The sequence below is a fragment of the Bufo gargarizans genome, chromosome 4 (assembly GCF_014858855.1).
Source record: "Bufo gargarizans isolate SCDJY-AF-19 chromosome 4, ASM1485885v1, whole genome shotgun sequence".
Lineage (NCBI taxonomy): Eukaryota > Metazoa > Chordata > Amphibia > Anura > Bufonidae > Bufo > Bufo gargarizans.
In genome coordinates this window covers 216,608,176-216,752,354 of record NC_058083.1, presented here as the reverse complement: position 1 = coordinate 216,752,354, position 144,179 = coordinate 216,608,176, and the positions used below count along the sequence as shown (strand labels likewise).

At 44.3% G+C, this 144,179-nt stretch overlaps 3 protein-coding genes across 7 annotated transcripts in view; 1 reads left to right on the top strand and 2 right to left on the bottom strand.

Annotated features, from left to right (window-relative positions):
• PSMD2 (proteasome 26S subunit ubiquitin receptor, non-ATPase 2) overlaps nt 1–7,666 on the bottom strand; it is a 35,037-nt gene extending 27,371 nt beyond the window's left edge. Inside the window, exons 1-4 of the mRNA XM_044291095.1 lie at nt 7,488–7,666; nt 3,725–3,781; nt 3,010–3,174; nt 1,750–1,871 (exon numbers count right to left, since the gene is read on the bottom strand). Coding sequence (XP_044147030.1) covers nt 1,750–1,871; nt 3,010–3,174; nt 3,725–3,781; nt 7,488–7,595 — 452 coding nt within the window. The 5' untranslated portion in view covers nt 7,596–7,666. The remainder of the gene's footprint in view (nt 1–1,749; nt 1,872–3,009; nt 3,175–3,724; nt 3,782–7,487) is intronic.
• Nucleotides 7,667–16,916: 9,250 nt separating this feature from the next.
• LOC122934897 (60S ribosomal protein L10-like) lies at nt 16,917–17,677 on the bottom strand. Its single transcript, XM_044290555.1, has one exon. The coding sequence runs from the start codon at nt 17,643–17,645 to the stop codon at nt 16,998–17,000; it is 648 nt and encodes a 215-aa protein (XP_044146490.1). The 5' UTR covers nt 17,646–17,677; the 3' UTR covers nt 16,917–16,997.
• A 24,881-nt stretch (nt 17,678–42,558) lies between these two features.
• ECE2 (endothelin converting enzyme 2) lies at nt 42,559–141,948 on the top strand. 5 transcript variants are annotated; one of them, XM_044289500.1, is made up of 20 exons: nt 42,559–42,780; nt 43,879–43,969; nt 73,421–73,507; nt 79,771–79,915; nt 87,410–87,625; nt 88,709–88,833; nt 92,170–92,316; nt 100,500–100,565; nt 100,801–100,989; nt 101,734–101,876; nt 115,699–115,813; nt 121,023–121,133; nt 121,234–121,332; nt 123,790–123,867; nt 125,490–125,593; nt 125,853–125,963; nt 127,053–127,120; nt 138,132–138,322; nt 140,192–140,287; nt 140,395–141,948. In XM_044289500.1, exons 3-20 carry the CDS (start codon nt 73,421–73,423, stop codon nt 140,569–140,571), a joined length of 2,268 nt encoding a protein of 755 aa, XP_044145435.1. In that variant the 5' UTR covers nt 42,559–42,780; nt 43,879–43,969; the 3' UTR covers nt 140,572–141,948. The 5 variants fall into 5 exon arrangements, with proteins under 5 accessions (XP_044145435.1, XP_044145433.1, XP_044145436.1 ...); XM_044289501.1 differs by having other exon boundaries at nt 42,711–42,793; XM_044289498.1 differs by lacking the exon at nt 43,879–43,969 and having other exon boundaries at nt 42,693–42,780.
• Nucleotides 141,949–144,179: the final 2,231 nt, after the last annotated feature.

The window sequence follows — 144,179 nt, the reverse complement described above, 5'->3', positions numbered from 1 at the left end:
CTTCTCCTAGTGAAATAGGCAACTGAAGATCAAATGCCTATCACACTTTGCAATCCGTATTCAGTTAAACTGCTGGCCGAAGCGTTGCCGCTCTTCCTGTACCAGCGCTTTTCTCAAGCCTGGCATAAATGTGTCTGGTTGGCTCCCTGGTTATATAGATTCCCATTTGAGGCTCAAGTGGGAACAGGCAGAGCAGCATGTGCTATGTCAACACCTGCCCTGCGTTCTGCTAGTATCCTGTACCGATGCATTATGCCAGGCCTGAGAAGAGCAGCGCTGGTACAGGCAGAGCCGAGATGTTCTGGCCTGTACAGCGATCAGCGCGATAGCAGGGGAATCCGTTCTCTAGTACACAGCAGTACGGATTGCAAAGTGTGAACGGCACCTGAACTTCAAGGGCCTATTTCAATGGAAAAAGTAAAAAAAAAAAAAAAAAAAAAAAAAGTACACTACAAAAATAAATTTTCCTCACGTTTAGAACAGATTTTATTAAAGTGTATTTAATACAGTGTTTAGATATATTTTAAATAATGGCTACAAACTGATTAAAATGAATTCACAGGAGTAGATGCCGTACGGGTAATCCGCTGTGTGAAAGAGTGCCAAGCCCCGCTCCGGACAGCAGAGACACAGAGCAGTAACATGATTGATAATACTCTGTGCCTCTCTGATCTTTTTACTACAAAATCAGTGAGATTAAGTGGTCACTGTAATTTTGCAGTAAAAAGATCATAGAGAGGCAAAGAGCATTATCAATCATGTTAATGCTCCGTGTCTCTGCTGTCCGGAACAGGGCTTGGCTGTCTTTCACGCAGGATTCCACACACGGGATCTGCTCGTGTGAAAGAGCCCTAAGGGTGGCAGAAAAACATGGAATTCTCATAGCCCTTTAGGCCTCTGTATTTAGTTAGGGCTCTTTCACACTTGCGTTCTTTTGTTCCGGCATAGAGTTCCGTCGTCGGGGCTCTATGCCGGAAGAATCCTGATCAGTTTTATCCTAATGCATTCTGAATGGAGATAAATCCGTTCAGGATGCATCAGGATGTCTTCAGTTCAGGACCGGAAAGTTTTTTGGCTGGAGAAAATACCGCAGCATGCTGCGCTTTTTGCTCCGGCCATAAATCCTGAACACTTGCCGCAAGGCCGGATCTGGAATTAATGCCCATTGAAAGGCATTGATCCGGATCCGGCCTTAAGCTAAACGTCGTTTCGGCGCATTGCCGGATCCGACGTTTAGCTTTTTCTGAATGGTTACCATGGCTGCCAGGACACTAAAGTCCTGACAGCCATGGTAAAGTGTAGTGGGGAGCAGTATACCTACCGTCCGTGCGGCTCCCAGGCGCTTCAGAGTGACGTCAGGGCGCCCCACGCGCATGGATGACGTGATCGCATGGACACGTCATCCATGCGCATGGGGCGCTCTGATGTCATTCTGGAGCGCACCGGGAGCCGCGCGGACTGTAAGTATACCGCTCCCCACTACTACTATGGCAACCAGGACTTTAATAGCGTCCTGGCTGCCATAGTAACACTGAACGCATTTTGAAGCCGGATCCGTCTTCAAATGCTTTCAGTTCACTTGCGTTTTTCCGGATCCGGCATGTAATTCCGGCAAATGGAGTACACGACGGATCCTGACAACGCAAGTGTGAAAGAGGCCTTAGCTGGAGTAACTAACATGTAGAACCTCCACTTATATCAGTCAGTAAAGACATGAGGAAAACACCCAGACATGGTTTCCTGCCTTACCTTACGTATTCATGTCCCCATGATGCCAGTTCTTCCTGTGACCCAAAGAGTCGGTACTTAAGACATTCTCTATCACCACTCATAGTCATAGCAAGAACGGAAATGATATCAGCAGCAAAACGCTGAGGAAAGAGAATAAGCAATCATTATCAAGTGTAATCCCAATTCTAACCAAGAATATCAATAGCATTTACTGCATCAATCCTATTAAACCCAAATCATGTAGAGCTCTAAACAACCACAAAAATAAAAAAGGGTTTCTTCCACCTTCATCTGGAGGATCTGTAATTTAAAAGGGGTTCTCCAGGAATTAAGAAAATACTTAAATATTACTTTGATATAAATATATTCCCAAATGCCTTTCATTAGCTATAATGTCTCGTTTTGTCTAGGTAGCAATCATTAGGCGAAATAAAATGCCGCCGTTCTATTAGTACACACAAACCCTGTCCTAATCATACAGGAAGAGAAGTTACTTCACAACACTGAGGTAAAGAGCTGCCTCATCCTCCTCTCAGCTCTACCTGTCAGGGATAATGATCCTGAATACAGTATAACATGATCTTCAGCTGAATCTCTGTAGGAATGGAGTTCATGAGGCGACATGAAGTACAGTGGTCCAAAGTAACTTGTCCTCCTGTATAATTAGGACAGGTTGTGTGTGTACTAATAGGATGGCGGCCATTTTATTCCTGCTAATCACTGCTCCTAGACAAAATGAGCCATTATAACTACAGGGCTCCAGAAGGCGACCAAAATGGTCGCCAATGCGACTTAGAATTGTTAAATGGCGACAAGACTTTGTAGTCTTGTCGCCATTTGCGACCGGGAAGGAACTGACATGGGATGCGCTGCGCGTGCCATGTTCTTCTCAACAGCACAGGAGAGACGGAGGCAGTCCGGCACCTGAGGGGGTTAATAGTGGGCGGATCGCAGCGGGCAGTCAGAGGCTGGGTGCCGGGTATGGGATATGGCTGGCACCCGCAGCGCAGCCTGCGCTTGTATTAAGCATAAACTATATTCATTGGTGGCACAGTGCACCGCCCCCCGCCCACCCCAGTATTATAAAGTAGAATCATTGGTGGCGCAGTGGCCCCCCCGTGGGATTGAGTATCGTAATGCTTTTTTATGGTATTGAAATAGTCTAAATCGTGACAACCCTAGGTAAGACGTGTGTTTTTTTTATTATACCGTAATTATATGCATTTTAAATTTGGTGACTAAAAATTTTAATTTTAAAACAAGAGCACCAACACTCACCTTATTTTCTCCAGGTTCCATACTCTCATATATTTCCTTCAGTTTCCCATAATGTGGTCTCAAGAACTTCAGAGGTTTGGGAACAGAAGTCATAGAAGTGGTGGAAGAGCGAATCTGTCTACGGAGTTCCTCCAGAGCCGGTTTGTAAAGTGAGCTATCCTTCTCCTAGAGGGGGAAAAACCCATTTATTGTAAATGCAAAACCGGACCTTTTGTTTGCAGAGGACCTGTCATGTCCGCCAACATCGGTGTCCACTGTTCTACAGATTCCAGCATGTTTTTCCCCCCTACCCTGCCCAAGCAATCGCCATCGGTGTCGGTAGTTTTGGCAGGCACTTTGAGGCCATGCACTATCTTGGGGACATGATTCTCAGCTATGAGTAAACCTGCGCTCCGATACTGTCACTGCTCTGATCTTCCCCCCGTTCACAGTACATGGACTAAATAGGATACCAGGATCTGAAACTATCTGCACCGATTGCCTTAGAACATGGGGTGCCTAGGGAAAACAAAAACAAACCAGAATCTGTGAAGCAATGGCTACTGCGAGGTAAAGGCCACAGCCTTGGAGGACGTGACAGGTCCTCTATAATTCCTCAGAGCAATAGGAACTTCTCAGAGCAGGGACCATATATATCAAAGTGACACAAAGTGATAAAATGATGGGGATGTTCCCCAGTAAGCACATGGTGAATATAGAACAGCAGGATACTGACCCCCAGTCTCTCCACAAGCATTTCAAGTTCATCCTGCAATTGCTTGTCTTCTTCCGACTGTGAAAACAAGAATATGAAGGGACAGGTTTATCGCAATGTTGTATGGTACTCATGAGCAGTTCTCCTTCACAGTCAGGGCCGCAAAGTAGTAATCAGCACAATACAAGTGGAAAAAATGTCACATGCCGTTCCTCTAAGGCTGGGTTCACACCTGAGCGTTTTACAGCGCGTTCCTACGCGCTGTAAAACGCTCAACAAAGAGAAACCAATGCTTCCCTATGGGAATGGTTCTCATCTGGGCGTTTTACAGCGCGTACGATCGCGCTGTAAAACGCCCGACGCCCCAAGAAGTACATGAGCTTCTTTGGGGCCTCTTGTCGCGTGTTCCCGTACATAGACTTTCGGGAACGCATGACAATGGGCGTTCGTTTGTCTCTGTATGCGCGATTGCAAACGCCGGTACAATCGCGGATACAGAGCGCTCCTTTCAGAACGCTCAGGTGTGAACCCAGCGTAAATCAAGACACTGCATGACATAAGCTACCAATATGATGGGTAGTAGGAGGAACATGGCTGGTGTACATGACCCCAGTGCAGATTACTGGGAGGATACGCTATGTACCCAGCACTGATGTAGGTGGCACACTGGCTTACAAATAAACGGGTCCCAATACAACTGCAGCTCATAAAATCAACTAACAGGTCCAGACTGTAGGAGGACTTATGAAGAGCGAGCCCATGTACGTATCCTTACAACAGGCTGGCATCATCGTGGTCTTATCACAGACGGACAAGCTTAAAGGGAACCTGTCACCGGGATTTTGTGTATAGAGCTGAGGACATGGGCTGCTAGATGGCCGCTAGCACATCCGCAATACCCAGTCCCCATAGCTCTGTGTGCTTTTATTATATAAAAAAAAAACTGATTTGATACATATGCAAATTAACCTGAGATGAGTCCTGTCCCTGACTCATCTGACGTACTGGACTCATCTCAGGTTAATTTGCATATGTATCAAATCGTTTTTTTTTTTTACACAATAAAAGCACACAGAGCTATGGGGATTGGGGATGTGCTAGCGGCCATCTAGCAGTCCATGTCCTCAGCTCTATACACAAAATCCCGGTGACAGGTTCCCTTTAAAGAGGTGGTCTCATTGTAGGCACTGGTGGCATAATCGTTAGGATAAGCTACCAGTGTCACCTCTGGGATGGCACTTGTCTCAAGAACACGCCCTTGGAATTGAAGGAGAACGCACTATACATGTGCAGCATACTCTCTATGCATTTCTGAAAATTGCTGAGTAAGGGAGATCAGCTATTTTCTGAAGTCCTATAGAAATTACTGGAGTGTGCACCGCTCCATTCACTTATATGGGACTGCCGAAGACACTGGCTCGGCTACTTTCAGCAGTACCATCGAAATGAATGGAGGGTGGCCGTGCATGCATGACTGCTCTCTCTGCACGGTTCAGGGGGTCCCATTCTGGAGATGGGGACAGGTAGCAGAGATGGGACCTGCACCTATCCTAGTGATACGTCCCCAATGTCCAATATATGACAACCTCTTTAGGCTACATGTGTCTGTCGTGCAACTTGTTGTCGCCCAACATTTATTCCATCGTAGTCAATGGTGCGACATGCTGCAATGCAAAAGTTAGATTTTAGTGCAACTTCCGCGTTGCAGTCACAGCATATTGCTGTGCAACACCATTGACCATCATTACAAAAAATGTTGCGCAACTCTTCAGCAACGTAGTTGTACCTTTTTTTGTTGCCGTATCTCGAACTTCTAAAAATGTGCAAGTTATTAAGGGCTCTTTTACACGAGTGTGCCCCTTGCGGGAATCATGCTCCGTGTGAGAGAGGGATTGTGCGGTCTTGACTACAGAAGTGCATGGCATGGTTGCCTCTGCCTAACCTTCCTGTAACGGAATCATACTGACCTAAAGCTGTCGGTATGATTCCGGTACAGAAAGGTGAGGTAGAGGCCCACTGCTTCATCAACCATGCACTTCTGTAGTCCAGACCGCACAAGCCCTCTCTCACACGGAGCATGGTTTTACATCCAGTACTTAGGGTACTTTCACACTAGCGTTATTCTTTTCCGGCATAGAGTTCTGTCCTAGGGGCTCAATACCGGAAAAGAACTGATCACTTATATCCCCATGCATTCTGAATGGAGAGCATTCCGGTCAGGATGTCTTCAGTTCAGTCTTTTTGACTTTTCAGGACAGAGATAATACCGCCGCACGCTGCAGCTTTATCTCCGTCCATTTTTCCGGAACACATTGAAATGCATTAATGCCGGATGCGGCCCAGAGTGTTCCAGCAAAACTGATCCGTTCTTGCGGTATGCACATGCTCATTGCATTTGGATCCTGATCAGTCTGACAAATGCCATCAGTTTGCATAAGTTTTCACGGATCCGGCAGGCAGTTCCGGTGACAGAACTGCCTGCCGGATTCCTCTGCCGAAAGTGTGAAAGTACCTGTAACAATAACTGATCCATAGAAACAGCTCACATTTAATGAACACTTCTATGTAAGTGAGGGACTGCTCATACAGCGATTCCTGAATTGTGTGAGGTGTATGGGCAGTGGTGCTGCTGCGGTACCATCACGCCCTCTTGGCTGCCTGCATGTTACGAACAGAGAGCGGGTAGCTACTGTCATGATGCCCTTTAACGGAAACCTGTCACCTGGAATTTGGCAATAGAGCTGGGGATATGGGCTGCTAGCACATCCGCAATACCCAGTCCCCATAGCTCTGTGTGCTTTTATTGTGTAAAAAAAAACAAAAAACGATTTGATAAAGATATGCAAATTACCCTGATATGAGTCCTGTCCCTGAAAGGAGTCCAGCATGAAGGAGCCCAGCACCGCCCCGCATACTCAGAATCTCCTCCTTGCTCCCCGACGCCAGAAAGCTAGAGCGCCGTAATCTTACAATGTGCGAGCTAGCGCATGCGCAGAGTCGTCATAGTGTTCCTCGACATCAGTCTCAGGGAACAAACTGCGCACGCGCTAGCTCGTGCATCGCGAGATTACGGCGCTCTAGCTTTCTGACGTTGGGGAGCGAGGAGATTCGGAGGATGCGGGCGGTGCTGGGCTCCTTCACGCTGGACTCATCTCAGGTAAATTTGCATATCTAGCAAATCGTTCTCTTCCCCCCCCCCCCCCAAACAATAAAAGCACACAGAGCTATGGGGACTGGGTAGTGCGGATGTGCCAGCGGCCATCTAGCAACCTATGTCCTCAGCTCTATACACCAAATCCTGGTGACAGGTTCCCTTTAACCTCTCCTCCACTCTCGGTCAGGCACTGTTTCGGACAGCTACAGCCCTGCTTAGCTGACCCGTAGAGGCTCATAGGGGGGAGCTGGTATTCAAACACCGGGAACCACTACAGATTGAGGGGCCCTGATGTGTATGTCATGTCTGGACCTCCTAGTCCTGTGACAACAGTTTAACTTCTGCATTAACCCATTATGGATGACAATGGCGCTGTCCAGGGGAGAGCTTGGGCCTGTCAGCAGGCAGGGGATAGAAGGTGCAGGGTATTTGTGCGGACAGATCCTGAGCCTGCTTCACCTCCGATCATGGTGCCACTTCCAGTACCAGTACGGTGACACAGCATGTACATGAGCCGGCTGCACCCCCATGTGAACCTGGTGTGGACGAGCCGGGGTGACTCAGCTCTCTCCGATCTAGGCCGCTGCCTCTCTGCTGCACGCAGCCAGCTCCTTCCCTTCCGTATCTCACCAGTTCCTGCTCCTCCTTCTTATCCTTCGCCGGATCGCGCTTCTCGCCGCCGGCCTCCTTGCCTTTCCCGCTCGGGGTTGTCTGTTGACTCCGGCTCTGTTCTTCCATGTCTGCCGATGAGTCTCAGTACAGAAGCATACAGACCGGCGGATGTACGCACGCGCAGATAGCACGTAACTAGACGTCAAACGCTCACGCAGAAAGAAGCGCCGCACATTGGGCGTTCCATTGTCCTAGTGCTGAGCATGCGCGGTCGGTGTCACGTGATTGGAGTCATTTTTGCGCTCCACTGTGTATTGTAGTAGGTTAGTGCCCTATTGGTGCCCTTCAGCGCAGTATGCCACAAATGTATGACTATAATATACCTACTTATCTTTTCCTGATAGGCCAGTGGTTGTAATGTATTATTAATCCTTAGGCAGTGAAACTCGCACCATTTTGCAAGCAAGTTTAGTCAGTTTTGTCTGGAATGGCATTCAGTTATTTATTTTCCCCGCGGGTGCAATGCTTTTTGATGCGTTTTTCATGCGTGTGATAAAAAACGGAAGGTTTACAAACAACATCTAGATTCTAAATTTTCACTGAAGCCCGATTCACTTCTATGGGGCCAGGGCTGCGTGAAAAACGCTAAATATAGAACTTGCTACGTTTTTCACGCAACACAAGACTAATGAGTGAAAAAAAATGAATGGGTCAGCATTCAGTGCGGGTGCTATACATACGTTCACGTCACACATTGCACCCGCTTGGAAAAATCGCTCATGTGAAAGGAACCTTAGTGTAAACCTAGACAGTCTATGGCTGCATTCATGGTTAGTGTTTTTAACCCCTTCACTACCGAGCCACTTTTCACCTTAAATCCCAGGCCGATTTTTGCAAATCTGATGTGTCACTTTATGCGGTATTAACTTTTAAATGCTGTTACTTATCCAGGCCATTCTGAGACTGTTTTCTCGTCACATATTGTCTTCATGGCAGTGGTAAAATGTTTTTTTTTTTTTTTCTAAAAAATTATCAAATTTACCAAAAATTTTGAAAAATTAGCAAATTTCAATTTCTCTACTTTTATAATAGATAGTAATAACTCAAAATATAGTTATTACTTTACATTCTCCATATGTCTACTTCATGTTTGGATCATTTTGAAAATGACATTTTATTTTTTTGGGATGTTAGAAGGCTTAGGCCCCTTGCAGATGTATGTGTCCGGATTAGGTCCGGATACATTGCATCTGCGATCAGGGAAAATCGTGCGAATAGGTATGCAATTGCAGTCAGTTTTGACTGCGATTGCGTTCCAAGGTTCAGTTTTTATCGCGTGGGTGCAATGCGTTTTGTACGCGCGTGATAAAAAACTGACTGGCACCCAGACCCGAACCCGGACTTCTTCACTGAAGTTCGGGTTTGGGATCGGTGTTCTGTAGATTTTATTATTTTCCCTTATAACATGGTTATAATAGAAAATAATAGCATTCTTAATCTTCAGGACCTGCCAAAGGACCTTTGATGACGCAATCGCGCTCACCACGTGGTAAGCGCGGTGACGTCAGCGCAGGTCCTGCTGATTGAAGATAGAAATATTTTATCTTCATTCGGCAGGACCTGTGCTGACATCACCGCGCTCACCACATGGTGGGCACGATTACTTCAAAGGTCCTTTGGCAGGTCCTGAAAGAAGAAGATGCCAGCTGCGCAATGAACAGGATGAGGTGTTAATTTTTTTTTTTAACCCCTAAAGCCACATTTTAGTAAGCATTCTGTATTAAAGGGAACCTGTCACCTCCCAAAACCATCCCAAGCCGCCAGCAGTACCTGCGTGTAGCCAGCAGTGTGTTTCTGATGATGCCTTTCTTCCTGAAGGCCGATGCGGCTAAAGTACTGAAAACGTTGTTATCCCCTGCTGGCGCGTTTCTCCACACATGCTTTAAGTCACGGTAACTGTGCCCCCTTCCCTGCCCCTTCGCTGTGACTGACAGCTGGCAGTTCGGCTGGCTTTGCCGAACTCTCTGCATAAGCGCTGTCAGTCACAGCGAAGGGGCAGGGAAGGGGGCACAGTTACCGTGACTTGAAGCAAGGAGGCCACTCCTTGCTTCAAGGGGTGATCTTTGCACCCTCCTTTCTTTCCCCAGAAATCTCGCGCAGCCGCAGTATCGCCGACTGCCTGCTCCTGTACGATACTACGACTCCTGAGGGCAACAGCCTCAATAGTGTCACTGGACATGTGCCAAGCCCAGTGACGTAATCAGAGCGCTGTTGCCTCAGGAGCCGTAGTATCGTACAGGCGCAGGCAGTCGGCGATACTGCGGCTGCGCAAGATTTCTGGGGAAAGAAAGGAGGACGCAAGGATCGTGGGGTGAATAAATTACATGACGTAGCGGAGGGGGCAGCGCCGTTCGGCTCCGATGTGGGAGTAAATTTATTCATGAGGAGGCGTGCTAGGCTTGAAATAAAAGGCGGGCTGGGCACTGCAGGGGGGGCGTTACTGGGCACTAGAGGAGAGGAATAACGCCCCTCTGGGCACCTTGAAGCTTAATTAGAATATTTAAAAAATCGCTTTTTGATCAAAATGAAAACTTGAATAAAAGAAAGAAGACACATGCTGGAATGAAGGTACTTTATTGAACATTGCTATGTTAACAGTTTAATATGCTCAAACTAGGTGACAGATTCCTTTTAACCACCAACATGTTCTCATTGAGGAGAGCACAGCTTTTTCCTTTTCTTAGTTGTTGCCCTACCAGGGACCTAGGGAGGCCTCTTTGATTTTTGCATATTGTGATGCACGCCACAGTACCTCTGGAAGCTAGAGACTGGAACAGTGGTAGACTTGTGTAGTAATTATCCACGTAGAGATGGTAACCCTTATCCAGTAGTGGCTGCAGTAAGTCCCACACTATCTTCCCACTAACTCCTAGGACGGTGGGGCATTCTGGGGGTTCAATCCCAGAACTTGTGAGTGTACCCAGAGCTACTCTAACAGAATTTATACATTTTTATGCCATACCTTGCCCGCTTGCTGGGCAGGTACTGGCAGAATCTTATCCTCCCTTTGAAAAGTAATAGGGATTCGTCTAAGCAGAAATTTTTTCTGGGGTGTACACTTCTGAAAACTTTGCATTGAAGTGGTCAAGGACGGGCCTAATTTTGTACAGACAGTCAAATGCGGGGTCTTTCTGGGGTGGGCACTGTGCATTATCGTTATAATGCAAAAATTTCAGGATTGCTTGGAATCGATTACGGGCCATGGCACTACTGTAAATTGGAGTGTGGCAGGGGCGGACTGACCATTCGGGCACTCAGGCAAGGAACGACGGCCCGTGGCCACTAGGGGGCCCGCTCACTCCTGCAGCCAGAGGTCGCAATAACTTTTACTCAGTTGCGTACTAAGGTGGGGAGCGGTCCGCCCCGGGTGCCCGCTCTCATGGGGGTGCCAGAAGCAATGAGCGCTTCCATCAATATAGATGAAAGCGCTCATTGCTGGGAGCTGCAGTCCTGTCACTCACCGCTCAGCTCCCCGTGCTTCTCCCCTCCTTTAGTCCGGCGGCGCTCTGAATAGTAAAGCAGGAAGACTTCTCCCTGCTCCACCATTCATGCTGCAGGCAGGGATCGCACTGCTGGCATGTGTGGTTGGAGCCTGCAGCATGGAAATCTGCATAAGCTCCGCCCACACAGTGCTGCAGAGCGATCTGTGCCTGCAAGGGAGAGAGGACTGTGAGCTTCAGGAACCGGACAAGGTGAGTAGTTACTGTGTTTTTTTGTTTCTGTTTTTAAACACAGAGGGGGCACAATGGTAATTGCTAATGTGAAGGGGCACAATGGGCATTTCTACTCTGGAGGGGGCACAATGGGCATTTCTACTCTGGAGGGAGCACAACAGGCATCTCTTCTCTGGAGGGGGCACAGTGGCATTGCTAATGTGAAGGGGGCACAATGGGCATTTCTACTATGGAGGGGGCACAATGGGCATTTCTACTATGGAGGGGGCACAGTGCACAGAGGGCATTACTACTCTGAAGGGTGCACAGAGGGCATTACTACTATTAAGGGGGCACTGCAGGCATTATTACTGTGAAGGGGGCACAATGGGCATTACTAGCACAGAGGACAATATTACTATTAACGGGGCACAATGGGGATTTCTACTATGGAGGGGACACAGAGGGCATTATTACTGTGAAGGGGGCACAATGGGCATTATTACTCTTAAGGGGGCACAATGGGAATTATTACTATTAAGGGGGCACAATGGGCATTATTACTGTGAAGGGGACAATGGGCATTGCTAATATTAAGGGGCATTATTACTGTGAAGGAGGCACAATGGGGATTATTACTGTGATGGGGGCACAAAGAGGGCATTACAACTTTGAAGGGGCACAGATAGGGCATTACTACAGTGAAAGGGCCACAGAGAGGGCATAACTACTGTGAGAGGGGCACAATGAGGGCATGACTACTATGAAGGGTGCACATTGAAGGGATAAGTACTTTAAGGTGGCACAATGTGGGCATAATGACTGTTAGGGGGGCACAATGTGGGCATAACTACTGTTAGGGGGCACACATCTGTACAAAACTACTATGAAGGTATTGCAATGAGGGCAATACTACTGTGAGGGGGTTACGATCTTTTTAAAGTATTGAGTGGGGGGTGTTCCAGCGAAAGGAGCCGCCCCGGGTGCCAAACAACCTAGGCATGCCACTGCTTTTGCTAAATAATACATTTTACTCCCTGGAAAAAGTCCCCCACATTCATCAGCGCAGTGAGCACTGTGAATGGGCACGGGCAGCGCAGCAATGCTGCCTGTGCCAGAAATAACCAATAACAAAGCCTACAGCAAGGAGCTTTGTTATTGGTTGGGTATTGGCGATACAGGTTGGGTCAGGCAGGGGAAGCAGGGCGAGAGCTGGAAGGAGGGGCCGGCTCCCGGAAGTGGCTGTATTAGGGAGAGCAGGGCGCTGCCTAAGGACCCTGGGGAGACGCGGACTCATGTGACTGGACTGGTCTGAGAGAAAAGCTGACCCTGGGCCTGTAACCCCCCCCACCTGCCGTTGTTGTGGAAGTGAAAAGCCCGGTCAGTCTTCAAGTGATTCCCGTTCTCCCTCCTCCTGTCACCTCACTAGTGACCCTACTTCCCCCTCCTCCTGTCACCCCACTAGTGACCCTGCTCCCGCCCTCCTCCTGCCCCCCCTAGTGACCCTGCTCCCTAGTGACCCTGTGTGTCTGTCCCTGTGTGTGTGTCTTTCCCTGTGTGTGTGTCTTTCCCTGTGTGTGTCTGTCCCTGTGTGTGTGTGTGTCTGTCCCTGTGTGTGTGTGTCCGTGTGTGTGTCTGTCCCCGTGTGTGTGTCTGTCCCCGTGTGTGTGTCTGTCCCTGTGTGTGTGTGTCCCTGTCCCTGTGTATCTCTCCCTGTGTGTGTCACCATCACCATGCCCACAGTGTTCCTATGTCTTGATGCAGCTGCATCAGGACGTTCTGTGCGGGGTAAGAAGAAGAAGATGGAAGAGGAGGCAGCGCCGCCAGCATGGAGTCCGTAGGAGAGACACAGGGAGGCACACTAAGGACGTAGGTAACACTACCACATTATCAGGACTAGTGTTATCTGTGTTTTTACATAGGACTGCAGGTAACACTACCACATTATCAGCACTAGTGTTATCTGTGGGTTTACATAGGACTGCAGGTAACACTACTACATTTTCTATACTCAGATAGCCATTACTGTGTTATCTGTGTTTTTACATAGGACTGCAGGGGACATCTACTATATTATCTGTACTCAGAGAGTTATCACTGTATAGGGGTGCCCACTGAGACTTTATCAGCCAAGGACCCACATGAGCCTGGAGCCGGTGCGGCACGATATGTGGGTGGGGCTGTGTGTGCGTGTGGCTTGAGGGTGGGCGGGGACACAGGCCCCATAATCTCCTATTGCCCGGGGGCCCCATGAGTTTTCAGTCCACCCCTGCATGGAAGCTCTCTCCCTCTCCACACAACGTACATCAAGGGTTAATGCGCCGGCATCAGTGTTTTCACATACAGCCGGGGTCCAGCTGATCAGTGCGGCGCTGGGTGGCAAGTCACGTCCCACTGCGCCTTACTATTACGGCGCTGGGCGGGAAGGGGTTAAAGTGGCCCTGTAAACCTAAGGCCTCTTTCACACGAGCATGTCGGATTAGGTCCGGATGCATTCAGGATGTGTTCGGTTAAAAACATGCGATTTTGCTAGCAAATTAAGTCAGTTTTGTCTGCGATTGCGTTCAGTGTTTGCGTTTTTTCCGCACGGATGACATCCGGATGGCATGCATTTTGAACGCGCGTGAAAAAACCCGCAACCATCCTCTATAGTCACATGTTTATTTGAAACACATATAAAAAAAACAGCATGCTCTTCTGTTTGGGAAAGCTCCATTTTGTGAGGATATAATCTAGTGTGTGGAGTGTTTGCATTTGTTCCTTTGCAGGATGTCCGCTTTCCCCTTATTAAATCCTGACCATGTGCTCTTGCACTGGCTGGTGTACCAATGCTTTGGAGAGCGGAGAGAAATGCTTGAGGAGGAAGAGGATGTGGGTTCATCCTATTATTTCAAAGAGGGGTTGCAATGGTCAGTTTACGAGTCTGTATGCAGACCTACGTGAGCAACCTGCAATTTTTTTTTATTATTGTCGCATGTTGATCACAACTTTTGATCGGCTTTTGGCGGAGTTGAAGCCTAGCTTGACCTTTATGGACAACAATATGCGGCGTAGTGTCTGAGCTGAGGAATGGATAATTATAACTCTAAGGTATGTAAATATTTGTGCACTTATAAACACATAAATGTAATTTATTTCCGATATATATTAAATAAATATAGTGGATGGTGATAGTGCTTTGACCATTCCCTGATCTCTTACCGACACGGTCCCGGGTTCAGTGGTGATCTGCGGCCGGTGCTTCCCAATCACCGCTGCAGTCCTGGGCTCTGTCTGTGTGGGTGCTGTTGTTCTGGGATCTGCTCCATAGTTTGCTCTCAGCCCTGGCCACAACATGCTTGCTGTTTGTTTCCTGCAGCGCGGGTCACTTCCTGGGCTTTATGGGTTAGGTCATGTGACATCTCTGACCTATCCTAGCCCTCCAGCGCACATATAAGTGGCTCAGCCCCCTTCCCAGATGCCTCAGTGTCCAGGTCCTTGTGTCCTGCCGAGGTTCCTGGTTTCCGTTAGTGGTTCTGGGTTCTGACTTGTATCTGTATTCCTGGACTCTGCTACCTGTTAGATCCCTATTTGCTTGCCTTGACTCTCCTGTTGCCGATCTGGATTGCCTGACCTGTACCTGTGCCGCCTGCCCTGACCTTTTGCCTATCTGGCTACGCATCTGCCTCATCCTTCGGTCCTGCATCTCTGGTACCTTTCTCAGGTACCTCCTGGTCCGCCTTGACCAGCTGCCTCGTATGCCTATCCTCCTCAAGAGGTAGTGACCTGGTGTTCCCCTCGGGAAAGTCTATCCCCACCATCAGGGGTACTGTGAAGATCCAGGGGTTCACTTAGACAATGCCCTTAGAGGATGTAGGACACCAAGCACAGTGGGTTCACACCTGCTGGTTTGTGACAAGTCTGATCTGACAATGTAATGATAATTTCTTACAATATAACAAACATAATTACAAATTATAATAATGTCCTGGTGTGGCCGGGGAGAACTTCACATTTAGAGGGCTGGTAAGTGCCCTGAGAAGAGGTCCTAAGTGTTGGGGTAGAGCAGCCTGAGATGCAGAGGAAGATTGGTGCATATATGATGTGCCATCAATGTATTGCTGCCTATTGTTAGGGTGGAGGGGAAAATGTTTGGCGAGGAGGGTAGTGGGGAGGCCTGATGGGTATCTGTGGAGGAGCCCTAGGTGGTGGCCCATTGATGTTGCGATACAACCGCCAATTTTCTAGGGTCCGAAAGACATTGGTGCGGTCATTTGGAGGAGTCGCTGCCTCAAGAACAATCCCAACTGCGCCTTGGTTGCGCAAGTAAAGATCCTCAGGCACTCTCTTAGAAAAGAGGGCCCAGACTCGGATTATACATTTCATAATGGTCCTCCTAGCGGGCTTGTGAAAGGTAGTTGAGCACCTGACTATTCACCTCCACTTCAGCTGATGGCAATGACCGTTTCCGAAGTGCCGGCAGCTGATGTGAAGGTGCCGAGGGATGTGGGGCCTGGAGATGGTGGAAGGTCCTGCTTCTGCCATATCTTCCGTAGCCTGTGAAGGGGGATTCTCATCCTCAGCTGCAGAAGAATGCTGCTGGGCAGCCTAGTCACTCTCCTCCTCCAGGTTGTCCTACATTCTTCAATAGAGAAAGCATTACAAAAAAGTGTATTACAAATTATAATTTTTATTTTGGTCAATCCGATAATTTCCTATACATTACCAAGCATATATGATTATACATACTTACTGTCGCATGTCCATTATGTCACAAAGGAATATTAGTTGTTCCTTAGGGTACTTTCACACTTGAAGAGTGATCTGGCAAGCAGTTCCTTCGCCGGAATTGCCTGCCAAATCCGTCAAAATCAACATTACCAGACATTTTTCATGCAACTCATCCGTCGTTCCGTCGACGGAAATTCAAGCCGGATCCGTCAATCCGCTGCATACCGTAGACACTTTTTGACGGATCCATCGTGATAGCGGATCCGTCTGTTCCGTTTTCTTCCGTTTTTAAACGGAAAGAGGAATCCGGTATTCAAATTTTAGAGATAAAAAGATGCAATCTGTTAAGCAAATACTGGCTATAAAAAGTGGCTATAAAAGACAACCGAAGGTCACTTACCACTCAGAAGTTCCTTCTGCAGATTGCAGAGATGATACCAGACCATATTTGTTTTGGATTTCAGTCTCTAATTCTGGTTTCACTCTGGAGAAGACGTCTTCGAGCCAGACGGCGTAGAAAGCGTCGCTATTGGGTGCATCCAATAACCTCTGCAGGAATAAGAAGGGGATTTTTTCAAACTCTGTTTCCCGAATTGAGGGATTATCCTTACGGATGACGGTAGAAAGTTTTGATGATCTTTTACAAGACACATTCAAAGACAAGACACCACTTTCCGCCGCTGTGTTTCCCCAGCAGAACCCCTATTGTTGACCATAAGGTAAAGTACATACTTATTATATATAGTACCAATTAATTTCTGTCTAAATTCTTTAAAGCTGCTCTTTGGTAGTGTGAAACTATAAAAGTTTTTGAACCAAATTTCTTTCAGTTTTTCTTGGATCACTGTACAAAGTGCCTCATTTTGACCAAAATTGATGCCCAGCATTATTATTTTTAATTATTTAATTCTACATCTTGTATGTTAAAGTTTTAATCCATATAATGGTCATTAACGATGTAGAATGAACTGTGATCAATATCGGTCACCATAGAGAAAAAAAACCTTTATCGCTATTTTTTTTCAAATTTTTTTTTTTTTTATCACTGTACTTAGAACTTTATTGATACAAGATCTCAAAAGAACCAGTTAAAAGTGCAGCCCCCTTACTCAGCATGCAGTGCCCTCCATCTATCCAGGGGACCCCGGCTAGGGATGTACTTCACACCACAGCCATCAGGAATGAGACGCTTCTCAGTGACCATGGCCTCAAAGTCTTCTGCATTGAACTTTGTGAATCCCCACTTCTTGGAAATGTGGATCTTCTGACGTCCAGGGAACTTGAACTTGGCTCTGCGCAGCGCTTCTACCACATGTTCCTTGTTTAAAGCCTTGGTGCGGATGGACATGATCACCTGCCCAATGTGGACTCTGGCAACCGTGCCCTGAGGTTTCCCAAAGGCACCACGCATACCAGTCTGGAGCCTATCAGCTCCGGCACAGGATAACATCTTGTTGATGCGGATGACGTGGAATGGATGGAGGCGCACTCTGATGTGGAAACCGTCCTTGCCACAGCTCTTCACCATGTACTTGTTGGCGCAGATACGGGCAGCCTCCAGAGCTTCTGATAAGAGCTGCTCGTACTCATCAGAGACCATGTGACCACATAGTGGGAACTCGTCCACCTTGGCCTTCTTACGACCCAAGTCGAAGATCCTGATTTTAGCATCTGGGACTCCGCTACAGAAGCGGGACTTGGGGTAGGACTTGTTTTTGCAGTATCTGTAACAACGGGTGGGTCTGCGGCCCATGGTGGCGGCTAGTACCTCGCCGAAGCCAAAGAGCTTTTACAAAAAAATTTATTGGCCACATAAAAAATCTTGCCCAAAGAAAAATATTGAAATAAGGTCCCATAGAATTGTGTCCGATTGATATACCTTGTATATTATGTTATTTTAAAATCGAATACCCTAATATTTTTTTTTTTTTTTAGGTTTCTTGCAAGTGGAGAAAGTTTCAGCTCACTCCATTTTCAATTTCGCCTTGGCATATTGACTGTTTCCATAATTGTGAAGGAGACATGCAGTGTTTTGTGGGATCAACTGTATGATGAATTTATTTCACATCCAACTAGACAGCATTAGACAGAAATTGCAGAAAATTTTTGGGACATTTGTCAGTTTCCCAACTGCATAGGTGCGGTAGACGGGAAACATATTAGAATTATCAAGCCCCAAGGTACCAGATCAGAGTTTTACAACTACAAGAAATATTTTTCGATAATCCTAATGGCCATCACAGATGCACAATATTGTTTTGTTGCCGTCGACGTAGGGGCCTATGGACGCACCAACGATTCAATGGTATTTAAAAATTCTTATATGGGCCGTAGTCTATATAACAGACAATTTGATTTCCCTCTGCCTCAACCACTGCCAGGTACTGATGCCCCACCCATGCCGTTTGTATTGGTTGGTAATGAGGCCTTCCAAATGTGTGGAAATCTTCTGAAACCGTATTCAAGTTACGGATTAGATTTAAAAAAACGCACATACAACTACTGCTTGATCAGGGCTCGAAGAATGGTTGAATGCACATTTGGAATTTTGGTCGCAAAATTGAGGATTTTCACCAAACCAATTCATATGAAGGTTGAATCGGTGGACGAGGTTGTAAAGTCTGCTGTTGTGTTACACAACTACCTCCTTAAAAAAGAACCACTCAATTTGGAACAGATACCGGAGGACAGCGAGATGGCAAGCATTCAAAGTTTTGGACCTCGGTCAAGTGTTGCGGTTTCACGTATGAGACGTATGTTTTTCGGATTCTTTTTGCTGGGAAGCAGGAAGGGTGGACTGGCAGTACCGATTTGTATAAACATTTTGCGATAAATTTTCAAATAACCATTAATTTCTGTTTATTTGCCGGTTTTTACAGTTTGTTGTATTTGTTTTCAATTGGATTTGTGGTTCAATAAATCTAGTTTTTCAATGTACTTGAAATTTTCATTTAATATATTTTTTTGCCCATGATAGAGGAGAAACACATTATTGCGTTGCTACACTGATGATGTTGTATTATGTGAGGTATGTTTATAGAGACTCATTTTCAATCTTTCCACGAGAAAAGCGACACATACCGTATTTTTCGCCCTATAAGACGCACCGGCCCATAAGACGCACCTAGGTTTTTAAGGAGGAAAAAATAAAATAAAAAAATTTGAACCAAAAGGTGTGCCTAATGGTGTTATGTGGGATCTGGGGATGGCACTGTTATGGGGGGGTTGGTGGATGGCATTGTTATGGGGGTCTGTGGATGGCACGGTTATGGGGATCTGTGGATGGCACTGTTATAGGGGTCCGTGGATGGCACTGTTATGGGGATCTGTGGATGGCACGGTTATGGGGATCTGTGGATGGCACGGTTATGGGGGGCACTGTGGATGGCACTGTTATTGGGGACTGTGGATGGCACTGTTATTGGGGACTGTGGATGGCACTGTGGATGGCACTGTTATTGGGGACTGTGGATGGCACTGTTATGGGGGATCTGTTGATGACACATAAATAGCATTTTACGCTATGTGTCATCCACAGACCCCCATAACAGTGCCATCCATAGAATGACCCCCAATAGGGATGAGGGGCCGGCATCCAGCTCTGTAACTACAGCGGGCCCGGTGCAGTCACTGTATTCTGCTACACCGGGCCCGCTCACTGTAGGAGTCCTAACTGCAGGCAATGCTAACAGTAGTCTTTTATGCAGCCTGTACTTACGATACTAACTTTCCGCCAGGCAGCGGGCAGGAGGCTGAACTGGCGGGCGGGCGCTTACAACGTAACTCACTATGTCACGCGCCGGCTCTCCCTTCTTCATTCATAAAGTGGGCGGAGCCGGCGCGTGACATAGTGAGTTACGTTGTCAGCGCCCGCCCGCCAGCTCAGCCTCCTGCCCGCTGCCTGCCGGAAAGTTAGTATCGTAAGTACAGGCTGCATAAAAGACTACTGTTAGCTTTGCCTGCAGTTAGGACTCCTACAGTGAGCAGGCCCGGTGTAGCAGAATACAGTGACTGCACCGGGCCCGCTGTAGTTACAGAGCTGGATGCCGGCCCCTCCTCCCTCATCCATGCCTACTAATACACCCGCCACCGCGCTGCGCAGCATGCGGTCGGCGGTATACAAACTCAAGTATTCGCCACATAAGACGCACTGCCTTTCTCCCCCCAATTTTGGGGGGGAAAAAGTGCGTCTTATAGGGCGAAAAATACGGTACTTGATTTTATCAGTCCTGTTATGTAGTAATCTGCCCACGCTAGAGGAGCAACATATACTTGTGTCGCTCCACTGGCACAGGTAGATTTTATCAGGCTTGTTATGTAGTAATCTGCCCACGCTAGAGGAGTGACACATACTTGTGTCAATCCACTGGCGCAGGTAGATTTTATCAGGCCTGTTATGTAGTGAGGTTTAATCTGCCCACGCTAGAAGAGCGACACATACTTGTGTCGCTCAAACTGGCGGTGGTAGATTTTTATCAGGCCTGTTATGTAGTAATCTGCCCACTCTAGAGGAGCGACACATACTTGGGGCGGTGCTGTACTTGCCACAAGACACTGTCCACCTGTCTTCGGGCCTCAACAGCTGGTCGAGCGTACATCGTTCCATCACGGTGAGCAACGATAACCAATAGTGATGCACAGGACCCAATTGCGAAGTATGCACTGCCCCCTCCTGCAGACGTAGCACTGTGTCCTCCAAAGCGGCAACTCTATTGGTGAAAAATGCTACTGTAAAGGAAATCACAGAATGGGCTCAGGAATACTTCCAGAAACCATTGTGAGTGAACACAATCCACCGTGCCATCCGCCGTTGCCAGCTGAAACTCTACAGTGCAAAAACGAAGCCATTTCTAAGCCAGATCCACAAGCTCAGGCGTTTTCACTGGGCCAGGGATCATTTAAAATGGAGTGTGGCAAAATGGAAGACTGTTCTGTGGTCAGATGAGTCACGATTCGAAGTTCTTTTTGGAAATCTGGGACACCATGTCATCCGGACCAAAGAGGACAAGGACAACCCAAGTTGTTATCAACGCTCAGTTCAGAAGCCTGCATCTCTGATGGTATGGGGTTGCATAAGTGTGTGTGGCATGGGCAGCTTGCATGTCTGGAAAGGCAACATCAATGCAGAAGAATATATTCAGGTTCTAGAACAACATATGCTCCCATCCAGACTTCATCTCTTTCAGGGAAGACCCTGCATTTTTCAACAAGATAATGCCAGACCACATTCTGCATCAATCACAACATCATGGCTGTGTAGGAGAAGGATCCGGGTACTGAAATGGCCAATCTGCAGTCCAGATCTTTCACATAGAGAACATTTGGCGCATCATAAAGAGGAAGGTGCCCAAGACGATTGAACAGTTAGAGGCCTGTATTAGACAAGAATGGGAGAGCATTCCTATTTCTAAACTTGAGAAACTGGTCTCCTCGGTCCCCAGATGTCTGTTGAGTGTTGTAGGAAGAAGGGGAGATGCCACACAGTGGTGAAAATGGCCTTGTCCCAACTTTTTGGGGATTTGTTGACACCATGAAATTCTGATTCAACATATTTTTCCCTTTAAAATGGTACATTTTCTCAGTTTAAACTTTTCTTCCGTGATTTATGTTCTATTCTGAATAAAATATTAGAAGTTGGCACCTCCACATCATTGCATTCAGTTTTTATTCACGATTTGTATAGTGTCCCAACTTTTTTGGAATCCGGTTTGTATATTTTTTTTTTGTCATACATCAAAAATGGTTTAGTATTTGATTGAACCTGCCACAACAACAATAAAAAAAAATATTGATGTTCACTATAGGTAGCAGTGACCAACTTCAACCAGACACAAAACCAATTTTGAATGAAAAGTACACATGTGCATTATACTACTGTATACTTACGGCACTCCAATTAAAAAGACTCATTGAGGAAATAAGATAAGATGCCTATATTTTCATTGAAATACGAACACGACCGCCGCTTGCTCTGGCTTTTGATTGACGACCTCTATTGGAGTCAACGGGACGAGTGGCCTGTAATAGAAATAACAATAATAAAAAAATGTCAAATATACAAATCATAATATTGAGCCTAAAAAAAATGCATAAAAAATTTACCGCTTGCTGTCCTCTGTTATGGACTATTGATACAAAATGGATACTTGCTTGTTGAGCTAAGATGGCGGCCAGGCATTCTGCCAACACCTATAAACTAGAATCTTACTTTGTGTTTTTATCATGTGTTTCTTTGTGGTTTCTGTTCAGCTCAAGCAAGCAGCTACAAAGAAAGAAGTAACGGTTTCACCCAGGGGGGAGGGAGAAGGAATTTCCTCTGGCCGTCAAGGTTACAGAAAAGTAGAGAGTTCATAGCCAATAGAAAATATATACTTTATCTTTCACCCCCCTCCCACTCCCTCCTCTCATGAAACCCATGTTGTTTTCAGAAATAAACCAGAGATCCTGATTAACTCCATGTAGTGAGTTGTCTGTCTAATCTCTCCGTGCACGTATCTTAATTAATTTGGAGCAGTACATCAAATCAAACTGGCAGCTTTGTCAGAACCAGAACAATTTTGGCACCCAACGTGGGGCTCGAGGATTGGACCCTCTGTTCCCGTACCCCCAGAGACCAGACGAGGAGAGGCGCACTAACGGACACCGGGGTCGCAACCCGTGATATGAGGTAGGAAAATTTAGTCATCTTGCCTATAAAGTGTCCCCTGGTGTAGCCTCTTGGTGTTCGTCTGAGGGAGGGGTGCGGAAGCAGTCTGGGACGTCCTCGAGGGCATGAAAGTAAGAACCCCATATGTTTTCTTAAAGTCTTGATGTACTGTGTTGTGCCTATAAGTTGTGAAGACCCTGTTGACAAGTATCATTGACTGGAGACACGGAGTTCTCCTGTGTTCCTGTATCGGAGTTCAGCCCGGTGTCTGACTCAAATCTCCATAAAGGGGACGATCACAGATGGGTGGAGAGCGGTTCGCGGTAGCCCAGAGTGTGCTGACCGGAACTCAAAGGTCTTCACGTCCAGTGATTACTCTATGCAGAGGTCTTTAGGCGGCTTCAGTAGGTACGAGAGATAATGGGAAATGAGGAAAGTGTCCCGAAGGGTTACTGTTCACCTGAACAGTACGTGGCGGACAGGAGAGGCAAACGTTTCATAAAAGGATTAAGTAAGTTGGAGAAGAGTTAAAGGTGTCTGTAAAGGAGGCATCCTCATAAAAGGATTAAGTAAGTTGGAGAAGAGTTAAAGGTGTCTGTAAAGGAGGCATCCTATGTAGTGCTACCTGGCAAGTGCTGTTAAACGAGAAGAGAGGGAAGTTAGAAGATGATTAATTGACAGACATGGTCCGTGTGTGGTTGGACTGTAGTAAAGAATTTGAACAGACCGGGGGGGAACTAAATTTTGATGAGAAAAGAGAGATATTTCTGTAAGCCTGGTGTTGCATTGATACATGACTAGCCACCACCCTATAATGGCGCCGGGAAGAAAGCAGGTGGGTGGACCTGCAAAACATGTGGTCAACAGAATCCCTCCTCCCGTGATACGTGCCTTCCCTGTGGGGTTCCCCACCCACAAAACCACACCTTGGTAACTACTCCCCGGCACGTCCCATTACTTCCCGTGTTAGCTACAGCGCCATCTTGTCCCCAGGCAACGCCCATGAACGGACCTTTAATATCATTCGGTCCGGACCCCCCCCGTCACTCCTATGTCACCCTTGCCCCTTCCTACTACCTTGTACCCGATGATAAACCCGGACGGTACATTCATGCTACCCCACTCACCTGCCACCCTTACTCCTATAATGGTAGGGGGGCAACCTGATGAAGCAGAACAGGGGGATGCAGACGGTGCTGCAGAATCCACAATGGGCATACAAAATGCACCGGGTAATATGCAGACTCCTTCGCGGGGTACCCCGACAGACTATGGGGATCCGCCAACTTTACCCCTGGCACCACAGTGGACTGTACCCATGACCGTGCGCCCATCACGACGTTCACAAGATCAAATACTGCAGGGTCAGATTACAGAGTTACAAAAGAACTTACAGAAAATTGAGCAGGGAAACCTTGAGACACTGAAAGAAGCCCTAGCACTTAACCGGCCACAGGGACCACCAAAATATGTGTCTTTCACCCCACAACAGTTATTCACCATAGTGAATTTACTGCCTGACCCTGAGACCCATCCCATGCCCTTTTTCAGGAAACTGTCCCAAGTGCATCAAACCTATGGGTGCACATGGTCGGACCTGCAAAGTATAGTGGAAAACAAGACAGGTGAATACTCCTCACTGATAATGGATCAAATCCACATCCCTGAACTTAAAAGGTGCTAACTTTGACCCCCAAGATCATGAGTCTGGAGAATTCTTTATAGAACAACTACAGAAATGGACAAAAGCTAAATTTGCAGATCATTCCAAGCAGATCATTTCACCACATTGCAGGACAGCTGCGGGGGATCAGTTGACCCCCACCTTTTTTCTTTTCACAGAAATGTTGGTTTCTGCTGTGTTAGTTTAAGCTCCTCTTTCTGATAAGAAACTGTCTTGCTTCTTGGTCTTTGTGGTTTTTACTCAAATTATGTGACACCCACGGCTGCCGGATGTCTGACAATAAAATTCTGCACTGATTTATATGAGCAAGGGGATTCGCTGCAAACCATTTTGCACCTCATCCCCAATACTCTCTGGGCCAGAGGACCCCAGGATATTGGATACCTCAATGTCCCACCAGTCACTGTGACCCTGAAGGACCCCAGAGTCCTACCATACCAAGAGACTGGACCCAGTAGCCAGAGAAGCCCCTTCCTGTGTCAGAGCTATCCATGCTGCCAGCTCTCTTCTAAATGTCACATCTGACGTTGTGCTGGGTCATCCCCTCACTATTCTGGCTCCCCTTGACATTTCTGCCATCCTCCAGCAGACTCAACCTAAACACCTCACTGCACAGCGCCACCTCCGGCTTCCGTGTAGTTTGCTTCTGCCAGATAATGTCACCATTCAGAGGTGCCACATCCTCAATCCTGCTGCACTCCTTCCTCTTCCAAGGGGGGAGTATACTGGAGAATCTGAAGATTTTATTGATCTACAGGCACACTCGAGCTGACACCTCTGAAGCCAGAGGAAAGGCCCTAGCTGATCAAGCGGCCAAGGAAGCAGCAGTGAAAGAGGAAAGAGTCCAGTCAGACCAGATTATGATAACACAGGAAGACCTGGAACAAGAAGAAATCACATGGGACCTCCTGAAACAAATACAGAAACAGGCCACGCCACAAGAAAAATTGGATTGGCTAAAAGAGTCAGCCCAAGAAGAGAAAGAATCTGGACTGTGGACCCAAGGAGAGAGAGCATCTCTGCCCAAAGCTCTCTATCCTCTGATAGCTTCAATAGCTCATGGGCCCACCCACCAATCTAAGACCATCATGAAAGAACTAATAGACAATGGCCCCAGGGATAACCCCTGTCCTGGTGAGGCATACTCAGTCTTGCCTCATCTGTGCGCAGTGCAACCCGGGAAGACCTGAGCCTACACCAACCAAATGTCTCCCCAAAGCCCAGTACCCGTTCCAACGGATTCAAATTGACCACATCCAGATGCCAATGTGCCAAGGGTTTCAATATGTGCTAGTAGTGATAGACTTGTTCTCTGGGTGGCCAGAAGCCTACCCCGTCCGAAACCAGACAGCAACCACTACTGCAAAAAAACTGATGCAGGAGCTTGTCTGTAGGTTCGGAGTACCTGAGGTCATTGAGAGTGATCAGGGCCCAGCATTCACTGCTAGATTAACCCAAGAAGTCTGGAAGATGGTAGGGTCACACTTAGCCTATCACACACCCTACAGACCCCAAAGCGGCGACAAAGTCAAACGACTGAACGGGGTACTGAAGTCCAAGATGCTGAAAATGACTGGGGAGACAGGGCTCAGTTGGGTACAATGCCTGCCAATAGCACTATTTTCAGTTAGACACACCCCTAGGCCTCCACACCAAATTTTGTTTAGGACACGGCCTAGGATGGGACAGTACTTCCCACAGCAATTGCAAATGCATTATGAATCTGTTGCTAAATATGTGATTGCCCATAGTAAACAATTGTCTAACATATGTGCACAAGTTTTCTCTTCCATTCCAGATCCTGACTCCCTAGAGGGAATACACACTCTCAAACCTGGAGAGTGGGTGGTGGTCAAGAAACACGTCAGAAACACCCTCGAACCACGATACAAGGGGCCTTACCAGGTGTTGCTGACTACCCCGACCTCTGTGAAACTCGAAGGGAGGCTTACCTGGATCCACGCCTCACATTGTAAAAGAGTAAAGGCTGTCCCGACGACCCTGGAACAATAAGCCATGAGGATTCACATACTGATCATGACTTTGACAGTGGGCATATCTGCAGTGTTCACGCCACTGGGTAATGAATGGGACACTGGGCTAATGTCACATGTTTTCCTAGCTGGACACACTGTTATTGTCTCCAAGTACAAACCAAAGGTATGACATTTAGTCCACACATACACTCAGGTTGCAATGATTCAAAAACAGACAGCCACGTGCAGTGTATTGGTGTAGATGCTGAGAACGGAAAGGATCTGCCCTGTAACAACCGTACTGTACAGGATCTCCTGACAGGTATATTAGCTAACGACACCGAAAGTCAGTCAAAAGGATATGAGTTGGCGAAAGGGACACAATTAGCCAAACTAATTACCCGATTATTCAATGGCACAGCAGTAGCAGTTCCAGAAGATATATACTTAGTTTGTGGACACAAAGTGTACAAATGGTTATCCCAGAATGTCACAGGACTGTGCACCATCGCCAGGCTTACTCCTGCCACCTTTATAGTACCACACTCTGAAATTGGCATAAATGCAGTACCTAAACACACCTTGTATCATAGGGCCAAAGATAACACACCCAGACCAAATGGCAAGCCACATGTAGTAGAGATGAGCATTACCAACAAAATTGTTAGTTCCATCTTCATATATCCCATGATAGCGCAGATGTGGGATCATCTGGTAGTAGCAACAGACTACCTGGATGACCAAATATGGGAAGTGATGAGACTTATGAATACCTCAAACATTGTGCAAAACCAGTTAATCATTGTCACCAACCAACACACATTAGTTCTAGATTATGTTACAGCTAAAGATGGAGGTATGTGCCAGGTTGTGGGACCCTCTTGTTGCCATTACATAGACCCGCAGGGTAATTTGCAAGTTAAGGTGGGTATAGAGAAAATGGCGGATTTAAGAGATAAATGGCTGGATGCACATAAAGCTGATAAAGATACATGGTGGTCTGATACCTTCTCTTCCCTTAACCCCAATAACTGGTTCAAAGGTATTGGGGGTTGGCTCATGGGAATTGTCCAGGTAATATTGCAGGTAGCCCTAATAATACTTGGTGATATATGTAGTGATTAAGCTCGTTCTTATTTGTGTGACCCGCTTTTCAAAAAGAATGAAGAAAACTGATGAACGACCTATTATGCTCCTCTACGATGAGGAAGGACAGAAGGAAACATCGTTCAACACAGCTCCCCCTCCTCACAATGATGCCTGGCTGAGATAGGGTGAGATGAATCCCAGGGTATTACCACAAGTCCGAGCAACCGGGAGCCTACCTATAAGGGGTAGGTTGTCGCCACTGCGGGTGAAGAGGATACGAATGGTATGCCCAGGGGATTCGCTAGGCGAAGGGAAAGTCTACAATCAAGTCTCCAAGGGGGGACTGTTATGGACTATTGATACAAAATGGATACTTGCTTGTTGAGCTAAGATGGTGGCCAGGCATTCATGCCAACACCTATAAACTAGAATCTTACTTTGTGTTTTTATCATGTGTTTCTTTGTGGTTTCTGTTCAGCTCAAGCAAGCAGCTACAAAGAAAGAAGTAACGGTTTCACCCAGGGGGGAGGGAGAAGGAATTTCCTCTGGCCGTCAAGGTTACAGAAAAGTAGAGAGTTCATAGCCAATAGAAAATATATACTTTATCTTTCACCCCCCTCCCACTCCCTCCTCTCATGAAACCCATGTTGTTTTCAGAAATAAACCAGAGATCCTGATTAACTCCATGTAGTGAGTTGTCTGTCTAATCTCTCCGTGCACGTATCTTAATTAATTTGGAGCAGTACATCAAATCAAACTGGCAGCTTTGTCAGAACCAGAACACCTCCACCACCGACTCCCTCCTCTCCAGTGGTCTCTGGGCCGAGAGGCCTCTCCTCCGCAGATGATGACTGTGAAATAAAAAAATGAAATATTTATAATGCGTTCATAATATTTTAATGCGGAATGCTTCCAAAACTTTTTTTACCGTATCATGTCTACGACGACGTCTTGGAGGAGATGATGAGCCTGTAGACAAAAAAATAAATAAAATTAGATTTGAACTATTATTAATACAAAAAACCCACACAAATAATACTTACTTGACATTCTTGTCGAAAAATTTGAAAAATGTAAAATAGATGTCTGGCTGTCTTCTCTCTATCTGTATTTCACTTTTTCTTGTGAGCAGGTAAACCGGAACCAGAATTTTTCAAGATGAAAAAATATGTTTTTTCATATTTTTATGTCTACATTATATAAAAAAAACGAGAGTTACCATGTTGTAGGATTACTACCCCTAGCATCCCCTATGTACTTTCACCAGATGCAGTGCCTATGTAGTTTTGCACGGGGAGCAACGATAACCAATAGTGATGCACAGGACCCAATTGCGACGTCAGCACCGCCCCCTCCTGCAGACGTCGCACTGTGTTCTCCAAAGCGGCAACTCTATTGGTGAATCCCATCAAGGACTCGTAAACGAGCTTTGTGAGAGCCTCGTAGTCCACCTGACGGCTCCTACCGGTCCTCTGGTGACTCATCAATGCCTCAAAAAGTGGTGCCATTGTGGCCATTGTTGAGTCGCCAGAGGTAGGGGAACAGGTAGGGGAACATTGAGGTCCCGATCAGCTGTTGGAGTAGGACGAGAGGGACTCGCGGTGGGTGGCTCTTCGGGGACCGCCTCTGGTGCTCCACCCTCTGGAAGGACTTCACGAGGAGGTTTGTGCGCCCGAGTACTGCGAGATGTGCTGTAAAGGAAACAAAACATTATTATTTTTTTAAATAGGGAACTATATGTAGATGTCCCGGACAGAGTGTCAAATGACAGTCTGCCTGGGCCACACACAGATTGGAGATTAACATTCATAATTATTATAAACAGAGCTTACCTTCGCAGCTGTAGGGTAAGACGTAGGAAACCTAATGCATACTGGCATACCGGCGAAAAATGTAAAATAGATGTCTGGCTGTCTTCTCTCTATCTGTATTTCGCTTTTCTTGCGAGCAGGTCAACCGGAAGCAGAATTTTTTAAGATGAAAAAATATTTTTGTCTACATGATATAAAAAATAAATAAATGTTGTAGGAGTACTACCCCTAGCATCCCCTATGTACTTTCACCAGATGCAGTGCCTAGGTAGTTTTGTATAGGCAGTGCATGTGGTGCAAGTACATAGTGGATGCTAGGGGTAGTAGTCATCCGGACTACCACCCCTAGCATCCACTATGTACTTGCACCACATGCATTGCCTATGCAAAACTACATAGACACTGCATGTGGAGCAAGTACATAGAGGATGCTAGGGGTAGTAGTCAACAGGACTACCACCCCTAGTATCCCATCCACTATGTACTTGCACCACATGCAGTCCCTATGCAAAAGTACATAGGGCCGAACTGGTGGTACAAGTACATAGTGGATGGTAGGAGTAGTAATCAACAAGACTACTACTCCTAGCATGATCTATTTACTACAGCTCCTATGTATAAATACATAGGAGCTGCTTATATTTATTTTCCCTGCAAAGACCAACCAAAAAAAACAAACTTTCTACTCACCTCTAATGGCATCTAGCCTTTTCCCTCGCAGGCAGGATCGAAGAGTGAACAGTTGTTGACGGCGCCCACAGCTCCTCCTGTTCGATTGCGCAGGCGCAGAAAGAAAAGCCGGATCCGTCGATCAGGCAAACGACGGAAATCTTTGCAATGGCTCTAATGCATTCCTATGGAGAAAGACGCCGGATCCGTCATTCCGGCAAATATTCAGTTTTTTTCCCCGGAGAAAAAAACGTAGCATGCTGCTGTATTCTTTTTTGGCTGATCAGTCAAAATGACTGAACTGAAGACATCCTGATGCATCCTGAACGGATTGCTCTCCATTCAGAATGCATGGGGATATGACGGATCAGTTGTTTTCCGGCATAGAGCCCTTTTGACGGAACTCTATGCCGGAAAACAAAAACGCAAGTGTGAAAGTACCCTTAATCCATTCTTCCTGTAGCACAGTAAGGGTTAATAGCAAAACAAACCTCAATATTCATTAATGGAAAATCTGCACACAAAAAATTACTTTTTTAATTTTCACCTCGGTAATTCCTGTGAAACATCTCCTAAGGTATTGAACAAAGTTCCTAAAAGTAAATTTTTTATAATGTGAGGGGTGTGGTTTCTAAAATGGGGTCATTTATTTAACATATGCGGGCTGCCATTTCACAAGTCCGGCGAGGCACAGGTAAGCCCTTACCTGTGCCTGTGCGCAGAACCGGTCTGAAAACAAGTGCAGTCAGCGGGAGCAGGCAGTTCCGAGAACAGCCACCGGGGGCCTTCATTGGGCTGTTCTCGGAACTGCCTGCTCCCGATGACCACATTTGTTTTCAGACCGGCTCGCGGCACAGGTAAGGACTTACCTGTGCATTGCCGGACTTGTGAAAGATGATGGCAGCCCGCATATGTTCGCGGGCGAACAATGCGAACTGGCCATCACTGCCAAACATGAAACTGACCCATTAGGCAAATCCGCACGTCCTAAAATTCCAATTCATTGAGATGATATGACGATCACCATGGGGTGGCAATTTTGATATTCTACTTCTGAAAAAAGAAGCAGTGGATATTTAGACTCCAAACCGTAAAACCGCCCAGTTTGAATGACCAGATATTCTTTACCTGTTTCATTGAATAGTATCATGGCAGGGACTTAACCTCTCAGTGTACCAATATCTGGATCATCTCATGGATGTACCTACTACATAAGTATGAGACCATGTCTCAGGGGATGCAGATCTGGCTATAATTTGCAGTTGAGAGGGATGGCAGTGTCTAATATACCCTTGACAGACAAAATTAGTGGAGATTATGTCAGTAACTTTTCCCTGCACTCTCCCAAGAATCTGGCTATCTTTGTCACCAATAATACGGCACACACTGAGTCTGGGAGATGTCGCTACAGGAGCCTTATTGGTTCCATGGTGTTTTGAACATTTCCCTATATCAATGATATTACTATATCTGTTACATCGTGATTGTGGGTCTGTAACCCCTGGGACCCATAATAAGGCTACTTTCACACTGGCGTTTCTGGGTCCGCTTGTGAGATCCGTTTCAGGGCTCTCACAAGCGGCCCAAAACGGATCACTTCAGCCCCAATGCATTCTGAATGTATAAGGATTTGTTCAGAATGCATCCGTTTGGCTGCGTTTGGTCTCTGTTCCTGGACACCAAAACGCTGCTTGCCTGACAATGCGAAGCCAAACGGATCCATCCTGACTTACAATGTAAGTCAATGGGGATGGATCAGTTTTCACTGACACAATATGGTTTTGACTTAGACTTTTTTTTTAAAGAATAATGCAAACGAATACCTATTGTTGGATCCAGGGACAAGGTGGATCCAGTGTTCACTGAGTGTATAATGATGGGCATGTGAATATAGAGAAGAGACATTTCTTCCACGCTGCATCATATACACTAGTGACCTTAAGGTTTAGTCTGGGATATGCAGGCCCCTCCTTTGTTTTAAATGAGATATTAAATAAAACTTTATTATTTTGTTTTTAGTATCCAATCAGGCAGTGACTTGTATTTAGTTACGGTATATTTGGATACCTACCTGTTGCATCCTTTTTTTCTGTGGCATTTTTTCAAATGCTTATAACAGGCCACAATGTCCAATAGGTAAGAACTCCCCACCCTACCTGTAAACTCTGACTCTGCCACTGCCAAGGCCTAATAGACTTCTGTACATAGTAGACTCAAAGGCCATTATAACGTCTCCGCCTGCCATAGCAGCCATTGACCCCCTCGCCGTCCAATCTTGCGCAGCCCAATGAAGAAGGAGCGCGTCCCTCTGTAAACCACTTAGATGGCTCCTGTGCCCACCCGATCATCTTGACATACAGTGAGGAACAGAAGTATTTTAACACCCTGCGATTTTGCAAGTTCTCCCACTTAGAAATCATGTAGTGGTCTGAAATTCACATTGTAGGTGCATTCCCACTCTGAGAGAGAGAATAAAGTAAAATAAAAATTAAGGAAATCACATTGTATGATTTTTAAAGAATGCATTTGTCTTGCACTGCTGAACATAAGTATTTGAACACCTGAGAAACAGCAAGAATTCTGGCTCTCAAAGACCTGTTACTGTGCCTTTAAAAAGTCCACCTCTACCCCACTTATTAATCTAACTTAGTAGCACCTGTCTGAGCTCTTTAACCACCTCAGCCCCCCTAGCTTAAACACCCTTAATGACCAGACCACTGTCACGGCTGAGGATGGGGGAAACCCTCAGCCGTGCGATGCCAGGTGTTGTAGTGGCTACTCGGCCATGAGCACAGGATAGGGAGCAGGTCACCTCCTCAACGCATCCCTAACCTGACCCTAACTCCTAACCAGCATGGGCCAACCTTTAAGGTAGGAGGACCCATGCGCAGGAACCTCGGAGCCCTATCTTACCCTCCGCAGATCCCTGCGCTAGGAGCTGGGAAAGACGACCTACTCCTCCTTGGCACGGAGGAGCAGGAGTCTCAATGGCCAAGCTGTTGGGAAAAGGGGAACACAAACAGCAATACGGAAATGGCAGGCGAACAAGAAGTTCACCAACCTGCCACAGCCTTGCTGACTGGATCCCTAAACAGACAGGGATCCAGAACCGTATGCTGCACAGAAACATAAGAAGGTCCCAACAGAACAACATGCTACACCACACACATAAAGACATAGGCATAACAACTATACTTTTATGACCACAGGGGTGGCTCTCACAGGCAGGTCAAATACACAGGAGGCTGCTCCAGCTAGCAGGGCTGAAGCAACCTACTGAACCATGCAAGACACTCAGGCTTTATAGGCCAAGAAGCCACACCCACAGTCGGACACACCCAGTGACATCACTCACACACTGGGAAGAGGGTTAACCGTTCCAGCACCACAGGAAAGGAAAACACCAAACATACAGGGGAAGTGACCAAACTAAGATCACCCTGTGGCTGTTGCCGCTGGCAACGACATGGGTGGCAGCCGTCCTGGGAGACAGCCCGAAGGCCGAGACACTGCCACCACATGTACATAATACCAAACGTTGCCACGGGCAGCCACAGTGAAAGGACGATGTCTGTGCGCACCAAACATAAACTACAGTGCACAACAGACATACAAACAAAGTGCAACCACACACGCACACAACTCCCCGGGAACCGCAGACATAGCTGTTGTCCGCGGCAACCGCACTGAGGCCTCACACACTATGCCTCAGCCGCGGTTGACACAACAACCACAACCGCGGGGAACTGTATGCGGCTCCCAAGGAGTCACGACCATAACCGTGGCCGTGACAACCACTTTTTACACTTCTGCACTACACTACTTTCACCGTTTATTGCTCGGTCATGCAACTTACCACCCAAATTAATTTTACCTCCTTTTCTTCTCACTAATAGAGCTTTCATTTGGTGGTATTTCATTGCTGCTGACATTTTTACTTTTTTTGTTATTAATCGAAATTTAACAAAATCTTTGCAAAAAAATGACATTTAACTTTCAGTTGTAATTTTTTTTTTTTTTAAATGACATCTATATATACATTTTTCACTAAATTTATTGTTCTACATGTCTTTGATAAAAAAAATGTTTTGGGTAAAAGTTATAGCGTTTACAAACTATGGTACAAAAATGTGAATTTCCGCTTTTTGAAGCAGCTCTGACTTTCTGAGCACCTGTAATGTTTCTTGAGGTTCTACAATGCCCAGACAGTAGAAAAACCCCACAAATAACCCCATTTTGGAAAGTAGACACCCTAAGGTATTCGCTGATGGGCATAGTGAGTTCATAGGACTTTTTATTTTTTGTCACAAGTTAGCGGAAAATGATGATTTTCATATTCATATTCCACTAACTTGTGACAAAAAATAAAAACTTCCATGAACTCACTATGCCCATCACGAAATACCTTGGGGTGTCTTCTTTCCAAAATGGGGTCACTTGTGGGGTAGTTATACTGCCCTGGCATTTTAGGGGCCCTAATGCATGAGAAGTAGTTTGAAATCAAAATCTGTAAAAAATGGCCTGTGAAATCCGAAAGGTGCTCTTTGGAATGTGGGCCCCTTTGCCCACCTAGGCTGCAAAAAAGTGTCACAAATGTGGTATCGCCGTACTCAAGAGAAGTTGGGCAATGTGTTTTGGGGTGTCATTTTACATATACCCATGCTGGGTGAGATAAATATCTCGGCAAAAGACAACTTTTCCCTTTTTTTTTTTTATACAAAGTTGGCATTTGACCAAGATATTTATCTCACCCAGCATAGGTAAATGTAAAATGACACCCCAAAACACATTCCCCAACTTCTTCTGAGTACGGCGATACCACATGTGTGACACTTTTTTGCAGCCTAGGTGGGCAAAGGGGCCCACATTCCAAAGAGCACCTTTCGGATTTCACAGGCAATTTTTTACAGATTTTGATTTCAAACTACTTTGCACGCATTTGGCCCCCTAAAATGCCAGGGCAGTATAACTACCCCACAAGTGACCCCATTTTGGAAAGAAGACACCTCAAGGTATTTCGTGATGGGCATAGTGAGTTCATGGAAGTTTTTATTTTTTGTCACAAGTTAGTGGAAAATGAGACTTTGTAATAAAAAAAAAAAAATAATCATCATTTTCCGCTAACTTGTGACAAAAATTAAAAAATTATATGAACTTGCCATGCGCCTCACGGAATACCTTGGGGTGTCTTCTTTCCAAAATGGGGTAACTTGTGGGGTAGTTATACTGCCCTGGCATTTTAGGGGCCCAAATGCGTGAGAAGTAGTAGTGAAATAAAAATCTGTAAAAAATGCCCTGTGAAATCCGAAAGGTGCTCTTTGGAATGTGGGCCCATTTGCCCACCTAGGCTGCAAAAAAGTGTCACACATCTGGTATCGCCATTTTGGAAAGAAGACACCCCAAGGTATTTCGTGATGGGCATAGTGAGTTCATGGAAGTTTTTATTTTTTGTCACAAGTTAGTGAAATATGAGACTTTGTTTGAAAAAAAAAAAAAAATAATCATCATTTTCCGCTAACTTGTGACAAAAAATAAAAAATTCAAGGAAATTGATTTTTTTTTTCTCACAAAGTCCCCCTTTCCGCTAACTTGGGACAAAAATTTCAATCTTTCATGGACTCAATATGCCCCTCAGCGAATACCTTGGGGTGTCCTCTTTCCAAAATGGGGTCATTTGTGGGGTGTTTGTACTGTCCTGGAATTTGAGGGTCTCCGCAATCATTACATGTATGGCCAGCATTAGGAGTTTCTGCTATTCTCCTTATATTGAGCATACAGGTAATAAGATTTTTTATTTTTTTTCGTTCAGCCTCTGGGCTGAAAGAAAAAATGAACGGCACAGATTTCTTCATTCGCACCGATCAATGTGGATGAAAAAATCTCTGCCCAAAAAATAAATAAAAAGGAGGGGAAAGGCGTCTGCCAGGACAAAGGAGCTCCGCCCAACATCCATACCCACTTAGCTCGTATGCCCTGGCAAACCCGATTTCTCCATTCACATCAATCGATGTGGATGAATAAATCATTGCCGGGATTTTTTTATTTATTTTTTATACAAAGTGTTTGCCAAAGCATATGAACACCGCCGCCTTCTCAGCTTATATGCCTCGGCAAACGTATCTTTTACTGCAGAGGAGAAATCTCGTCTAGCAGCGCCGCATACACCGACTTTTGTGTAATCTGACAGCAGCGCAATGCTTCTGTCAGAATGCACATCAGTGCTGCAGCTAGTCGATCGGTTGGTCCACCTGGAAGGTAAAAAAAAGAAAAACCAGGCCGCAACACTATAAATTTATTAACTTTATAATAACATTTGAACGGAACATATAAACTTTATTTAACTTTTTGAACAGAACGTTAACTTTTTTGCTTACTGGTGAATTTTTTTTTTTTTTTACCTTTATAGGACAAACCTCTCCTTCCCCATGGGACAATGTGCAAAGCGCAAATTGCCCAAAGATGTGGTGAAGTACATTATGCACTTTGTCCCAGGTGAAAGGAGAGGTTTGCAGCAGCTCTGTGTGAATGGGCCCTAATAGCCCTGTGTGCCTGTCCTGTGAGATGCAATCCCTATGCTAAGTGTACCTGTGTGTGGTACTTCCGGAAACACTCCCCAAAGCATAGGGCAGGGTGGTCAGGGCAGTCAGGACAGAAATAGCGGGTGTCACGCCTTATTCCACTCCTGCTACAGACACGACATCTTTTTCGGGGTGACGGTTGGGTTGAGGTACCAGCAACGACATTGGGGAAATGTCGCTCGTGTAGACGGCTCACTACACTGGTGGATGGGGCAACGGATCCTCCTGGATACAGGAGGTTCTCGATGATCTCTTCCCGAAATTTGAGGAAGGATCCTGTTCTCCCAGCCTTACTGTAGAGAACAAAACTATTATATGCAGCCAATTGAATTAAATATACAGACACCTTCTTATACCAGCATCTGGTGCTTCGGGAAACTAAATAGGGAGCCAACATCTGGTCATTGAAGTCCACCCCTCCCATGAGCGAATTATAGTCGTGGACACAGAGGGGCTTTTCAATGACACTGGTTGCTCGTTCAATTTGTATTGTCGTGTCTGCGTGAATGGAGGAGAGCATGTAAACGTCACGCTTGTCTCTCCATTTCACCGCGAGCAGTTCTTCATTACACAAGGCAGCCCTCTCCCCCTTGCAAGACGGGTGGTAACGAGCCGTTGGGGGAAGCCCCGGCGACTAGGTCGCGCGGTGCCACAGCAGCCAATCTGTTCTAGGAACAAATGCCTGAAGAGGGGCACACTTGTGTAGAAATTGTCCACATAAAGATGGTACCCCTTGCCAAATAAGGGTGACACCAAGTCCCAGACTGTCTTCCCACTGCTCCCTAGGTAGTCAGGGCAACCGACCGGCTCCAGGGTCTGATCTTTACCCTCATAGATCCGAAATTTGTGGGTATAGCCTGTGGCCCTTTCACAGAGCTTATACAATTTGACCCCATACCGGGTGTGCTTGCTTGGGATGTAATGTTTGAAGCCAAGGCGCCTGGTAAAATGTATAAGGGACTCGTCTACGTAGATGTTTTGCTCAGGGGTATACAAATCTGCAAAGTTTGTTGTTGAAGTGGTCTATGAGGGGCCGAATTTTGTGGAGCCGGTCAAAAGCTGGGTGGCCTCTGGGACGGGAGGTGGTGTTATCGCTAAAGTGCAGGAAATGTAGGATGGCCTCAAATCGTGCCCTGGACATGGCAGCAGAGAACATGGGCATGCGATGAATTGGGTTCGTGGACCAATATGACCGCAATTCATGCTTTTTGGTTAGACCCATGTTGAGGAGAAGGACGGGTAACTTAATTCGGAAACTTGGACGGGTTTCCACCGGAAAGGCTGGGCATAAAAGTTTCCCGGGTTGGCGGATATAAATTGAGTGACATACCGGTTTGTTTCTGCCACGACTATGTCCAAGAGCTCCGCAGTCAAGAACAGCTCAAAAAATCCCAGGGCCGAACCGATCTGAGCTGTCTCAACCCGAACTCCAGACTGGCCGGTGAAAGGGGGAACTAATGGTGCGGCTGAAGTTGGGGACTGCAAATCAGGGTTTGCCAGAACCTCAGGGACTCTAGGGGGTCTACGGGCCTGTCTGTGCGGTGGCTGCGACGGGGTAACTATTGCACGTGCCACCGTACCAGCTTCAACTGCCCTTCTGGTGCTCGCCACTTCACCATGTTGTACGGCAGTGCTGGTACTAGGTCCAGGGTTGGCTGCGCTGCTGGTGTATGCCTCACCACGTAATCCAACAGCGCCAGCCCCACTTTGCTGCCCTTGATGCGGATCCTGCGCAACCTGTGGTCTATCAACATGGGGCGGGCCGGGTACGCCTGGTGCTATCAGGGACCTCAACCTCCTCGTCCGAACTTTGGGTCAGACTGCCACTGCTTTCTACAGGTTCATATTCTGACCCGCTAGATTCGTCAGATGAGGGTTCCCATTCCTTATCCGACTGGGTCAGAATCCTGTAGGCCTCTTCAGAAGAATACCCCTTGTTTGACATTTGGACTACTAAATTTAGGGGGTATTCCCTGAGACTACCCAAGAAAAAAAGCAAGCCTGTCTTACAAATGGGAGGCTAGCGAAGTACCGGAGGCCGCTGCGATTGATAAAAAATATCAAAACTGATTTTTTTTATCGCCGCAGCGCTTGGAAAGTGATTGTGCAGTGATCAAAAAATAAAAAAATGTTGTCACTGCGGCGGGCGTGGGTGAACGCACGTGTGGGCGACCGATCAGGCGGAGGGCGAGCTAAGGTGACACTAATACTATTATAGATCTGACTGTGATCAGTTTTGATCACTTACAGATACTATAAAAGTACAAATGCTGATTTGCGATACGCTAATCAGCGAATCAGTGACTGCGGTGCGGTGGGCTGGGCGCTAACCGATTGCTAACTACCTAACCAAGGGGCCTAAACTATCCTAAAACCTATCAGTCAGTACCAGTGAAAAAAAAAAGCGACAGTTTACACTGATCACTTTTTTCCCTTTCACTAGGTGATTGACAGGGGCGATCAAGGGCTTAATTGGGGTGATGGGGGGTGATCTGGGGGCTAAGTGAAGTGTTTGGTGTACTCACTGTGAAGTGTGCTGAGACCAACTGACCAAAAGAATCAGCAGAGGAGCAGAGAAGCCATTTAACACTTTATATTTATAAATATAAAGTGTTAACTGGCCTGTGATTCGTTTTTTTTTTTAATCATCAGCCTGCCAGCAATGATCATTGGCTGGCAGGCTGATGATGCAACCCCCCTCAAACTTTTGCCGGCCCGCGATGCGCATGCGTGGGCCGGCTGTGAGCGTCATCTCGCGTCTCGCGAGATGACGCGTATATGCGTGACTGTGCCTAAGACTGCTGCCTCCGGACCGCGATCCTGCGTTAGGCGGTCCAGAGGCGATTAAAGATCCCTGTCCACCCCACAGTCAGTCAGACGCCAACTACTACCATGGGCAAGACCAAAGAGCTGTCAAAAGACACCAGAGACAAAATTGTGGACTTCCACAAGGCTGGAAAGGGTTAAGGGGCAATTGCCAAGCAGCTTGGTGAAAATAGATCAACTGTTGGAGCAATTGTTAGAAAATGGAAGAGGCTAAAGACGACTGTCAGTCTCCCTCAGACTGGGGCTCCATGCAAGATCTCACCTCGTGGGGTATCACTGATAATAAGAAAGGTGAGGAATCAGCCCAGAACTACAAGGGATGAGCTGGTCAATGACATGAAGAGTGCTGGGACCACAGTTTCAAAGGTCACTGTCGGTAGAAAACTACACCGTCGTGGTTTCAAATCATGCATTGCACGGAAGGCTCCCCCTGCTCAAGTCATCACATGTCCAGGCCCGTCTGAAGTTTGCCAATGACCATCTGGATGATCCAGAGGAGGGATTGGAGAAAGCCCTGTGGTCAGATGAGACCAAAGTACAACTTTTTGGTCTAAACTTCACTCGTTGTGTTTGGAGGAAAAAGAAGGATGAGTTGCATCCCAAGAACACCATCCCTACTGTGAAGCATGGGGGTGGTAACATCATGCTTTTGGGGGTGCTTTTCTGCGAAGGAGACAGTACGACTGCACTGTATTAAGGAAAGGATGAATGAGGCCATTTATTGTGAGATTTTGAGCAACAACCTCCTTCCGTCAGTCAGATCATTAAAGATGGGTCGTGGCTGGGTCTTCAAACATGACAACCACCCAAAGCACACAGCCAGGATAACCAAGGAGTGGCTCCGTAAGAAGCATATCAACGTTCTGGAGTAGCCTAGCCAGTCTCCAGACCTAAATCCAATAGAACATCTTTGGAGGGAGCTGAAACTCCGTGTTGATCAGCGAAAGCCCCAAAACCTGAGAGATCTAGAGGAGATCTGTGTGGAGGAGTGGGCCAAAATCCCTGTTGCAGTGTGTGAAAACCTGGTCAAGAACTACAGGAAATGCAGGTAATTGCAAACAAAGGCTTCTGTACCAAATATTAACACTGATTTTCTCAGGTGTTCAAATACTTATGTTTAGCAGTACAAGACAAATAAATTCTTTAAAAATCATACAATGTGATTTCCTGATTTTTTTTTATTTTTATTCTGTCTCTCAGAGTGGGAACGCACCTACAATGTGAATTTCAGACCCCTCCATGATTTCTAAGTGGGAGAACTTGCAGGGTCGAAATCGCAGGGTTTTCAAATACTCCTGTTCCCCACTGTACACTGTACATGTACAGCATTTTGCAGGAACTCAAGTGTCCCTTAATAGTGAAAGCCAAACATGGTTCTCATAACAGCCAACCACACAGTGTCCACCAAGGAATATTAAGGTTGACAGTTTATCTACAGCGCTGCAGAATGTGTTGGTGTTATATAAACATCAGAACAATTAACAAAATATATTATGATGTTAATGGAAAAAAGAAAGGTAATTTTAAGCTGCACAAAAAGTAAGCCCACTAGATGGCACAGTGGGATTAAGAACGCACAACCTTTTCATAAATCTCATTAGTGCAGAATTGATTAAATTATAACTTGTACTTGGTCCAAAGAACATTATGTAACATTTCCAAACATATATACGTAAATGTTAGATGCTTGGCAGTATCACTTAGACGTTAAGGCAGATGATATAGTGCAGTCCAATTTGAATGAAAGGGCATTATTACTCTGTTAATCTGAGTTGGTTTTCAGATGTCTTTGAAATTTTTATCTTTGCCTTTTTGTGTCTCCCTATCACCTCCTTTGGCTGATAAAAGGCATTCCTTGTGTAAATGATCAGACCTGGCAATAAATTATTGGAATGCCTGTCTGATTAGAGCCTAATCCTTTATTGTCAATTCTATACATTTTGAACCGTTTCATTATACACTCACCTAAAGAATTATTAGGAACACCATACTAATACGTTGTTGGACCCCCTTTTGCCTTCAGAACTGCCTTAATTCTACGTGGCATTGATTCAACAAGGTGCTGATAGCATTCTTTAGAAATGTTGGCCCATATCGATAGGATAGCATCTTGCAGTTGATGGAGATTTGAGGGATGCACATCCAGGGCACGAAGCTTCCGTTCCACCACATCCCAAAGATGCTCCATTGGGTTGAGATCTGGTGACTGTGGGGGCCATTTTAGTACAGTGAACTTATTGTCATGTTCAATAAACCAATTTGAAATGATTCGAGCTTTGTGACATGGTGCATTATCCTGCTGGAAGTAGCCATCAGAGGATGGGTACATGGTGGTCATGAAGGGATGGACATGGCCAGAAACAATGCTCAGGTAGCCCGTGGCATTTAAACGATGGCCAATTGGCACTAAGGGGCCTAAAGTGTGCCCAAAAAGCATCCCCTACACCATTACACCACCAGCCTGCACAGTGGTAACAAGGCATGATGGTTACATGTTCTCATTCTGTTTACGCCAAATTCAGACTCTACCATTTGAATGTCTCAACAGAAATTGAGACTCATCAGACCAGGCAACATTTTTCTAGTCTTCAACAGTCCAATTTTTGTGAGCTTGTGCAAATTGTAGCCTCTTTTTCCTATTTGTAGTGAAGATGGTACCCGGTGGGGTCTTCTTCTGTTGTAGCCCACCTTTCTTTCCCATTCTGACATTCAGTTTGGAGTTCAGGAGATTGTCTGTCTTGACCAGGACCACAACCCTACATGCATTGATGCAACTGCCATGTGATTGGTTGACTAGATAATCGCATTAATGAGAAATAGAACAGGTGTTCCTAATAATTCCTAATAATTCTTTAGGTGAGTGTAGGTACCTGGTCCATGTGACACCAGTCCAGTACTTGCTTACCTGTGTAGACAGAATTCAGTCTCTCCTGTGTGGCTGACTTCCTGTGAAAAACAGGATTACTTCATCATCCATTAGATACTTCCTGGTGGTTCTCAGACCCCTCCTCACCAAGACCTACTCACTTTGTTCCTCCATATGTCCCCATGGATACAGTGCTGCCGAAGATATTAAGTCTGCCTTATCCTCAGGAACAGGAGTACAGTGATATAGCAGCTGTTGCCGAAAAACCTAGTGGTTATCTAGTCACCACTCTCAGCAAATGACATTGAATATAAAGGGCTCAATGTCCTTCATTTGTCAAACATGGTAAGCAGTGCACCTTAGAAGTGATGCAGATTTATACAGCCCTGGTGACATATAGAAATACAGAAAGGTTAACAAATAATGCTGTTTGCATTGTCATATGCTTGGTATGCTAGTGGAATACTTTTTCTAATAGAGCAAACAAGCTCCAACAAAAAAAAAAGAGTCCCCATGTGCCACCACCCATAGTTATCACTCCAAGGACTATTGTTCAGTATTTTGTTTTAACCAGCATTAATTACGGTGGAAGGAAAAAGTTAACTTCACACCCTTCCTGCTGCGCTTGAAAGTGAAGAAATAATACAGCTATAACTCCAAGCTATGCAAGTGAAATAGCAATGCACAAGCACATTGCAGAACATTTACATGTGTGCATGGCACAAAGGACTGGGGCTCGCAAGGTAAGTGACAGAGGTATGTATAAAAGGGAATCTGTGTTAAGGACTTCTTGTAATCCAGTGCTTGTGCAATACGCAGCCCTGCAGGGTATTGCGATGGTGAGGTCACGGTTAATAGGCAAACGAGGGTTGCTCTTGGTTACTCACAGTTTATGGGATACCCTGGGCAGGCGTACAGCAGTGATGGAGAGGCTGGCACAGGAGACCTCTGGGGCACTCTCGGTGTATAGGGACCAGGCCTGATGGTAGATGAGGTGCCCTGGATGTTGCAGGTGTTTAATGTGCCGGGAGGCAAGATCCCTTTAAGTTTCGTGACGCCAGTGCCTGTAACGGTGGCACACCTGTTTGATGATAGGAATAATTGAGGAACACGTGATTGTGGTGAACCAAAACTTCCTTTACTGGAAACAGTTAACTTTGTACATGCTAGGTTCAGTTCCACATGGCAGCAGCAATCATAAGCAGGCTTTCACATCAATGGCAGGTACAATGTTCTTTGCAAGATAATCAGAGGGTTAAAACACTTACAGAACAGGCTGCACTTTTCCTCAGAAATCCTGTGCACTATTCCTCAGAACTCCTGTCTGTCTTGATCCCAAGGCCCGTATGCCCTAATGCTGGCTTTATCCTTGGTAGAAAACTTCCTCAGGTATATATCCTTGCTTTTCCAAAATAATTCTTCTGCCCTTCAGCTCTCTTGTCTGGCTGGAATACTGGCTCTGCTCTGCTTTGTAATGGGAACTTGGTTTCTCAGGAGGCAAACCCTTCTCCTGGTGGGACAACTTCTAAGCTTGCTTTACTCAGGAACCTCAGGCTGGCTAGTCTGCACTCACTAGCCTCCTGGAACACACTGCCCTGCACTGACCCTTTCCTGTCTGGGACTGACTATAAATACTAGGGGTTCCCTAGCTCCCTCTACTGTCTAGAAGGAGGAACTACACTCTAATAGGCCTGATACAGGAAATGCACAGGGAAAATCACATAAAGCATCATATAAAATACAATGGCCATATTAACCCTTGTGTAGTGCCCACATTTACCTAGTGGGACACTACACTTGCTGTTGAAATAAAAAACTAATGGCATTTTTCTCTTGTACAGAATAAAGAACAAGCATACTCATATTGTAGTGACAACATGAAGGGCCAGAAGAAGTGAGAACAGTGCAGTTTTTACTTCAAAGTTCTTCTAGGTAAGGCTTCCGTTACTGATAATATGAATATGAACGGATCCGGTTGTATTATCTTTAACATAGCAAGGACGGATCCGTCATGAACACCATTGAAAGTCCGTAGGGGACAGATCCGTTTTCTGTTGTGTCAGAGAAAACGGATCCGTTCCCATTGACATGCATTGTGGGTCATGCTGGATCTGTTTTGCTCCACATCCCATGATGGAAAGAAAACCGCTGCTTGCTGTGGTTTGCGCTCCGTTATGGTAAAGCAACCAAATGGAACGGAATGCATTTTGGAGCACTCCGTTCTGTTCAGTTACAGTTTGTCCCCATTGACAATAAATAAGGACAAAACAGAAAACATTTTTCTCCGGTATTGAAACCCTATGACGGATTTCAATACCGGAATTGAGAAACGCTAGTGTGAAAGTAGCCTAACAGCAATTAGAGGGGTTATCCCATGAACAGGGAACGCTAAGCAAAGATTAGAATACCGGCATTTTACTTTAATGAAGTATTATTGCAGTACACATGCAATAAAAATATTGGGGGTCATTTATGAATAGATATACGTCAATTTTTGGCGTATATCTGTCGCAGATTAGGTTGCAAAGTGGATTTGCAGCCAAATCTGCGACTTCTTCCCCATCCGCATTCTAAAAAAGGGGACATGGCATGTGTGGTGAAGTGGGCCAGCCCCTCTCATTTATCATTGTCTATGGCTGTTTTAGGCATAGAAAATTATCAAAATTTATGCCAGTAAGGGAGCTGGCATAGATTTAAGCCAGCAGTGGATGCGCCTAAGTTATGTAGAGGCTGACGCCAGCGCAGGTTTGTTAACACTGGCGTCTAAAATGCTGGTCTTAATAAATGACCCCAATTATTCTTTTTATTTATTTATTTATATTTTACTCTCTGGTAGCACCACCTCTTGTCTTGTCCTTTTGGTTCACTTCTCCAACAATCAGTGGTGGACTAACCCAAAAATCCCAGATATTCACTTTACAGGTAATGGTAATTTAAAATGTATTTTCACAAATGCCAGAAGTCTAGCTAGCAAAATGGGGGAGCTGGAGGCTATGGTACTAGAAGAACACATAGATGTAGTTGGTGTGGCTGAGACATGGTTGGATTCTTCGCATGACTGGGCTGTAAATATTGAGGCTTTTACACTAGGAAAGACGGGGTCAATAGAAAATGCAGTGGCGTGTGACTGTATGTGAGGAGTGATCTGAAGAAAAGTGTGAAAGAGGCAATTGTGGGTGAGGATGTGGAAACCTTGTGGGTGGAAGTTCAAAGGGATATAAACACTGAAAAAATAATACTTGGTGTAACCTATAGACCCCCCTAACATCACAGAGGAGATAGAAACACAACTGTATAACCAAATAGAGCGGGCAGCACAAGCTGGTACAGTGGTCCCAGACATTGACTGGGGTCATGATTCTCCTCAACAGCAAAGGGGAGAAAATTCAGCGACTTTCTGCAGGACCACTTTATGGGCCAGTTTGTAGAAGCTCCCACTAGGGGCAATGCTCTGTTGGATCTGGTAATTTCTAATCATGCAGAGCTTGTTGGAAATGTTACTGTTCGAGAAACACTAGGTAATAGTGACCACAATATAATTAGATTTCCCCTAAACTATAAGAAGCAAACTCTGTCAGGCAGAGCAAAGATACTGAATTTTAAAAAGGCTAATTTCCCTGGGTTGATGGCAGCATTTTAGGCCATAGACTGGGAGCAGCTACTGTCACATAATACTGAGGATAAATGGGAGAGCTTTAAATCCACATTGAGTAATTGCACTAAAAAATTTATTCCGTTAGGTAACAAGTATAAACGGCACAGCTACTGTGAAAAGGAAAGTAAAAGGGCATTTAAAAAATACAAATCTGAGGGGTCAGCTATAGCGTTTGAAGTTTACAAAGGCCTTAATAAAATCTGTAAAAAGGAGATAAAATTAGCAAAAATACTAAATGAACAGCAGGTGGGAAAAGAGAGGAAAAAAAATCCCCAAAAATTCTTTAAATATATAAATGCTAAAAAAAAAACAAGGTCCTAGCAGGTAGGTCCCCTAAATAATAGTAAGAGGGGAGTAGTCACTGAAGATAAGGAAAAGGCAGAGGTACTAAATGGGGGTTTTAGCTCTGTATATACAAAAGAAGATAAATGAGCTGATATCTGTGGTGCTGGGGCTGTTAGTACATCCAGTAATATACTCAATTGGCTAACTGTAGATATGGTCCAAGAGAAGTTAAATAGGGTAAATGTGAACAAGGCTCCGGGTGCAGATGGATTACACCCAAGAGTGCTTAAAGAGCTCAGTTCAGTCATTGCTGTGCCCCTGTTTATAAAAAGAAAAAAAATTATAATTTTTAAAGATTCTCTAGGTACTGGTACAGTGGCAAGTGATTGTCGCAAGACAAATGTGGTGTCCATATTCAAAAAAGGATCTAGGCCCTTCACAGGTAATTATAGACCCGTGAGTTTAACTTCTGTTGGTGGAAAAATGTTTGAAGGACTCTTAAGGGACTATATACAGGAGTATGTGTGTCACAGTGCGCTTTTCTGTGCCTGAGTTGCTGCGTATGCTGGCCGCTTGTCCTCTTGTGTACTGGCTGCAGGCTGCCCTTCCTGTGTAGGCTGGTTACTTGGGGTTGCATGCTGGCTGGCTGGCTGTTGAACCGCCTGTCTATGTTTTCCCTCCCCGATTTGTGTTCTGTGGTTCCGGTGCGCGGATTGTTGTAAGCCTTCGCGTTCTGGCAGCGGCGCTTCTGCTTGTGTTCTGGTCCTGGCCTGATAGGGTTAATCCTCCTGTATTGTGGGTGGGTCTGTTCCTGCAGGTGCACTCGTTTAGCACCTATTTCTCCCAATGTGTCCTGTTTCTGTGGTCAGATCTGGTTTAGTTGTTCTGTCAGTCTATTCTGTTTACTCTGTTCTGTTCAGGCTGTAAGTATGTTAGTCCTGGTCCTGCTTGCTGGGTGTAGTCACTTGTCGCTAACCCAAGGGGCTTTCTGGCTAGGTGTGGTATCGTCTAATTCTGCATTTATGTTTCCTGTCTGATCTGTACTTGTTCTGTGATTATGTTATGCCTTGATGTTGCTATGCCCTGTGTCCATTAGCTTAGCAGAGCTTATCTGCGTCTGTTTCTGTCCATGTCCGTTTCTGTCTATATCTATATCTGCTTGTTTATGTCTGCCTTCGGAAGAGGGTCCTATGATCCCTGGCCTGGAGGGGGAATCGCCATCCGTGTGCAGCTCTGCCTGGGGCCCTCTAGCTTCTACTATGCTTGGGGTGCAGGCATCTGCTTCTGGCTCTGTTCTGTCCTAGGTTCTAGCGTCTGTTGTTCCTGGTTACCGGTGTATTCCTGATTCCGTGCCCGTCTGTTCCTGCTGCCACTGACTCTGTTTATGCTCTGAAGTAGCCCCTAGCTACTACCGTGGCTCAAGTCTATCCTCACCATCAGAGGCGCTAGTGAAGACCTGGTGTTGTTTAGTTACGCCCCTCCAGAGTATTGCCAGTCAGTGTCACAGTGGGTTCACACCCGCTGATCCTTGCAGTACATTTTAGTTTCCTGGTTTTGTCATTTGCTTTTATTACTTGTGTAATAAAGTCATGTTGTACCTTGGTCTCTTTCACCTGTGCCTGTTTTCCCGACGTCCCAGAGGCTTACCCAGGGTCTCCGGCAGGTGACAATGTGACTGTAAATAATATTATAAGTGATAACCAACATGGGTTTACCAAGGACAGAAGTTGTCAGACTAACCTGATTTGTTTTTATGAGGAGGTGAGTAGAAGCCTGGACAGAGGGGCAGCTGTGGATGTAGTGTTTCTGGATTTTGCAAAGACTTTTTGATACTGTCCCTTAGAGAAGTTTAATAGGTAAAGTAAGGTCTATAGGCTTGGAAAGTATAGTTTGTAATTGGATTGAAAACTGGTTGAAGGACTGTGTCCAGAGAGTTGTGGTCAATTATTCCTATTCAGAATGGTCCCGGGTTATAAGTGCTGGGCCCTCTATTTGATTTATTTATTAATGATATCGAGGATGGGATTAATAGCACCATTTCTATTTTTGCAGATGACACCAAGCTATGTACAGTCGTGGCCAAAAGTTTTGAGAATGACACAAATATTAGTTTTCACAAAGTTTGCTGCTAAACTGCTTTTAGATCTTTGTTTCAGTTGTTTCTGTGATGTAGTGAAATATAATTACATGCACTTTATAAGTTTCAAAGGCTTTTATTGACATTTATGCAAAGAGTCAGTATTTGCAGCGTTGGCCCTTCTTTTTCAGGACCTCTGCAATTCGACTGGGCATGCTCTCAATCAACTTCTGGGCCAATTCCTGACTGATAGCAACCCATTCTTTCATAATCACTTCTTGGAGTTTGTCAGAATTAGTGGGTTTTTGTTTGTCCACCTGCCTCTTGAGGATTGACCTTAAGTTCTCAATGGGATTAAGATCTGGGGAGTTTCCAGGCCATGGACCCAAAATGTCAACGTTTTGGTCCCCGAGTCACTTTTGCCTTATGGCACGGTGCTCCATCGTGCTGGAAAATGCATTGTTCTTCACCAAACTGTTGTTGGATTGTTGGAAGAAGTTGCTGTTGGAGGGTGTTTTGGTACCATTCTTTATCTATGGCTGCGTTTTTGGGCAAAATTGTGAGTGAGCCTACTCCCTTGGATGAGAAGCAACCCCACACATGAATGGTCTCAGGATGCTTTACTGTTGGCATGACACAGGACTGATGGTAGCGCTCACCTTTTCTTCTCCGGACAAGCCTTTTTCCTGATGCCCCAAACAATCAGAAAGAGGCTTCATCGGAGAATATGACTTTGCCCCAGTCCTCAGCAGTCCATTCACCATATTTTCTGCAGAAGATCAATCTGTCCCTGATGTTTTTTTGGGACAGAAGTGGCTTCTTTGCTGCCGTTCTTGATACCAGGCCATCTTCCAAAAGTCTTCGCCTCACTGTGCGTGCAGATGCGCTCACGCCTGCCTGCTGCCATTCCTGAGCAAGCTCTGCACTGGTGGCACTCCGATCCCGGAGCTAAATCCTCTTTAGGAGACGATCCTGGCGCTTGCTGGACTTTCTTGGACGCCCTGAAGCCTTCTTAACAAGAATTGAACCTCTTTCCTTGACGTTCTTGTGCTCATCAAAATTCTCACCTGAGTTAACAAGACGATTACTGAAATGATCTCAGCAGGTCCTTTAATGACAGCAATGAAATGCAGTGGAAATTTTTGGGGGGATTAAGTTAATTTTCATGGCAAAGAAGGACTATGCAATTCATCTGATCACTCTTCATAACATTCTGGAGTATATGCAAATTGCTATTATAAAAGCTTAAGCAGCAACTTTTCCAATTTCCAATATTTATAAAATTCTCAAAACTTTTGGCCATGACTGTAGTACTGTACAGTCTATGGAAGATGTCCATGAACTACAGGCTGGCTTTAACACTCTGAGAGATTGGGCATCAACTTGGCAAATGAGGTTCAGTGTGGATAAATGTAAAGTTATGCATCTTGGTAGTAATAATCTCCATGCTTCATATGTCCTAGGTGATGTAACACTGGGAGATAGAGAAGGATTTGGATGTCCTTGTAGATGGTAGATTAAATAACAGCATACAATGTCAATCAGCTGCTTCTAAGGCCACCAGGATATTATAACATTTGCAAAGACAGGTGCACTCTGCGGTCTTACTAAACCCTCATACTGATGTTAAAATTGAGAGATTAGCCAAAATATCCTACTGTTTAGGACATGTCTGAGCCCGAGCACTGCGCCAAGGTTTCTCAAGTAGCTCGGGACCTAACACTCACCTATCTGTGCCATATGGGCAATACCAGGAGCCAGTGGGCGAATTACAGGAGCGTAAGGTCCGACTCATAGCCAACTCACCAGTTACCGCCAGCATGTAGCTATGCTTGCAATGGGAGGAGTCTGTGAGTTCCACTCAAGACTGGCTGATATGGCCCAGGACTCGCAGGTGCACCTAATTGTAGCATGTGGATGGAAAACAGGCACATTTAAATTGAAGTTTATACACCTCCAAGCATCTCTATATACAAACCAACAGAAAAAATGGCGTGGTGTTAAACAGGCAGGTCAGTGCTCGGGCTCAGACATGTCCTCCACAGTAGGATATGTTGGCTAATCTCTCAATTTTAACATCAGTATGAGGGTTTAGTAAGACCGCAGAGTGCACCTGTCTTTGCAAATGTTATTATATTGTTATATTGGTTATCACATCCACATAATTGCTAATCTTGTGTAGGATGTATATTGTGGTACTTGTGGTCTGCTGCGGGCATCATCCACTGTATGCATTTTTGCTGGGGATCGCCATTAGTAACGGGCTACAAGTGCAGAATTTGCTCCCCTGTATACACATGCACAACTGCATATGGGTTTGAGCACTTCCTGCCTGTTTAACACCACGTCATTTTTTCTGTTGGGTTGCCACCAGGATATTGTCATACATTAAACGAGGCATGGACTCATGGGGCAGGGATGTAATATTACCACTTTACAAAGCGTTGGTGCAGCCTCATTTGGAATATGCAGTTCAGTTCTGGGAACCAGTGCATAGAAAGGATGCACTGCTGCTGGAAAAAGTACAGAGGAGAGGGACTAAACTGATAAGGGGCATGAAGGGTCTTAGTTATGAAGAAAGATGAAAAATAATTGAATTTATTTAGTCTTGAGAAGAGATGTCTAAGCAGGGACATGATTAACCTATACAAATATATAATTGGGCCTTACAAAAAATACGGTGAAAAACAGTTCCATGTAAAATGCCCTCAAAAGACAAGGGGGCACTGCCTCCGACTGGAGAAGAAAAAGTTCTGTCTCCAGAAACGTCAAAGCTTCTTTACTGTAAGAACTGAGAATCTATGGAATAGACTTCCTCAGGACGTGGTCACAGCAGGAACAGTGGACAGTTTTAAAAAGGGTTTAGATGATTTCTTAAAAGTAAACAACATTAATGCTTATGAAAATATGTAGAAATCTGAGTCTCACTTCCTTCTGGGATTCCTGTCCCCACCTATCCCTTGGTTGAACTTGATGTACTTATGTCTTTTTTCAACCATATCAACTATGTAACTATGTTCAGTAGCTTCCCTGCTCCCTCCCCCTGCCAGTGTAGTGGTCTCATACAAAGTGGCCCAAACATTTTTCGTCCATTTATCCCTACTTTTTAATTTAAAAAAATTATATAGTTATATGTTTCTCTAGACAGAGGAAAAGAAAATTGTTGGGGCATTACATACCGTATATATCTCTGGGGTTATATGTAAGGGACTGTTTTCTATGCAGGGGAGGAACGGATTAACAAAGGCTAATTGCAATGTATCCTGTGAAATGCAGGTGCTTAATGAGCTGTTACCCCACCCACAAAAATTAAGAAAGAAGACCTCCGGTGAATAAAACAGTTTTAATTTTGTGGTATACACCCTTTAAATACATTCAAAATGTACTGATGTTATAACTTTTCTTTTTTTTTCTTTTTTTATGCTTGATGAGATTGTCTAGCCAATATTTTTACAAAGGCTCAGAATGCTGTTAAAAAAAAATTATAAAATAAAATAAAAGTAATCTTACTAGTCGTACCAACAAAGGAATTGGCCAGTCACTGGCTGAAGCTGATCACATGTGGTTTGAGTTGACTATAACACACAAGTACTGGATATCACAAGTTGTTAGCAACCTGGACACCTGATTTATCAAGATTACCATGGTTTCTGAGTCTATACCAACCATTGGTTGGCTTACTTTGTGATTTTTATACCACTTAATTGTGGCACAATTTTGCCTCACCTTAGGCCCACATCCTTTCCCGCTAAGCTTTTCCCCTTTCCACTAAGCCTGTCTCTTTGTGTAGCATGTTGGAAAAATATTGTAGAAACCCTAGCTGTGCCAAATTGAGACAATTTGCACCATTTTTTAGACAGATTTTTGGCGCAGACACATGAATAAATCTGGGCTTTTGTGTTCCCAAACTACATTTCCAACAGTGTTCCTTATTAATGTAATTAGTAAAGATTTTATAAAGTGATTCCATATGATGTTAAGTTGTCCACTGCTATGAGACCCTTTTGGAGAACGTTGAAGGTCCACTTACCTCTTAACCTGTTATGTTATTTATTTAACCCCTTCCCAACTAGCTGCTCTGATCGGACGGGTGCAGGAACTGCGCCCGCTTGATCAGCAGGGGCCCAGTTGTTCCTGACTATATACGCTGGCATTGGTGAATGCACTGATGCTGGCGCATAACCCCCATCTGTACCATGGTCAATGCTGACTGCGGCATGTACAAGGTTTTCAGAGAGAGGGAGCTCCCTCTCCAATGCTTCACTGTGGTGAATGGGACTCAATGGCTGGAATGGCTGCCCAATGACTTACACAGGCATCAGGGCTTGCCTGTCACCGCCAGTTCTGTGAGAAGGTCTGGCAGACGTCCTTCTCTACCTCTTGCATGACGTTCTTTGTTTTGGTTTCACTTTGTAATCTCCTTTCCTTCTCCCAGATGTCACCTATTTAGACTAATCGTCTCCCTTTATATTCCCTCCCATACTGCCTCACTTTGCGGTTTATACTACTTCCTGGATGAAGTGTTCACTGCTGGAGGCTGCTGCTGCTGTTTGCTCAGATAAGTCTTTTAATGTATTGTGTTTCCTTGCTGGCTTGATTCTAGGTGACCCTGACTCCGTCCGTATTAAGTGCAGGGAGCCGGTGGTCATGTCCCCTCTCTATTATAGGGTTTTCAGGTGTCACACAGTCTTAGGTACGTGGGCATGCAATCGTCTACCATTGAGACCCTTGCATGGGCATAGCAGTCAGGGAGAGCTCTTAGGGTTTTATAGGGCTCACCTATATGCGCCTTAGTTTGGGATCAAGCCAGTCGGACGTTTATTCATAAGTTCCAGCTATCTGCAACATCATCCGTGAAATTGCCTCATACGGAAGCCTATGGTATCTAGCCCCCAGGCTGGGTCTCATGGGAAGGCTGTCAGTGTGTTACACTGACAGTCAATGCATTACAATACAAGAGTTGAAGTCCATAGTACATAATAAAATAATAAAAGTTTGAAGTAAAAAAAAGATTCCCTTTCGCATAATTAAATGGAACCTGTCACCTTCAAAAACCATCCCAAGCTGCCAGCAGTACCTGACAGCAGCCAGCAGCGTGTTTCCGACGATAATTTTCTTCCTAAACGCCAATGCAGCTAAAGCTCAGAAAACTTTATTTTATCCCCTGCGGGCGCGCTTCTCTATTCATGCTTGAAGTCAAGGGGGCAGCTGCCTCCTTGCTTCAAGTCAAGATAACCATGCCCCCTTCCCTGCCCCTTCGCTGTGACTGACAGCGCTTATGCAGAGAGTTCGGCAAAGCCAGCCGAACTGCCGGCTGTCAGTCACAGCTCAGGGGCAGGGAAGGGGGTGTGGTTATCTTGACTTGAAGCAAGGAGGCTTCTGCCCCCTTGACTTCAAGCATGACTAGAGAGCATGACTAGAGAGAACGTTTTCTGAGCTTTAGCCGCATCGGCCTTCAGGAACAAAATTATCGTCGGAAACACGCTGCTGGCTACTGTCAGGTACTGCTGGCGGCTTGGGATGGTTTTTGAAGGTGACAGGTTCCCTTTAAGTCATAAAATTGTAAAAAAAAAAAAAAATCTGAAAAAATTAATAAATTTGACATTAGGTATTGTCGCGTCCGTAATGCCGGGCTCTATAAAATTTCACATAAATGTCATAATTATTTTTTTTTTTTAAGTACCAAAACACCCATTTTTTGGTCACCCTGCCTCAATCTGTCATTTCATCCTGCAAAAAATGAGCCCCTACATAAGACAATCACTAAAAAAATATTTTAAAAAATATGGCTTTCAGAAAATGGCAACACAAAAAGATTTATTCTTTTCAAAAATGCTTTTACTTTGTAAAACTTAAGACAAATAAAAAAAATTGACATATTAAGTTTCTCTGTGTCCATAACAACCTGTTCTATAAAAATATCATATGAACTACCCCGTCAGGTGAAAGCTGTAAAAAGAAATAAATAAAAACAGTGCCAGAACAGTCATTTTGTCATCTCACCTTACAAAATGCATAATATTGAGCAATCAAAAAGTCATATGTACCCCAAAATGGTACCAATGAAAGTTACCTCATCCCACAAAAATTGAGCTCCCACATTGTCTCCCCAAGACAATCGCCCCCCCCAAAAAATATGGCTTTAAGAGAATGGCAATGCAAAACCGTTCTGACCAGCACAATCGTTCTGACCAGCAGAATAAAGATAAGATGTCATTTTTCCCTCACTGTGTACTCCGCAATAGCAAAAACCAAAAAGTAATGGCAGAATTGTTGGATTTCTTTATTCGGCTTCCCAAAAAGTGAAATAAAAAGTGATCAAAAAGTTTTATGTTTCCCAAAATAGAACCAATGATGATGGCGGCAACTCATACGACAAAAAATAAGTCCTCACACAGAGAAAAACGTATGGTTGTCAGAAAATAACTGTACTGGTACCCCAGAGACTGTCCAATACCAACATGGTGTCCATAAGCCAATCCATCAAAGTCTGCACTTCAAAAGCCATATGGCGCTCCTTCCCTTCTGCTGCGGTGTGACCCTACAGCAGTTTACCACCACATCTGGGGTGTTGCTGTATTCAGGAAAAAATGGGTAACAAATAATGGGGTCCTTTTTTCTCCTGTTACCTCTTGTGAAAATGAAAAATTTGGGGTTAAAGCAACATTTTATTGGAAGAAATTAAATGTTTAATTTTCACATCAAAGTGCTCAGTACACCCCTTACTAAATCCCTTGAGGGGTGTAGTTTCAAAAATAGGTCACTTTTTGGGGGTTTGGAACTGTAGGGGTACCGCAGGGTCTCTTCAAATACAACATGGCGCCCAAAAGCCATTTCAAAATCTGCCCTCCAAAAGCCATATGGTGCTCCTTCCCTTCTGACCACTGCCATGTGCCCAAACAGCAGTTTATGACCACATATGGGGTATTTCTGTAAACTGCAGAATCAGGGTAATAAATATTGAAGTTTATTTTGTTGTTAACCCTTGCTGTGTTGCAGGAAAAAAATGATTAACATAAAAAATCTGCAAAAACAAAAAGGAATTTTGAAATTTCACCTCCATTTTCCTTTATCTCTTGTTGAACACCTAAAGGGTTTAACAAAGTTTGTAACATCAGTTTTGAATACTTTGAAGGATGTAGTTTCTAAAATGGGGTTATTTATGGGTGGTTTCTATTAGGTAAGCCAGACATCCTCAAACTGCGTCCCTCCAGCTGTTGCAAAACTACAACTCCCAGCATGCTTGAACAGCCACAGGTATCAGCCTACAGCAGGGCATTGTGGGAGTTGTAGTTTTACAACAGCTGGAGGGCCGCAGTTTGAGGATGCCTGATGTAAGCCCTTCACTTTAGAACTGAATTGGTGCTTAAAAAAACTGTTTTTATAAATTTTCTTGAAAAAGGCTTCTAAGCCTTCTAACGTCCAAAAAATAAATTGACATTTACAAAATGATGCCAATATAAAGTAGACATATGGGGAATGTTGATGATGATATTTTATGAGGTGTTACTATCTGTCTTAAAAGTTGAGAAATTCAAATTTAGAATTTTCTGTATAAATGAAAAAATATTGACCCAAATTTACTACCAACATGAAGTACAATCTGTCACCAGAAAACAATCTCAGAATTGGTTAGATAAGTAAGACCATTCCAAAGTTATTACCACATAAAGTGACACATGTCAAATTAGCAAAAATAGGCAGGAAGGTGAAAACTGGCCTGGGGTAGAAGGGGTTAATTTTCCTCCTTATTGAACGGACAAATGATGAACCAGTCTAATTTAGCATATCCTCAGAGCTGCCAGATGCCTTATACTCAGAGTTGGAGGCAGGGATATACATGGTATGGAATACCTTACCGCCCTTCTCTTCAATAGGGTGGATGTATTTGAAAGCATTTCGTCCATATGGGAAACCTACTGGGTTAGATTTATCATTAGCTCAGGTCAGAATAATGGAGTGAAAAAGTCCCCAAAAAAGTCCCAAACGCTAAAACTGCGCACAAATTTGCAACTTTTTTCTGCTCTGCACTATGCTCGCCAGTTTTCTGAAAGTGGGCGTGTTTTCTTATGTAAATGAATCTCTAGACAGATTTACTATTGGGACTATTTAAAAAGTCGCAAAAAAGTCGCAATTTCACTCCAGTGAGGACCTTGCTTATCTTATGAGACTTTTTAATAGAACATGCGACTTTTTCATAAAAACGTGCAACTTTTTCGTAAAGATGTGCGACTTTTGTAAAGCTGCTTACTGACGGATAAACTGCTACCGTCAAACCACATTTATTACAGTCTTAAAGGGCCGATCATAAATCTGACTTGGCTAAAACTGACTTTAGCCATATGTTAAAGTGGAGTGAGCTGTCAGAGTCATGATAAATCTGGCCCACTGAATATTACGAGATTGCTGATTTGAATCCTCCAAAGTGCATTTACTTGATAGTACACACTCCAATGTAACATCTTCTTATACCCCTTATATTCCACTTTTCCTGTTGTCTGTCATATGTCTTTTTTCTGTAGTCTCTTTAATGTTTTATTTTTTTTTAAATATATGTTTGTTTTATTGCTACTAATGAGCATTGTAATGCTAGTTATAGTACTGGTTATATTTCTGAGCTAGTTGATTTAATAGTTATGTCTTTTGGATGGCACCCTTGAGCCTTTGTTCCAAATACCGAAATGCAATGTTTGAATGTCTATGGGGGTCATTTATGAATTTGAAATACGCCTAAATTAGAAATTTATATCCGGCACAGATAACCATTGCACCGGACTCTGCGACTTCTCCCCGCTCATGCCATGTCTAAAATTGTGGACGGGGAAGGGGACAGGCCAGTATATCCGCCTCATTTACCAAAGGTCTAAATGTAAGACAGCTCTGAAGCTGTCTTACAGTTAGAACTGGCGGAGGATCCGCCAAAGTTATGAAAAGGCTGGCGCCTCTTCATAACTCTGGCAGATCCACTGCCACTTTAAGGGTTTATTAAGACCAGCGTCTAAAACGCTGATCTTAATAAATGTGCCCCTATGTTTCTATTATACGGTATATATTAGAATATATACTGGTATTATTATATATATTATATAATTCTCAATAAAGATGATGCGATCCTACAACAAATATGGCATTCTGATTTGAGGCAGCAATGGCGTCCATTGGTGTCAATGCTCCCAGTAGCCAAGACCCCCAAGAGCAGCTTTTCGGTTACGCATCATCCAAAGAAATGTTATAAAAATATATAACCTCTGTAAAGTTTATTACTTACTGGTTAACCAAAACAACATCTATAATTTAGTAACCAATACCAGGCGTATAACAAATATAACTAAAAAAATTGAATTTGTTAAGAAGCATGACACGAAGAACATAAACATACTAGGGCGTTATTAGAGTGAACAATTATTATATTTACATATAATTCCATTGTAAAGCTCTGTACCTGCTACAGGGTCAATAGTAAATTACATGAAAGCCCTGGTTAGTAAATCACTAGAGGTTCCACTCACAATGGTAAGTGCTTATTATTATAATTATTATTACATTTTTATTTTATTGCGTAAACCTTTTTGTCGTAGTTTTTGTGTATCATTGTTTTGTGTATCATCTGCCTTTCTCCATCCTCTCCATCTAGATGCTCTCTCTTTTCTTCTTTACAAATTATCTGTAGTCTGGTTTTCTTCTCCCCCCTCCTTGTAACATCTGATGCTCTCCTGTCCTTCCTGTTGAAGGATACAATAGGGTTTTGTCATGGTAACCAGAGCGTTCCCAGTTAGCAGCCCCTGCTTCACTCCCTCCCTCCTTCGCCCTGCCTCTCCCTCCCTCTCTCTCAGGCCTTATCTCCCTGCAGTTTGCCAAGGCTAGCTAGGATCCGTAGGGTGATCCGGGGATGGGCAGTGGGCACTGTATCCCTTGGCTCCTGCGCATGGCTCTGGATTTCTTGGCTTGGCTCATGTAGATGCTGCTCTATCATCACCAGGATGAACGTTGCGCTTCAGAATCTCAGCAACAGCGTAAGTGCCAAGGGAGAGCTGTATACACTGGATGCACACTAATTTATCTCTGATCATCCATATACACTGATGTACAAAAGGAGGTGTTATGCAAGCCTATATGTAACATGCAGTGATGTAGGCGTGGATGTATGCATAATGTATGTAATAACAGCTATCCTGATGAAATATACATATATGCAACACACATAGATCAAACCATCATCTATCTGTCTTTTTCATCTATCTATGTTCAGCCTTTATTCCTCAATATTATGTAATAATCATCATTTAAAAACTGTGTGTTACATGTACCTTCACCTCCTCTATGTAAAGTCTTTTTTTGTGATATGAGCGTCTTCCTCCATGTAGCCAAGGCCCTGTACCTTTTTCTTCTGCCTAAACTATAAGCATTCTCATGACAGTTTGGAAAGTTTCAGACATTTCACCAATTCTTTTATCATATCTCATCCTGCCTTACGTAGTTGTATTTTGGAAGCACTGCGGGAGATTTATCATAAGTGGAATTTTTAAATCCAGTTTTGCAGGATTCTGCGTCGATGTATTATCTGTCAAATTTATCAAATGTCACATGATGTTTGATAGATTTGGTGAATCTTCAAGTCTAAAGGCCCCTTTATACGAGTAGATAATCGTTTGAAAAATTGTGAATTTGAGCGTAGGTGATCAATGATCGAGTAGTGTAAAAACATTGAAAGGGTTTGTCATTCTTGCAATCGCTGATGTCCACACCTACTGTAAATCATCACTCAACGTTCAGAATTCCACAAGGTATCATTTACAGCACAGATGATTCCACAATGGGTGGAAATGCAACTGTTTGCTTGAAAAACGATCTAATATACGATCGCTCAACCGTTAACGACTCGTTTGTCACTTGATCAAATCAATTATCTACTCGTGTAAGGGGCCTTAACACTTATGTCTGATGTTACTCCACTTCTATATCACCTCTTTACTGGAGTACAGTTGTGACAATTTTTGCAACTTCTTAAAAAGTCGCAGTTGAAAAATGTGGCTTAAATCCACCGTTAGGCTGATCATGTCCACTTTGCCACCCAATTTTCAAAATTGTAGTGAGTGGTGTAAAAATGCAAGCGTGTCACATTTAGATGTAATTGGATAATGGATTTTATATTATTGTCTATAGTTAAATACCTCCCAACTTTTGAAATGCACAAAGAGGGGGACTATATGCTGGGTGAGCTGCTGCAACTTTTATACTAAGCCACGCCTTCAACTCCGCTCACAACATAGCTATACCCACCCAATCCCACTCAGACCTCTTAATGCCCCCACATAGTAATGATTCTCCCCCTTCAAAGTAGCAGTCCAAAAGAGTGGAGCATCGGCAGCTGAGAGGAATGGTGAAGTGGGGAGCAGAGCGGAGGGCTCACTGCTTTACCATTACAGGCAACTGTGGGGCATAGCTCAGCCGTTCCGGTATTGTGGGATGGGCACTGAAATCCGGGATTGTCCTGCCGGATCTCGGACAGTTGGGAAGTATGTAGTTGGTCATGAAAAATGACGGGGTAGTGTTTGTGCTAATATGTTACACTGGGAATCGGTAAAACTTATTGTTCTTGATAGAGCTAGGTCTTTTTAGGTGCTAAAGGTTTTAAAACCATAAAGCAATTATTTTACAACTTTCTATTTGCTTCATAAATGTCCTCATTAACTGTTTTGCAATACCCTTTCTAAAGGCCCATGCACATCAGCATCATACTAATAGGTCATAATAATAATAAACAGTATAATAATAATCTTAGTTTATATAGCGCACACATATTCCACAGCGCTTTATACTCAGGGGTTTCATGTACAGAGTCATAAATATTATTGCAACAAACAAGTCAACAATTAAAACAAGAGGAATGAGGGCCCTGCTCACAAGAGCCAACCATTTATGAGGAGATGAGGGCGAGACAAAAGGTAACTACTGCTTGGTTTGTGCAATGGTCCGGCCATCTTAAAACACAATAGGGGAGTAGATCTAAGGCTGCATGAACAGTCAACAGCCGATATCTGTACTGCTTCTGAGTGCATGGGGTGTGGTGGATCAGGTTCAGAAGAATGATGCGGGAGGGGGGGGGGGGTTAATGTAGGAGAGTTAGATAGGGATGTGAAAGGCTTACCTAAAAAGATGTGTTTTTAGGGAGCACCTACAACTGTGGATGTTGTTGATAAATCTTTGTTCATATAGCATCAACATATTCTGCAGTATTTTACAAAAGGAGAGTACCTGTACTGACAGTCAGACATTACAGTAAGAAAGTAATCAAGAATCAAACAATAGGAGTGATGGTCCTGCTCACAAGAGCTTACAATCTACTGTATAAGGCAGACATCACAGCCATTCAGCTTCTGATACAAAACACATAAATGCAAGATGACATGTATGGTGACCAGTGGAACCTGATCAGTAGACCTCTTATCTTTGAAATAATAAGGCTACTTTCACACTAGAGTTTTTGCTGGATCTGGCAGGTTTCAGCAAAAACGCTTCCATTACTGATAATACAACCATCTGCTTCTGTTATGAACGGATCCGGTTGTATTATCTTTAACATAGCCAAGACGGATCCGTCATGAACTCCATTGAAAGTCAATCCATTTTCGATTGTGGCAGAGAAAATGGATCCGTCCCCATTGACGTGCATTGGGGGCCTTCCCGATCTCTGCCATACATGTACAGCAGAAGTCAGGACTTTAAAGATGGCACCCGGTCGAAAGCTTAACACAGCAGAAACCTGAAGGCAATGTCCATGATCAGCTTTATCCCTCAATTAAAACCATGGCATCTGAGCAGTGAAACCCCAGGAGCGCTTCGCTCCCAGGTCCAGGATAGCTCCACAATGCCGAGAAGGAGGTAGCTGTTATGACAGCTTTGGGCCCTATGAAGGATCCGAGGCCTACCATAGCAATGTTCCTATGAAGCCCATAGGCTGCAGTGTAAATCGTTACAGTCTATTGGAGTAGCGATCAGATGATTGCATGTTCAAGTCCCTTAAAAAAAAGTTTTTAAAAATGTAAAAACAACAAATATATACAAATTCTAGGAAGTATAGGGATGGCTCACCCTCCAAGTTGCAAGGAAAAGGGTGCTCCCCCTAAAAAGGTTACCCCAAACCTTAAAAGAGAGTCAAAGTATAGCTATATAAGAGGGGCACACCTACATCTGATTCATACCAAACTCTAGACAATAATTAATTTTAAAAATTTATTAAATACAAATGATGTGCAAATAAGGTACCTATTCACTCTAAAATACAATATATATATTAAAAAACTTGTATACAAGTCTCTACAAAAAGAAAGAAAAACCGCAGCTCACCTGCGCATCTTTATTTGCAACATCCGAATATTTGCCAAAAGAAACGATAGTCCTGCCTTGTCCTGGGTAGAAGACATTGAGTCACCACAATCCGTAAGAGGGTACAATCCCACATCTACCCCTGCATTTAAGCGGACTCTTTCTATGGTTGCAAATTTATTACTCGCTTCAAAAGCCGATCGGAGGTACGACCATCTGTGCTGGCAATACGTGGGACGCCACGTTAAGCACAAGAATCCGAACACTTTACTGCTTTGAAATAGTGAGTAACCTGCTAACATTACATCTCACAGTGTACTAGCTAAATACAATTAAGCTATAGCTGTGAAAGTATATATGCAACATATTGCAAAAATCTTGTTACTTCAGTTACCTGTATATTGGATATATCGCTGACAAATTGCGGATCAACATAGAGACTGTATCCACTATCAGTACAAGCTGAGACCATTGAAATAGACATTGTATCTATCGCTACGATCTATTGAAATAGACATTGCATCATTTGCTGTGGCCTCACATCGAGCACCCTTGGCATGGTCATTTTTTTATATATATATATATATATATATTGTATTTTAGAGTGAATAGGTACCTTATTTGCACATCATTTGTATTTAATAAATTTTTAAAATTAATTATTGTCTAGAGTTTGGTATGAATCAGATGTAGGTGTGCCCCTCTTATATAGCTATATACAAATTCTAATCACCCTCCTTTCCCCCATATTTTTTCTTTTTAAACACAGTTTTATTCAGGGAAAATACAATACATCAATAGACAGTATCATTAGCAATATACATCATATGCAGATGTCCTCAAAGAATCAGGCAATATATTGCAATAATCGCAAAGCAAGTATATCCCTCATTTTCATTTTTCTCCCCTTCCCCAAAATACTTTCCCCCATATTAAAAAATAAAAATAAAGAATAAAAAAATAAAGATCATTAACCAGCCACATCCCAAAACTCCAGTACTATTAAAATATAAAAGTAATTATCCCATATAGCAGAATAATGAAAAAAAGAAAATGTCTGATTCGCTATTTTTCTATCACTTCAACTCCCCAAAAAAGTTAGAAAAAGTGATCAAAAGAACATCCCAAAATGGTATGACTACAAACTACAGATAAGCCCTCACACAGCTCCATAGATGTAACTATAAAAGTTTTACATTTTTAAGTATTAAAACACAAGAAAAGCTATATAAATGTAAAAACAAAACCCATAAAACTGTGGTGGGATTGTTTTTTTTGCCATTCCATCCCATTTGTAAATTTTTGTCCAGCTTCCCACTACATCATATGCAATATTAAATGGTGCCATTAGAAAGTACAACTTATCCATACAAAAAAAAGCCCTTGTATGGCTCTGTGAACGGAAAATCAAAAAAATGTTCTTGTTAATTGCATACATAAAGACTTTCCATTAAATCTTTAGAATTTTAACCAGAGTTTTTCTCCATCACTCTGCTTATGACACATGAAATTTAGCTCTGAGGGCCTCACATTTCTCTTGATCATCTTTGTTTTTACATCTTTTTGCTAAACTGAAAGTTCCTAAGAGCACAGTGGCCTCCCTAATTCTTAAATAGAAAAAGTTTGGAACAACCAAGACTGTTCCTAGAGCTGGCCGCCCCACAAAACCTAGTAATTGGGGGAGAAGGGCCTTGGTAAGAGAGGTGACCAAGAACCCAGTGGTCATTCTGGCTGAGCTCCAAAGATACTTGGTGCAGATGGGAGAAACTTCTAGAAGTTCAACCATTACTGCAGCACTCCATCAATCTGGGCTTTATGACAGAGTGCCCAGAAAGAAGCATCTTCTCAGTAAAATACACATTTCAAAAATGCACCTAAAGGACTATTCAGTAAGAAACAAGATTCTCTGGTCAGATGAAACCAAGATTGAACTTTTTAGCCTCAGTTATAAGCGTCATGTTTGGAGGACACCAGGCACTGCCCAATGTCATCCCTACAGTGAAGCATGGTGGTGGCACCAGCATGCTGTGGGAATTATTTTAGCGGCTGGGACAGGGAGACTGATCAGAGTTGAGGGAAAGCTGAATGGAGCAAAGTATGGAGATGTTCTTAGTAAAAACCTGACTCACTGTGCTTTGAATGGGCCGAAGGTTTACCTTCTAAAACGACAATGAGCACACAGCTAAGATAACACAGGAGTGGCACAGGGACAACTCTGTCAATGTCTTTGAGTGGCCCAGCCAGAGCTCTGACTTGAACCCAATCAAACATCTCTGGAGAAACCTGAAAATTGCTGTACACTGACCGTCCCCATCCAACCTTGTAGCATCATACCCAAGAAGACTGGACGCTGTAATCACTGCCAAAGATGATTAAACTAAGTACTGAGTAAAAGGTCTCTGAATACTTATGTCAATGCAAGATTATAGTTCTTCCTTTTTCAATAAATAAGCAAATATTTAAAATATTCTGTTTTCAGTTTCTTGTCGTGTACTTAGTGCAGATTGATGAGTAAAAACGTAAATATTTGCTTATTTTACAACAAGGCCACAACAAAACTGAACGTGAAAAAAGTTAAAGTGTCTGAAAACTTTCTGAACGTACTGTATATGCATGTCATGTGCATACAGGTCATGGTATGCAATTTATGGTGTCATAAAATGGGGCATATTTATCAAATAAAATATGCTCAAGATATGCACAATGTGCATTAAAAAAATAGTGCACGTGATATATTTATGACAGTCTGGTGCTATTTTGAATTTTGTCCTAATACTTGTATGGTATAACAGGTTAACCCAAAAAATTCATTGCTTTGTCATTTTGAATTGTCTAAAATTTAATAGTGCAAGTTTAAAGTGCAAAAAATGGCATGAGTGAGCGAGTAAAGACGATTATGCCAAATCTATAATTCACTAGCATGAGATATAGACATAAGTGTGCAACAGCCAAGAGATGGCTGAGTGAGTTTAGTATGTGTTGTGGCAAATATGTAGGGTGTGTATGTTGGATTTTTTTTGCTATGTAACGTGTCATTCTTACACTACTTGTGATAAATGTGCCTTCAACATTCTTAAAGGGCTTCTGTCACCCCACTAAAGTATTTTTTTGGCTAGTTACATTCCTTATAGCGCGATATATGAGAATATAATGTTGTCACTTACTTTCATTCGGCCGTTTCTTAAGAAAACAAAGTTTTATAATATGCAAATCAGGTCTCTACCAGCAAGTAGGACGTCTACTTGCTGGTAGCCGCCGCAAAAAACCGCCCCCTCGTCGTGTTGATTGACAGGGCCAGCCGCGATCTCCTCCTCCGGCCGGCCCTGTCAGTATTTCAAAAATTGCGCGCCTCTGTTCATTCGGCGCAGGCGCTCTGAGGTGAGGAGGCTCGTCTCCTCAGAACTCCCTCAGTGCGCCTGCGCCGATGACATCACCGAAAGAGAAGACGTCATCGGCGCAGGCGCACTGAGGGAGTTCTGAGGAGACGAGCCTCCTCATCTCAGAGCGCCTGCGCCGAATGAACAGAGGCGCGCGATTTTTGAAATACTGACAGGGCCGGCCGGAGGAGGAGATCGCGGCTGGCCCTGTCAATCAACACGACGAGGGGGCGGTTTTTTGCGGCGGCTACCAGCAAGTAGACGCCCTACTTGCTGGTAGAGAACTGATTTGCATATTATAAAACTTTGTTTTCTTAAGAAACGGCCGAATGAAAGTAAGTGACAACATTATATTCTCATATATCGCGCTATAAGGAATGTAACTAGCCAAAAAAAAAAAAATTACTTTAGTGGGGTGACAGAAGCCCTTTAAATTTTAATGCAGGTAGTGTAGCACAGTTCTACATACAAGCTACAGTAATACAAGCTACTCTAATATGTAAGTAATATAAGCTCTTGCTGTTGGCTAACTGTTTGGCTTGTTACCCTAAAGTCAAAGAACTAGTGAATTAGATATACGCCACAAAATGTTCCAAATAGTAGGGGTCACAGCAGCAGTGGCATACCACGCAATTGCTATGGGGCTTAGGGGGTGGTAGGTTCCAGTTCTCTTCCCTATGTGAATCACTGCATTTTTATGCAGCTACCACTAGGGAGAGCTCAATAGAAACTGATAAATGCAGCCTCTATTTCAGTCAATTGTATATACATAAATTCCTGTGCACTGCGAAACCTCTAGTGGTGGCTGCAGGCAGCCAGCTTTGTAATAGAAGGGAAGCAGATTTATCAATTTATATATGCCAGTTGTCTGGTGTGACTACTGTACATTGAGAAATATGGTGTTCAGAATCAATGTTTATGAAGCACCTGTTTCACTTTTTCTGACACAGAAGTTGGATAATGTGGGTGAGGCCAAGGGTGACTTTTTTAATTACATTTTTTATAAAAATTTCTTTTGCTTAATTAAAAAAAAAATTTGGGCAGAAATCTGGAGCATTGCACTTTGCATTCTGTATTGCCTGTGAGTGATTGACACACACATACTAGGAAACTTGGTGGAGTGAGGGGCCCATTCTAAGTTTCACTGTTGAGATCTACTGGGAGATCTGTGCATGCCCCTCACTGTTAGCACACAAAAAACCACATAGATGCTACAAAGTCATGCCACCTTGTAACTAGGATGCTTTATCGGAAGTGGATGCTTCATCCGAAGTCGATTCTCATAAAACTTCATTTTAATACTGTACAGAGAATGCATTGGATCCAGAGATGAGCAAATTAAAGTTGATGAAGTGGAATTCGATACGAATTTCAGGAAAAATTTGATTTGCACCGAATCCGAATTTCCTCAAGCTTTGTGGTAACGAATCGCATTTTTTCTAAAAAGGCTTCTGCACTTGTTAGAACATGGAGCAAAGAACTCTAGGAACGAGGAATTACCCACCATGCCATGCATGCAGCCAGCCAGCCCTGTGATATCACAGCTCTATAAATAGCCTCAGCCACCTTGGATTCAGCCATTTTCCAGTGTACTCAGTGCAGGGAGAGACGTCAGCAGGCGCTAGGGTCAGTGGTAGAAAAGACTTAAAAACTTTTATTTTGCTGTATTGAAGTTCATGGAAAGGATAGGGAGGAATCATTCCACAGTATTGAAGCAGAACAGGGTTCAGTAGGGGAGTTTACCACCTGGATAATAGGAACAATCCTATTACACCTTGCTGCACTGACTGCGGATTCAAATTGCCATTATACAGCTCTGTAATTCCAGCAAAACGTTCTTGTTATTGGGATGCAAGTGCTGTTTGATACAGCCATTAACAGGGTTTATTACAAGGAAATATTTCCACGTCTTATTTGCCCTTGTGCTGTGCAGTTATATTTTCTAAAGCATTTTTTGGCTTGTATTAGTGGGAAAAAGGGGCTTATTAGCTGTTGTGTGGTGAAGTGAGAAAATTATAGCCCTTTTTGGCGTGTATTAGTGGCAAAAAAATATATATTATTTGCCGTTCAGTGGTGCAGTTATATTTTCTAAAGCCCTTTTTGGCATGTATTTATGGAACAAAAATATAGATTATTTGTCGTTCAGCCTTTTTGGGGTGTATTAGTGGCACAAAAAAAGTATTTGCCGTTGTGTAAAGAAGTGAGAAAATTATAGCCCTTTTTGGCATATATTAGTGGAAAAATATATATTTGCTGTTCAGCTGTGCAGTTATATGTTCTAAAGCCCTTTTTGTCGTGTATTAGTGGCAAAAAATATATATTATTTGTCATTCAGCGGTGCAGTTATATGTTCTAAAGCCCTTTTTGGCTTGCATTAGTGGAAAAAATATATAATATTCGGTGCAGTTATATGTTCTAAAGCCCTTTTTGGCGTGTATTAGTGGCAAAAAATATATATTATTTGCCATTCAGCTGTGTAGTTATATTTTCTAAAGCCTTATGTGGCATGTATAAGTGGAAAAAACTAAGGGCCTATTTGCCATTCAGCGGTGCAGTTATATGTTCTAAAGCTTTTTGTGGCATATATTAGTGGGGAAAAAGGGCTTATTAGCCGTTGTGTGGTGAAGTGAGAAAATTACAGACTTTTTTGGGGTGTTTTAATTCTTTTTATTTATTTATTTGATCTAACAGTATGTCAGACAGAGAAGTGCCAGGCCCTGCACAGGGCAGTGGCAGAAGCCTAAATGTTTCTGGCGCAGGCACAGGTCGCAGCAGAGTAAGGGGGCATAGCAGCAGGAGTCACAGCAAGAGTCCTGAGTTCCCAGTGTCATCTAGCGGTCGTGTCTTGACCTGCAACCCAGCGGTTCTTGAATGGTTGACTCTGTCATCCACTTCATCCCAAGTGACATCAGACACCCCCAGCGAACAGTCAATGGGTTTGTCAGACACAAGCCTTAGTTGGCATGGCTCGGGACCAGGCCCTGTGCCCTCACCTGTCCTCAACCTGCATCTGTCCTTTTCTGTTCCCTCAGCCAGACAAGTATTATATGCTGTGGGCTTAGCTCCACTATACAGCGAGGACGAGCTACTAGAGAACAGTCAGCAGCTACTGGCCAGCCAAGATGTGGAAGAGACATCCGCGCTTCCTCCGGTAGGCGGGCAAGTAGTAGTGATGAGGAGAGTGGTGTGGGAGCTGGTGTTAGGAGCGATCAGGCTCCTGACCCAGAGACCGTTGAGGAGGACATTAGTGACGTGCAGACAGTACTTGATGATGATGATGTAGCTGATGGCACTTGGGAGCCGGGTGAATTAGAGGCTTCATCATTATCTAGAGAAGAGGGTGGCAGCTTGCCCGTGAGGCAGCGGCGGAGCCATCAAGTTGCTAGCGTGGCCGGGAGTCAGCAGGGTGGCAGCAGTGGGAGGTCGGAAGCCAAACGTGCCCGGGGTAGACCACCCCCTTTCCAGGAGCCTACCTGCCCGGAAAGTAGTTGTGCAGGGTTTCACGGAGGCAGCAGCGGTAGCAGTCAGTCAGTGTGAAGTGTTGGGGGTAAAATCACCTACTCGGCGGTGTGGCAGTTTTTTGTTAAGCTGCCGGAGGAGGTGAACATGGCCATTTGTAGAATCTGTGGGCAGAAGGTGAAGCGTGGCCAGGGTGCCAATGTTGTCACCACGGCCCTGCGTCAACATATGCAGCGTCACCATAAAGTGACCTGGGAGACCGTGGCTCCGATGTGGTGGTCCAGCCTGCTGCAGCAACCACTGTATCACCCAGTGGCACGCACTTGATTTCAGGCAGTCAAGGCTCCACCACCTCAGCCGAAGGAAGCTGTCTGTCCCTACCATCATCTGCTGGTCCTGATGCTCCTGCTTTTCCTCCTCATCAGTCATTCTGTCAGCAATCGATTACCAAAGCGATTGCCAAGAGACAACAGTATGCATGCACTCATCCAATGGCGCAGAAGTTGAATGTGCTCCTGGCCAAGTTGCTGGTGCTGCAGTCCCTCCCTTTCCAAGTGACGGACTTTGCACCTTTCAGAGAACTGATGGCTTGTGCCGAGCCAAGGTGGAGTGTCCCAAACCGTCATTTCTTTGGCAAAAAGGCAGTACCAGCCCTACACACGTATCTAGAACAGAAGGTGCGCCAGTCCTTGAGCCTGTCGGTGTGTCTGCCAAAGTGCATGGCACCACCGACATGTGGAGCTATAACTATGGTCAGCGTCCTTCACAGCCCACTGGCTGATTGTGGTTTCTGCACAGCCACACCAGCAACTTGGCCAAGTGACACCGCTTCTGCCTCCATGTTCTCACCCCGTTAGTCCTGCAAAAATGTCCGCCTCTGCCTCCTAACCCTCCACCGTGTCCTCAGCCTCCACTGCAGGGACAATTCACAGTGCCCCTCCAGCATACCACATGTGATGGGCACAGCGGTGTCACGCTGTTCTGCACCCGTTTGCCTGGGAGAACGGATTCACACAGGGGAGGAACTGCTCTGTGTCCTTCATCAAGAAATCGAATCCTGGCTTTCTCTGTGACAACTCAAAATCGGAACTATGGTGACCAACAATGGGAAGAACATGATGTCGGTGCTGCATCAAGGAGGGCTGAGCCATGCGCCCTACATGGCACATGTGTTAGATCTGGTTGTCAAGCGGTTCCTGAAGTCTTCCACCTATCTGCAAGACATCCTAAAAATAGGAAACTTTGCATGCACTTCAGCCACTCGTACACCACAAAGCGCACCATCCTTGAGCTGCAGCGGCAGAACAGCATCCCCCAACATAGGCTGATATGCAACGTTTCCACCCGTTGGAATTCCACCCTCCAAATGTTGGACCGACTATACGAACAGAGAAAAGCCATAAACGATTTCTTGATGATCCAAGTCGACAGGAGTACTCCCCTGTGTAACTTAGATGTCAGCCAGTGGCAGCTCATGCATTACACCTGCCGTTTGCTCAGGCCCTTTGAGGAGGCCACGTTATTTGTCAGTCGCCAGTACTCCGGAATGAACAACATCATTCCACTGCATCATGTCCTGAAACAAATTCTGGTAAATCTGTCTGATCAGGGGACAAGACATGGCTCCTAGATCTCATGGCCACATGAGCCCTGTTGGGGCTGAACTGGAGGAGGATGAGGACATTGGAGCACAAGCAATGTGTAGCGAAATGGGTGGTTTTTATACACAGGTGACAGGAGAGGAGGAGCAGGAGCAGCCACAGAAGCTACAGGGTGATGAGTAAGATAAGGCAGAGGACCCAGACACACCATGGCAGTATGCAGTGGAGATGGAGGAAGGGAGTCCCTCCAAGTCACTTGCACAAATGGCCCGATGCATGCTCACTTGCTTGCTTATTGTCAGCATTCGGCAGAGGGATGACTTCTGGCTCTCAACCTTGTTGAAACCTCGCTGCCGGTCAAAAATGGGGGCCTTTTTTACGCCCGCTGAGAGGGAGGACAAACAACTACTATAGAGACATCCTGCCTATCTGCTCCATCTTCCATCCTCTCGCAGGTCTGGCCGGGGGGGGGGCCTCTGCGCTCACTTTCTTCTGCCATGGCTGCTTTGGCAGGGTGGAGGGGTAGGAGCAGTTCCAGCTCCATCAGCATCAACTTGAGTCTAGAGTCGCTGATGAGCAGCTTTCTTCACCCGCCTAGTAAAGAAACTACTCACCAGCTAGACCTGGAGCATGACCTGAACCAGCAGGTGGTGGCATACTTGGACAGCACCCTGCCACCCCACATTGAAGATCCGCTGGACTACTGGGAAGCCAAACTGGAATTGTGTCCGCAACTGGCAGAATTTGCCCTGGAAAAGTTGTCCTGCCCAGCCAGTAGTGTGGTATCAGAGCGGGTGTTTAGTACGGCAGGGGCCATAGTTACCCCAAGAAGAACTCGCCTGTCCACCCAAAATTTGGAGAGACTGACCTTTGTCAAGATGAATCAGGCGTGGATCAGCCAGGATTTCCACCCACCAATGCCTGATGCATCAGACTAGATCATTTATGGTGCCACACTAACACTTTCACAAAGGAGACCTTTTTTTTCTGGCTACCTGCCTCAGCTATTATTCTGATGTTGCCATCCGCCTGATGCCACACATCTGATGCCATGTGTCTGTGGTCTCCTGATGCTGCTGCCACCTCACCACTCAGGTCTCCTGATGCTGCTGCTGCCACCTCCACACTGTCATTGTGCCACTCTGTGGCCTCCTGATGCTTCTGCCACCTCCTCACTGTCACTGTGCCACTCTGTGGCCTCCTCCTGATGCTGCTGCCATCTCCACACTATGTTATTGTGCCAATCTGTGGCCCCCTGATGCTGCTGCCACCTTCACACTGTCATTGTGCCACTCTGTGGCCTCCTCTTGATGCTGCTGCCACCTCCATACTCTGTCATTGTGCTACTCTGTGGCCCCCTGATGCTGCTGCCACTTCCACACTGTTGGCCTCCTCCTGATGCTGCTGCTGCTGCCACCTCCACACTCTGTCATTGTGCCACTCTGTGGCCTCCTGATACTGCTGCCACCTCCACACTGTCATCGTGCCACTCTGTGGCCTCCTCCTGATGCTGCTTCCATCTCCAGACTCTGTCATAGGGCCACTCTGTGGTCTCCTCATGCTGCTTCCACCTCACCACTATGTCATAGGGCCACTCTGTGGACTTCTCATGCTGTTCCCACCCTCCCTACTTTATGACTGGGCCACTATTTTGACTTTCGGCCTGGCTGACATCATCATTTATTTGACCCTTCTTCTGATCTGTCAGAAGGAAGGAAAAATGAGACGCACAACGGATCCTGTCTATGCAACAGCTGTAAGGCCTGCATGACATGGTCCCTATTTTGCATCAGAATTGGCTTATGATTTGGTAGCCAAAAGCAGGAGTGGGTACAAAACACAGATGACATGCCAATATCCCATTCACCTGTCATCTCTGTTTTGGATCCACTCCTGTTTTTTTGGCTTTAGCAATACTGATGGATTACTGAGCAAATGCTGACAGAGTAAAGGCGAATGCCCGACAGACAGGATCTGTTTTTTGTGGGTAATTGCTCTGATGGATCAGAGGAAGGGCAAAATAATCAGTGACGTCAACACAAACTTACTGCTGACACCCTCTCCACTCTGGGGGCTCTACTTGTATAAGCGTTTAATAGAACAGGTTCTGTAGAAATCTATGTGGAATCAGTGAATTGGTGTAAAAGGAGTGCGCTCTTTCAGGCTATAGTAGGATCTTGGGCCTCTGCACGGTTCTTCATACCTGGCGCTAACATTGACCTGTAAGGCTGAGTTCACACTTGAGTTATTTGGCCCCGTAACTGCCCAAATAAGTGAAGTGTGCAATGATTCTAAGAGTAACGCCTATCATTTGCATGTCCTACTGACTCACAGTATTGTTTCACTACCCCAGCAGACTCCCTATGCGTGTTACTGCAAGACACAATGTTCTACACCACTATTCTGCAGCCAGGAAATAGACATTTTTTAACACGATTTGCCATTCATCAGGTAAAAGTATTCTTGATGTAGATACCAAAATCATCGTTTCTGGGCAGCAGATTGTTCTGTGTAAACAGTGATTTACTTCCCAGAAACAATAAATCTGTACAGTAAAAAGCATTTGTAGTAGCAATCACTCATTCCAAGACAGCGGAGGTAAGAGTTGCATGTAAATGCAGTTCTCACCTCCGATCAAGGTTAGGCAATGCCTACACAGTTGGCTCATGTAAAAGGACCTTTAGACTGCCATATCCTAGCAATATGACATAATTTACTATTAAGGGAATAACCCTTTAAATGCTAAAACTACAACTTAACCCATGAAAAACAAGACTGCAAACAACTGCATAGACATAGAAGTCAAAATCACTGTTATAATAAAAAAATTTAAAAAAAAGTATAATTTGATATGGCTGAAGGATTGGCATATTATTGTACTTTTCCCCTGTAGAAGCTGGGAAATAAAATGGCCAGATAGTCTGATATCTTGAATATCAGACTATCAGCAGGGTTTTAAGAACCAGGACCCACAGGCATCTGATTATTGCCAGGCTGGTTTAATTATTTAAAAAAGAAAAAGTGTTGTCTTAAAGGGGGTTTCCGATATTTTTGAACTCATGAACTATCCTCTGGAACCCCCGCCAATCAGCTGTTTGAGAAGGTATCAGTGCTCACAGTAGCACCGCTGCCTTCTCGGACCTTTTGCTAGGCCTTGTTACATCAGGTCCGTTGGTCACATGGCCTAGGCGCAGCTTAGCCCTATTGAAAGTGAATGGTGCTGAGCTGCGATACCAAGCATAGCTGCTATCAAATGGATGCCAATGTGCTTGGTGAGCAGAGAGAAGGTCACAGCACTAATGTGAGTGCCGGTGCCTTCTCAAACAGCTGATTGGCGGGGGGAGGGGGGGTCCTGAGTGTCAAGTTCCCACAGATACGGATGACCTATCCACTAGGGATTCATCTCAGTAAGCCAGAGCAATGTCAGTATTGACTTGTTACACTGAAGAATCATTGATTTTCAAAGTGTTGTGATTATTTTTTTACTGCATTATTTTTTCACAATCCTTTTGTATCTTGATATATTTTATAAAAAATAATTAACAAATGTTTTTTACACAAGCTGCTACAATGTATATTCTATGGTTTGCCTTCTTTTTGCAGATGTCTGACTACAAACGTGCTACGTTTCATGATGAGGATATTCCGGACTCTACAGGGGAGACAGCTTCATCTCCTGATACTGTAGAGGTAAGAGACAATCTGAACAATATCCGCTTCCCCTGTTTATATATTGCATTATTATTTATTATACTGTTAGATAAGTTTGAATATGAACAAGACAAATAATAATTTACAGTATAGTTCCACTAGTATAGACCATCTTTATTTGATTGTGGAGATCCGATCCCTGGGACCCCTGATGATTAGTAGAATAAAAGTTCCCTTAATTGTTTACACAGGCACAGCGGTTCATTTATATGGGGGTGCCATTAAGTCTCATTCAAGTGAATAGGACTGAGCTGCGGTATCAGGCCCAACCATACCTGTTTGTATGGTGCTATGCCTGTGTAAAGAATAAAGAGAATGTTAATCTGACCATTATTCTTTTTGAAAAGAGGGAGATTTGTGTCTCACTTGAAGCTTATGAAACATTCTCTGGAAAAAAAAGAAAAAACTGAATTAACTGTAAAACACTGCACAATAATCAGTTTATACTTTATTTACATTCAAAACTTCCCATGCATTCCCATAGGCCCTTAGGGGAGTGTATGTCTGCACTGTGCTGACAGATAGAAAAGGTCTGAATGAAATTTTGAATGTGAATAGACAAGAGGATACCATGTAATGCATAATTATTACAAGACAGATAAATACATTTGTTTTAAGAAATACAAAAAATAAAAAAATTACAGAAAGCATACAGTACAATCAAACAAGGTCAACCAAAGTAAGACTGACTTCACACTTGCAGCGTAGCTAGTTAGTGCTGCGTGCCCGTCGGACCCCATTGACTATAATGGGGTCTGATGACGATCCGGACGCTCCCTGGCATAAATGCCAGGATTCAGCAGGACAAAAATAGCTGTATGCAACAGTTTTTGCCTGGCCGAATCCCAGCATTTATGCCAGGATATGGCGGGATCCCATTATAGTCAATGGAGTCCGGTAGGCATGTGGTACTATCTGGCTATGCTGGACCTGCATGCTGTTCTATGCTGGAACAGCATGCCAGATAGCTTTGCCGCAAGTTTGAAGTTAGCCTTAGAATTAATGAAGAATAACCAAATCTTGCCAAAGACACCATCCCATAGCAGGGACAAAATGATCAAATGCCAGGAGTGTTGCAAATGAACTAAATGTTCTGGAAAGAGATGGGGCAGGTTCAAATAGAATTCACAAATGAATTCCAAGCATGTTAAATTAACAACACATACACTGGCATGCAAAAGTTTGGGCACCCCTGGTCAAAATTACTGTTACCTTGAACAGTTAAGCAAGTTGAAGATTAAATGATCTCCAAAAGGTATACAGATAACACATTCCCTTTCTATTTGAAGCAAAAACATTTTTTTTCATCTTCTACATTTTCAAAATAACAAAAAAGGAAAAGGACTTGAAGCAAAACTTTGGGCACTCTGCGTGGTTGGTACCTGGTAGCACCTGCTTTGGCAAGTATCACAGCTTGTAAACGCTTTTTGGAGCCAGCCAAGTTTTTCATCCATTCTTCCTTGCAAAAGTCTTCCAGTTCTGTGAGATTCCTGGACTGTCTTGTATGCACTGCTCTTTTGAGATCTATCCACAGATTTTCAATGATGTTCAGATCAGGGTACTGTGAGGACCATGGTAAAACCTTCAGCTTGTGTCTTTTGAAGTAGTCTATTGTGGATTGTGAGGTACATTTAGGATCATTATCCATTTGTATAAGCAATCCTCTTTTCAAATTCAGCTTTTTTACAGTTGTTCTTATGTTTGCTTTTAGAATGTGTTGGAATTTCATTGAATTCACTCTTCCCTCTACCCATGAAATTTTTCTTGTGCCATTGGGTGCAACGCAGTCCCAAAGCATTAGTGATTCACCCCCATGCTTAATGGTTGGAGAGGTGTTTTTTTTCATGAAATGATGTGCCCTTTTTTCTCCAACATAGAGAAAATGCTCATTGTGGTCAAAGAGTTCTATTTTAACCTCATCGATCCACAGGACTTTCCAAAATGCATCAGGTTTGTTTAGATGTTCTTTTGCAAACTTCCGATGCTGAATTTTGTGGTGAGGATGCAGGAGAGGTTTTCTTCTGATGACTCTTCCATGAAGGCCATATTTGTGCAAGTGGTGCTGAACAGTAGAACAATGTACCACAACTCCAGTCTGTTAAATCTTTCTGAAGGTCTTTTGCACTCAAGTGGAGGTTCTGGTTTGCCTTTCTAGTAATCCTACGAGCAGCTGTCCCTAAAAATTTTCTTGGTCTTCCAGACATTCTGTTGACCTCTTCTGTTTCTGGTAACTGCCATTTCTTAATTTCATTGAGAACTGAGGAAACGGCAACCTGAAAACACTTTGCTATCTTCTTATAGCTGTCACGCTGGACAAGATACACAGAATACCACCAAACAAGTGTCTAGGCAAGAATCTGGGGATAAAGGTCACCTCCTGACAAATCCCTACCAGCTCTCCCTAGGCTGCTATGCCCACGTTCAGACCCTGAAGATGGGAATGAACGTGTCCCGTGGCTGAAGATTCCCTAAAATCCCTAAGATGGTGAAAGGGGGAAAGAGGCAGCCTGCTCCCTCAGGACCTGGAGGGGGCAGGCGTCTCTCTAACAGCCTAGACAGACAATCACAAGAAAAACAAAACCAACGTATCTTGTTACCGAGCAGGAACAGCAAATCCTTTCTTCCACTGAGTAAGACAAAAGCTATAACCCGCACAGGACACTGGGAGTGGGCGTAATTTAAACTCATACCAACGACCCCACCCAGTGCACCTGAAGGGAGGCGGATACAGCTCAACTCTAAAACAAAAACAAAAGGCTACACACGTGCTACTAACCTGGCAGACCTCTGCACATAACCTGAGCAGGGCATGACAATAGCTTTCTTCTGCTTTGTGGACCTAAACCATTCTCATTTTCAGAGTGTTAGGCAGCTGTTGTTTTTTGTGACAAGGTTAGAGGAGTCTGGGTATTTATAAAGCTTTGAAATGGCCTTCCCTAACAATGATTGTGAACAAGCCTTAACCCTAACAGGCTATTTAAGGTCTGAGACCTTGGTCAAAGTTATCTGAGTGCTCAAATCTCCTTGGGTTCCCATACTTTTGTAAGGTACTCCTTTGCTTGCTTTTTTTTTACTCTAAAATTGTACAAAGCCAAAATAATACACTAACATTGCTTAAAATGTTGAAATGTGTGTTTCATGTTTAACTTTATGCCTTTTAGAGATCGTTTCATCTTCAACTTGCTTAAATGGAACCTGTCATCAACTTTATGCGGACCTGACTGAGGACAGCATAAATTAGTGACAGAAATGCTGATTTCAGCGGTGTATCACTCATGAGCTAAAAGTAGGTGGTTGCCAAGAACCAGCATCATAATAATTGCAGCCCAACCCTTGAAAAGAGTCAAATCTACCTGAGAAGAGTCATGGTTATTTATAATCTCCTGCTCTCCCGCCCATCTGCTCATGATTGTCAGTTCTCTCCTAGAAAGAAAGGGAGAAATCTAGGTAGAAGGCTGTCAATCATCGGCAGGGAGAGCAGGAATTTATGAATAACCATGACTCTTCTCAGTTGGCCGTGACTCTTTTCCAGGCACAGTCTGCAATGATTGTGATGTTGGTTCTCGACAACCAGTTAATTTTAACTTATAAATGACAGACCGCTGAAATCAACTCACCTGTCTCTATTTTATTCTGCTGTTAGTATGGGCAGCAGAAAGTTGATGACAGGTTCCCTTTAACTGTTCACAGCTACAGTAAGTTTGACCAGGGCTGCCCAAACGTTTGCATGCCACTGTACTGTATAATTCAGAAAGGAACAAGACTAAAAAAAGGGAAAAAGGAAAGGTGCAGAGACCCTGTCTGGAGACCATTGTTACGAGAGCCCTAAGTTTGGTCAGCTTGTTAAGCATTCTGAAGTGCCTGTATTTGAGAGATCCCTAAAAGAGGATGAGTGGGGCCTAAGAAGATATGAAGGTGTGAGTGCAATTTACGCTCTTCTGCCCTCCCAGCACAACTCCTGATTAGATAAAAGAATATACAAGACCCAACTATGGTCTCAAGCAATTTCCCAACTTTATTATAAAAACATACAGTCTTATAGGTTAGCAAAACTAGTAATTTGATTAGTTATTCATATAAGGCAATACTTCCTGGCCATACTAACAACAGCATTATAGTAGTTAAAAATCATGTGCTGCATCTTATCCCAAGGTTAGCATTCTTTAGCAACAACAGAACTTGTCCGTCCTTAAGGGTCCATTCACACATCCGTAGTGAATTGCGGTAGTGTATTCTTGTCTGCAATTGCGGACAAGAATAGAACATGTTCTATATTTTTCCGGAGCCGCGGACCGGAAGATCGGGGGCACGCTCCGGAAATGCAGATGCAAATTGCGGAACGGATGGGGACCCATTCTGTGGATGTGTGAATGGACCCTAAAGCTACAGGGCATACACAACTTGACCAAAGTTCACCACTGATCGGACCATTTCCATCACAAAGGATTCAAGTTTGTCTCAAACTGGTGTGGTTAGTTTCTCCATCCTCCATATACTGTATATCATCGACCCTATGTTTCCAGTGGGTAATGGGAGGTGGTAAAGTCGATTTTCATTGATTAGGGATACAAGATCTGATACCAGTTTTTGACTCATCCTCATGGGAATCTCAGAGAGATGCAGGACAACCACCAGATATTTAGCCATCTGGATAAGAATGATCTTGCAAATAGTGTGTGTTGGGCACCCTCCCCAAATCCAAATAAGCATGGGTAGTCCTAAAAAATGTGGTTAAATGGCATCTGTCAGCAGATTTGTACTTATAAAACTAGCTGACCTGTTACATGTGTGCTTGGCACCTGAAGGAACATGTGTTGGTCCCATGCCCACATCGCTGAGAAAAATAAAATTTTAAAATATGAAAATGAGCCTCTAGGAGCAACGGGGGCGTTGCCATTACACCTAGAGGCTTATTTGCATATATAAAACATAATTCTTCTCAGCAATGTGCACATGCAATACGTCAGCCAGTTTCATAGGTACAAATCTGCTGGTAGATGTCTTGTAAGTTACCCTCAGTATCATCACATTTTTAACAAACTAAATGATGGGTACATTCTATGAAGTTTGGTGGGAACATGGTACCAATGGTTTAGGACATAATGTCTCTGTGTCAGGTATGAGCAAAAATTCAGCATATGGCAGCCAATGGTCTCCAGATACAAAATGGAGGGCTATTACTGGGGATTAGCCACCCAACATGACCTGCTGTAGGCTGATAGCTGTAGGCTGTCCAGGCATGCTGGGAGTTGTAGTTTTGCAACGGCTGGATGGCATCCCTGGATTCAGCATAACAGATCACATTCAGGACCTTGATTGTATTGCCACCTTCTTCCTGGATGGGGATGAATCCAACTGTTATATATTTTTTAAAAAAGAACAGGTCTTTGGTTTAAGTAGCAGTATGACTATTTTTTACAGTTGTCATGTAATATCTTTCCAAAATGGATTATCCTATGTTTAATTTTATGTTCATTACACTTACAGCTCCATAAAGTTCCTAGGATTAGCAGAAAATTTGTACTAAATCTTACGCTAAACTCAGTATAGACCAATTTATTCGCCTGTCAGTTCTTTAGGTTCAGATCCTTATTAATTATTAATAACTATGTACCTCTGTTAGCGATCAACACAGCTTATTCACTGCAACTGAGTAGACTTAAAAGAGGTATTTCCATCTTCAGCATTTATGGGATATACACAGTGTGATAAATGCCTGGGCAGATGCAGTGACTCATTCTACAATATAAAACAGCTGCCTCCACCACAACCCATATCCATGGGATATACCATAAATGCTCAAATGGGAATTCACATTTACATTTCCAGAATTAGATGACCATATCATTCATATATATATATATATATATATATATAATCGGCTTTGTTATTTTTATTTATCATGGCTACTATGGAATTTATGATGTCTGCTTTCTTTATCATAAAAAAATTGTATAAATGCAACGGTGAGGGGTCTGACTCATGGCATCGCTGACGATAAGCTGACTGTGGAGCGCTGCTCCCGTTCCTTGTTTACCAGGCCCTTCAGTCAGCGGTGGTGCCAGGACTGGGGTCAATTTAGTAGTCCCACAAAATCCCTTTAGCATGGATGTTTGACCCTGGAAATAAATTTTGTATTAACTTATGTGTTATGGGTTTACCAACTAAAACACTAATATAAAAAGGAAAATAGTTTAAAATGTCATGCAATCTTTGTATCTGTTATCTACTTGTTTCTTCAGGTTGGTTTTCGGAAGGGAAGAGGGCACATCTTTAGTTTCCTTGGAGGTAGATCTCAGCCTGAAGTTTTTCTGGGCATCCTAAGTGCAGTTCTAGGATTGTTGCTCATTGGAAGTCTAATTGCTTTGGGAGTTCAGCAAGTCTCAGGTACCAAGAAGATACCTGTTCTTTCCACTTTCATCTAACCTCAGCACCATCTCCATTTGCTTGTGATTTTGCATATTCATACTGGTCTCTAGGTGATGATACTAACAGGTGTTGGACTGGCCCACCAGAGTACCAGAGGATCTTCCGATGGGCTCTGGCTCTGATCCCATAGTGGTCCCTAAAGGTCAAGAAGGAAAAAAAAAGAATTTCCTTTGAGGGCACTTGGCCTGTTACTTTAAATTATTATCTATTAAACTTTATTGATTATATGCAGCTTGAGCCCTAAAAATAATTTCCTCTGGTGGACCCAAGGAAACCTAGTCCAACACTGAAACTAACATATATTGTACTAAACTCCCATGTTCTAAATATAGAACAAGATAAATTATTAATAAAAATGAATCATTAAACATTATAGAAAATATTACGAATACAAGATGATGGAAGAGGAACGGTGGTTTCCTTAATGGACTAGAATGGGAAATGTGTATTAGGCCGAACTCCAGTGAAAAAATAAATACTTCACAGTGCTCTTAGACCCTCAAGTACAGTACTATTTAATTAAGCTTTTACCTTCAAATCTCATCAGATGGTGCTGCACAGAGATACAGTACAACTTCATCCCAGGCATGGTCACTGTTTCTACAAGCCTGTAGTTCACATTACTCTCCACTTTGTTAGCACAATCCTACCGAGTGCTTGAAACAGTGTTGATACTAGACACAACTAGTTACAATTAGCAGATTATTTCAACAGATTTAGGGAGCATTCACACGACCGTAAGTGTTTTGCGGTCTGCAAATTGCGGATCCGCAAAACATGATCTCTGTGCCTTATAGAGAATGCCAATTCTTGGCCGCAACTGCGGAGAAGAATACAACATGCTCTATCTTTTTTACGGGGCCATGGAACGAAACAACGGATGCGGACAGCACACGGTGTGCTGCCCGCATCTTTTGCGGCCCCATTGAAATGAATGGGTCCGCACCCGTTCCGCAAATTTGCAGAACCGATGCAGATCCATTTATACGGTCGTGTGGATGCACCCTTACAGCTTGTAATTCCCTGTTTGGGTAAGATATTCAAGTAATTTTAATATGTCTGTACTCCCTGAGAAAGTGTTCCAGGTCCATAATTCAACATTCTCAAAGCATCAGTGGAGAAGCAAAAACAACCTTGCATCCTTCAACAATGAACAATACCCCTCTGGTGCTGCAGATCATTATTACCGCGCTGTCATTAGCTGCCGTCACATTGAAGATCCCGAAGACCAGCCAAAATTGGTCTTCGGGCATGTGATCATTGTGACAAGTGTTACAATGATCCTGTGTGAAGTTACAGTATATAAAGCTGGCAGGGGAGCATTCAGCTATGTCAGAGCGAACCCTGCCGACTGTAAAGTGAACTGTGATCATGCTGTCTGTCAGTTAGGCCCCTTGCAGACGAGCGTGTCTGTATAAGGTCCGGATGTGTTAAGTGGAAACTGTGCGATTTCGAAAGCAAGTCCATTCAGTTTTGTTTGCCACCGTGCTCAGTTGTTCAGTTTTTATCGTGCGGGTGCAATGCGATTGAAAGCCTTTTTCACGCATGTGATAAATAACTGAATGTATACAAACAACATCTCTTAGAAACCATGCGTGAAAAATGCATCGCATCTGCACTTGCTTGCGGATGCAATGCGATTTTCACACAGCTCCATTCACTTCTATGGGGCCAGCGTTGCGTGAAAATCGAAGAATATAGAACATGCTGCGATTTTCACGCAATGCAGAAGTGATGCATGGAAACCAACACACATGTACACAGCCCCATTGAAATAAATGGGTCCAGATTCCATGCGGGTGCAATGCGTTCGCATCATGCTTTGCACTTGCACGGAATACTCGTTTGTGTGAAAGGGGCCTTAATCCCTTCCTGCCCTGACTGTGGTAGGAAGGGTTCATTCCCTTTTTTATAAAAGTAAAAAATTAATTTAAAAGTACATAAAAAGTAAAAAAAAAAAAATCTTATAGCTATGGTTATTAGTTTTAGTAACTGTATAGCAGACTACATACCGGTACATACACACATTTTTTCACTCTTTTATTTCATAGTTTTAGTAATAGCATAGCGAATTTTGTGTGTAAAATATACAAACGTACGCACATTTTTTCCTTTTTCTTTAATGAAAATTGTAATGACTGTAGGTAGCGACAGACAAGGACAGTGAGTCCCTGAACTAGAACTCAGCCCGCTTTCCCTACCTACTTGCATTGTAAGCCCTGAATGGCAGAACTGTAATTGGATGACAGTCCCTACACTAGTATAAGAGCAAGACACACAACACAGACAACTCAAAAGCAGAGTATTATGAAAAGGGTCAGAACCAGACCAGCTGCGCAGTAACAAAACATGAGCTAGAGAGTGGTCAGAAGACAAGCCAGGGTCAGGAACACTGGGAACAAATAGCAATACAGGAACAAAGGAACCAGCTAGAGCCAACAAAGACTATCACTGGCTGGTGTATAACCAGGAAAAGATTTAAATAGAGTGCCGAGTTCCTGGATCGGAACCTGATAGGTCCATTGACTCAACGCTCTATTGGTCAAAAACGCTAGTATACAGTAATAGAGCAGCTAAGAAATCATCCCGCTGCTAGTCTCCTCCAGCATACGTGCGCTGCAGGGAGAAACAGATCATTGCATCCTGTTACTAAGAATGTGGTTGCGACACCAGGGCCGTGGCTCAGCAGCGCATCTCTCCCAGCAAGGCAATGCTGAGGCTGAGGATTGCGCCGTTGGACAGATACGTTTATTACAAAAATATTTTAAAATATAGGTATTCATTTTAGTTAGATTTAGTGTAGTGTTTTTTTTTTCGTGCATAAAATATAGAAACGCATGCCTATTTTTTCATTTCTTGAAAAAAAGAAACCAAAAGCCTTAGACTACTTTCACACTAGCGTTTTGGCTTTCCGTTTGTGAGATCCATAATGGGCTCTCACAAACGGTCCACAACGGATCAGTTTTGCTCTAATACATTCTGAATGGAAAAGGATCTGCTCAGAATGCATCAGTTTACCTCTGATCAGTCTCCATTCTGCTCTAGAAGCGGACACCAAAATGCTGCCTGCAGCGTGTTTCTGTCCGTCCTGGGATACTGAGTGAGACGGATCCGTCCTGACACACAATGTAAGTTAATGGGGATGGATCCATTTTCTCTGACACAATTGACTTTCAATGGAGTTCATGATGGATCCGTCTTGGCTATATAAGACATAATACAACTGGATCCGTTCATGACAGATGCATGTGGTTGTATATTGTAACGGAAGTGTTTTTGCAGATCCATGACAGATCCGCATTGTGAAAAATAGCCTTAAATGTCCAAATTTCCCTAAGATGAATACCTGGAGAAGGGGCTTCAACATAAAAAAAAATTGTCACTTTGATGGAGTTTCTAATGTTTTGGCAATGTATGACATCTGTACTGGCAGTATAATGCCACATAACCAGCAATAGAAAAATTGGCCGCCAAAATCTAAAATGTGCTCCAGTCCTTTGAAGTCTTGCAGTAGCATCCATTATAGCAGAATACGGTAATAGTTTTAGCAATGTTTTGTCTTAATATACGTTTATAGCATAATTGTCACAGTTTTCCTGTCAATATTTTTTTTAAATATATCTGTCATCTAATGGCACAAAAGAAAGGTCTAAGGTGTCCTATGTTGGTTGGCTCAGAAATTAAAGGGGTTATCCCATCTCAGACAATGGAGGCATATCGCTAGTATATGCCCCCATTGTCTGATAGGTGCAGGTCCCACCGCTGGGATCCGCACCTACAATAAGCACGGAGCGGGGAAATGAACGGTGGGCGCAATGCCCTCTATTCATTTCTGTGGGGCCGCCGAAAATAGCCGAGCACGGCTATTTCCATCTGCCCCATAGAAATGAACGGGAGCAGTGGCCGCGTGTGCGTGGTGCTCTCCCATTCACTTCTATGGGAGGAGCAGGGAGCATCGCTTGGTGGTGGATGGACCCCAGGAACACAGCTCTCCCCACTCCGTTCTAGTTGTAGGTGAGGGTCCCAGTGGTGGGACCCTCACCTATCAGACAATGGGGCATATCCTAGCAATATGCCCCCATTGTCTGAGATGGGAATACCCCTTTAAATATTTATTAGCTGTTAGTCCCATTGCTAAAACTGAAAAATTGGCCTGGTAAGGAAGGGGAGTAAACACTTTGGTAATGAAGAGGTTAATGGGGCAGGTGCTCTACTGTTACCTGATTCTAAGAAGATACCTGTTCTTTCCACTTTTATCTAACCTCCACACCATCTCCATTTGCTTGTGATTCTGTGGAAACTATTTTGTTTCAGAGCCAGAACAAAGTATGTGTGTCAAGTGAGGCACCAGCAGGGTGGTAATTGGAACAGGAATGTTCTTGCCAATGCATATTCCAAACAAAGCACTTGTCTACAGAAGTAGGGATGGATAGATAGATAGATAGATAGATAGATAGATAGATAGATAGATTTGCTTTTCTTAGGCTACTTTCACACTGGCGTTCGGTGCGGATCCGTCTTGTATCTGCAAAGATGGATCTGCACCGATAATGCAAACGCTTGTATCCGTTCATAACGGATCTGTTTGCGTTATTCATTCAAAAAAATCTAAGTCAAAATGGATCTGTCTTCATTGGATCCGTTTTCAATTGCACCATATTGTGTCAGTGAAAACGGATCTGTCCCCATTGACTTACATTGTAAGTGAGGACGGATCCGTTTGGCTCCACATCGTCAGGTGGACACCAAAATGCTGCAAGCTGCGTTTTAGTGACCGCCTCAAAAACGCAACGGAGACCAAATGCAGTCAAATTGATGCATTCTGAACGGATCCTTATTCATTCAGAATGCATTGGGGCTAAACTGATCCGTTTGGATGAACTGCAACTGATGATTTGTGGGCGCATGCGCACTTAGGGGTAGAGAGATCTGATGAAACATTTTGCGCTGCTAAATCTCTATACCCCTAAGTGAGCGCGTGCGGTGTATGAAGTACTTCTATTGCGGCGCTGCAATAATTCTTTGCTAAGCCGGTGGATGTGCGCTTGCGCAGCGCCGTGCACACCCTCCTCCAGCTGATATCTGTGCGGCTGTGTCACTTCCAGTGCGGCCGCGTCACTTCCGATATAGACTTTTCGCAAGGTATAGAGATTTGGCAGAACACCGGCCATGTGCCTTTTGCAGAACAGAACACGGAACATCTGGCCCATAATAGCACAGTCCTATCCTTGTCCCTTAATGCGGACAAGAATAGGACATGTTCTGTATTTTTCTGGGTGCCACGGAACGGACATACGGATGCTGTCCACCACATTTGCAGCCCCATTGAAGTGAATGGGTCTGCATCCGACCCTCAAAAAATGCGGACTGGATGCAGACACAAAACACGATCGTGTGCATGAGATTTTTCTCCATTATGATAGACTTTTCTTAGTCCCATTTTCAAATCATTTCATTAGACATAAGGTACAAATGGGTTCCAACGGTGGAGTTTCTCTGTAAAGGATTGTGATTGCGGATCCATTTTTCTATTCCATGTCTCTTGGTCAAAATAAAAATCTCCACTTTACATTGTTGGCTTTGCTTGTGGCTCACTGCCCAGAGCTGGGTCTGCAGTAATGCAGATACTTTGGTGCAAACTCTGCAAGGTCTGCACTTATGCAGAAGGTGTGTTTCCTGCATGCATGGAAATAAAAATCCTAGTAGTAAACCTGGGGATACAGTATAATTGGAATATTTCTGCAAGTCATTCTGCAATTTGTGCAGCTACCTTGCCCTTCAGTGCTTATTCCTAGCCCTCATTCACAATCCATAGTTGCTGTTGCAGCAATTACTTGACAGTATTGATCATCATGAATGAACCTTATATTCCTTTTTTGTTTTTGCTTCAATCTGCAAGTAGCACTGTTTCCTCAAAGGGGTTTTCCAAGATTTTAATACTGATGACCTATCTTCCAGATAGGTCATCAGTATCTAAACAGTGGGGGTCCGACGCTCGGAACCCCCGCCAATCAGCTGTTCAAGAAAGCAGCAGAGCTTGCAGTGGTGCCACGTCCTTCTCTCGGCTTTTCCTAGGCCAGCGACAACATGTTCATAGGTCACATGGCCTAGGCAAAGCTCAGCCCCATGGAAGTGAATAGGGCTGAGCGCGATACCAAGCACAGCCGCTATACATTACAGCGCTGTGTTTGGTAAGCACAGAGAAGGCCGTGGTGCTAACAGGAGTGCTGGTGCCTTCTCAAACAGCTGGTGGGGTCTCGAGTGTCAGATCTCCACCGATCAGATATGGATGACCTAACCAGAGGATTGAAATCTCAGAAAATCTCACCTCAGCAAATAGCATTTATTATGTAGACAAAGTTAATACAAGGCACTTACTATTAATTTTTCCATCACATTATACACTGCTCGTATACAGGGGGTATGATCTGCAGGATGGGAGTTGCTGCGCATGTGTGCCTATGTGCGCTTCCTCTGTCCCAGCAGCCAGGGAGGCCAGCGCTTTTTCAACAGTGTGCAAGCATAACCACCGCTGCTGGATCATAGGGTGGTCATAACCCCTGGATATGAGCACTGTATAATATGATATGAAAATAAATCGAGCCAGCAAAGAAGGCAAAGTGGACAATTTCAGTACATTAGTAAGTGCCTTGTGTACATGACAACATTTGCAGAAGTGAGACAACCACTTTTAATATACACTGTCAGGCCAGGTTCACAAGTATGTATTTACAAGCTTCAGCATGGGGAGGTTACTGGTCCTTCTGGCTCTGAGAGTTAGAAAAAGTTAGGGGCCAGTCCACTTTAAAGAGTTATGTGACAACTAGGGAGTCATAATTATGTTGCTGCAGTGCATTTATTAGGCTGGGTTTCCACACTAATGGTGCATGAAGGATACATATAAAGGAAAGACAGGTCCAGATTTACTAGAATATCTAGTATCTAGAATATGTTGAAAAAAAGTTGAGCAAATTGGTGGAATTTGGGTTTCTACATTTTCCAACTTGCTTGAAAAGGGCTGGGAAGATATAAAGTTTTTCTCCACAATTCTGTCTCAAAGTTAACCAACCAATAGTTGGTACAGAGTTAGAGAAAAGTATCTATCCCTGCACCAGATTTATCATCCAGTCTCAGCCCTGGTGATAAATCTTGTGCAGGTCTAGACAATCCTGTCTAAGCCTACACCTTCTATAGGTTTAGTAAATCTGTCCTTGAGTCTTCTCTTTTTGAATCTTTTTGCATTGACTAAAAAAAATACATAAAAAACCTCAAGGTGGAAACCCATCCTCAGATGTCGCCTTCTTTTTACTGTTATCCATTCTGACACAGTTAGGTTCAATTAGATCGGACATTTTACTCACTATCACTTGTTTTTCTCTAGACTTCCACAGCCTTACCATCTACACTATATTTGTATTAATATTAACTTCTGTTGTGTTGTCAAATCTTCAGACAAGTCCCGATCTCTGTGTCTCTCTGAAGCCTGCATTTCTGTAGCTGGACGAATACTAGATTCCATAGACAGAGATGTGGACCCATGTGAAGACTTCTATCAATACTCCTGTGGGGGTTGGATGAAGAGAAACCCATTACCAGATGGACGGTCAAGATGGAATACATTTAACAGTATATGGGATCAGAATCAGGCTGTGCTGAAACACATACTTGGTGAGAATGCTGAGAATTTTGTAATTTCATTATTTGAGTGTAATATATGAAACGCTCTTCTCCTCTGACTTTTCTAATTCTAATGCTGGAGAACTGCCGTTTATGCAGTTCCTTAGCACTGTATATTCTGAACATTACCTTTAAATAATGGTGATGTACAGTTTAGAGGGTTTGTAACATCAGAGATAAACCCTATAATATGAAAGCTGCCATGATGCGTCTGGCTCCCAAGATTCCTGGTAAGCAGCTGATTTTGCCAGGCAAAGTTGCTGTAAGCTGATCACTGTGATATATGAAGATCAGGAGACTGCAAGAATGAGAGCCATGCTTGTTATTGGTCCTCTTCTCTGGCTCTTAAAATCAGGCTGTAAGCAGAGGACTGCACTCTATGATGCCTATGCCCCAATTAATAGGGTGTATAGACAGAAATTGTCTGATGAGACAATCCCTTTAAAGGGATTGGCCAGGGACCTATCCTCAGAATAGGCCACCAATATCAGATCGGCAGGGGTCCTGCGAGCGCTGCCTTCTCTTCACTGTTTACCTGCTTGCCGTTGACATCACAGTGGCGAGCAGGTGTAATTGCAGATCCTCTGTCCCATTCACTTCAATGGGAAGCAGTATTTACACTCCATTTGCTTTTTCTCATTGAAGTGAATGGGGATGGAAGAGCTCAATTACACATGCTCACAGTCAACATTGCAGCGCCAATGAAGAAAAGACTGAAGAGAATACAGTGCTCATACAAGCGCTGCATTCTCTTCCAACAGTCCATCAGCAGGGGTGTTGGGAGTCAGACCCCTGCCGATTTAATATTGTTGACCTATCGTGAGGATAGGTCATCAATATAGGAATTTCTTATACAAAAAACTGGAAAATTTTGAATTGGTAACAATAAGATGAATTTAATATATGAACAGATAACAGGGGAGCTATAAAGTTTGAACAGGGTGGGATACTGCAAATGTAGATGTATGTTCTGTATCTTGGAAGAAAGAAATGAGAGCTCAATCCACCTTATTCTGAGTGTGCTAATAACAGACATTGCCTAATGCTTAATTACTATATTTCTTCCCAATTCAGAGAATGCCACATTTAACTCTAGCAGTGAGGCGGAGATGAAGACACAGCGGTTTTATCTCTCCTGTCTGAAGGAGCAGAAAATTGAGGAGCTTAAAGAAAAACCTCTCACTGACCTCATAAAGAAGGTGACATTCTAGCTTTCACACATATACTTTGTGAAACTTTTTTTCTGCCTGCTTCAAATAAAATCGAACAAAACAGAAAATTCTGACATGATTGCTGCTTTTACTGTTTTCAGCCTCAAGTCTGTAGGCCTGTATAAATGGATATCCCAAGACCATGAGCAACCCTAGTTAGAAGCTAATCACACGATTCTAATCGGATGATAGGAATTTTCCATACTTTAAAGTCAGCTCTGAAACACTGGATAAACTAGAATAAGTTATGTATAGTGTAAATTATGCTGAATCCGGTTATGTAATTTTTATCTTTATACTCACTTGCATTCTGACACTGTGCTCCAACAAACCAGCAGCAAAATGCATTGAGAGGACTCCTCTTTGAGTCCTCTCCATTGTAGGCGTGAGCGCAGGAGTCCTCTCAATGTATTTTACTGCTGATTTGTTGGAGCACAGTGTAGGAATGCAAGTGAATATGAAGATAAAAATTACATAATTGGACTCATCACCACTTACACCACTTACACTATACACCACTTATTCTAATTTGGCGGGTGATTTTTGGAGCTGACGAATTCCCTTTAATCCAAAAGTAGAGAATGGGAAAACGAATGCAGCTAAAGTAGCCATCTAGCCCAGGCCTAACCTTCACCTGTGTTTAATCGCAATAGCAAAAATAAGTGACCTCCATTTCACCTGTGACCTTATGGCAGTTTTCGTGTACAGTGGTGCTTGAACGTTTGTGAACCCTGCAGAATTTTTTTAGATTTCTTCATAAATTTGACCTAAAACTACATCAGATTTTCACACAAGTCCTAAATGTAGATAAAGATAACCAAATAAAAAAATCATGTATTTATTGAGGAAAATAAATATGTGGACCTTTAGGATTAGCAGATAATTTGAAGGTGAAATTAGAATCAGGTGTTTTCAATTAATTTGATGACAATTAGGTGTGAGTGGGCAACCTGTTTTATTTAAAGAAAAGGGATATATCAAAGTCTGATCTTTACAACACATGTATGTGAAAGAGTATCATGGCACGAACAAAGGAGGTTTCTGAGGACCTCATAAAAAGAGTTGTTGATGCTCATCAGGCTGGAAAAGGTGATAAAACCAAGTCTAAACAGTTTGGACTCCACGAATCCACAGTCAGACAGACTGTGCACAAATGGAGGAAATTCAAGACCATTATTACCCTTCCCTAGGCCTGGTCTACCAACCAAGAACAAGGTGTGTAATAGTCTGTGAGGTCATAAAGGAACCCAAAGTAACTTCTAAGCAACTAAAGGTCTACTCCACTATCGGGAGGATACTGAACAACAATGTTGTGCATGGCAGGATTGCTAGGAGAAAGCCTATACTGTCCAAAAAGAACAGTGTTGCATGTCTGCAGTTTTCTAAAGATCGCCTGGACAAGCCAGAAGGCTATTGGAATAATGTTTTGTGGTTGGATGAGACCAAAATAGAGCTTTTTGGTTTAAACGAGAAGTGTTATGTTCGGAGAAAGGAAAACAACTGCATTCTAGCAAAAAAAAAACACTCATCCCATCTGTGAACACTGTGGTGATAGTATCATCGTTTAGACCTGTTTTGATGTATCTGGGCCTGTGTGGCTTGCCATCATTGATGGAACAATAAATTCTGAATGATACCAGAAAATTCTAAGGGGACGTTCACATGATGACTTTTTCAGTGGAATTTTGGCATAGACATGTCCCTTCTGTTGTGTGAACATCCCCTAAAGGAAAATGTCAGGACATCTGTCCATCTCAAGAAGAATGTGTTCATCTCAAGAAGAATATGTCCATCTCAAGAATCTCAAGAGAATGTGAGTCATGCAGCAACACAACGACCCTAAGCAGTTAACCCTAAGAAAGTTTTGGAATGGCCAAGTCAAAGCCCTGATTTAATCATATAAAAGTATTGTGAAAGGACCTGAAGCGAGCAGTTCAACCCACAACAGTTAAAGCTGTTTTTTTACGGAAGAATAGGCTAACATTCCTCCAAGCTGATGTGCAGAACTTTTAAAGAATTACTGGAAACATTACATTGTATTTATTGCTGCAAAAGGTGGTCACAGCAAATACTGATGGCAAAGGTTCACATACTTTTGTCACTCACAGACATGTGATATTAGATCATTTTCCTCAAGAAATAAATGACTATGTCTAATATTTTTGGTTTGGTTATCTTTACCTACTTTTAAGTGTGAAAATCTGATATATAGTTTTAGGTCAAATTTATGCAGAAATATAGAAAACTGTGAGTGGTTCACAGACTTTCAAGCACCACTATAGCTCTGTGTAATAATTTAAAATGGATGCACATAGTAGTTATCACCATTTAACCCCAGGTTGGGGACGCATGAGACACACTATATAAATCAAACTGATTTGGAAAGGCCTGTGTCACACTTTCCATTGCAGATTTTGTCAGATGACAGGTAAAATAGCACATCTTTGATAAAATGACAGACACCATGACAAGACCTCATGGATTCTACTATAAGTCAGTAGGGTCAATGGTGTCCATGTGTGATGAATCCCGTCACAGTGTTTATCTTTCTGTTATAAACAGAAGCCATGATGCAAATGTGAACTGAGTCAAAGTCAAAAATATTATGCATATCTAATAAAATGTAGCAGATCCAAAACCTTTTCACTGCTATATTGGTTATGATGTTGGTTGTAATCATTATCAATAAATCATTTTTGTTTACCATCGACTAGATTTCTTTGAGACCCTTTTGTATGCGGTAATGATTGGGCCAATTATCAAGAATAAACATTTGTGCAAATGCAGTGACTGCCCCCGATCATCTTACGCTATGTTGGCCTGTGTAAAGCTACTTGTGTTATTGCCTGGTCAGCCAGGGATCAGCAAAAACGCTTCCGTTACTGATAATACAACCATCTCTATCCATTATGAACGGATCCGGTTGTATTATCTTTAACATAGCCAAGACAGATCTGTCATGAACTCCATTGAAAGTCAATGGGGAACGGATCAGTTTTCTATTGTGTCTGAGAAAATGGATCCTTCCCCATTGCCTTGCATTGTGGGTCATGCCTGATACATTTTGCTCTGCATCCCATGACGAAAATAAAACCGCAGCAATGCATTTTGGAGCACAAAATGACAATAAATGGGGACAAAATGAGGACAAAATGGAAGCGCTTTTCTCCGGTATTGAGATCCTCTGCCGGATCTTAATACCGGAAGATGTAAACACAAGTGTGAACGTAGCCTAAAAGGGCTCTTTATTTATTCCTCACCCCAAGCACCAGTTGTTCTGTAATTGTAATATCCAGTGTTTGTTACTGTCTTTTGTGCATTAAGGTTGGTGGATGGAATGTCTCAGGTAACTGGCGGGGCGATAATTTTATGACTGTGTTGAAGACTGTCTCAGGAACATACAGGGCAACCCCATTCTTCAGTGTCTTTGTCAGCGCAGACTCCAAGAGCTCAAACAGCAACATAATCCAGGTAAATACAATGTGAGAGAAAAGAAGAATGTAAAGGTCAGTATTTCCCGTCAGTGATTCTTGTCTTCGTGGCAAATGCGGATTTTGTATGCTGCTGATTTAGCTGCGACTCCACCAAAGACTCTGCATGTGTTACTACAGATCCACTGCAGAACTGACACTAAGGGGGGGATTTATCATTAGGAGAATATTTGAAGTCAGTTTTGCTTCAGTCTGTGTTGGAGTACTTTGTGCCACATTTATCAAATGTTGCATGTTGTTTGATAAATTTGGCTTGTCCTTAAGCCTAACACTTCTGTCCAGAGAAGCTACTCCAGTTTTCCTACTCCACCCTGCTCCTGGAGTGAGATTGTGACTTATTTGCGACTTAAAAAAAAAGTCTCAATTATAAATCTGAAGTGAAACGCATTAACATAGCTCGCCACGACCACTTTTCCACCCATATTACAAAACTGGAGTGAGTGGTGTACACATGCAAAAAGTCGCAAAACTTCACGCAAGAGAGTGAAATTTTTGCGCAATCGCATACATTTTGCGCAAGTGAGTGCAAAAAAAGTAGCAAAAGCCCTATTTTGCAACTTTTTGATGCCAGAATTCTGGAGTGAAGGTATGATAAATCAGGGCCTATGTGGATTAGAAAATGTAAAGCATGCCTCAGTTCTTTTTTTTTACCATTTACACATGAATCGAGTTTTTAAAGCCCCATCAACATGTACTTACTGCAAATAGCTGCAGATTTTGGTGCTGTGAATTCAACATTTAATTGCAGTGTTAATGCTCATAAAATAAACTTTTGTGCATATCATTATGGAAAAGCAGATGTTTATGAAAAACATTTTTGAGACTTTAAACAACATACAGATTTCTAACATTATAAATGTTTGCCTGTTAAAGGACTTGTGCAGTGTCAGGATATTGATCATCAGTATCTGATCTGCAGGGGTCCGACTCCCGACCCCCCCGCCAATCAGCTGGTTGAAGAGGCTGTGGCACGTGTGTGCGCCACCACCTCGTCTGGAATAAATTTTAGTGGCAGTGCAGTATAATTATAGTTGTTCGTCTAATTCACTTGAATTGGAGAGGAAGGTGTAGTTACACTGCACCATGACTACAAGGGAGACAGTGTGCAGGAAAACAATAAAGAGGATGCAGCATTCACACAAGCACCGCAGCCTCTTCCAGCACACCAGACGATCAGCTGGTTGAAGTCAGACCCCCGCCGATCAGAGGATAGGTCGTCAATATCTTGACACAGCAAAAAAACCTTTAAAGGTACTCTCGCACATTTATAAATTCCAACTGCGGATTCGTCACACCACTAAATTCCGCTGCATTTCAGTGCTTCTATTCATTCAGTATGCAGTAAAGCTTTATTCATTTCCAACCCTGCACAGAAGATGGATAAGAACATCACTGTGCAGGGTAAAAAACAAAAGAAGCGGTGGTATTCCCTTCTGGGGAGTAGTTGAGGTCCTAAAGGTCATACTCCCACATATATAAGCCATAACATTTATGATAGGATTTCACCTTTAAACACAGATGATAAATTACCCCTATATAAGCGAATATGTTTATTATATCTAGAAAAAAGTAGAAAGGAATGAACTGATGATTTAGAGGAGGAACCACAAGATAGCCTGTGATCAATGGAGAACGGTATAATTGTCAGGCTGGGATAATTACTAAGGTTATCTTCTGAGAACTGCAGAGAAGGGAACAGGGGTTTTCAGGAGAGAAGAAAGGAATTAGTGTAGGAGTAGGTATGCGAAGAGAGATTTTGATAAGGTCGTACAGTTTATGACATTAAAGGGGTTGCCTCACTTCAGCAAATGGCATTTATTATGTAGACAAAGTTAATACAAGCCACTTACTAATGTATTGGGATTTTCCATATTGCTGGCTTCATTATTTTTTTCATCACATTATACACTGCTCATATCCAGGAGTTCTGGCCACCCTGGAATCTAGCAGTAGTGGTGGTCAGGGCCGGCTCCAGGTTCATGTGGGCCCTTGGGTGATAAATCCCAGTGGGCCCCCATGAGGCATTTTTTTACATTGACATGTCCCCCTGTGGCTCCCACACGGTATAATGACCCCCAGTGGCCCCTATACAGTATAATGACTACTAGTGGCCCTTCACACAGTATAATGACTACTAGTGGCCCTTCACACAGTATAATGAACCCCCAATTTCCCCCCCCCCCCCACACTGTATTATGACCACCTGTGGCCCTGCATTCAGAATAATAACCCCCAGTCACCCCCATTCAGAATAATTGCCCCCAGTAGCCCCCACACTGGGGGAATACTGTATGGAGGGGGCTCTGGGGGTCATTATACTAAATGGGGGACACTGGGGATCATTATACTATGTAAAGGGCCCTCACAGTATAATGACCCCACAGTGACCCTCCATTCAGAATAATGACCCCCAATCGCCCCCACACTGGGGGTTATACTGTATGGAGGGGGCACAAGGGGTTATTATATTTAATGGGGGCTCTGGTGGTCATTATGCTAAATGGAGGGTCAATGGGGATCATTATACTAAATGGGGGGCACTGGGAGTCATTATACTGTGTGATGAATGACCCCCCAGTGGCTCCCTCACATACCTATCATTGCAGGGGAGCTGGTGGTCCTGTCATTCACTAACCGCAGCTCCCTGCGCTCCTTCTCTCCGGCGGCCCGCTGCAGCAGTGAGCCAGGCCTGGAGCAGAGAAGGAGATGTGCAGTGATATAGGTAGAACCGACTGGGCCCCACAGCAAATTTTAGTACGCCCCCCTCCCCCCCCAATGTGTGTTCACATCACGTTTTTCCTATCGGTTTGATGTATACAAATGTGCAGCACTCCACGTTTTTGTATCCTGCAGAGTCAAGTAAAAAATGCATACGTTAACGTATATGTTTTTTTACAATGGAACTGTATGGTGAACGGACGCCACCGTGCGGCATCAGTCTGAGGCATCTGTTAACGCATATATTTTTGGTATACATTAAATGGATGGCACAAATGGGATGTGAACCCAGAATAAGCGGAGCAGCGTGGCGGAGAGGCCGCCATGTACTGACAGAGCGCTACCTGGTCCGGGTGGTCAGTGGTGAGGACTGTTTCCCAAGGATCATTTTCTACTGGGAAATACAAGGCACAGTATAATACACTAGAATCTATATAATATAATGATATTAGCCCTACCCCCAAATAATAATACAATTAGGGGGTCATTTATTATATAGAAATACGTCTATGTTAGGCTACTTTCACACTAGCGTTCGGGGCTCCGCTTGTGAGTTCCGTTTGAAGGCTCTCACAAGCGGCCCCGAACGGATCCGTCCAGCCCTAATGCATTCTGAGTGGACGCGGATCCGCTCAGAATGCATCAGTCTGGCAGCGTTTGTCCTCCGCTCCGCTCAGCAGGCGGACACCTGAACGCTGCTTGCAGCGTTCGGGTGTCCGCCTGGCTGTGCGGAGACAAACGGATCCGTCCAGATTTACAATGTAAGTCAATGGGGACGGGTCCGTTTGAAGTTCACACAATATGGCTCAATTTTCAAACGGATCCGTCCCCCCATTGACTTTCAATGTAAAGTCTAAACGGGTCCGTTTGCATTATCATGCAAACGTATCCGTTCTGAACGGATGTAAGCGTTTGCATTATAGGTGCGGATCCGTCTGTGCAGATACCAGACGGATCCGCACCTAAACGCAGGTGTGAAAGTAGCCTTAGGCTAATTTCTGACGCAGATTGTGGCACAAAGGTCCTTAGCACCGCAATCTGTATCTTTTCCCGCTCATGCCAGTTCTAAAAAAGGATGGCGTGGGCAGGGAAGGGGATACAGTTATGGCCATGCAGTTATTGGATACCACCGCCATATAGTGATAACACCGCCATACAATGATAAAACCACCATACAGTGACCGGATAAAAGGGTATAAGAGGGCACAGTACAGGGAATGACTATGGGCACTGCACAGGGTGTGGTAAGAGGGCACAATGCAGGGTATAAAGGGGCACAGTACGGGGTGGGGGGCACAGTCACATGACCCTGTGACGTTAGAAGGTCCTTATGGTGAATGCTGTTCAGATGCCACCATAATGAGAGGCAGAGGAGTGAGACAAGGGCCCTGGATGGACAGGAGGGGTGGACACAGCAAGTAGGTGGAAGGGGCTCTGAGGGGGATTCATACAAGAAGTAGGGGCAGGAGGTCTGTGCAGGGCAGCAACAGGAGATAGGGGGTGAAACAGGAGCTCTGGATACATGAGGGAGGAAAGGAGACAGCAGGGGCCCCATGAGGATGAGATAGTACAGGATATGGGGGGGGGGGCAGATGTGGGGGGGGCAGGTATCATGGAGGCAAACTGCTTAATGAAACAGTAATACAACTAAATAGAATGAAGCAGCAGCAGATCGGAGAGTCCCCCCCTTCTGTCCCACAGACAAGAGACAAGAGACAGTCACAGTGCAGTCACAGTGCAGACTCACTCGCAGCTCCAGCCCTCTATCTCTCTCCTCAGGCAGCATGTGTCCTGTGTAGAGGGGGCGTGTCCTGAGTCTCTGCAGCTCAGAGGGCCCCACCAAAGGGGTACTGCGTAAGTGAAGTGACAGCAGTGAGAGCTCCCATCTGTATTGATGGAAGTGCTCATAGCAGCTCAGTGGGCCCCCCCAGGAGCATTGGGCCCCGGCACTTGCCCGGGGATGCCGGGTTATGACGCTGGCCCTGGTGGTGGTCATGCTTGCACACCACAGCAAATAGCACTGGGCTAGCCAGCCAGCAAAGGAGACAATATGGACAATCACAATACATTAGTAAATGCCTTGTATTAACTTTATCTACATGATAAATGGCATTTGCTGAATTGAGACAACCCCTTTAAGTGTTAAAGAGGTTGAAGGGGGAATGTCAAAGAACAGAAGAGGACTAGGAAAATAAATTCCCAGGTACAGTGATAAGTGCAGTCGAAAACGTCATGAAGAGGGAAACATGACATTACATGCAGGAGGTAAATAGTCAGTGGTAAATATTAATGTGCTTGAAATTGTTTTACCTGATCAAGGAGAAAAGGCAATACAGGCACTCACCATCTGAGACAAATAGTAAAATTAATGTTTTTAATGGTTAAAATATATATAATTAATTAAAACTGAATGAAGTAGTAGGGTAAATTATCAAGTGTCAGTTTGTGAACAAATATCAATATTATGAATAATATTAAATATCAAAGGTATTAAAAAGGTAATAAAAAAGTAGTACTTTTCTACTACTTTTTTTATTACTTTTTATTACCTTTTTAATACCTTTGATATTTAATATTGATATTATTTCTAATATTGATATTTTTTAAAAATCAGATCCTTTTTATTAACATCCCCAATAACCGTAATGATATAATCTTACAGCATAGTATAGCAATGACATATTTTCTTAATATCACATACAAACTTGATCTGAACTCAGATCTTAGCATCTAGAATGATACAACTTATAGCCCCTCCCTCCCCTGCCCCCCCATGCCACCCCCATGGTGTTGGTGATCTTACCAAATATTATTGTTCAAACGCCTAAACAAAAGCCAAGAGTCCCAAAGCTTTTCAAACTTTGTAGGACACCCCCTCTTCTGAAAAATAGCCTTCTCATAAACCAGCATTGTGTCAACTTTGCGTATGAATTCTCTAAGGGTTGGAGGTTCCGCCTGTATCCAGTGCAAGGCTATCAGCTTTCTTGCCACATATAATAGCCGACCCACTGCTACTTTATACAAATGCTCCGTTGCGATCTCTGATACATAACCCAGAATGCACACCTTGGGATCATCCGGTATTTGCACCTTATATACATCATGTATGACTTTCAGTACCTTCCTCCAGTATCTCCTCAGTTTCTCGCAGCTCCACAGCATATGTATAAGATCCGCAGAGTCCACAGAGCACCGAGGACAATCAGCATTGGGTCTATACCCCAAACGATGCAAAAAGACTGGTGTCTTATAGACTCTGTGGACAATAAACAGCTGCGAAAGCTTACCCTCTTCACTCAAGGAGGATAACGGTATCGCTTCAAGAATGTCTGACCACTGGTCAGTAGAGATAGTCCCTACATCCTGTTCCCACTTGCGCATTCTGGACAGAGGGTAAGACATCAAATAATTATCTAGGAGGAGTTTATAAGTCATGGATATCATCCCTCTCCCCACCCCTTTGGATATAATGTGGTGCAGAACCACATCTCTCTTTGACACTATAGCATTGTTTTTGAATCTCGTGTTATACGCATGGCGTACTTGGAGATATTTATAAAATTGGCCTCTAGGTATACCATACAATTCCTGCATCTTAGTAAAAGATGCAAAGGCTTCCCCCTCAAGTAGATGGCCTATTCTTAGAATCCCCTTCCGTCTCTAATCCCCAAATCCCTCCAAAGAGACAAATTCGGGTAACCCAGGGTTTCCACATAAAGGAGTATATTCCATAGTTCCTTCAACCTTTCTTAACTGTTTTATCTCACTCCAGGTTTTATACATTGTGTAGCTTAATGCACCCATTGGGCCTCCCTGACGTACTTCTGCCCCTTCCAGCAGCAACAAAAGGTCACGGCTTTTCAATTGATATTGAAATATCTGACTGGTCACATCTCTAGACTCGGGGTCTAACCATCCCTTGAAGTGTTGACTCTGCTCAGCCAAATAGTATAACCAGGGATTCGGCACCACCAGTCCCCCCTCTGACTTAGCGTATTGCAACGTTTCAAGTTTAATCCTAGGTTGGCCCTTGCGCCAAATGAGCTCCCGAAAAATAGAGTCGATTTAGTCAAATCTATTCTTTGGAAGCCACACCGGGGAGTTTTGCTAAATATATAGCAACTGAGGCATTAGTATCATCTTGAGGAGATTCGTCCTTCCTGCCACTGATAGATATAGTTTACACCATGCCTTAATTTTGTTCCGAAACTTAAGCAACAGAGGCTCAAGATTAAGTCGCTCAAATTCCTTAATCTTGGGAGACATATATATTCCCAAGTATTTAAAAGATTCCACGCAGGGGATACTCCTGTCTGTTATCACACGCGACTTAGCGTGACCATCAATGAGCATCAGCGCAGATTTATGCCAATTTATGGTCAAGCCAGACAGTTTGCCATACTGGTCAATGATCGACATAACTGTAACCAAAGAGGATTTAGTGTCTCCCAAAAATAGCAGAGTATCATCCGCGTACATCGCCACTTTGTTTTGCACCTCCCCATACCTAAAGCCCTGAATATTAAGGGATTTGCGTATTGCCGCTGCCAACGGTTCTATCGCCACTGCAAACAGGGGCGACAATGGACGCCTGTGACGTGTGCCCCTCCTCAGATGGAATTTCGCGGTCACACCTCCATTCACCCTAATACTCGCTTTGGGGTTAGAATATAGCACTTTCACCCATGAAATGAACGTGCCCCCAAATCCCATATACCTTCAAGTACGCCATAGGAACTGCCACTCTATGCTGTCGAAGGCCTTGGCTGCGTCCAAAGAAAATATAGCTCTGTCCCCCATATTATCAGCGGGCACTTGTAGACTAGCAAAGACTCTTCTTATATTAATTGCGGTCGATTTTTGGGGCATAAAACCAGTCTGATCTGGGTGTATAATGGATAATATAACCTTAGAGAGACGATTGGCCAAGACCTTCGCCAGCACCTTAACATCTGTTGATAATAATGAAATCGGTCTATATGAGTCGGGCAGCGAATGGTCCTTATCTGGCTTGGGAATGACCACTATCAACGCCTCTTGCATGGAGGACGGAAGCTCACCCACTTCTAAAGAGTGCTTTAGTACTTTCAACAGCTCAGGAAGCAATGTGTCCGCGAAAGCCTTGTATATCTTCACAGGGAGACCATCAAGACCCGGCGCTTATAATATTGATATTTGTTCACAAACTGACACTTGATAATTTACCCTACTACTTCATTCAGTTTTAATTAATTATATATATTTTAACCATTAAAAACATTAATTGTACTATTTGTCTCAGATGGTGAGTGCCTGTATTGCCTTTTTTCCTTGATCTTTTACATATTTTGTGACGAGGTGAGTCACACAACACAGAGCACCTTCACAAATTCTGATAAGGAGGGAGAGCCACCACAACCAGTATTTTGTACATTGTTTTACCTGAAACTCCTCTTTCTTCATCAGGTAGATCAATCTGGACTCTTTCTTCCGTCAAGAGATTATTATCTCAATAGGACATCTAATGGGAAGGTCAGTGACCATGTCTTATATGCTTTTCGTGTCTTCAAACTAAACCTATTCTTCACTGATATTAAAACGCTGAGTTATGATTTATGATCCAGAATAGTTTTGATTGATGTATGGGTGTTTTAGTTTAGACAGGCTCTATTATTTTGTACTCACTAGGTGTCTAATAGAAAAACTGTTAGTGCGTAGACTTGCACTGTGCAGTGATACAGCAGGTGCTTGATTTCTCTCTTTTCAGGTGCTTGCTGCCTTCCAGCAATACATGATAGACGTGGGGATGCTGCTTGGTGGCTATTCTGGCTCAGTGGAAATACAGATGACCCAGATTCTGGAGCTTGAGACCCTGCTAGCCAATATTACTGTTCCACAAGATGAGCGTCGGGATGAGGAAAAAATTTATAATCGCATGACGGTGGCTGAACTGCAGGTGAGATCTGGAAAGCACATATTCAGAATGTCATTAAGTAGAATACACCAAAAAGATATTACGGTATACACACCAATAATATCCAGATATCTCACCCATGGTATGTATTCTCTCACTGCGCACCTGTATAGTTTTCTAAAACAACATTTTTAGGGCTTGTTTACACGACCATATGTCTTTTTCAGTGTTATGTGGGCCGTTTTTAATGGATCCGTTTTTCCATTTTTTTGTTTCAGTAGTGTTTCCAGTTCCGTTCCATTTTTCCGTATGGCATATACAGTATACAGTAATTACATACAAAAAATTGGGCAGGGCATAACATTTTCAATAGATGGATCCGCAAAAACGGAACAGATACGGAAAACATACAAAGTACATTCCGTATGTTTTTTTTGTTTTGAGCACCCATTGACTTGAATGGAGCCACAGAACGTGATTTGCGGGCAATAATAGGGCATGTTCTATCTTTGAAAAACGGAAATATGGAAACGGAATGCATGCGGAGTACATTCCGTTTTTTTTTTTGCGGAACCATTGAAATGAATGGTTCCATATACAGACCGTGTACGGAACTAAAAAAACAGCCCGTATACAGAACGCAAAAAACGTTCGTGTGAACAAGCCCTTAAACAGCATTTCTACTTTTGTCATAGGATTATAATAATCTCAATTTAGAAGACAATTTTCATGGCTCTAAAATTCATGCATCCAGTTAAATTTAAGAAATATCTATTCATTTGACAGAACCTGGCACCTGTATTTGACTGGATGGATTATTTGTCCTTTGCGCTCTCACCTTTGGAGATCAATGACACAGAGCCTGTGGTGGTTTATGGCAAGGAATATCTACAGCAAGTGTCAGAACTGGTCAACAACACAGACCCAGTGTAAGAGGCTGTTTACTATGTAATATTAAAACTGCTTTAAATGATTTAAATGTAAATTGAGATACATGGACTCTTGCATGTCAACTGTTTAAGGGTGCCATCACACATGCTACATTTCCTGCAACGGAAAATCAGTTCTGTTCACCTAAATAGGGCTTGCAGAAATCCATGTGCTTCCCACCCAAACAATCCCATTCAAATGAACGGAACTGATTTTCAAAATCTGCTGCATGTGATGGCACCCTAATGTAAGTGGGTGTTCCCATCTCATAAAGTGATGTCATGTTGCTAAGACAGACCTCCACTCAGGGGTGGACTGGCTGCTGACTGGGTTTGTTAGGGCTGGGATCATCAGATACTTAGGTACTTGACCCGGAGCCACATGTGCCCTCCTAAACGCATGTGTATTAACATACTCAGGATGGTGGTACAACAATACTGCCGTAGGGCACGGTAGCCCATAGCTGGGGCGGTATTTTGTGCTGCACTGTGGTATTTGGTTATGCTGGGGCAGTACTTTGTGCTGTACTATGGTATTGATGACCCGGCCTATTTGTGTTGCCCTGCCTTCTGTCAATTTCTCCTACAACATTGGGCCACTTTTATTTTATTTTTTCCAGAGCCACCATAAGTTCCCAGTCTGCCCCTAACTGGGGCATTGCAATGCTCGGCACATCGCTGTGTTCGGCCAAATACCGCATATGCTTGAGTGTGATGCTCAAGTCTCATCCCCGCATGCTAATAAATGTGTAGGTAAGTACTGTCATTCACTGTAATGCCGTAGCCATGTTGGCTGCTCGCATTACAGTGATTGGCTGGCCGGAACGTGTCATCGGGTGCTATATAGCACCCGATGACACGTGTTCAGCTCAGTGTTAGTCAGGGAGAGTTGGAGAGCAGAAAGGAGAGATAGTGTAGGGATTGAAATAGCAATATTTTAGTTTTTATACTTGTTATAGACCCAAAAGTCCTTTTAAGGACTATTGTGTGTGGCAGTAATATATATTTTTAGCGCAACCTGCACTAAATTGCTAAAACTCTGTTAGAGAGTCCTTTTAACCTCTTACGGATACAGGGCATACAGGTACGCCCTGATGTCTGAGTCCTTAAGGACACAGGGCGTACATGTACGCCCTGTGTATTTCTGATCACCGCCGTGCACTCTGATCATTTCCGATCATTCAGCAGGCACTCTGTGACAATGCTGAGGGGGGAGGTGGTGACAGCGACATTACTTGCGCTGTACCTCCTGTTTACCGTGTGCGCATCCTAAATATCAGTAACATTCATTCAGTGTAATTTTTTATTAGGCGGTGGTGACAGTGACATTACTTGTGCTATACCTCCTGTGTAACGTGTGCGCATCCTAAATATCAGTGACATTCATTCAGTGTAATTTTTTATTAGGTGGTTGTGGGGAAAATAACCTCGCCACTGGGTTTTGGAGGGGCCTGTTTGTCAGCCCCTTGCCTCAGGATTATGGCCCATATACTAACTTTGAAGGAGAAGGTAGACCGGCCACACAGCCTAAATCTGTTTAACTGTTTTGCGCAGGAAAGCCATGCTTGCGGTCGGCCAAATGTGACTTCCATGGAATTTGGGAACCCCTGCTCGGATCTGGGTGATTTTTGGATATGTTGTTCACCCAGATCAGAGCTATCCATTGATGTATAAATTATGGGGATATGTGGGGTTTTGAGGTGTTTTCTGTGTTTTGGGGAAAAATGTGTGTTTTCTGCCTGTGTGTGATTAAGTTAGCCCATTATGTTTACTAATTGTATCACAGGCAGAGCCCATTGTGTTTTGGTAATTGTATTTTGTTGATTGCGTCAAAGACAATGCCTATTCTGTTAATTGAGTGCGTCACAGACAATGCCATTGTGTTTGTTAATTGCGTCACAGACAATGCCATTGTGTTTGTTGAATGTATAGTTTTAGTTTTTGTGTTAAAGGATTGGCTGCTATGTTATGTCCTCAGTTCCCAACCAGGTCCACGGGGGTGGTACCCTTGTTGAAAAATGTGTATATAAGTCAATGCTTGTGTGTTCAATAAAGAGACCTGCTTTACCCCTTCATGAAGTTTTGGCTCATGTTTCGGGGATGGGATAACTACACTCTGCGGGATTGCTATATCACAATACTCCCCTGTGTATAAGCTCTTGTAAGAGCTTGTTCATCGTTCCTCCTCTCTGGATTTAGGAGAGGTTTACCCACTGAAAGCTGAAGCTCGGTCTTGGGTCCAGCGTGGGTGGAGGACGGTGAGACCCCAACCAAGCTGCGGCGTGGGGTCTGTGGTGGTTATGGTGTCAAGTTGACTGCTTGGAGCCCTCGGGAAGCACTAGGAGCATCCATCAATGGGGGAACCCAGTCGGGGTGCCAGGAGATCCGTTAGAGTGGTGGCAGCAGTGGGATGGCATCCTAGTGCGAGGAGAAGCAGCTCAGAGACACCATTCGTGGAGTATATTGAGGGCAACGCTAGTATCCGTTCAGCGCCCCTGGCTACAGCGGGATGGAATCGGCTAGTCTTCGGACAGCGTTCCACTACGAGGAGGAGGATGACCCGGACTGGAGGGATGCAGTCCGGAAAGGCACCTGGCACGAGGCGCTGGAAGATGTACAGCATCGCATCGGGGGGGGGGGGGGGGGGCGAGAGTCTCCCCAGTGAGGAGCAGCAGTTGCGGATGTGAGTGGACCTGCAAATGCCCCTTCTGGGAGAGCAGCCCCTGGATGAGTGGGTGACAGAACTCGAGAGCCTGGTATGGAAGGAGCTTTGGCTAGACGACACCTACCAGGCACTCTGGTGGTATGTGATTTGGCACTCCCCCTGGACGGCTGAGCATGACAGACCCGAGGGTGAGGATTATGATGGCCCTGGCCTGTTGTTTGAGTCCTTCGCAGAACCGGAGTTCGGAGATGCTGGAGAGTCCCGGTTCTGGGATATCTATGACTACAGGGAGGCTGTGCATGATTGGGCTACAGCGAGAGAGGTGAGACAAGACCTGGCATCTCTAGTGACAATGGAGTGGGAGCTGGAGCAGGATTACCAATACTTCTTCAGCTCAATTCGGCCCCAATATACACTGCCAGAGAGCTGGGTGGCAGTCCCAGACCTACAACCCTACAGCTAGGAAGACCCGACTGAAGTATCCCCTGCTTCAGTACCAGCTACGCAGGTAGGGGACCTCATAGACTGGTCCTGGGGGGAAACCCATATGGCAGGTGAAGATGGGACCGAGATCTCTCCGCCGGCCCTACAGGGATGCTGGGAGGTCGGCCCAGATCCCCAACGGCAGCCGGAGTTTCAGGAAGTAGGGACAGTTGGTCCTGCTCCCCAGCGGCAGTATGTTTTGCAGTTTGAGGAGAGCATCGTCTCCATTCCCCAGCGGCAGTGTACCTTGAAGGGAGAGGAGACAACCAGTCTCTCTCCCCAACCACAGGGGGACAGCACCCCTAACTCTGATGGTACAGATGGAACAGCGGTCTCTGCAACAGACCTACAGGGATGCTGGACAGCAAGGTACAGATCCCCCACCAACCCCGCAGGAATGCCAGGAGGAGGATTTACGCAATCCCTCCTCTCCACAGCCGATCCGCAACAAGGTCCTGGGGGTAGGATTGCCTGGCCCCATCCCAGCGGAGGAGCTGGCATCTGGGCAGAGCGCAGTTGGCCTCTGCCCTCCCCTATCCTCTCCAGAGGCTGACCCCCACAGGCTACCCCAGCGGAAGAGCTGGCATCTGGTTAGAGCGCAGTTGGCCTCTGCCCTCCCCTATCCTCTTGTCCAGAGGCTGACTCCCCACAGGCTACCCTAGCAGAAGAGCTGGCATCTGGGCAGTGCACAGTTGGCCTCTGCCCTCCCCTATCCTCTTGTCCAGAGGCTGACTCCCCACAGACTAGCTTAGCTGATGTGCTGGCACCAGGGCAGAGTACCGCTGATCCCTGCCCACAAAGCAACCTCCACTCCAAGCCAGGGAGCAACACAGAGACCGGGAGTACCAGTTACCAACACAACCTTGGTGGACTCACGAGACAGAGACAGGCTACCAAATTCAACAGGTCCAGTATTTGGTTGTGGGTGGGCTGCCAGACTAAATCAGGTACCGACCGGTGTGAGGTCAGGTATCCGGTTAGTCTTTCCTGGGAGGGGGAGATATGTGGCAAAAATAACCTCGCCACTGGGTTTTGGAGGGGCCTGTTTGCCAGCCTCTTGCCTCAGGATTATGGCCCATATACTAACTTTGCAGGAGAAGGCAGAATGGAATTCGGGAACCCCTGCTCGGATCTGGGTGATTTTTGGATATGTTGTTCACCCAGATCAGAGCTATCCATGGATGTATAAATTATTGGGATATGTGGGGTTTTGAGGTGTTTTCTGTGTTTTGGGGAAAAATGTGTGAAGCACTAGGAGCATCCCGCAACGGAGGTACCCATCGGGGTGCCAGGAGATCCGTTACAGCGGTGGTTACAGCGACATTACTTGCGCCATACCTCCTGTTTAACATGTGCGCATCCTTAATATCAGTGACATTCATTTAGTGTAATTTTTTATTAGGTGGTGGTGGTGACAGCGACATTACTTGCGCTATACCTCCTGTTTAACGTGTGCGCATCCTAAAAATATCTGTGACATTCTGTGTACTTTATTTGCGCATACACTTACAAAACTTGCGCTACTGTACGTGGTCAGATTTTAAAAAAATGGCCTGGTCCTTAAGGTGAAAATGAGCCCGGTCCTTAAGGGGTTACGGACTATAGTTGTATCTGGTAGCAATATATATTTTAAGCGCAACCTGCGCTAAATAACTTGCAATTGTTTAGCCTCTGCAGACAGCGACATTATCTGCGCTACATCACCTGTCTAATGTGTGCGCAGCCTAAAAATATCTGTGATATCCAGTGTACTTTTTCCGTACACAGTGTCCGTTGCGGACAGTTACATCACCTGCGCTACATCTCCTGTATATCGTTTGCCCATCCTAAATATCAGTGACATTAATTCAGTGTAATTTTTTATTAGCCGCTGGTGACAGCGACATTACTTGCGCTATACCTCCTGTATAATGTGTGCGCATCCTAAATATCAGTAACTTTAATTCAGTGTAATTTTTTATTAGGTGGTGGTGACAGCGACATTACTTGCGCTATACCTCCTGTTTAATGTGTGCGCATCCTAAATATCAGTGACACTCATTCAGTGTAATTTTTTATGAGGCGGTGGTGACAGCGACATTACTTGCGCTATACTTCCTGTATAACATTTGTGCAACTTAAATATCGGTGACATTCATTCAGTGTAATTTTTTATGAGGCGGTGGTGACAGCGACATTACTTGCGCTATACCTCATGTATAACATTTGTGCAACTTAAATATCGGTGACATTAATTCAGAGTAATTTTTTATTAGGCGGTGGTGACAGCGACATTACTTGCGCTATACCTCCTGTTTAACGTGTGGGCATCCTAAATATCAGTGACAATTATTCAGAGTAATTTTTTATTATGCAGTGGTGACAGCGACATTACTTGCGCTATACCTCCGGTTTAACGTGTGCGCATCCTAAATATCAGTGACATTCATTCAGTGTAATTTTTTATGAGGCGGTGGTGACAGCGACATTACTTGCGCTATACCTCCTGTTTAACGTGTGCGCATCCTAAAAATATCTGTAACATTCTGTGAACTTTATTTGTGCATACACTTACAAAACTTGCGCTACTGTACGTGTGACATACTTGCAAGCATATATATCATTTAATATGCGCAAGGCGAGCAGTAAGGGACGGGGAAGTGGCCGTGCTGCTGATGGTGCACGCAGAGGCCATGGCCATGGGCACAGTTAAACTGTGCCTGCTGCCAGAGCACAAGAAACACACTCATCCACGATACCTAGCTTCATGTTCCAGTTTGCAGGGCGGCGCAGGACACTACTCTCGAAGTCAGACCAGTGCGACCAGGTGGTCAGTTGGATTGCAGCAGATAATGCTTCCAGCCGGTTAAGCATCACCCTGTCTTCCACAAAGTCCAGTCCAGTAGCCAAGAGTCTGGTCAACAGAATCCTCACGCTGATACTCCTTCCACCCACCATGAAGAGTAATGGAAAACAAGTTATCCCACACTCGTATATTCTGAGGAGCTGTTTTCATCACCAAGCCCGCTTGAAGAGGGACATGAGGAGATCTTGTGCCCTGATTCCCAAACTCTGGAGCATCCACAGTCAGAAGAAGATAACAGTGAGGAACGGCAATTAGTATTTCACGAGGTGGATGATGATGATGAGACACAGTTGCCAATAAGTCAACCGCAATTAGTGTCTCAAGAGGTTCATGATGAGGATGAGACACAGTTGTCAATGACTGAGGTTGTTGTTAGGTCAACAAGTCAGGAGGATGACCAGAGTGAGGAAGTGGAAGAGGGGATGCTGGATGATGAAGTCAATGACCCAACCTGGAGGGGGGGCAAGCCAAGCGAGGACAGCAGTACAGAGGGGGAGGGATCTGTAGCACCACAACAGGCTGGAAGAGGCAGTGGGGTGGCAACCTGTGCCGTACCAAAATGAGCAGGGGCGTGAACACTAGCAACCTCACCACCACCAGCATGATCCGCCACATGGCATCAAAGCACCCTAATAGGTGGGCCGAAGGCCTGGGTCCACAACCAGTGTCTGTGGGTCACACCACTGCCTCCTCTTCCCCTGTGTTATGTGCTGGCCAATCCCCTGTCCAAGATGCAGGCTCGGATGCCTCCCGTCCTGCACCTGGACTTTCGTAAGCACCATCAGCTAACACATCCACTTCTGTGTCCCAGCGCAGCGTACAGTTGTCTATACCCCAGGCCTTTGAACGAAAGCGCAAATACCCAGCCACCTACCCACAGACCATAGCACTAAATGTGCACCTTTCCAAATTGCTGGCCCTGGAAATGTTGCCATTTAGGCTTGTGGATACTGAGGCTTTCCGCAGCCTGATGGCCGCGGCTGTCCCGTGGTACTCTTGACCCAGCCGCCAATATTTTTCATGGTGTACAGTCCCGGGAGTTGAGGAGACCGGGAGCGAGTCGTACCCTGGATGGCACAGGTGCTATCGACACCAAGGATTGCGGGCCCTTCTTCCGCCAGGGTTTCTTCTGCCACCTACGTTAGTGGCTGCAACCCCCCCCCCCTTCTCCTCCGCCGCCTCCTCCTCCACTTTCACCTCTGAATTATCATCTTGCAGCACCAGTCAGACATCAGTCAGTAGCTGGAAGCAGTGTAGCACTGCAGTGGGGAAGCGGCAACAGGCCGTGCTGAAACTGATCTGCTTAGTTGACAAACAGCACACTGCCGCAGAGTTGTGGCAGGGGATAAGGGACCAGACTGAGTTGTGGCTCTCGCCACTCAACCTACAACCAGGCATGGTTGTCTGATAATGGCCGTAACTTGGTGGCGGCTTTGGAGCTCAGCAAGCTCACACACATACCATGCCTAGCCCATGTGTTCAACCTAGCGGTTTCTGAAAACATACCCCAATTTGCCTGAGCTACTGGTGAAGGTGTGCCTCGTGTGTGCTCATTTCCGCAAGACATCGACAGCTTCCGCCGGTCTGGCAAAGCTGCAGCAGCGCTTGCAATTGTCAGCTCGCCGACTGTTGTGCGACGTGAGCATGCACTGGAACTCCACGTTCCACATGTTGGCCAGGCTTTGTGAACAGCAGAGGGCAGTAGTGGAATACCAGCTGAAAACTGGTTGTCTCCTTTCCAGTCAGCTTCTGCTCTTCACAAGCGACGAGTGGGCATTGATGTTTGACCTCTGTGAGGTTTTATGCAACTTTGAGGAATCAACACAGATGGTGAGCTTAACCATCCCACTTCTGTGTCTACTCAAATGCTCGCTGCTCACAACAAAGGCAGGCGCTTTGCATGTAGAGGAGGTGGAAATGGGGGAAGACAGTACACAGGGTGATAGCCAGACCACTCTCAGTTTGTCTTCTCAGCGCAAATTGGATAATGAGAAGGAGGAGGAGGAACAGGAGACGGCAGCCTCAGCTACAGAGGGTAGTACCCATGGAAGTTTTATTCCATCTGTTCAGCATGGTTTGGTAGAAGAGGAGGAAGAGGATGAGGAGATTGAGAGTCATCCTCCTGATGAGGACAGCGAAGTCTTACCTGTTGGGACTCTGGCACACATGGCTGACTTTATGTTAGGTTGTCTTTCCCGTGACCCTCGCGTTGTACGCATTTTGGCAAACACCGATTACTGGTTGTTCACCCTTCTCGACCCCCGCTACAAAGAGAACTTCTCATCTCTCATTTCTGTGGTGGAGGGGATGAGCAAAATGGTGCAATACCAGAAGGTCCTTGTGGAAAAATTGCTCCAAAAATTTCCAGCTGACAACGCTGGCTGCAGAGTACGTAGTTCCTTGGCCAATCGAGGAGGGGAGACAAGGGGAACACACAGCAGTTCTAACAGAGGCAGGGCAACACTCTCCAAGGCCTGCAACAGTTTTATGACACCCTACCAGCACCCTCAACCTGATGCGCGGCCTAGTGTCATAAAGAGGGGAAAATTTGGGAAGATGCTGAAGGAGTACGTAGTAGACCGTGTCAGCGTCCTCAGTGATCCCTGTGTGCCTTACAACTATTGGGTGTCCAAGCTGGACACGTGGCACAAACTGGTGCTCTACGCCTTGGAGGTGCTGGCCTGACCTGCTGCCAGCGTTTTGTCAGAGCGTGTATTTAGTGTTGCTGGGGGCATATTAACTGATAAGCGCATCCGCCTGTCAACTGAAAATGATGACCGGTTGACTCTTCTAAAAATGAACAAGGCCTGGATTGCCCCTGACTTCTCTACTCCACCAGAGGAAAGTGGCTGAACATAAAGGCACTCTAAATGTGGCTTTTATGGTGTATTGAATACACTGTATTCCCATGCACCCCTTCCACCACTAAAAATGGTATATGGTTTAATCTCCCTTTTCTCGTCTTCCTCCTCCTCCTGCATCATATCAACATGCTTATTAAGCTCCCCTCGCTCCTAATGTTTTAGAGGGTCAGCTCAGCAGCGAGCCCTCACCCATAATGTTTTAGAGGGTCACCAGCAGGCCCTCACCCATAATGTTTTTAAGGGTCACCAGCAGGCCCTCAACCATAATGTTTTAGAGGGTCAGCTCAGCAGCAGACCCTCACCCCAAAATTTTTAGATGGTCAGCTCTGCAGCAGGCCCTCACCCACAAAATGTTTTAGATGGTCAGTTCGGCAGCAGGCCCTCATCCACAAAATTTATTAGATGGTTAGCTCGGCAGCAGGGCCTCGCCCACAACATTTTTTAGATGGTCAGCTCGACAGCAGGCCCTCGCCTATTATGTTTTAGATGGTCAGATCAGCAGCAGGCCCTCTCCCACAAATTTGTTTAGATGGTAAGCTCGGCAGCAGGCTCTCGCCCACAAACTTTTTCAGATGGTCAGCTCGGCAGCAGGCTCTCACCCCTAATGCTTTAGATGGTCAGATCAGCAGCAGGCCCTCACCCCTAATGTTTTAGATGGCCAGCTCAGCAGAAGACCCTCACCCCTAATGTTTTAGATGGTCAGATCAGCAGCAGGACCTCGCCCCTAATGTTTTAGAGGGTCAGCAGCAGGCCCTTGCTCCTAATGTTTTTAAGGGTCATCATGAGATCAATAAAACACAACTAGAGTTATGGGGTTTCGACAGGTCTAATAACTGAAACAAAAAAGAACTGCAATAAACTGACTCGGATAAAAGTTTAATAGTAGTGTTCATATATTTTATGTTAATATTTTAGTCACTAAATAAATGCATATTTTTTAAAGTAACAATTCAAGAAGAATTCTTTATTCAGAATATTCTTGTGTCACTGATAGTTTGTCATTCTCTACTTGGTAATGATTCTTTTGTTGGCCTACAAGAAATATAAATACGTACGGTAAGCCTAATTAGTATTTTCTGCTACCAACCTAAGTAGGTAAGGTAATGGGAGGGTTGCTGTTAGTTGCTAGATGCTGTCCCTTCCCTAGAACAAAAAGATCATAGATTCCTGCACACTGTGCTTTGTTTTTTGGGAGGCAGCCACCTAGCACCAGCTATTAGGTAGAGCATCACACACCTGACTGTTCAATTTCTGAAGGATGCCAGTAGAACTTAATGAATGTGTGTTCTGAAGACCATCTTGCTACCTGTTAATACTGTTTCTAGGGGGAACATCTTTTGCAGCAGCTTGTGATGAAGCATTAGCAGAGGCTTTACGATAGGGTGGACTAAATGTTATAAATAGGTTAGAGATTCCCTCTGTATGGTTCAGATTTTTCCAAGTATGTGCTCATTACACTTACTAAACATAGAGAGGATTCAATGGGGTTTTTAACTAAATCTAGCTCAATTGGAAGATGTTCTATGTGAGCTGTTTTTGGTCTGCCTTTTAAAACATGGTACCGTCCAGGGGTTGTAGACAACCAAGGCTCTTTAATGTGTAACATGGTGAGCTCAGCTGGTTTATCTGCCATAGGTAAAGGTATGAGGTATGTTTGTTTAATTCAGTTTTCCCTCAGAAATGAATTCTCTGTTGCCATGTTATTATTGTAACAAGGTACCTGGAATGATCATAGATAGAAGGTATGTGTCACCAAGGTTCCTGTCCCTGGTGAAGTAAGAGCCGATATTTTATGTGTCAGCAGCAGCTATTGCTGACACCATGAGATTTAGCATGGCTGTCATATATGATGCGGGACGGCTCTTACTGGGAGTAGTCGAAGTACTGGATGGGTGACTACTCCCCATGTTCCAGGCCGGGTTTTGCCAGGCATAAAAACCAGCCAGCACTGCCAGGTGTGGTGGATTTACCACCCTCTGACAGTGGAGCTCAGGAGTCTGTGTGCTGTGAATTCAGGGCTGTGCTGGGATTTGAGTCAGGCTGGAGGACCCAGGCCCCTCTAAAGGCGAACAGGGTGTGAATTAACACCCAGGAGAAAAGGTGACTTTTATTGTTTATGGACTTTCTTGTGTGTAAACAAACACCAAGCCACCTGCGTTTTGTGATTTTGTGATACACCTTATCTGCATTTTGCTATACACCAATGTGTGAATAAATACCGCTGTTTGATTCAAGAACTGGGTATTTTCCCTCTATACTACATCCGCTAGTCCTAACTACCGTAGCGAATCCCCACAATTGGTAGAGGAATGCGGGCAATCGCAGTGAGGCTGGCGTGAACGCCAATATATTTTGGGGTTTGCATTTTTGGGCACAGTTGTATGTCGTACATCAAACCAGCTGTATTTCAACCTGTGCCCCACGACAAAATGGAGGCTGTTGTGAAGGCCCTCATGGAGGCTATTTTTCAGCATAATAAGCAGCAGCAAGAGACAAACTAGTTGCTGCTACAACACGTGATGGCTTTGTAGACAGCAGAAGCAACCACAAGCGTCCACGATGCCCGGAAAGCAGTCCGTGCAGCAATCCCTAAGATGACACCCGCAGACGACATCGAAACCTACCTGGCAATGTACGAGAAAGTGGCCACCAGGGAAAAGCTGCCCTGAGACCAGTGGGCTGAGGTTGTCGCTCCTTTCCTGGCATCAGAGTCCCAGCGGATGTATTTTGACTTGCCGGATGATCAAACCGCCGATTACCAAAAAGTAAAGTGTGGGATTTTGGCAAGACTAGGGGTGAATGTGTTGGTCCGGGCCCAGCGGGTACATCAGTGGGGGTTTAAGCCGGCTAAACCCTGCTGGACCCCAGTATTATGACTTACTCCACCTTTTGCAAAAGTGGCTACAGCCTGATGTGTTGAGTTCCACAGCTATGTTGGATAGACTATTGGCTGATATGTTCTGGAGGGCTCTGCCACCCCCTCTCCAGCACTGGATCAGCCAGGTATCTCCTACTATAATGCAAAGGTTTAGATCAAAGCATATTCGTGTATTAGAATGGCCCAGTAAAAGTCCAGACTTAAATCACATTGCAAATCTGTGACAAGACTTGGTTATTGCTGTTCACAGATGCTCTCCATCCAATCTGATTGAGTTTGAACAATTTTGCAAAGAAAAATAGGCAAAAATTTCAGCCTCTAAATGTACAAAGCTGATAGAGGTATACCCCAAAATACAAAGTATTGCCTTAGGGGTGCTGAATACAAATGCACTCCACACTTTCCAGATTTTAGTTTCTTAAAAATTTTGAAAACCATGTATCAACACATACTTGCTACTTTGAGTTGGTCTATTACATAAAATCCCAATAAAGTACATTTAAGTTTGTGGGTGTAACGTAGAAAAATTTGGAAAAGTTTAAGGGGTATGAATACTTTTTCAAGGCACTGTAGTATCATAAAAATGTTTTAAAAAATATGTTTAGACTAAAAATGTTATTTAAAGAATAGGTCATTCTCAACGTTTAGCAGAGCTTATTTTAATGAAAGTAAAGATTTCACAGTTTGTCAACCTCATTTTCCTGCTCTGCCTTTACGAAGATAAATAGTAATGGACCTACAGTGTCTACTACTTTGAATTGAACATTTTTAAGTGTCTGGTCAGTAATGTCATTAGGAAATGACTTTCTAGTAATAGATGGCAGAGCAGGGCCTATTTCTGGGGCAATAAAGACCTGAATGTTGTGTATGGCCCAAAAAAAAAATTCTGACTAAATCATCCTCTTTAAGGCTACATGCACACGAACGTTAGGGGCAATGCATGGGCACAGACCGTGGGGCAGCCGCATGCGGATCGCAGACCCATTCACTTGAATGGGGTCCGCAATCCGCATCCGATGGTACGCACCACAAAAAAGTATTGCATGGCATGGCCAGAAACACCACGGAAGCACTCCGTAGTGCTTCAGTAAAGTTCCGGTCCGTGCCTCCGTTCCGCATCTCCGTGATTGCTGACCCATTCAAGTGAATGGGTATGCGATCCGTTATGCGGAATGCACACGGATAGTGCCCGTGTGTTGCGGTCGTGTGCATGTAGCCTAAGAAGAACGAAAGGCCAGCTGCACAAGTACTTCAGAAGATTCAGATATGGCCATCTCTGATAGAATCATTTTGATTGCAGCGTTCTACTTGAGAGACCCACTCCCACTCCATTTTACCCTTTCATACAATGCTGTGGAGCATGTTACAATTTCTGAGTCCCTGTCCACCTCAGACTGAGACCCACAGCTGCTATGTTAAAATAAATCCTGTGAGGCAAACACCTCATTGCTGCTACGTGGAAATCAAATGAGTTTTGTTGTCATGGGCAGGCCTCATGCGCCATATCACAATACCTCAGATGATGTGTTGTTTCTGAGGGGAATTCACCTCAGAGTCAGAATGTAACTGTTGAAATGCATTTGCCTTCTATTTCTTCCAAAATATCATCTCCTCATCCAAGAATGATGAGGATGAGGATGGTTCCAACAAACATTTTGGGGTCCCCTGAATAAGTTGTATGGACTTCCATAGAAACTGCTATGGAGCAAGCATCTGCATCCAATACTGCCCAAGAAGATTCAGAGGAAAGTAATCTCTGTGGCAAGACTGACCAAGCGTGGTGTCGTGAGATCTTGTTTCTCTTCCAACTGGTGACAGTCTCCCTTTAATTCAGATAAGACTGAAAATGAAATATGTGAAAAAAACAAGGATTGGGTATGTTAGACTTTTGAGGCTTATTACTTCACTCCATATGGAGGTTGGGCGAGATAGCTGCTGTCTTTATGTGTATGCCCAGTTTAAAACTCCCCTGCGCATTGATCACTGTTATTACCTTACCTCCCCTCCTGAGTTCTCCTTTCTCGTTCACTTTCTTTTCATAAATGCAGCTGCTTTTATCAGTGAGACTAATTCTCTTTCTCTTACAGTATACTGAACAATTACCTGATTTGGAACCTTGTCCAGAAGATGTCCTCCAGTCTAGATTCTCGTTTTGAGAAAGCCCAGGACAAATTACTTGAGTCACTCTATGGAGCAAAAAAGGTGCTTCTACAAATCCTGCTTTCTTTATTTTTTTCTAAAAGATTTGTTGTGTTCTATATATTTTATCATGCACAGTTCAGAAAAAGGATGCCCTATCCAGAATGCCAGTGCCCATGCCATAATATTAACCTGCTTGCAGAATGTCGGTCTCCCAAACCCACAAGTCCATCTTTGCAGTTGCTGTTCTATACTTATTTTATACCTAACCAAAAAAATGTGTACCCGGCTATTTAACACACATGTACAGATGGCCAGATACATGCCAAGTCAGGGGCCCAGGCTTAGAACCAAAATAGGGACATATTTGGTATCACTATACTTGATGGAATTAGATAATTTGGTATATTTTTTTGCTTTTACCAACTATGGGTATATTAGACTACAAAAATTGCTACACTATTAAATAAGAATTAATATACACTTATGAAATTCATTATTCTAAAACACATCAATGACCCATGGTAATAGGTAACTTCTCGCATGTTTCAGCTCTCACTTTTGCTATTATTAATGTTATTTCTGCATTTGGTAATGAAGAGCACACGATTTTTTTTAACATTTTAAACAGAAATAAGGATATGGTAGCAGCCAAGGCCGTGACTACATAGTGCCATCTGACAATCAGAGCAGGGGCAGGTAATTTTGTTGCACCTATATTTGACATTACAGCCTTCTGTAGCCCACTCTCATCGAGTGAATTGGAGCTGCGGTAACCCAGCATGGCCATTACACTTTGAATGGAGCCGTGCTTCCAGCTCTGTCTGCTGTGGTAGTTCTGGTGTTGGTGGCTGCAAGGAACATCTGATCGGTGGGGGTGCCAGCTGTCAGGCCCCAATTGATCTGATATTGATGACCTAGCCTGAGGAAAGATCTTCAGTATCTGGAGCCTGGAAAACCCCTTTAAAATCTATACATTATTTTTTTTATAATTGCTTAAAGTTACAGGCCTGAATCTAATAGTAACTCTGCAGTAGCATATACATATTAACGTTTTCAGCCCTGTGGTCTAGGAACTTATTTGCAGGGACACAACATTTGTAATCAATTACCATCCCAAAAATATCAACAAGACTCCAAGAAAAGTTATATTTGGGGGCTGTAATCAGGCCAGCCAGCCAGGAATCGCTATTCCCAGCAGAAGTTCCCTGTCTGTCCATAACTGTATCTGAGTCCTTAGGACACAGATACAGTTAAAAGTTGTGGCCTGGGCTGATTCTAACTTTTCTGCTGCCTGAAGTGAGAACTAAAATGGCACCCCCACTCCATGCCTGATTCTCATTCCAAACCCTCCCCCAGCCATACTGCTAAAAGCATATTTGAATTGGACATTACATATTGCACTACATACCTCTTAAATGCAGTGATGTCTCCTCGGATGTAGATGTTCCCATCTTCTCCATTCAGATCAGACCTCTGCAGAGTATGCCACACAAACATCTTAGTTTCTTAACTTTTCCATCATCCTCCCCACCCTACTGCCCTAACATTGTTATTCTGCTGCCCCCAATACTGTGCCCACTGTACGCCCCAGTGCCCCGAAATACTATACTTACAAAATAAAAGTGCCATACCGATAGTTTCCGAAGTCCCCCAATCGAGATAATGCTCTCCAAGAATGCCTCATTAGTAGGGTTGAGCGAACCCGAACTGCAAAGTTCGGGTTCATACCGAACTTTGCGAGTTTGGGTACCCGGACCCGAACCCAGACTTTTTCACTGAAGTTCGAGTTCGGGTTTGGTGTTCGGGTGATTTTATTATTTTCCGTTATAACATGGTTATAACGGAAAATTATAGCATTCTTAAGATAAAATGCTAAATAGAATGGCCATTGAGGGGTTAAAAATAATTTAAAAAACTCAACTCATCCACTTGATCGCGCAGCCGGTATCCTCTTCTTTCTTCAGGACCTGCAAAAGGACCTGCGATGACATCGCAGGTCCTGCTGAATGAAGATAGAAGATCCCAGCAATGGTATCTATTTTTCCCGAAGTGCCCTCATTAATAATAGTGCCCCTGCAGTGCCCCAATAGTAAGACTGCTTCCCAGGACTGCTCCCTTTAGTAGTAATGCCCTCAATATTGTGCCCTATAATAATAATGCCCCCCACAGTAATCCGAGTAGTAATAATGCCCCCATAGTGCCCCATGTAAAAAATAAGGTCCACCTATTGTGCCCCTAGCAGTAACAAGGACCCTCTATAAGGCATCCCTGTACAGCACACAGTATTAAAGTGAAATTCACCCCTGTAGCCCCCACTTAGTAGAATTCCCCCATAGAGATTTTATATATATATATATATATATATATATATATATAATGTTCCCCACTGTAGTCCCCCACTTAGTATAATGCTCCCTAGGGAATTTATTTATAATGCTCTCCTCCTCGTAGTCCCCCACTTATTATAATGCTCCTCTGTAGGGCTGTATAAATAATGCTTACCCCCTGTAATCCTGTGTGTATCTGTAAATGTGTGTCTGTGCGTGTATCTATGTCAAGATCTGCTTATTCTGTATATACTGTAGGAGATAGCGCCAGTATCCTAAATATCTGGATATGAATAGTAGTGTATACATATTTATAAAGAATAAGAGCAGTACTATATATATATATAATCAGCAGTATCTCAGTATTAATTATTATAATTATTTATATATATATATATATATCCATGAAGAAAATCTGGCAGCACTCCCTTTGTCACACAGATGTAGGGTGCCCGCAGTGGTCCCTCGATTCAGGACGAAAGACAGCAAAGAAAATCCGCAGCACTCCTTGAAGTAAAAAATGTGGTCTTTATTCACACATGTCAAATATTGACAACGTTTCGGTTCTCTCACAGAACCTTTCTCAAGTCAAGCCACCTGACTTGAGAAAGGTTCTGTGAGAGAACCGAAACGTTGTCAATATTTGACATGTGTGAATAAAGACCACATTTTTTACTTCAAGGAGTGCTGCGGATTTTCTTTGATATATATATATATATATACACACATACATACACACACTACTATTCATGTCCAGATAGTTAGGACACTGGTGCTATCTCCTATATACAGAATAAGCAGATGTTGACACACATACCTATCAATAAAGGTCCCTTAGCCTACCATTACTGTATTCTAAAGATCCACATTAAGGTATGTTGATCTATGCCTAGGAGGTCAATGTAAATCGTGTTTTTTGCCGCACATTGCGGCAAAAACCACAATAAAACTGCGATGTACACTAATCCCCAAATACTCAGTCACAAAGATGTCTGCAAGGCTGTGCATGAATGCAGGGCTGGATTGCAGCCCCCCTGCTGCCTGAGGCCACCGCCTTACAGTGCCTAATTAGAGATGCGCCCCTGACTGCCCCCTGTATTATTATAATGTCCCACAGTAGTGTCCCCTTATTATGTTCCCTAGCATTACCATGATGTCCTCCAGCAGTGCCCCCTTTATTTATAATGCTCTCCCCTCTGCACTGCCTCCAGTAGGGCCCCAGTATTAATATGTCCACTAGCAGTGCCCCTTTATTTATAATACCCCCTGGGGTGCCCCCCATATTATTATAATGTGCCCCAGCACTGCCCCCATTATTCATCTTTATTTATAAGGCTCTCCCCTCTGTACTGCCTCCAGTAGGGCTCCTGTATTAATATGTCCCCCAGCAGTGCCCGTTTATTTATAATACCCCCAGTGGTGCCCCCTGTATTATTATAATGCCCCCCACCACTGCCCCCATTATTCATCTATTTATAATCCCCTCCCCACTGTACTGCGCCTAGTAGTGCTGGGGAAGAAAAATAAAAGTACTTCACTCCCGCTCCATGTCACCACCTGGCACAGGCGGTGTGAAGACTGCGGACGTCATTGCGCCACATAAAACCTGACACAGGAGGTAGCAATGATCGGGATCACCTGTCCATTATACTACTTAATAGGCTTCGGGGCCCCACACTATTGCGTTGTGGTCAAGACCACCACTTATAACAAAAAACAATGAAGACCAAAGGTGGCCAATTGGCAAAAAGTATAAGACAGTGTCCACCTGGTGCAACCAAAAGGACACCCGTAGTTGTAACTCTGTACTAGCTAAACAGCAAAAAATGGAACAGGGTTTGCATGCGAGTGCAACATAAGCAAATTAAAAGCAAATCCCAATGAGGGCCAGGTATCAAATAACCTGAATCTAATGCCGTATAGGTAAAAAAGGAAAGCAAAGACTCACCAAAAAAAGACGTATGCTATATCACCCAGGATGGGTGCCTTCGTCCGCGTTGGTGTAACGCCACCCTGGGTGATATAGCACACGGTCAATGTCAATGGCTGGTCACTGTACCATATATAAACAATTTCATTGATCATTATCTCTTATATTTGACACGTGTGCTATCCCAGAGTGGCGTTCTTTTTCTGCTTCTTTTCACTTTTTAACGGCATATTACTTATTGCTTTATATTTTAATCATGTTGCAATAAAATAATATTTTTATATACGGTACTATGAGCTCCACCACTTATAACAGTTGACTCAATAGCAAGGTGCTGACATTAATGTGAAGTGTGAATTGGTTTCACGCCATTTAAAAGCACAGGGCAGAATGGGGGCTTATGGGCAAGTTAAAGGGGTTGTGTCTTTTCAGCAAATGGCATTCATCATGTAGAGAAAGTTAATACAAGACACTTACTAATGTATTGTGATTGTCCATATTGTTTCCTTTGCTGGCTGGATTCATTTTTCCATCACATTATACACTGCTCGTTTCCATTGTTACAACCATCCCGCAATCCATCAAGATTGATGCAATCCATCAACAGTGGTCGTGCTTGCACACTATAGGGAAAAGCACCAGCCTATGTGCACTTCTGTGGTCGCGGCCACCAGAGAGGCCAGTGCTTTATCCTATAGTGTGCAAGTACGACCACCACTGATGGATTGCAGACAAACAGTGTATAATGTGATGGAAAAATGAATCTAGCCAGGGAAGGAAGCAATATGGACAATCACAATACATTAGTAAGGCCCTTGTATTAACTTTCTCTACATGATATATGCCACTTGCTGAAGTGAGACAACCCCTTTAAGTGTCGTGAGCTTTCCTGCACATATGATAAACAGCAGTATGAATAGACGCTAAGGGTAAGATACATGTGTTGTCATGAACCTGTGAATATAGTTTTGCTCCTTTTCACCCCTGGACACTCATTCTCTTTGTATTGCAGTCTTGTACTCCTCGCTGGCAGACCTGTCTGTCCAATTCAGATGATACACTTGGTTTTGCCCTGGGATCTCTGTTTGTTAAATCTATGTTTGATAAGAACAGTAAAACAATTGTAAGTACCATAATGTATAATCCACTAGAAAAAAAAAACTATTCCCAAGTCATAAAAATTGTGAAAACCTGATCGTATTTTGAATTTCACCATTTTTCAGGCAGAACAGATGATCTCCGAGATTCGAGCAGCTTTTGAGTACACGTTAGGAGGTCTAACATGGATGGATGAAAAGACAAAGAGAACAGCAAAAGAGAAGGTGTTTTACTTTAAAAGATATTCAATTAAGGCCTCTTTCACACTGGCGTGTGCCGTCCGTTACCGTATTGCGGCCCGCATAATGTGGGCTGTAATACACGAGCACAGTCCGTGGGGCAGCCGCAGCAGGATCGCGGACCCATTCACTTGAATGAGTCCGTGACCCGGCCGTTCCACAAAAAGATAGGACATGTTCTATCTTTTTGCGGAACGGAAGTACGCGACGAAACTCCACGAAAGCACTCCGTAGTGCTTCCGTAGGATTCCGTTCCGTTTCGCACCATTCTGCATCTCCGGATTTGCGGACCCATCCGTGATGCGAAATGCCCACGGAACTGCACCCGTGTACTGCCGATCCGCAAATGCGGGCCGCAATACGGCAACGGGCCGCACACGCCAGTGTGAAAGAGGCCTAAAGATGACTTGTCACCTTTCCTGTCATGTCTGGTTTAATGAACACTTGTATTCCCCATAAATGAGCAATTCTGGAACATCTTTTCCTGGAACTCTGCATTGTGCTGTTCCTCTGTCATTCCTTCTAGAAATGTATGAATGAACTGACCAATTGGGTGTTACCATTCCTCTTGTCAAATGGGCTATGTCAGCACTGATTGGGCAGTGATATGGGGAATTTATTAATATTTCTACTGCTGCTTTCTGGTGTAGAAAAGTCCCAATTTTTGCTTAAGAGCCTTTTGTGCACAAATGAGCAACTTTTCTTCCCTTTATAGCACACTTACAAAATATTTATAAAGTGGACGGGGTGTAGACAGAGGGGACTTATGCTGGCCTATAAATTTAACAATACTTACACCAGAAAACAATATCAGATCGGCAGGGTCTGACTCCTGACACCCCCACCAATCAGCTACCTATTTTTTCTCCTGAGAGGAACAAAAATTACTAAGAGGCGTGTGTCTCTTAAAGTGAACCTCACATAATATAGAAGAAAAACAGATGACTTTAATGGTGCCCTAATGCAGATCTGCCGATTCCTGGACACCTCTTCTGTCAAGCAGAGCCACACCACTTCCCAGGCTATCTGATGCACACTGTGCATCGGCCGTCAAAGCTGCGTTGAAATACACAGTGCAGACTGCTGTGCCAGGCTAACATAATAGAGAAGACACGTGCCCACGCATGGCAGTCCTGACAGTGTATTTCTGGACATCTGCTGACAGTGGAGGAACAGGGGCAGTAGGAAAATCAAACCTTGTGATCTGGAATTCTTATCTGCAGTAGTACTCATGTATTACTGCAGATAATCCGAAATCTTGGTGACAGATTCCCTTTAACTCACCGGAAACACGCACTGGTATTTTTCTGCCAGAAAGATGGAATTCACGCAACAATTTTATTAGGCCCCTTTCACACGAGCGAGTATTCCGCGCGGGTGCGATGCGTGAGTTGAACGCATTACACCCGCACTGAATCCTGACCCATTCATTTCTATGGGGCTGTTCATATGAGCGGTGATTTTCACGCATCACTTATGCGTTGCGTGAAAATCGCAGCATGCTCCTCTTTGTGCGTTGCAGTGTGATAATCCACGCAACGCAGGCCCCATAGAAATGAATGGGGTTGCGTGAAAATCGCAAGCATCTGCAAGCAAGTGCGGATGCGGTGCGATTTTCACACATGGGTTCTAGGTGAGTCTATTCACTGTATTATTTTCCCTTATAATATGGTTATAAGGGAAAATAATAGCATTCTGACTACAGAATGCATAGTATAATAGTGCTGGAAGGGTTAAAAAAATAAAAAAGTTAACTCACCTTATCCTCTTGATCGCGTAGTTCCCGGTCTGTTCTTTACTAGCTGTGGGCTAAAGGACCTGTGGTGACATCAGATCACATGCTCCATCACCACGGTGATGGACCATGTGATTGGAGCATGTGATCTGATGTCACCACAGGTCCTTTAGTCCACAGCTAGCAAAGAACAGACCGGAAACTACGCGATCAAGAGGATAAGGTGAGTTAACTTTTTTATTTTTTTTAACCCTTCCAGCACTATTATACTAAGCATTCTGTATTCAGAATGCTATTATTTTCCCTTATAACCATGTTATAAGGGAAAATAATACAATCTTCAGAATATCAATCCCAAGCCCGAACTTCTGTGAAGAAGTTCGGGTTTGGGTACCAAACATGCGCGATTTTTCTCACGCGAGTGCAAAACGCATTACAATGTTTTGCACTCGCGCGGAAAAATCGCGCATTTTCCCGCAACGCACCCGCCTCTTATCCGGGCAAAAAACATGACGCCCGTGTGAAAGAGGCCTTATAGTGAATGGGTATCCAGCAGGCTTCAGCAGTGTCCGGGTATGCCAGTATTTTGCTCTGGGGAGGATCATATAGGTTGATGTGAACATAGCCTAAAACATTTGAGGCTCAGAGCATCCGTGAAGACGGTTATGTATATAAGCACAGGGATGCATCTTTATTTTTCTTTTCAGGCAGATGCTATATATGACATGATAGGATTTCCCGACTTTATCCTTGATACAAAAGAACTGGACGAAGTGTATGATGGGGTAAGAGGCAATTAAATAACGAACACACATTGGGGGCCATATTAGACAGAATGGCTATGATGAGGGTTAATGAAAAGTGAAATAGACACTGATCCGGAGGAAGCAGCAGCAGACAGAGAGATGCACACACAGATACTGCTGATGGCTCTAGTAAATGTTTTGCGCCGTTCCGTGTGCATTCCGCCTCACGGATGCAGACCCATTCACTTGAATGGGTCCGCAAATCCGGAGGTGTGGAACGGAACCACGGAATGGAACTCAGTAGTGCTTCAGTGTGGTTTCATCCCATACTTCCTTTCCGCAAAAAAGATAGAACATATCCTATCTTTTTGCGCAACGGCCGGATTGCGGACCCATTTAAGTGAATGAGTCCGCGATCTGCTGTGGCTGCCTCACGGACTGTGCTCGTGCATTGTGACCTGCATTTTGTGGGGCGCAGCACGACCACGGGCTGCATACGCCAGTGTGAAAGAGTCCTTAGGCCTCATGCACACGACAGTATTTTTTCACGGTCCGCAAAACGGGGTTCCGTTGGTCCGTGATCCGTGACCGTTTTTTCGTCCGTGGGTCTTCCTTGATTTTTGGAGGATCCACGGACATGAAAAATGAAAAAAAAATCTAAGTCAAGTTTGCCATTGAAATGATAGGAAAAAAAGGACACAGATCACGGACGCGGATGACAATCTTGTGTGCATCCGTGTTTTTTCACTGACCCATTGACTTGAATGGGTCCGTGAACCGTTGGCCGTGAAAAAAATAGGACATGTCTTATTTTTTTCACGGCCAGGAAACACGGATCACGGATGCGGCTGCCAAACGGTGCATTTTCCAATTTTTCCACGGACCCATTGAAAGTCAATGGGTCCGCGAAAAAGAACGGAAAACGGCACAATGGCCACGGATGCACACAACGGTCGTGTGCATGAGGCCTTATATTGATGGCTTCTCCTGAGGATAGGCTATCAAAATCAAAATCCTGGAACCCCCTTTCACAATACTTGTGCTCTACTGCAGACAGAACAGAGGCAGAGGCTCCTTCTGCAGCTAGCTGTCTTACAGCCAGACACAGGATAGTGAAAAGAAGTAGGGGAAATGGCTGATCTCCTGGAACAAACAGAGAAGATTTCTTTATAGATCTCTCAGTTTCAATTGTAATATAAGAAAAAAAGTACATCAAATAAAAGGCATTTCAGTGAGGAAGGGTTACGTTTTGATTATATGTGACAACATGCATGTTTTAAGTGTAGTCAGCCAATTTGGTTTTCTAATTTCTACAAAAAGGGGAATATATTAATGTATTCCTGATTTCTTACATCTGTTGCCCTTTAATTTACTCAGAATGGAATTTACTTTTACAGTGGAAAACCACTAAACAGCAGATAGTATCTGTGCGTATGTGCAGTATGGGATAGATTGCAACCATTCTGGGTGAATAAAAGGACTTTCACAATTTTGGGGGGGGGGGGGGGGGGGCTGTTCATTTTTTAAATCTATAGATAGGTAGATATTACATGGCTAGATAGATAGATAAATAGATAGATATTAGATGGATAGATAGATAGTATATGTTGTATCTGCTTCTCTATTATCTACATCACTTTTGAATGGTGTCTTTTCTTTAGTTTGAGGTGTCCGAGGATTCCTTCTTTCAGAACATGTTGAATTTCTACAATTTTTCAGCTAAACTTATGGCTGAACAATTAAGGAAACCTCCAAACAGAGAGCAGTAAGTAAACAGTATAATTGTTCTGTAGACGAGAATTAGCAGCCGCTAGTACAGACGGCAGTGCCCGTGACATATAGTCAGCCAATATTAACAGCTTGCTTTGGTTCATCTGAAACTATATTGTATAAGGAAGAAATATGAAAATATAAACCCTTCCTGGATATAAAAAGCATTAGCCATGATTTAATAGATCAGTGACCTGTATGAAATCATATAACGAGCTAATGAGATTTTTCCCTGTGTCTGATTTTCTCTGCAGATGGAGTATGACACCACAGACAGTCAACGCTTATTATTTGCCAAACAAGAATGAGATTGTCTTCCCAGCAGGCATCCTTCAGGCTCCGTTCTATGCTCCCACACACCCAAAGTATGTGTGCTCAGCTTTCATGCTTCTCCTAGCCAGAGCAGGGAAATGCTACCCAAATGTTTGCTTTCAAGCGGTTCAAATCTGTGTAAAGAAACAAAGGCATACTGTAGATATCATAGAGGCAGCGCCTGAGCCAAGAGAAGACAGTCCCGTCCCTCTTCAGTGTGGACCGGGCTCTCCTGCAACAGAATGGAGTAGTGTGATTGCATGAACCAGTTTTTATGATCTCCATTGTAAAATATTTAAAAAAGAGCTTTCTTTGTACAATATATGCCAAAATGAATTTAATGGGTTGTTCAACGTTGAGGGTCTTTCCAGCAGACTCCCTACTTGGCCAGACCTGCAGAGGGAAGCATACTTACCCGTTCCCTGCCGCTGGGTTCTGGCTCCTATGCTCCCCTGCCACTGTTGCCTCGCTCCACTCTCCGTATGTCAACAACCTGTTTGACTTGGGTCATGTTGCTGCTGCTGCAGCCAGTGACTGGCCGCAGTGGTGAAATGCATCACGTGACACAGCAGTACTTACCTAACTGATCCTCCATTGCTCCCATTTGGACGTTTACTGGGTCCTGTCTGGTCTCTACATCCTGGTTCCCTCTACACACACAGAAAATACCTGCTTAGCCTATCAATGGCAGTAGCAGTCACCCACCCTAGCCGGTGATTGTCTGAGGGGGCAGCTCATGGCATTTCCTATCCAGATAGGGTGAGAAAGTCCAGACCTGGTAGGTGATTGGTCAGCTTAACCCACTCTGAGCCCTTTGCCAAAATAATTTCGCTTCAGGACAACCCGTCTATGGAATCAGAAGCTGACAGGTGTACATTTTCACAGGGATCATGCATGCAGACCATCAATAAAATACACAGTATATGAAGTACTGTATATACTGCGAAACCAAATTTTTACAGGTCCTCCTAAAATAAAGAAATATAAGTAGGTATAGCAGGAATATTCTTGTAGCACCTATGTAATCATTATGTGCCAATTCTGCATTCATCAATCATTCTTTAAAAATCTTTTCTTGCTAATAATGACCTCTTCCCTCAATGTCTTCTCCCACTCTTACTTTTCTTCTCTTTTTTCTTCAGGGCTCTAAATTTCGGGGGCATTGGGGTAGTCATGGGACATGAACTGACGCATGCATTTGATGATCAAGGTTTGTCACATAGTTACTTGGTCAGAAGCTTTATATATCTGAGTAGGGGTTCAGTTAAGTTGTATGAAAATGTTCTTTATTGTTTAATATGTTTCAAGATATAAAAAAGGCAAGACCGTAGATCACCAGCGAGCGGCCTCAAGCTGTTTGCATAGACGCATAGCTGTGGTTCAGCTGATTAAAATGCTGTTTTTCTTTTGTTGATCCGAGGCTGCGTTTACAATTTATCCTTGATACATTTGACGCTTTTTCTTAATATGCAAATTTGGTCTTTGGTGCAATGAGGGCGACACTATTAGGCCTCTTTCACACTACAGTATGTCCATTTCAGTGTTTTGCGGTCTGTTTTTCACGGATCCGTTGTTCCGTTTTTTGGCTTCCGTTGTGGTTCCATTTCCGTTCCGTTTTTCCATATGGCATATACAGTATACAGTAATTACATAGAAAAAATTGGGCTGGGCATAACATTTTCAATAGATTGTTCAGAAAAAACGGAACGGAAACGGAAGACATACGGATGCATTTCCGTATGTGTTCTGTTTTTTTTGCGGACCCATTGACTTGAATGGAGCCATGGACCGTGATTTGCGGCCAAATATAGGACATGTTCTATCTTTCAACGGAACGTAAAAACGGAAATACGGAAACGGAATGCATACGGAACACATTCCGTTTTTTTTTTGCGGAACCATTTAAATGAATGGTTCCGTATACGGAACGCAAAAAACGGACCGCAAAACGGAAAAAAAAAACGGTAGTGTGAAAGAGGCCTTACTCTTGTTGTACCCAAGTGCCACTCATTTCTGTGGCCATCCCTTGCTGCCTCACTGCTTTAATTGACAGGACCAGGCAGTGGCAAAGCAGCGAGTGAGAGGCTGGCCACAGAACCTCCATGCAGCTTGGGTGCAACAAGAGCAATGGTGGCATCTTCGTTGCACCAAATGTCTAATTTGAATATTAAGAAAAAGTGTCATAACTTGGGAACAGAGCCTTGGATCAACAAAAGAAAAACAGCGTTTTAATTATGTGAATCATAGCTATGTGTTTATGCAAACCGTTGGATAGGGAGGTTGCCGGTGACAAATTCCCTTTAACCCCTTAAGGACACAGCCTTTTTACACCTTAGGACCAGGCCATTTTTTGCAAATCTGACCAGTGTCACTTTAAGTGCTGATAACTTTAAAACGCTTTGACTTATCCAGGCCGTTCTGACATTGTTTTTTCGTCACATATTGTACTTCATGACACTAGTAAAATTAAGTCCAAAAAATATTTTTTTTTTGCACCAAAAAATACCAAATTTATCCAAAATTTTGAAAAATTAGCAAATTTCAAAGTTTCAGTTTCTCTACTTCTGTAATACATAGTAATACCCCCAAAAATTGTGATGACTTTACATTCCCCATATGTCTACTTCATGTGTGAATTATTTTGGGAATGATATTTTATTTTTTGGGGATGTTATAAGGCTTAGAAGTTTAGGAGCAAATCTTTGCAGTACCATCTAAAACTAAATTTTTAGGGACCATTTCAGGTCTGAAGTCGCTTTGCGAGGCTTACATAATATAAACCACCCAAAAATGACCCCATCTAAGAAACTACACCCCTCAAGGTATTCAAACGTGATTTTACATATGTTGTTAACCCTTTAGGTGTTGCACAAGAGTTATTGGCAAATGGGGATGAAATTTGAGAATTTCATTTTTCTGTCTAATATTTCATTTTTACCCATTTTTTCCACTAACAAAGCAAGGGTTAACAGCCAAACAAGACTGTATCTTTATTGCCCTGACTCTGCAGTTTACAGAAACACCCAATATGTGGCCGTAAACTACTGTACGGCCACACAGCGGGGCGTAGAGTGAAAGGTGCGCCGTATGGTTTTTGGAAGGTTGATTTTTATGGACTGGTTTATTTACACCATGTCCCATTTGAAGCCCCCTGATGCACCCCTAGAGTAGAAACTCCCTAAAAGTGACCCCATCTAAGAAACTACACCCCTCAAGGTATTCAAAACTGGTTTTACATACGTCGTTAACCCTTTAGGTGTTGCACAAGAGTTATTGGCAAATGGGGATGAAATTAGAAAATTTCTTTTTTTGCCTTATTTTCCATTTTAACCCATGTTTTCCACTAACAAATCAAGGGTTAACAGCCAAACAAGACTGTATCTTTATTGCCCTGACTCTGCCGTTTACAGAAACACCCAATATGTGGCCGCAAACTACTGTACGGCCACACAGCGGGGCGTAGAGTGAAAGGTGCGCCGTATGGTTTTTGGAGGGCTGATTTTTATGGACTGGTTTATTTACACCATGTCCCATTTGAAGCCCCCTGATGCACCCCTGGAGTAGAAACTCCCTAAAAGTGACCCCATCTAAGAAACTACACCCCTCAAGGTATTCAAAACTGGTTTTACATACGTCGTTAACCCTTTAGGTGTTGCACAAGAGTTATTGGCAAATGGGGATGAAATTAGAAAATTTCTTTTTTTGCCTTATTTTCCATTTTAACCCATGTTTTCCACTAACAAATCAAGGGTTAACAGCCAAACAAGACTGTATCTTTATTGCCCTGACTCTGCCGTTTACAGAAACACCCAATATGTGGCCGCAAACTACTGTACGGCCACACAGCGGGGCGTAAAGTGAAAGGTGCGCTGTGTGGTTTTTGGAGGGCTGATTTTTATGGACTGGTTTATTTACACCATGTCCCATTTGAAGCCCCCTGATGCACCCCTGGAGTAGAAACTCCCTAAAAGTGACCCCATCTAAGAAACTACACCCCTCAAGGTATTCAAAACTGGTTTTACATACGTCGTTAACCCTTTAGATGTTGCACAAGAGTTATTGGCAAATGGGGATGAAATTTGAAAATTTCATTTTTTTGCCTTATTTTCCATTTTAACCCATGTTTTCCACTAACAAATCAAGGGTTAACAGCCAAACAAGACTGTATCTTTATTACCCTGACTCTGCCGTTTACAGAAACACCCAATATGTGGCCGTACACTACTGTACGGCCACACAGCGGGGCATAGAGTGAAAGGTGCGCCGTTTGGTTTTTGGAGGGCTGATTTTTATGGACCGGTTTATTTACACCGTGTCCTGTTTCAACCCCCCTGATGCACCCCTGGAGTCTAAACTCCCTAAAAGTGACCCCATCTAAGAAACTACACCCCTCAAGGTATTCAAAACTGGTTTTACATACGTCGTTAACCCTTTAGGTGTTGCACAAGAGTTATTGGCAAATGGGGATGAAATTGGAAAATTTCATTTTTTTGCCTTATTTTTTCCATTTTAACCCATGTTTTCTACTAACAAAGCAAGGGTTAACAGCCAAACAAGACTGTATCTTTATTACCCTGACTCTGCCGTTTACAGAAACACCCAATATGTGGCCGTACACTACTGTACGGCCACACAGCGGGGCGTAGAGTGAAAGGTGCGCCGTTTGGTTTTTGGAGGGCTGATTTTTATGGACCGGTTTATTTACACCGTGTCCTGTTTCAACCCCCCTGATGCACCCCTGGAGTCGAAACTCCCTAAAAGTGACCCCATTTTGGAAACTACGGGATAAGGTGGCATTTTTTGGGGGAGTATTTTTAGGGCAAATATAATTTTTGGTTGCTCTATATTACATTTTTGTGAGGCAAGGTTACCAAAAATTGAAATTCTGATATTTCATCTCCATTTGCCATTAACTGTTGAGGAACACCTAAAGGGTTAATAAAGTTTGTATAATCATTTTTGAATACCTTGAGGGGTGTAGTTTCTTAGATGGGGTCAATTTTAGGGAGTTTTTACTCTAGGGGGGCATCAGGGGGGCTTCAAAAGGGATATGGTGTCAATAAAAAAGGCCATCAAAATCGGCCTTCCAGAAACCATGTCGGTCCTTTCCTTTTGCGGCCTCCCTTTTACGGATACAGCAGTTTACGACCACAAATGTGGCGTTTCTGTAAACTGCAGTATCAGGGTAATAAATTTTAACTTTTGTTTGGTTGTTAACCCTTGTTTTGTTACCGGAAAAAACGGACTGAAATGGAAAAGTGCCAAAAATAGCGGTTTTGGCACCGTTTTTTTTTTTTTTTTTTTTTAACCGTGTTAATCTGGGGGGTTAGGTTATGGGATATTGTTATAGAGGAGATTCTTACGGAGGCGGCAATATCTAATAAGTCTACTTTTTTTTTACAATTATTTAGGTTTTTGAGTATATTATCTTTTTTGATACAACATTTTTTTTTGGGTATCTCTAAAGTCTAAGTGTCATTTTTTTTTATTTTCTTTTAGCCAATTATCTTATGTGGGGGCTCATTTTTTGCGGGATGAGCAGACGGTTTTATTGGCACTATTTTGGGGGCTATATGACTTTTTGATCGCTTGCTATTAAACTTTTTGTTATGTAAGGTGACAAAAAATATATTTTTTTGCACCTTTTTTTTTTTTTTTTTTACTGTGTTAATCTGGGGGGTTGGGTCATGGGGTATTTTTATAGAGGAGATTCTTACGGACGCGGCGATACCTAATAAGTCAACTTTTTTTTACAATTATTTAGGTTTTAGACTATATTATCCTTTTTGATACCCTAAAAAAAAATTTGTATCTCTAAAGCCTAAGAGTCATTTCCTATTTTTTTTTTTATCTGATTATCTTATGTGGGGGCTCATTTTTTGCGGGATGAGATGACGGTTTTATTGGCACTAATTTGGGGGCTATATGACTTTTTGATCGCTTGCTATTAAACGTTTTATTATGTAAGGTGACAAAATAAAACTTTTTTTGCACCTTTTTTTTTTTTTTCTGGACCGTGTTAATCTGGGGGGTTAGGTCATGGGGCATTTTTATAGAGGAGATTATTACCGACGCGGCAATACCTATGTCTACTTTTAATAAATTATTTTAGTTTTTTTGGGTGTCTCAAGTCTGAGAACCATTTTTTTTTATCCGATGTCAGTGCTAAATTGGGATATAAATTTAGTACTCCATGGAAGTGTGATACTCCCTGAAGCAACCGTCAATGCAGAGGCCCGGATGATCGGGGCATGTGTCGCACTGAGTAGTCGTGTCCTTCCGTATCCCCCTCCTGCGACACACTCTGCACTTTTTTTGGGTTCGTCCCTTCTTTCCAGTATGGGGGACCACACCTGGAAAGTGTTGGCCAGGGACGATCCGGGCGCCTACAGTTCCCGAGGTACTCCGGCCTGCTCTTTCCCGGTCCGAAAAGATCAGGGCCTTGAGGACTGCCTCATAGAACTGGAGGAATGTCCCTGTGCTGCCAGCGCTTCGGGATAGTACAAAAGAGTTGTACATGGCAACCTGTACCAAGTAGACCGCAACTTTTTTGTACCATGCCCGGGTTTTGCGCATGGCGTTATATGGCTTGAGGACTTGAACCGAGAGATCAACTCCTCCCATATACCGATTGTAGGCGACGATACAATCGGGCTTGAGGACCAGTTGCCGCGGTACCTCGCACAGGGACAGGGGTGATGCCGTTACCATGAATTGTGGACAGCATAAGGACATCCCTCTTGTCCTTATACCTGACCAGCAACAGGTTTCCAGTGGTAAGGGCACGGGTCTCACCCCTGGGGATAGGTACCTGGAGGGGGTGGGCAGGGAGGCCGCGTTGATTTTTCCGCACGGTCCCACAAGCGACGTGGATCTGGCGGCAAGGGACTGGAACAAGGGGATACTGGTATAAAAGTTATCCATGTACAAGTGGTAACCCTTATCCAGCAGTGGGTGCATAAGGTTCCACACAAGTTTCCCGGTAACACCCAGAGTGGGGGGACATTCTGGGGGTTGAATCCGGGAATCTCGCCCCTCGTATACACGAAATTTGTAAGTGTACCCTGAGGTACTCTCACAAATTTTGTATAGCTTCACGCCATACCTCGCCCGCTTGGAAGGCACATACTGGCGGAAAATGAGTCTCCCCTTGAACGCAATGAGAGACTCATCAACCACGACCTCCCTTCCAGGTACATAGGCCTCCATGAATTTGGCCCCAAAGTGATCGATGACCGGCCGTATCTTGTACAGACGGTCATGGGCAGGATCACCTCGGGGTGGACATGCTGCATTATCGGAATAATGCAGACATTTCCGGATGGCCTCAAACCGGGAGCGTGTCATAACCGTACTGTAAAGTGGGGTCTGATATAGGACGTCCCCACTCCAGTACAGCCTGGCACTGGGTTTCTTGACCAGGCCCATATGCAGCACGAGGCCCCAAAATGTCCTCATTTCGGCTGCACTGACCGGCGTCCAGCCACCGGGCCTGGCCAAAAAGGAGCCCGGGTGTTGAGCGACGAACTGTTGGGCGTAAAAGTCATATTCAGTGTAGCCCACTGTGGAAATCTGGATTCCTGATTGGCCTACGAAATCGGGAATCACGGGCTCGTATCGCTCTGTGCTACACCAGACAAGTTCACCGGCAGGGTGCTCCGGTGGATTTAACTGGTGGGCCGGGAAACCAGTACGAGCCCCAGAGCTGCTCGTACTAGTGTGGGCCACAGGGTCCCTAACATGGCGGTCCCCTTGCTCCGCCTGGCGGCGTCTCCGCCGCCTTGGGGGCTCATCATCATCGCTAAATGATGAGGAGGATGCGGATGACAACAGGAATGTGGGGTCATCCTCATCCTCACTGGGACTCTCGGACTCGGAGGCAAGCTGGGCGTATGCCTCCTCGGCCGAGAACGTCCGGCGGGCCATAGGGGAGTGTGTGTCTGCGTGTATATGTGCGTGTGTGTAACTTTATTTGGTGTGCGTGTGTGAGGGGGCACGGGTGTTCACGAACTCACCCTAAAACTAACAGAAAAAATAAATAAACTAACTAAAAAAAGGGCAAAAAATGTGGGGAAAAAAAATTCAAAACTGCTGATCAACCGTCCGAAGTTGATCAGCGGTGGGGTGTGCGATGCGCTAACAGTGGCCGGACGCTAAGTGCCGGCCACAGTCAGCGAACTCAAAAAAAAAAAAAAAAAAAAGCACCCCAAAAAAGGTGGGGGGGGGGGGCAAGTGGCACCCCAGACACCCTAACTGGGGTGATGCAATAAAAGTTCAAAAAAACTACCTTTCCCTTTTTTTTTCCCTGCCTAAGGCCTCATGCACACGACCGTTGTGTGCATCCGTGGCCGTTGTGCCGTTTTCCGTTTTTTTTCACGGACCCATTGACTTTCAATGGGTCCGTGGAAAAATCGGAAAATGCACCGTTTGGCAGCCGCATCCGTGAGCCGTGTTTCCTGGCCGTGAAAAAAATATGACCTGTCCTATTTTTTTCACGGCCAACGGTTCACGGGCCCATTCAAGTCAATGGGTCCGTGAAAGAACACGGATGCACACAAGATTGGCATCCGTGTCCGTGATCCGTGGCCGTAGGTTTTAGTTTCATACAGACGGATCCGAAGATCCGTCTGCATAAAAGCTTTTTCAGAGCTGAGTTTTCACTTCGTGAAAACTCAGATCCGACAGTATATTCTAACACAGAGGCGTTCCCATGGTGATGGGACGCTTCTAGTTAGAATACACTACAAACTGTGTACAAGACTGCCCCCTGCTGCCTGGCAGCACCCGATCTCTTACAGGGGGATATGATAGTACAATTAACCCCATCAGGTGCGGCACCTGAAGGGGTTAATTGTACTATCATATCCCCCTGTAAGAGATCAGGGCTGCCAGGCAGCAGGGGGCAGACCCCCCCCCCCCTCCCCAGTTTGAATATCATTGTGCGGCCCCCCCCTCCCCTGTTGTTAACTCGTTGGTGGCCAGTGTGCGCACCCCCTCCCTCCCTCCCTCTATTGTTTTAATACATTGGGGCCAGTGTGCGCGCGCCCCCCCAACCCCCCCCCCCTCCCTCCCTCTATTGTTTTAATACATTGGGGCCAGTGTGCGCACCCCCCCAACCCCCCCCCCCTCCCTCCCTCCCTCTATTGTAATAATAGCATTGGGGCCAGTGTGCGCACACCCCCCCCCCCCCCCCCGATCATCGGTGGCAGCGGAGTAGAAGATTTTCATACTTACCTGGCTGCTGGCTGCTGCGATGTCTGCGTCCGGCCGGGAGCTCCTCCTACTGGTAAGTGACAGCAATGCGCCGCACAGACCTGTCACTTACCAGTAGGAGGAGCTCCCGGCCGGACACAGAGATCGCAGCAGCCAGGTAAGTATGAATCTTCTACTCCGCTGCCACCGATGATCGGGGGGGGGGGCACACTGGCCCCAATGCTATTATTACAATAGAGGGAGGGAGGGAGGGAGGGGGGGGGGGTTGCGGGGGCGCGCGCACTGGCCCCAATGCTATTATTACAATAGAGGGAGGGAGGGGGGTTGGGGGGGCGCGCACACTGGCCCCAATGCTATTATTACAATAGAGGGAGGGAGGGAGGGGGGTGCGCACACTGGCCACCAACGAGTTAACAACAGGGGAGGGGGGCCCACTGGCCACCAATGAGTTAAAAACAGGGGGGGGGGGTCTGCCCCCTGCTGCCTGGCAGCACCTGCCAGGCAGCAGGGGACAGTCATGTACACAGTTTTTTTGTATATTCTAACCTGAAGCGTCTCCATCACCATGGGAACGCCTCTGTGTTAGAATATACTGTCGGAAATGAGTTTCACGATGTAGCTCATATCCGACAGTATATTCTAACATAGAGGCGTTCCCATGGTGATGGGGACGCTACAAGTTAAAATATACCATCGGATTGGAGAAAACTCCAATCCGATGGTATAACAGAACTCCAGACTTTACATTGAAAGTCAATGGGGACGGATCCGTTTGAAATGGCACCATATTGTGTCAACATCAAACGGATCCGTCCCCATTGACTTGCATTGTAATTCAGGACGGATCCGTTTGGCTCCGCACGGCCAGGCGGACACCAAAATGACTTTTTTTTCATGTCCGTGGATCCTCCAAAAATCAAGGAAGACCCACGGACGGAAAAACGGTCACGGATCACGGACCAACGGAACCCCGTTTTGCGGACCGTGAAAAAAAACGTCCGTGTGCATGAGGCCTAAACCAAACTTTCCCTAGCTGTCCCTATGTACCTGATGGGGTGCTGGGGGCAGAGATCGGGTCCTGGGGGGGCACAGATCGGGTGCAGGCAGCGGTGCAGCGGTGGCAGCAGACACGTGCAGGCAGCTCCTCTCTCCTCCGGCTCCGGAACACAAAAGGAGGAGGAGAGGGGCGCCTGCCTCTTTTGAATCTGCCGCCGGACCGCCCACAGACCAATAAGAAAGCGATCCTGAGTGGTGATGTCACCATCACCACTCAGGATCGCTGGATGGTGATTGGTGGAGTGAAATCACACCACCATCACCATACTGTTCCGGGTTATCGGGTCTTCAGAGACCCGAATAACCCAGAAACGCAGAAAACCGCAGGTCTGAATTGACCTGCGGTTTTCTGCGATCGCATACATGGGGGGGTCACCGGACCCCCCGACGCATTTGCCCCAAGTGCCTGCTCAATGATTTGAGCAGGCACGGGGTTCCGATCGCCGCCGGCCGCGCGGCGGTGATTGAAAATGCACAGGGCGTACATGTACGCCCTGTGTCCTTAAGTACCAGGGCACAAGGGCGTACCTGTACGCCCTGTGTCCTTAAGGGGTTAAAGGGGTTCTCCACTTTTTTTATATTGATGACCTATTCTCAGGATACGTCATCAATATCAGATCTGCAGGGTCTGACTCCCGACACCCCCACCAATCAGCTACCTATTTTTAATTGTTTACCTTCTCGCTGTTCCAACCTCAGCAGTGAGCGGGTGTAATTACAAGTAAGCTATCCCATTCACTTCTATGGGATGGCTGTGTACTAAACAGTGTCGGACTGGGGTGCCTAGGGCCAACCAGTAAAATGTATTTTACAGATACATTTAAATATTACCTGCCCAAACAGCAGCAAGATGCTACCAGATGATTGAATATGGGGGTCCCTGCAGCACCTTTGAGGAGGTAGGTCCTGGGGAAAAAAGGATACTGGCAGATTTCCTCTATACCTAGAAGTCATCTCAGCTCTGATTGTGTCTATAATAATAATCTGGGGAGTTTCGTTAATAATCTATCAAGTTTTTTTTATATGAACATAGGCTGGTTGAGGTGCTGTACATTAAATATATGTACGGTATGTAGTGCAGTAAGTCTGCTTTGTTATGTGCGACTTGTGCAGGGGGTGGGGGAGTAGGGGCCCACTGAGAACGCATTGTGCCCGCATGGAATCCGGACCCATTCATTTAAATGGGTCTGTGTACATGAGCGTTGGTTTTTACGCATCGCTTGTGCGTTGCGTGAAAATCACAGCATATTCTATATTCTGCGATTTTCACGCAACGCTGCCCCCGTAAAAGTGAATGGGGCTGCGTAAAAATCGCACCGTATCCGCAAGCAAGTGCAGATGCGATGCGTTTTTCACTGAGCTGTTGTTTGTAAACCTTCAGTTTTTTATCATGCACGTGCAAAACGCATTAAATTGCATTGCAACTGCGCAATAAAAACTGAACGTGATCGCAGACAAAACTCAATGAACTTGCTTGCGAAATCACGCATTTTTCACTGAACGCATCCGGACCTAATCCACTCACGCTCGTCTGCAAGAGGCCTTATTCTGGTCTGAATGTCAGATTTAAGGCCTAAGGGTACAGCCACACGGGGCATATGATGTTGCAATTCCTCAGTAGAATTTCCACAGCAAATCTGTCGCAAAGGGTAAAATTCTAGGTGGAAATACGCACCAAAAATTGACATGCTGTGGATTTAAAATCCGCACTGCAGGTCAATCTGGGATTTTTTTTCTTAGACTCTCATCCACTTTGCTGGTACTGCACATCTGCAGCATATCCGCCCTTTGTGGATGTACCCTCAAATCATCTGGCTGATAAAAATGTGCATTATCTATTGGTCATTATTATATGGTGATATTCTTTACCCAACCTTGTTCATGCCTGAGTTATATGGAACAAAAGGTTACACAGGCCTTTGCTGTGTGCTTAAATATGCTGTGTATTACAGGCCGGGAATACGATGAGGATGGTAATCTACGTCCTTGGTGGCAAAACACATCTCTGGAGGCATTTAAAAATCGTACTGAGTGCATGGTTAGTCAATATAATGCTTACAGTGTGAACGGAGAAAAGGTCAATGGACGCCAAACACTTGGGGAGAACATCGCTGACAACGGTGGCTTAAAGGCAGCATACCATGTAAGTGCTAGAATGTAAAATATTTGTGCTAGGTTGGGTGCTGCAGATTTTACTTATTTTAAGGTAAGAATTAAAAGGCCCTGTCTATCCCCCCTTTACCAAATGGTACTGCCATACAATACCCCAAAAATACCCCCGTAAAAGGGGACAAATAATACCTCAATATATAATACATACATTAGACATACATAAAGTAATACCGTCATACAGGGAATGAATAATGGCTTCATATAGTGACTGAATAATATTGCCATAGAGTGACCCATGCCTAGGGGCCCACCCAAGCCCACCTCATGGCCACTGGCCAGGTACATAATAGTATAATAGTGATTGGGCAGTATTTTATGTTGCATTGTGGTATTTGGTTTTGCTGTACGGTGGTATTTTGTGCTGTACTAAAAAAATGCTTGTACCGCCTACTTCTGTTGTATCTGCCTACTTGTGGCTTGTGTTGGTCCTGCCTACTGGTGTTGCCCCACCTTCTGTCAATTTGGACCTGCCTACAACATTGGGGCCACTTTTAGTTTTTAGTTTTTTCCAAGGCCACTTTAAAGAGTAGCTTTCACCGCTCCTGACATGTCTGTTTTAATAGCTACATGCATTTCCCATGTAATAACAATTCTGGAGCATCTATTCTTATGGCTCTATGTTGTGCCATTCCTTTATTATTTCTACTAGAAGTTATAAATGAATTGCTATTAGCCTTCAGTAAGGGTACAGAGGGGAGGTAACAAGTTGGGGGCGTGTACCTACACAGACACACATTGTCCAATCAGCGCTGCCATTGTCAGACTGTGCAGGTACATCCCCCCCAACTGGTTACCTCCCGACTGTACCCTTACTGCAGACTGCTAGCTATTCATAACTTCTAGTGGAAATAATAGACGGAATGGCACAACATACAGAACTAAGAATAGAAGCTCCAGAATTGTTAGTACGTGGGGAATGCATGAAGCTATTAAAACAGACATGTCAGGAGCGGTGACAGGTGTTCTTTAAGTTCCCAGTCCGCCCCTGATACACTATTAAGAAAGGTTTCTTACTGATAGGCTGTGATTGAACAGCAGCATAATTACATCAATTTATGTGCACTCTATCTGATCTCTAAAGGGAGCATAGAAAGATTGGGGGTCATTTATGAAGAACAGAATATCTCTTTGCTCTGGCTGTGGCTGCGCCTAAGTTATGTAAAGGCGCTGGCCTTTACATAACTTTGGCATATCCACTGCCTGTCTAAATGTACGCCAGCTCCCTTGCTGGCGTAGATTTAGACAATTTTCTATGTCTAAAACAGGTGTAGAAAATGATAAATGAGACAGGCCGGCCAGCCTGCCTCCTCCCCGCCCACACCATGCCTCCTTTTTTTAGACCTTGTGTGAGCAGTTAAAAGTGGCAGTTTGTGGCGCAATTAAACTTTGCACCGAATTCTGCAGCAGATATACGCCAAAACATTGAAACATAACTGAGGATTATAGCTGAGGTCTGTTTCACACCACCAGCAGTGGTTCCAGCAGGCTGTGTGCAGCAGTATTTGTCTAGCCGAATCCCGGCATATTTTCTGGATAGCAGCCAGATCTCCACTGGACCCAATTATAGTCAATGGGGTCGGCGGGCATTCCAGTAACATCCAGCAAAGCCAGATCCAGAGAGGTCCGGCAGGCTGTTCTTTGCCAGAAGTGTGAAACAGGCCTAAGCCAGTACCTCATCTGCATCACAGCTGTTTTGAGTTGTTTTGAGAGGCCTAGGTTAGGATTTGGGGATGCTGTTTCTCCTTATGGTGAGCATCTAGTAGTTGTAAGGCCATGCAATGCTCTTCTGGAAAAAACGGTATGCAAATTAGCAAACTAGTTCTTATTTCCATTGTTTCAGGCATACAAATCCTGGTTACAGAAACATGGTGAAGAAAAACGATTGCCTGCAGTGGGAATGACCAACCATCAGCTTTTCTTTGTTGGATTTGCACAGGTGACGTCCACATAAACTGAGCAGTTTTGATAGCACAACGTCTTAGCAACCCTACCGCTCTAAAGCAGAATATATTCCGATAACTAAGCTACTTTACTCTCTTGCAGGTGTGGTGTTCTGTGCGAACCCCCGAGAGTAGCCATGAAGGGCTAGTTACAGATCCTCATAGTCCAGCCAAATTTCGAGTTATTGGGACCCTGTCAAATTCAAGGGACTTTGCTGAACATTTCAACTGTCCCAAAGGGACCCTGATGAACCCAGGAAAATACTGTGATGTGTGGTGAGAGGGTGTATGGCACTCTGTCTGTGTGGAATGATGACATGTGTATGAGAGTGTGTTTGACAGGTAAACAATATGTATGTGTGGTGAGACTGGCAGGCAATGTGTGCAAGAGAACTTAGCTTATTACCTACCTTGTCCTCATTGTGATAACATAGCAAAGAATATTACCACAGCACTGCCAAAGACAGAAGCAGCACTAGGTGGCCAGGGATGAAAGTCCTATTTCTCAACAGTATAAATGGAAATTACCTTCTTTTCAACTACACGTAGATAACTAGATTACACCCCAAACTGTTGTAACATGGAACATGTTGTAACCAGAGGTGGACAAGGACAGAAGAGGGCCCCCGTGCAAGACCGGCATATGGCCCCTTCAGCTTAAACTGCTCAGTATAAAGCACCTCATAATGTCTCTCTAGCAATCTACAAATATCTGAGAATGAAATTTAATTGCTCACTCCATTACATACAATTTAAAAATCATCAGAACTCAGCTTTAAAAGGGGCTATCCAGGATTTTTATGTTGATGGCCTAGCCTCAGGATAAGTCACTTGGCCTAGGCACAGTCATTTGGCTTGAGCTGCAATACCGAGCACAACCGCTATACACGGTACAGCATTATGTTTGGTAAGTTGTGAGGAGGCCATCAATATCAAAATCCTGGGCAACCCCTTTGAGCTGACAATGGGCCGCCGACTTCTGGGCCCCTGTGCAGCTGTACAAGTTGCACATACAGTATGTTATGACTGCCCCTGGTTGTAATATATATATGTATGTAAAATACTAATCCTACATAATTACAGTTAAGGTTGGCATCAGTCTAATGTCTACGAGAGCTACTAGACAATCCTTCAAGCACTGCTGTCAGGGAAAACTCAGTGCGGACAGGGGAGATTTCACCTGTCTGATCCTTTTCTTTCTCTGGGAGTAACCTCTACCTACTATACTATAATAATATGTACATTTGTCTGACAGATGTATTATATGTTTACCCCACTTTTGCCTTGCCTTCAGTTTTGCCACAAGTAAATCTTCATTTTATTATGTGTGATAAATCAGCAGGAGAGGATTAGTACTTTGTCACTGGATAATGTACCCTAATATACATGATTAGCATAATAGCCATCACTGGGAAAGACATTTATACAGGTCATAGAACTCTACTAATTTCTAATAGGATTTACAATATTCTTTATAACACAAACCTCGGCTGCTGCAGGAAAAAAAAAGAGCTTTCTGTTCACCATACATTCACTGAATGATATGAAACGCCCTCATCCTTTTCATAAAGGTCTGCAGCATCTAAGGCTACTTTCACACTAGCGTTCGGGTTTCCATTCGTGAGCTCCGTTTGAAGGAGCTCACGAGCGGACCCGAACGCAGCCGTCCAGCCCTGATGCAGTCTGAATGGAGGCGGATCCGCTCAGACTGCATCAGTCTGGCGGCGTTCAGCCTCCGCTCCGCTCGCCTCCGCACGGACAGGCGGACAGCTGAACGCTGCTTGCAGCGTTCGGGTGTCCGCCTGGCCGTTCGGAGGCGTGCGGATCCGTGCGGATCCGTCCAGACTTTCAATGTAAGTCAATGGGGACGGATCCGTTTGAAGATGCCACAATGTGGCTCAATCTTCAAGCGGATCCGTCCCCCATTGACTTTACATTGAAAGTCTGGACGGATCCGTCCCAGGCTATTTTCACACTTAGCTTTTTTTTGCTAATATAATGCAGACGGATCCGTTCTGAACGGAGCCTCCGTCTGCATTATTATGAGCGGATCCGTTCAGAACGGATCCGCCCGAACGCTAGTGTGAAAGTAGCCTAAGGTGTGTAGATTTGTGGTTAGGCAAATGAGCTCTTAGCAAGCTCTGCCTCTAATGCTACCAGATGTAAGACAGGTATCCTATAAGTCAATGTTCAACCTGTTAAACAGGCCTTGAGACATGACTTGTCTGACATGACTGCTGTTTTGGGGTGATTGCCCCTCATCAGTGCAAAGCAGAGAGTACTGGCTTACACCATAAGGAGTTGCAGTATCTCCCAAATCGTCTTTGTATAGTCATCAGAATCAGAATATGATGTCTAAGGAACATTTCCATTGATGTGGATTATAGAACATATCAAAATCCCATAGAAAGAATGTGTTATAGCCCAATAATGAATAACTTAATCAATATCTTGACTATAGTGACTAAATGTTAGTGGGTGCAATTAACCCCTTTAAGAGTCCTTTCCAGCAAGGAAACACTTTTTAGTTTTAAACTAGCTTGCTTCTAGGGTTATAACCGAAGGCCTCTTTCAGACAGACGGTTGTAAACTTGGCAAACATGGATGAGTTTTTACATGGTCCATACAAAGAATAAGTTTGTGTGCGATCCATTTTTCCTGTAGACCTATTCATTGTAATGGAAGAATCAGTCTTGTGGGGCAAAATGGACAAGAATAGAACATGCTGTGGTCTTCTCAGCATGGAGAGATGGTCCAAATGGAAAATCACTCATGTAAAGTTACCCAGTCCATATAATAGTTCAGTCATCGGTTTGGGTGCCGTACGTTGTAAACTTGTATAACATCCAGATGGGTAAATTGCCTGTGTGAAATTAGCCTGCAGGGTTATGGTCTGCTATCAAACTAAGAACATAATGACCTCCTGGCACGGTGCACTTCCTAGGATGGTGGTACTAAACAGTTTTCATTCATGAAGGGGTTAAATAGCACTCATTGGCCCAGATTTACTAATTTGTCTGTACCACTAAAAAGTGTAAAAAACATGGCATCTAGGGTTTCTACACTTTTCTGACATGCTCGCAAGGAGGAAGGTTATAGTAGAATGTGGTGAGGTTTGTTGGAAAGGAGGTGGGTCCTAAGATGCACAATTTTGCACCAAAATTGAGCCAAAATTCTGATGTAAAAATCAGTTGCTAAGTAAGAGAACAGTGCCTATCCCTGCACCACATATCTCATCCATCCTGAGCCCCAGTGATAAATCTAGTGAAGTCTAGACAGCCGGGCTAAGCTTACTCCATCTATAGGATTAGTAAATCTGGGCCATTGTGTTTGAGTATGTGTATACAAACCACTAGAACAGTAATTACGCACAGAATAGTCAAATTCGGATTGCCTCAAAATGCTTAGTGTGTGAAAAGTAGCATGTAGTGTGTGAGATGCATAACACGACAGGAAAAAGATTATAGTATGGAAGTTATGCCATTTAATTGTTAGAATTTGCTTGATGAGTGCATGCTGCCTTACTAAAAGTATACTCATGATCCATATAATGCTGTATTATAGTTAGTACTGTAAAAGATGGTATACACCAAAGGAAAGGACCTGAGAGAAGAAAGAAACAACAGGGGAGATTTATCAAAACTGGTATAAACGAAAACTGGCTTAGTTGCCCATCTCAACCAATTAAATTCCACCTTTCATTTTGCAAAGGAGCTCTGAAAAATGAAATGTGGAATCTGATTGGTTGCTATAGGAACCTAAACCACTTTTCCTTTACACTGGTTTTAATAAATCTCCTCCAATGTGTATTGCATACACAGCCCTTTACTTCATTGGTTAAAAATGACTATGAATGTCAGTAAAAACAAAAAACAAAAAACACACATG

Excerpts from the sequence above, each read along its gene's own strand:
- LOC122934897 (XM_044290555.1), bottom strand. The coding sequence starts at position 17,645 with ATGGGCCGCAGACCCACCCGTTGTTACAGATACTGCAAAAACAAGTCC.
- ECE2 (XM_044289498.1), top strand. The coding sequence starts at position 42,718 with ATGCACAAGCACATTGCAGAACATTTACATGTGTGCATGGCACAAAGG. Across the intron at positions 100,990-101,733 it reads TGACGGTGGCTGAACTGCAG|AACCTGGCACCTGTATTTGA; the intron begins GTGAGATCTGGA and ends TTCATTTGACAG. Across the intron at positions 121,333-123,789 it reads AGAGAACAGCAAAAGAGAAG|GCAGATGCTATATATGACAT; the intron begins GTGTTTTACTTT and ends TTTTCTTTTCAG.